Source organism: Diadema antillarum, unplaced genomic scaffold (assembly GCF_040938485.1).
Source record: "Diadema antillarum isolate AM-2024a unplaced genomic scaffold, OU_Dant_1.0 seq00002340_RagTag, whole genome shotgun sequence".
Lineage (NCBI taxonomy): Eukaryota > Metazoa > Echinodermata > Echinoidea > Diadematoida > Diadematidae > Diadema > Diadema antillarum.
Genome location: NW_027272955.1, coordinates 512 through 109,526, shown reverse-complemented (window position 1 = coordinate 109,526; position 109,015 = coordinate 512). Strand labels below are relative to the sequence as shown.

The 109,015-nt window shown below is 38.9% G+C and overlaps 2 protein-coding genes across 2 annotated transcripts; one reads left to right on the top strand and one right to left on the bottom strand.

Moving 5' to 3' along the window:
- Positions 1–5,442: 5,442 nt before the first annotated feature.
- On the bottom strand, positions 5,443–55,388 carry LOC139714610 (suppressor APC domain-containing protein 2-like). Its single transcript, XM_071626290.1, has 6 exons — positions 54,567–55,388; positions 45,236–45,375; positions 14,355–14,507; positions 11,906–11,998; positions 6,633–6,749; positions 5,443–5,898 (listed from the first exon to the last, which is right to left on the bottom strand). The coding sequence occupies exons 1-6, from the start codon at positions 55,282–55,284 to the stop codon at positions 5,776–5,778; spliced, it is 1,344 nt and encodes a 447-aa protein (XP_071482391.1). The 5' UTR covers positions 55,285–55,388; the 3' UTR covers positions 5,443–5,775.
- An 11,744-nt stretch (positions 55,389–67,132) lies between these two features.
- On the top strand, positions 67,133–105,521 carry LOC139714608 (high affinity copper uptake protein 1-like). The gene is made up of 5 exons (XM_071626288.1): positions 67,133–67,306; positions 100,343–100,504; positions 103,294–103,366; positions 104,396–104,564; positions 105,292–105,521. The coding sequence occupies exons 1-5, from the start codon at positions 67,292–67,294 to the stop codon at positions 105,491–105,493; spliced, it is 621 nt and encodes a 206-aa protein (XP_071482389.1). The 5' UTR covers positions 67,133–67,291; the 3' UTR covers positions 105,494–105,521.
- The last annotated feature ends 3,494 nt before the right edge of the window (positions 105,522–109,015 follow it).

The window sequence follows — 109,015 nt, the reverse complement described above, 5'->3', positions numbered from 1 at the left end:
TAAGTATTTTCTCAGACTAACTTTGAGTGCAGTAGTTAGACGACATCGCATTACTCGTTCATCTCTTCAATCTTTTACACACTTCATCATACGTCTTCTACTTCTTAAGACCAAATACCATGGGTACTTTAACACTGTTAAAGCTGATCTTACATGTTTAGCATGGAATGGAATGTTTGGCAGATTTCCATCATGGGCCATGGATTCAGTTACACATGGTCAATATCTTTCTGTACTTTCATACAATGGCAAGTCCTGCCTTTAATATATGCAAGGTTCGTTGACCCTGACCTATGTCAAAATCAAAACTTGTGCACTGTTCAAGAACGACAAGACATTACTCGAAAGCTATGGTGACTTACGACAATAAATAGTTATTTCACAGCTGAAGAAATTGGCAGGATAAAGACACACGAATGTGTGAACCTGTGCTGCTTGGAACACACACAGACACATGAGAAGACAAGATGAAAGTACTGAAAATCACTCACTATCATCCATGTTTTTTTTCTTTGGCATTAAAAAAAATCAATTAAACATGATTCAAAACAAAATGTATAGGATGCAAATTGCATTTCGATCAGAATGGAAGCAAAAATAATGGGACATAAGTTATTTTCTAGCACAATACAGAGAAAAATTCCAAACAACCATCAAGAGTATAAATTAACTCTGAGTGAGGAACAAAAAAGAAGATAATGGCTGAATATGGCATTCCACATGACACTGGTGCACATATAGCCTACTTGGCAATCCTGTTATTGGTGAAGAGACTAACACCACAAGTCATCACACTTCTATAGGCATTAGGTTCCCTTTAATCACTATGGCAATTGTTGGCTGCACTTCCACAAGACAGCGGTGTTGTGCAAATTCCGTAAAGACAGCCAGGCATGAAAAATCCTTCGTTCCAGTTACGTTCGATAAATTGAAGTGCGCGATGTTCTATCTGTTTTTGTTTTAAGTTTTACATGCTGTGTTTAGCAGAGTCTTGCCATGTCCAGACAAATAAGAGGTGGCGGGAAAGTGCTTTCAACCAGAAACACAATTCATTTACTCTCATTACATTACAAAGTGGAAAAGTAAGAAGGTCTACACAACAGTGGCAATTGAAAAAAAAAAAAAGGATTTTTGCAGAATGAACAAAATTTTAGTAAACTGGTAACTTTGATAATTAAACCAGCAAACATTGGGATTCAGTGGTATAAATGTACCACAAAAAAGAAAAGAAAAAAAGAAGGTAACATATATGTTAAGACCTTCTTCCTCTGAAAAGCTTTCACTGATTTGGAGATAAGGGTGCAATCACCATGACAACAGATCACTGAACATGGCATCTATTGAGAAACCAGACCAAGTTGAATCTCCTCACTTTCAGCCCTAGTTTCTTGACTTTTTTTTTTTGACCCCTGTTTATTGTGACGTTAACTGATCAAGCTGGGTATAAAGTGATGGGGATTATAAAATCAATTGTCCTTGTGTGAAACACGACAGCATCAACAACAGGATTATCTGGGGATGGATTAAGGGACGTCCTCTCTGAACAATGGAATGGCCAGTGTCAAAGTGAGTGCTATCGATTTGTTTCCAACGAACTGAAGGTCCATACTCTCCACGTAAAACAAGATGCCCAAAAGGTTTACACTAAGTGGCAGCTGAACAAAAATGCTTTTCTCATCGAGACACAATATTAATAAGAAAATCCCTCCTTTTTATAGCACACAATCTTCTAAGAAATGGAGTACTTTAAATACTGCAATTACTTGTGTTGGGCTTAGCAAATGTGTAAAAAAAACAAATGTAGCATTTAGTGTCACTAGGTTCAACCCATCAGAAACAAACCATTATCTTTGTTGAGAAGGTTGCTCAGCATTTTCTCCTCCTTTGGAAATCTTCTCATGAAATTGAGAACTTTGCATAATCTACCAATACAATCCTTAGGAAAAATAGCTTCGATTGATGACAATTTCGGGGGGGGGGGGGGGGGGGGGGGGGGAGGGAATATCATGTTTGACACTACCACCAGAGCCAAGTTCTTATGAGCAGAGTGAAACAGCAGATTAAAGAATTAACAACAGTCATAATAACCAGATGATTGCAAAAACTTTGGTCGCACAAACCTCCACCATTTGGACATTTCTCTCAAGGTTTCAAAGGAAAGTGCTACACAGGAGAAAAAAACAAAACATCAACACATGTTTTGCAGTAGCAGCTCCAATAGTTAGCTTCATTGACATTAGCACTGATCAAAAGTTCTACCTCAATCATGCATCAGCTACACATCAGAGCGCAAAGTCATCCAGCATTATCTACGGCATGAAACCAACAAATGCAAATGAATATACATCAAATACTTCCTAATCAACACTACTGATTGCATTGGTGACAACAAAATCAAACAAATTTCTTCTAGTTCTTTAGCCAACATCACTGACTAGTGTGTCTTCATGGAGAATGTGGGTGTGGCAGTGGATGTTGTTCCTCCACTGTTCGACCATTACCATAAATAATTCATTACATTCCAATGAAACAGTTGCTCAAAAATATTCCCTGCATTAAAATATACATTGAGTCTCTCTATAAAAAGTTCATACAATTCAAACTACTCTTGATAGATACAGTTTATCTCCACATCTTCAAAATGCTTTTTGTTTCTTATTGAACTTCAACTTGGAAGATAGACTCCGAAAGTAGCTGCTGTAAGCACCTAATGCATACATATTTTGCGTGAATGTGTTGTGCGTACATGAAATAATCTGAAGGGATACTACACTTGCAGAACATTGCCAGTTAAACGGTTCAAATTCGTTTTTGCTTTCGAGCCGGATTGTCACAGGGTTGCAAAAAAAAAAAAAGATAAAAAACTGATTATGCATGCCTGGGGTTTCTCTGCCTCAAGTTTAACAGAAAAGCAAAGAACAGAAAGATCTATTGATTGGAGACGCCCTACGTTTATCTATCAATACTGCCACAGGGTGATGTCCAATTATGACTGGACTGGTCAAGCTCTTGATTCATTCACAAGCTAAAAGCTGACCACCCAAGACCGGAAGTCTTTACCTGTCCAGTATTACGTATATCCTAGCACAGTGGGCAGTGGGGGGTCAAACTTGTGAATTGATTTTGATTGGCGCTCAAGCCAGTTGAGTGCTCCATCTACAACAACGCAGAAGATACATGTGCAGTTGTAAGCCCGCTACAATTGACAAAGGAAAAACTTGCAATATCAGTGCATGTATGATAAGGGAAGGGGTGATATCATGCCTTACAAATTCACAGATTTGTTACTAAAAACAAGCTAAATGTTCAAAGCATACATTTCTACAATGGAAAATGTCACCTATGATATGTGTAGAAACTCTGTTTGGAAACCATGGCTAAAGAATCACTTCTTTTGGTATACTTCACATTTTTGGAATAAATTTAGCAAGAGATGCACTGTTGTATGGCAAATATATCAGTGGGCTGAAGAATTCCCTTTTGTTTCCACATGATTACCAGACAAAAGTTTTTAAAGCTTGCATATTACAGAAAAAAAAATATGGACTGTTCAACATCCAAGTTTTAACTTATTTTGCACCTTTGCCATGAAAAGAGTACAGAATAAAATAACAGTTCAGCCAAGACACAAATAAGTATTGTTTCACAGCTATCTTCAATGCAAAACTTGAGGCTATTCACATCTAGCTGGGAAGTGTATGAAAAAAAACAAAACAACCAAAAACAAACAGCAATTGGCTGTCAAACAGACCGCATAAACAAGACTTTGTACAAGCCTTGTGAAGCACTTATGAACAGCAGATATGAGATACCATCAACCCTGTATGACATGAGTGAAGTATATTTGATTCTGCAGCAGGCAGATGGACAGTATCATCTAGACAATGCAAGGTGACCTCTAACAACTTATACAGTATTTGATTCTGCAGCATGCAGATGGACTGTATCATCTAGGCAATCCCAGGTGACCTCTCTGGCACAAGTACTATTCTCAAAAAGGACCTTGCCACTTTTACAGTCCTTGTATTGCCATGCACATTATTGCATATCTGTCTCGGGGGCTGCCGTGGTTATAACATTTTTGTCCCTGGATGAATGCACCATGCGGGATTTGAACTGGGAGGCAATAAAGAAGGAGTGGAATCTCTTTGCAAGTCCTGCAAATTAAGGTGAAGGTTAAACAGCATGACAAGTATGTATGCCTAGTACTGTAAAAGTGGAAATTTTCATGGTGTTGAACTTTTCGCGCATTTTGTGCAACCAGAAACCAGCGCGAAAATAATATTTTGCTTGCCCTATATTCCTGTGCGCGATGTCTTGATTCTGCAGAATTAAAAACACAAGAAAATCTTCTCAACCGGCCAAGCGCGAAAAATTAGTCGCGCGAAAATATCCACTTTTACAGCATTCCACTGGCTTTGATGTTTTAATACATGCTTCAAGTTGCTCTCTGTAGAGTTTGGATATGGTGACCGAAGAAGTGGTTCGTAATTTGAACAATTTTAAGGTGCATTTCAGAGGAAATGTTGAAATCCTATATGGCACTAAGTGGTGACATGGCATAACAAATCCATCCATTTTTTTTCTTTAAATGCCTTCTCATCAATGTCCCATGATCTTGAATATGAATGACAGTATCTCATAAAAAGGTTTCATTTAATCATCTTGCACACATTTGCGCATAATTTTCCTCGGCAGTTTAGCACTTGAATGCTAAATCTTACATATTAAGTAATTGGCTAATGATAACTTCTCCATGGCAAGAAGCATGGGTAAAATGTTTCTTCTCCATCCATAACAACTCCTTGATTTGAACCTAAGATGTTTTGATTAAGAGTCTAGAGCCATAACCACTATACCACTGTGCTCCCACTAGATTTTGTCATTGATATTACCATAGAGCATGACCATTGTCATACTTGCACATATATAAGACTTTCCCATCATTGCTTGCACCCATGGCTTACTTTGGTAATTGACTTCGAACTTTACAGGAACAAATTCTGCTAATCTCTCATTTACAGGGATGGAAACTTGTGCATGTGTCATGTTTATGATACAAGATATGATTTAAAAGAAAAATATTGATCCTACTTCTGCAGCTCACGGTGCATTGTCATAACAAAACAGTAACTCTCTACTCCCCCCCCCCCATAAAAAAAAAAAAAATGTTTTTAAACATTGTTGAGAATTCAACTTGGCTGTCTCAAATGAATCCTGGTTTATTACTATCACTATTCCTTTTTTTTTGGGGGGGGGGGGGGGGGGCAAAAGGCAGCAATGTCGATAATGCTGTTTAACCAACATGGCTGACAAGAGGTGGAGAATATTGGTTATCTACACACCATGCTGTAATAATCAACAAAGTTGATAGGTTTCAAAGGAAAAAAATTGAAATCTCAACAAGAGTATTCTAATTCTTCTATGTATTCTACGTGACCAAAAAAATAAATAAAACAAAAATAGAATTTCAATGGTACCGCTGGTCATTCCATTGGTCTCATGATGTTAGGACCGGGTCCTTTTGGGCAGTGCAAGCTTCCATCCATAAGAGACTTGGACATGGTCAGAGTGACTCTCAAGCATGGTCATGTCCCATTGTCCACATTTCTTTCTTCTTCTTCTTTTTTTCATTTGTGTCTTGGTCATTTAGAGACACCATAGAGCCCCACATAGCACTTCCTAGTTGGCTATGGCCGCTCTGCTATAGTTCTATGGAGGTCCGTTATGTCTTTGCAGGATTTTTTTTTGGCGATGAACGAGGAAGACTTTCTCTCACAGGAATGTGGTGTTGTCGGGCAGGTCGCGTTGCCGACCCCTCGCTTCAAACAGCTGCCTTATGAGGGCAGCCTTCTCCTGCTCTAGCTCCGCAATCCGCTCACTTCTTTCTGAGACCTCCTATAAGCATAGGAAAACAAGGGAGTTAAAAAGATGAAGGATAAAATTAGAAATTGACTGCATTACATTACTCAAAATATCGATAGTAACAAAAGAACATCAACAGCACAACACAAAATTCCATCTACTTTTACTGGGACATTACAATCATCAAACAGAATTATTGTATCTAAATCATTTTTTTTTGAGTGTGTGCATATGATTCTGCACACAATTCTAGTCAAACAAGCAAGCTTAAACAGCAAAAACACAACAAATGCTGAAAGCTTACACCCTATAATTTGGAATTAACATTTAACCACACTAAACTGCCATTGGTTCATGTTTGTTTAAACTTGTTGGTTTTTGCTGGACTACATGCCGAATGGGATCACATGACGACCTATAACATTGGGGTACTCAATTTATAGTCACTACCATGCACTTACTCGTGAAATGTAAGGACAATGTTTGTTTGAAATTAAATAATATACAAGGAGAAGGTCTATTCATTGTCTTCATGAGACTACCCCTCCCCCCCCCAAAAAAAAAGAATATTACAAGGACTTTTCAACAACTTACAGAAGCAGTGCCAATGTCAAATTCATCTTGTGTAAACATTTCAAAGAACCTGCTACAAATATAAACTATGACTACATATGTTGCTGCTTGCCAATGCTATATATTCTTTCTTTCCCTGATATTCCCCCCCCCCCCTATTTGTTCTGAGATCAAAGTTTCTTCGCATGACTTACCTCCGTGAGTAACTTGTTCTGCTGCTTGAGTTTGTCGACCAGGAGCGGTGGGACCGCCGCGCTCTTTGGACCGTTACGTTCCCTGTTGATTGCCAAGTTCATGTGGTTGGGAAAACCCTGCAGGCACGGGGAACAAACAGATGGAGAGTAAAAGCAGGAGAGCCCCCACATGACCGCCCTTGAGTACCACTTGACTCCTATGAGAGCTACTGTCGGCAAACAATCTTGTTTATCTTTTATTTGATTTCTCAGTACTTGCACTATTTACAATGCAAAACAGCACTGGATTCTCAAAGGAATGTTTTAGTTTTTGGTCGAAATGGGGATTTGGGTTTCTAACATTTTTGTATGATAATGAGAAACCTCTTACGAAATATAAAAGAGCACACAATTCTACGATAAATTTACAGTTTATTTGATGAAAATCAGTTTTGAAATGGCTGAGAAATCAAGAAAACAAAGTAAAATAAAGTGGTCCTAATAAAAGGTGGGTCCCACCTTTGATTAGGATTGCTCTGCTTTTGGATACCTCGGCCATTTCAAAACCAATTTTCATCGAATAAACTTTGAACTCCTCTTAAAATGGTATGCTCTGTTAAATTTCATAAGAGGCTTCTCATTGTCTCACAAAAAGAGTTGGAAACCTAGAGTCCCACCTCAACCAAAACTATACCATCCCTTTAAGGTGGTGATTGCAAAGTTTCTCTATCAGGAGGAGCTCAGCTCAGAAAACCGGCAGTAACCTTTTTTTCAGTGTTAAATCCCATGTTTGCATGATTCAGTATAATCAATATTTCAAAGATGCCAGTCCAATATTGGTGAAAATGAAAAGATGCTTGGAATCTGAGATTCCAAGTGGTTATGCATTTAACAGCTCATAGGTAGCTGCCACATTCAAAGAGGGGAATCATAAATCTACGACTACTGGATACAAGTTCAACAGCTCACGGGTGAATAGCTGTCACATTTAGCGAGGGTAATAATTCCAAACCATGCATCACATGTCCTTTTCTTTCCTTCTCTGCATGGACTTTCAGGAACATAAATCTTTGTGTCACAGGGATGAATCCCATACTAGATTTAAACCAAGTTTCCCTGGCACCTTGGAAATCATTTCATCACATCTGCACACCACATCGAGGCTGGACGAATCTCCTGAACGGAATCCAACAGACTGTCACTTGCGGGTGAAGAGGTCACATGCTATTGTATGAATAAACATTCCATTCCACCCACGGTCCACTGGATAAACAGTTAGCATCTCAGCCAATGCATTTCAAGGACCACAGGTAAATGCACCCTAATATTTTCTAATTGTGGACTGTAATTGCCTGATTTGTATAGCAATTCATGATTTCCTTCTGTATATTTATAGAACTGTTGTATCATACCAGCTAATCAAAGAAGGGGGGGGGGGGGGAGAAAAGATCAGCACAATTCTGAGGATATTTTCCCACAAGTTATCAAAAAGATTTTTGATAACCGAGACTTCTACTGTCAGTTTGATAGGACTCGGGACTACTAGCACACATGTTAACATCCTGCTTCATCACAGGGTAAAACATTGAAATATGAATGTGAATAATCCTCAGAAGAACACATCAAAACTGCAATGAAAGATGGCAAGATGATTTATGCAGAGTGTTGTCTAAAAATAAAACTTTGGGAAAGTGTCAAGAGCCGACAACTCCAAGTTCTTTCCACACATGGATCCTTTCTGCGGTGGAAACCAATGCACGAACATGCACCAACATATCATTTGTTCCACGAATTCACCTATAAAAACCATTAGGTCGTAACCAAAGAATATTCCTTTTTACCAAAAAAAAAAAAAAACATTGCCCGTGTTATGGGTAACATACCACTCTATCTTCTGTTTAGTTTTCACACGCTGTTTGAAGACGGGCGAGCCGCTGCATGGCTGACTGCGACGCTATGTCAACAGCGCGGGGCATCAATGTGTTTTGCTCTCATCCATTCTCTCTCTCTCTCTCCCTCTCAGTTCTTTGTCTCTGAGATAATACCTCCATCACTATGCCAAAATGACTGTCAAGCATTACATCAATCTCTTTCAACTGGTTTGTTTTCTGAACAATGTGACCCGCTTTTAAATGTCACGGATGCTGCATCATGTGTGAACTCGTCGGACTGTCTTTCGAGCTCTTTTCTAAAAACAATGAATTTATGTCACAAAAGAACCTTAAATGATGTCACGCCCCAGGGAAAATATTTCAGAACATTGGAAAGAGCTGCTGAAGAAGCAAAGCTGTCAAATATTTTGCGACTGTAAGAGGTATATGCATGATTGATTAGGGTGTGGATCTTCCTTCGTTTAATACCAGCCAAATACTTCTACTTATTTACAGATGACAGTTAAAATCCACTGAAATATTTGTGAACACTGCCATTTACTAGCAGCGTGGACAATCATGAAAGAAAAATGGACAAAATAACATAGAGAAAAGACAAGACAGAAGATTTTGTTAAAAAGGGAGGTAAAACAAGAAGCAGAAAAAGATGAAGAAGAGGAAGAAATTGGAGAAGCAGAAAAAGAAGGTAAAGAAGGAAAAGAAGAAGCACTTTGTAAGTTCACATAGCTGGTGTTTGAAATATTGTGAATTGAATCTTATCACAATGATAAACCAACTGCAAAGGCAATCTGTCATTTCTGTGTGTCACATGCAGCTATGTACAAGGTGCTGGAAAGTATTCCTGCTCAATATCACAGGACTCACAACATAGAACTGGCCAATGCTGATGAGAACGTGGGAATATATAGCTGGACCAATCCATGTCGATCACGGGTAATCCTATTCAAGCAGCTGATTACCCTGCTAATAAATGTTGCAGTCCCCTACAGTGCAAGCTACCAATACGTGAGTGAGTTCCCCCAATAATAGGGCTCTTCATGGCCCATTAAGCAGCTTAACAGTCGAGCAGGTCCAGCTGGGTCATTTTCAGTTTCCATATATGGCATAATATTTTTTTTCCCCTTCTATTCCCAACACGCCACTGATGGCTCTGCAATGACACTGGTATACCTCACTTTTATGTTGTTTATCAACTACTTTTTAAATTTCTTTATCTCGTTCTCTTTGTCTCAATATTTTAGCTAAAAATAGGCAGTAGTTGTTGTGTGTTTTGACTTGCTATCGATCTTCCAAGGGCTTTGCAGCTGGGTAGTGTAAACCGAACAGGCAGCTGCTTCTTGAGGGCAATTATGAAATACCGAAGGTCTCATAACAGAGGGACCGTTGAAGGCAGAGAATTTTTAAAGGTATGCCTCACTGGACTCTTTGTCTACTTTTATCTCTTTCTATTTCACTTTTGTTTTGTTTTCTCTCTCTATCCCTACCCACCCCCCCCCTTCTCATGAAAATGCCTTTTATGGATTCATATCATCCTTCACATTTTCTTTCTATTCATACCACTATTGTAACTGTGCCTTGATGTGTGCCTACATACTTTTAATTGCTAAATAGACTGAAATCTATTGATTTTACTGCTTTCTTTACATCACATCGGTTTATACCATTTATCCCCACTCTTTTTTTTTTCTAAATCTAAGTATCAAAATATTCTTTCTGTACTCTGATGATATTACTTTTTCCCTTCTTTTATATTTCCTTGGATAGCAATTATAAAGTTTAATGATGCTGATATCTTACATATATTTCAAGCTGTAACATCTTATCCAACTTATAGTGCAATTTAGGGTTGTCATGACAACCACTGAATTGGTCCTCTGCTCTGTGGTTAATTCATCTCCCCCTTTTCTCTTCTATTTGTTTCATCTTAAAAAAATTCTTCAATGTAAATGTGCCTTTTGTGGATACAGGCTGAAAGATCTTAAATGAAATCATATCACAAAATTAAAAATAACTACCGGGTAGATTTTCTACCATCAATTACAATTCAGCATGCATGACAAAGATTTTATGCCCAGTTTCAAGCTCTTTCCTGCAGCTGAGCCCTTAAAACACAGTCAACTAACTCCTAATCTTCATCCCTCTGTCTGTCTCTTCATTTCTAGTCATAACAATATCTGTCTAGTTATTCATCTATCCATCTATTTATCTACCTAGCAAACTATGTATCCGTCTGTTCTCTCATCTGATCATTCTCTTGAGTCATCTGCATTATCATCATACATATCGGAAGCTTTTTGCAGGGTAGAAGAATATATGAAAATAGGTTTTGCGCTTTATCAATTGATATTGTTATTATTATCATTATCTGTCTATTCAATCTATCTTTCTTTCTACTTGTCTGGCTGTTTGTCTGTCTGTCTGTCTGTCTGTCTCCCTGCCTATCTACTGTATATATCTAAACTGAGAACACCTCTTTCATCCCTTACCAACTTATTTTTGACCAGATGATATGCATTCTTTTTATCTTCTCTTGTCCCTACATTCTCCTGTACATGGCTTTATACATGCACTCTTAACTTAGCACTGGTATCTCTTGAATCAAAGCCCCTGATTATTATCAATATCTGGTTGCCAGGCAACGACGTCTCGGGGCTTGAAGACGCACCGTAACTTTTGGGCATCGCAGAGCAGCAGACCAATCTGCCCAATCAGGCTTGTCAACTATGTTTCATCGGGCAGCACAGTGGAGGGAGGAAATGAGCTTCGCAGGCATGCAGATTCGATTGCCCTCGTCTGGCGCCCGAAGGCCAAAGCCGTCACGGGCACATGGGCACACGATCACACATCTTTCCCCATGGAAGCGCCCAAATCAGTGCTAAAGTATCCTGTGATTAGGCTTAATGACCACTCTGATTTGGTAGTCCCAGTCTCAAGGGGCATACGTAGAATCAAGTGGAAGCTTGGATGGGCCTGGTGTTGTGCTAAATATTTGTCCATGTTTCATATGTGTTTTACGGATACCTCAATTTGTTAGAGTTTTGAATAATTATTTACTGAATGTAAACTCTGATGAAGTAACATATCTTTAGTGATACTCCACAATTAATAATTCTACTTAACAAATTACTACAATCTGCCTACTATGTAAAGAAACACAGATCTTGTTTAAGAAAAAATAAAGAGAAAAGGAAAGAAGATTCACTGTGTGATGTCTTCATGTCTCAGCACTGAATATACAACTTATGCAATAATTACCCTACAGAGTTGTAAACTCTTTTGAGTAATGGATGAGCAGCATCGTAAAGTAAGTGAACAGAGACACTGAAAATGGCAACTTTCGTTTACGCCATGATTGAAAGTACCCACTACCACCAGCATCGTGCCCCCTTTGATGAAACCAACCTTTTCTGGGGTAGCAATGAGTGCCCTGAGTTGTCGGTTGACCTCTGTGATACGGGTCGTCCTGTATGTCACCAGGTCTTGATGGTTGATGTCCTAAAAGGTGGAAACAGAGCGATGACATAACCAGGGTTATCAAAGGTCTCCATAGCACCAGACGAAGCTTAAAGGACAAGTTCACCTTCATAGACATGTGGGTTGAGTGAATGCAGCAATATCAGTAGAACACATCAGTGAGAGTTTGAGCAAAATCGGACAATCCGTTAAAAAGTTATGAATTTTTGAAGTTTCTGCTCAGTCACGGCTGGATGAAAAGACTACTGTAGCTTGTGATGTCACATGAGTACAACGATATAAAGAAAGAATAAAGAAAATTCAACAAATTTCCATTTTTCTCCAATAACAAAAGAACACTCGACTTCTCTCTTTCAGAAGGCAGGGGGAATAATATTACCCTTAACATACGTCAGTAGCAAGTCGAAGAACTGTGCACTTTATTCAAAAAGTAAAGTTTTGTGAAATTCTCTTTTTATTTTCCTTATACAGTTGTACGCATGTGACATCATACACTGTAGTAGTCTTCTCTTCCAGCAGTGACTGCGCAGATACTTAAAATATTCGTAACTTTTGAACGGATTGTCCAATTTTCCTCAAACTTTCACTGATGTGTTCTGCTAATATTGCTGCATTCTCTCAATCCTTATGTATATGAAGGTGAACTTGTCCTTTAAAGGGTGTGTACAGTTCTGGTCGAGGTGAGGATTTAGCTTTTAACGTCTTGCGAGATATTCAGAAACCACTCTATGAGATGTCAAAGAGCATGCAATTCTAAGGGGTATCAAAAGTTTATTTGATGAAAATCGGTTTTGAAATGGCTGAGATATCCAAAAACAAGGTGAAACAAAGAGATCATAATAACGTTGTGGCCTGTCGCCTTTTATCATTATCACTTTTTTGGATATCTCAGCCACTTGAAAACCAATTTTCATCAAATAAACGTTGAATCCTTCTTAAAGGGCATGGCTAGTAACCGATCAGTGGGAATCAGTGGGAATGCTGAGGGATGATTGTTCCAATCCTTTTGGGATTCATTTAAGAGTACATTACATATCTACTGTTGTGTGAAAATTGTTTGCTTCGGAACGGTCTCATATTCAAGTAATATGCAGATTAATGCCCCGTCACTGACCAGGCACGCTAACCTGGAAACATTAAACTGCGCATTACTCGAATATGAGACCATTCTGAAGCAAATAATTTTCACACAACAATAGATATATAATGTACTCTTAAATGAATCCCACAAGGATTGGAACAATCATCCTCCAGCATTCCCACTGATTCCCACTGATCAGTTACTAGCCATCCCCTTTAAACTTACATGCTCTTTCATATTTCATAAGAGGTTTCTCATTATCTCACTTAAGAATGTTCAAAACATGAATCCCCACCTCAACCAGTACTGTACAGTCCCTTTAAAGTAAAGACTCCAGACTTGCGGCACCACAACCCTCTCCAATTCTGCTGTGACTTTGGTCTTCACTTTTGGCATTTCAAGTTAAGGGAGTACTTTTATCTCATGTTTGGCATCCTTAACTCCCTTGAACCCTCCTGCTAAACCCATAACCTCCTCCATCCTACACTTGGGTGAACTTAAGTGGCAGAATAGATCTAGAAATACACATTTCCCCTGACAATATCTTTCTCCAGGCTAAGCACAGTGCGCATGGGAAAACCTCTTTGTGCTTCTCCTCATACACAGTTCTGATTCACATGCCCCAATACTTTTCCCAAGTGTCCTCCACATCCCTGTCACCATGGCAACAGCAATATCTGCCTTTTCCTCCTCCTCTTCTTTCTCTTCTCACTCTTTCTTCCCTGACTCTTCCACTTCCTTCATTCTTTCTTGTTCCTCCTTTTTAACATCCTCTTTTCCCCTCCTCCCCTTCTTTCTTTTCACTCCTTCTACCATGACTCTCTCTTTCCCTTCATCCCTTCTTGTTCCTTCTCCTTTTTAACTTCCTCTTTTTAATTTTCCTCTCTTCCTCCACCTCTTCTCACTCCTTCAACCTGGACTCTCTCTTTTCCTTTATCTCATGTTGTTCCTCCTCCTTTTTACTCTTCTCTTTTTAATTTTCCTCTCTTCCTGCCCCTCTTCTTCTCACTCCTATCCTGGATCTCCTTTTCCTCCATATCTTCTTGTACCATCTCCTTTTTAACCTTTTTGTCCTCTCCTCCTCTGCCTCTTCTTCTCACTCCTTCTCTGAATCTTCCTCTTCCTTCATAACTTCTTCTTCCTCCTCCTTTTTAACCTCTTCTTTGTTCTTCTTCCCTCTCTTCTATCAGTCCTTCTTCTGCCCTCTCCTCTTGATCTCCCTTCTTTTTTTCTCTTTCTCTCTCATCCTCCTTCTTCTCTCCCTCCTTCTCCTTCTCCTCCTCCTCTCCCTCCTACCTCAGAATAATCCACTTGAGCCTTGTTGAGTCTGTCCTGTCGTTCCTTGATGTCGGCCAGCTGCTGGCGGTACCAGTCCCGTGCGAGCTCCAGAGCCTCTAGACCATGGAGAAAGGTGTCCCGTTCTTGCTCCAGTTGCTTCATTCGCTTCAGCTGCAGGGCGAGCGGGAGATCATAACATACCATTATACAAAATGATTTGACACGGAGTATATATCTCTTTATCAGCCTGTTCACATTTCAATCCCTACATTGTTCCATGAATAAAGTATCAGCAACAATTCACTATATATGGATTACTCTTGGTCTAGACATCGCTGGGTGAAATGCATTTTCCCCTTTTCCTCATGGGACATATAAATGCTTATTTGGTATTTGTCCTCATTATTTGATTCAAATCATCACAAAACAAGTGAATAGTTTTATCAGATTTTGTCAGACAAATACAAAAAGCGTTCTTTTCTTGATGAGATGATAAATAACATATAGGCCTATATGATTAATCATGTCATGATGTCAAACCAAAGTAGTACATAATGATATACTTGTGCTAAAAGGCATGGTGTCTTAAAAAGTGATCATGCCTTCACATTACTTCTTCACTGGCTTTAAAAGAAAATACGAGGGAAAATTTCACATTTATACATACAAAAATAACTCTTGTTCTAGAATCCTGATTCAAAGTGAGGAAGACAACTTTATTATATTCTTGTACATATTTTAGTCTCCATCTAGCCACAATCATTCTAGATTTCAATATATTTTAAGGCAACAAGATCAAGGGAAGTGTATCATTGCTCGTTTTGAAAAGCAAAGAGACTGCTTGCAATCAATAACACTTTGAAAGTTTGGGAATCGGTCAGGATATAATTGAGAATAGGGAGGATGAATAAACGATAGAAAAAAAAAGAAAAAAAGAGAGTAATATTTGAACAAGTCTAGACACGCATGGTGAGATTATGCTATCTCATTAACCCAACATCCCTGGGACCTCAACGGATGACCAACTTCATTCTCTTCCGACTATTTTATATTTCATAAGCCTCCCTCATGAGACCACTGTGCACTTTTATATTTTGCCACAATTCATCCGGTTTACAATGTCTTTCCCTACTTCACTGACCCTGTCAAAGGAAAAAGGAACAACAACAGCAATGACAAAAAAAAAAAAGAGCCTGATCTGCGGATGTGAGATAATTGATGTTAAATGCTGCCGCTGACTTCTGTCATATGGAGCATCGCATGCTATGAAAAAAAAAAACGAAGAAAAAAAAAAAGCTGTAGCGTCTACCTAGGGTAGCGGTAGTTATTATTTAGAGCACTTTGACTGAAACCCAGACAAGAAAGAAATCAATAGGCTAATCTCCTTTGTGGAGCGGTGCTCGCCGTACAAGAGAAATCGATGCATAACGCTTGTCATTGACTCCGATCGATATGCAGCTAGAGTGTGGCCCAGGTGATCTTTGGGCCTTGTGGTGGTGCGGTCAGACGGAAGGACCTCAGGATAGACACGAGTCTTTGATGACCAGCGGGATATTTTCCTTGATACAATTAATCGGAGGTATATCGGCAAAATTGCTCACTTGATTCGTCATCAGTGAATTAACAGCTCACTTCCATTAACTGAGCTTTTGCAAAGAAAATCCCATATAATGAAACATGGTCTTGTAACAATCACTTGCCTTATTATCATCATTTCCCTTTCAGCAGAAGGAAAAATGTAGAGAAAAATTGTATGAAAGATACATTTATGATAATTTGTATACTCTCTCCCTGTATAAAGCAAACAAACAAACATACAAACAATCACACACCTCTTTGTCTCAATGCAATGTATTTCAAGTGCATGGGATAAGCACTGCTTACCCTATTCTTTCCTTGGTTCTATTAACCTTTGTTTCAACACTGCTCACTTGCAGTCATATAAACATAATACTCTGCCACTTTAAGTTTTAATACATTCTGAATAAATTAAAAAAAAAATGTTCATTTTCTCCCTTGAATGTCACTCATCATTAATCTATCTTACGCTGCATAATTTGAAAAAGTTACACACTGAACTCTTGGATTTTGTGGCAACTTCGTAAAATTCCTGATATCTTTTCATGTCTGGACAAGAGAATATCAAATCTTCCTGATTTGGGAATAATTTCTGGCCACTGAAATGCATGTGTGACACACAAGTACCTTCCTGACTGCTATGTGGCATCTCCCTGATTCAAATATGTGAATGATGGCAGGCATGACTTTCGAAAATTGGTTTATTTTCAGAGCTATAGGCTTCCCTTTATCTAAGACAGACGAGGTGATTGCCTCATATTGATTGAAGGGCTTTGGCAAAGTGACTTGGACATGAGGCATCATTAGCGGCATTCACACTGACAGGAATTAGCGTGTACAAATTTCAAGATTTGCATCGCAATCCGTATCTTTGTTGTTTCCAGTACGGACATGAAAATCTCACTAGATATTAACACAATCCACATTGTGATCCAAATACCACAAAATTTTGTGATACTTGGGAATGATCACAATCTTTTGAGAAATTGCCCAATAATTTGCACTGCGGACAGTGTGTGACAGCTGGGGCAAATGTTAATCTCGAAAATTTTCTTTCCCATCATTCAAAAAATTTGCACAATCACAACGGCAAGGGTCACCGTTTCAATAGATTTCAAGCATTTGCAGTTTGGTCTGTTCTCAGTTTTAAGTCTGTTCCCAAGTTTTTTTCCAAACTTACAAAGAAACTTAGGAAGGGGGTGGGAGTATGCAAATGAGGATGAGATATGCAAATTTCTGATTTAGGAAGAAGTTGGTATTCTAGAATGCACTTAGGAAAGAATTTTAGGAAGATATTTAGGGAAGCTCCACCCCTGTCCTAAGTACGTTGTTAAGAATAGCAAGCTGCAAACACTGTGATATGCTCGCTTGTCATTCACTGCACGCACATGTACTTTGATACGCGAAATGAGCATGAGAAAGGGGACATGCCGTGCACATGTGTATTTGACCCTACGTCATAGTAATATGCGATTGTCATTGGTTGGTTCATTATGATACGGCATTTTGTATCGGCTTATGAAAGGACGTGGGTGGGGATAAGGATGGCCTAATTTGCATTAAGAAGTTCCTAGGAAGAAATTTCAGAATGCCAATCTTGTCTTTCCTAGGCACTTCCTAAGTTTCTGATTTCGGAAGAAATTTAGGAAGAAACTTAGGAAGATTTTCAAAATACCAACCCTGGGTTCTTGGATTGTGATCAACGTCTGACTATTTTGTCTGTGTGAATGACACAAATGTCATGGCATCTTATTCAGCCATGCACTTCAAACTCTCCTAGCAACGGCAGTGAAGACTTGGGACACAAAAGAGAAGAAATTGATTCAAACTGACAGGTCCATCACCGTACGTCAAAACTTATGACACCTCTCGGCAGCCGAAGCGTCAGTACGCGTATCAATATCCATAATACAACAACGGAAAATACACTAATTATATACACAAGCGTTCCTACAAGTAATCAATACAGCCCCATTTAGGAGGGGTTGGCAATTTTGGGGTCTGCAGAGTAGCTTGGTGAGTGAGCAAAGGAAGCCGAATGGGGAACCGCGCGACGGTCATCAATGGACCTTTTGTTCTCCTCCCTTTTGTCTGCGGTCAGCTGATGTGAGTTAAAAAATGCCCTGTCCCTGGCCGCTCTGTTTTGTTTGTGGGGTGTTTCATGGGTACCATACACACGCTGTCTGGCTGTGAGTCTGCATACATGTATGTCCATTTCTTGTTTGTTCGTTAGTTTTGTGAGAATGCGGTTTCTCGATCAGCTCTTCCACGAATGTGTGTACTGTCTGGTCTGTGCCCTTATTGTCCATCCATCTCCTTGTCTTGTTCGTTCAAACTCTACATGTATTTGTCCAGCTGTCTGTTTGTCCCAAAGTCTGTCGTTGAGTCAATTTGTCTGTTTGTCTGTGTCTTTCTGAATACTTTTGTTCCTAACTGTCTTTCTCCACATTTGTTTTTCTGATTACCAATTCACCTGAATTGGTCAGAATCTGGAATGAGTGAACAAATATCACCTAAGCATCATCTTTTGTCATTTTTTTTCCTGTTTTAAGAAACATCTCCAAAACGCATTCCTGTAAAATAAGTTGCAAAAAAAGAAGAAAATGTCATATACTTCTTTTTCCTCTTCTTCTTCCTTTTCTTAACCTTAAAGCCTTAAAGTGCCATGAGCATCTTTTTTATGGATTGTTGTGCTATAGAAGTATACTATATACTACTATTATCATTATTAAATATTTTGAGAACAAAGACTTAAATACACCAACCTCTACGAGATATGGACCACTATAAAGGTGCCTCTGGCAAACCACAGAACAAAACTGGTTTCTTAGAAAATTAAACTACCTGCCCCATTCTTATACCAAACTCAACATATCTGACATCTACCTGCTCATGGACCCGTTGTTAGAGATTCATGCCCTTGCAGAGCATCTCGGCAACCTCACAAGAAAATGTACCATTAAAACCACTGAGAAAAGGGTCTAATATTGAGGTTTTAGTAAAGCATTTTTTAATTCATCATCATTTTGATAAGGGAGACTTCATATCACAGGTGGTCAAGGAAAGTAGGGACAACTTTTGATTGGATACAACTTTTGATGACTGAACAATTTGATCAAACTTGACTGGAATTGGACGGATGGTATGATATCTTTCCCCATCTATACACAAAGAGCAATAATGTGCTTGAAACATGTGATCATATCTGTGCAGATATTGATCAACACTTTTGACGAAGCTATTAACTAACAAGTTAGTTTTGAACCTAAACTTGTTATTTTCACCTAGGGTTTGTAAAGGATTTATACTGATGAATTAAAAAAACAAAAAAACAATCATGATTCCCCACTCAGCTTCTTGAATGAATGCAAGACATAACTTCATTCTGCTGTCGCCTATTTTCTCAGAGTACTGGTTTTGGGATGGAAAACAAGGAAAGATATAATGAATAAACTAGACACTTTCAAGATTGAAATATGATAGTAAGTACAGCAACTGTGACCCTGCTTGTTTGTACGATGCTTTTGTTTAGTCTCTGCTTCAGACCCTGATTCCCGCAATCATTTTCTCTACTCCAACTTCATTCTCCGTGTCACAATGTCGCTGCCCGACTCACATAGCGGTGGAGAGAAGTACAGCACAGCTGCACACCAACCATCTTTTCAACTGGTCCAACCTTGCTTGCCATATCGGACCAGAGGATACCCAGCTTTTTTTCCATTTTTCTTGGTATGAACCTAAAATTTTCTGCCATTCCTGAAAAGTTACTAGTCGGATAGTGATTTTTCCCAGTCTGGGACCGTCCAACTGGTGCCAGTATTCAGCACTGACAACAGTTACTGCAAATTCACAAGTAAATGGCTGGAAGCGAGACTAGAATCAATACTCCCAGTGGAGTCATTAACCCTGTAATCTTCAGTCCTTCCATGAAAGATGAGGTTCGATGACTGGCCACATGAAGTACAATGATTGCTTTTCAGTCAGTCTGCAGCGTCGTATGCTAATGAGCAAATCCGCCGAATTCATTCCACGCGCAGGAATTCTGCGCATGTGTCTAGCGACGAGGCTTTTCGTCGACGCAAAATGTATATCCCCAACATCGCTCGTTGTTACGTTGCCATGAACCTGTTTCCGGAGCCGTGACCGGGTAAGTCTTGCAGTCCAATAAAAGACGATTAATTCCATACTTTTTTTAGCCGAATTTGACAGTTTTTGAGGGAGATACAATGGATATAAGAAGCTGCTTGCGATAGAATCTGATTTTGACATGCACTGATACATTGCTGGATCCTGACCCATCTACAACTCCTATGGTTATTTTAATCAGTTATTTGAATAGATGAGATTCTAGCGGAAATTTTGATACCAGTCTCATTTTGGCTCAAAAATAAACGAAGTGATCAAAATTGCACCCAAAGTCGAAGCAAATTTCCGAAAATATTGGTTTTGCGATGCCATCTGTATGCATGTAGGGTCACGTGACCTTCACGTTAACGAGAATTCCGGACTCGATTTTGTCTCTGCAGTGGCAAGTTTTGATCGCGCACGCACTGGCCGTAGTCCCGTATGTACAATTAGATGTCCTGTTCTGTAAAATAGTCGTCCACGGTATCGTATCACAGCTAGCGCTACTACTGGTTAGAACTAAAAGTACAGAGATCGATATAGATCATGACAGAGTACGATCTACTAGTAAAATGTACATGACATCAGTCAATTTCCCTTGTTGTATTTGGCATAGACCCTGCACTATTTTATTATCATTATTATCATTATTTTTAATAGAACCAACAGTTAAGTTCTACATTCTATAGTTTGATGAATTCAAAATACATTATGATGGTATGGGAATATATACAATCATAATAATGTACCACCTCATACTAGTCATACTATCACAGTCGTAGCATTAGCATTTTGACAATTTGAATACAATGGGGTGATGTACCAATGTTTTTGTGACAAATGAAATATTATTTACTTCTGGTTCCACTGTGTTTTAATAGACTTGACAAATGCATGTTTCGTATAGATTACGTTCATGCCAAATGTCATTTTATTTTCATCTCAATTGTTGCTATTTCACTTTTTTCTTTTGCCTCTTTGTAAAATTTCTATAAAGATCTTTGAACAATAGAAAGACAATGCTCTCCTTTATAAATGCCATTGGAATTGAACTGTATAAATTCCAGTTGTATACATTTTTGCAATTAGTTTCATTCCTGACAAATATTTAGAATAATTATAATTGTTGTGTAATTGAATTGTACTGTAGTCCTTCTCAAAGTATATATATTTTTTGAACTCTGAATTAACCTTTCAGCACCAACCCCTTGCGAGATGTGTGCCACAAAAGCAGCTTCTTGCCAAAGGTGTATGAAGACACCAACCAAACACCATCTCCTGCCCCAAGCCAACAATGCCCCACCAAGCCAGCCACTGCGGGGACACCAACCCAGTCAGCTCCTGCTCTACGCCAAGAGTGCTCAAGAGACAGAACATCCAAGCGTGTGACCCTCCCGCAGGAACTGGTAAATTGGATACAGGATTGCATCTATAAGTTAGAATTCTTGCTCTTTTCAACTTGCACTCAAGTTCCTCAAACAGGGATTAATAAATTGAAATTTTAGTTGGTACAGTTGTATTGTAAATTTTTGTTAATGATTATTGAGCAATAGAAAAAGTGTAATGTTCTTATTTAAGATGCCACTGAACGTTAAGTCATGAAATTTAATTGTACACATTTTAAGAGTAGTCAAATGAATTATGGGCAGTAGCTTGAATGACTGTAATCCTTCTCTGGCTGTCATGTAATTGTAGTTCTTCTTGAAGAATATTTTTTAAACTCTGATTTGCCTTTCAGCACCAACCCCTTACCAGATATGTGCCACAAAAGCAGCTTCTTGCCAAAGGTGTATGAAGACACCAACCAAACACCATCTCCCCTGCCCCAAGCCAACAATGCCCCACCAAGCCAGCCACTGCAGGGATACCAACCCAGTCAGCTCTTGCTCAACGCCAAGAGTGCTCAAGAGATGGAACATGCCGGAAATGCTCCATTACAGCTTGTTTGTATGACCCTCCCGCAGGAACTGGTAAATTGAATGCTGCACAGGATTGCATCTGTAAATTATTATTCTAGTTAAACCCATTTTGTTTGGTCAGTATAACACTCAAGGTGTATCCCCAAGTCAGTAGAATGCTCATGAAGATCAACTGCTGCCCCCTCATTCTGCTCTTAGGTTTCACAGGTTGTAATCATGCTGGGTGAGAACTGTCTGGGCAAATGCCCCAGACATGTCCCACTATTCATGTATCCAGACATCACTCAATATGGCTGCTTTTCAGTTATTCAGGAAAAAGATTCTACTTTTGCTGACTTTTTTGGGATTTACAAGAGACATTGAACAAAGAAGAAATAATGTTGCATATTTAACAAGACAATGTTGATGTAAGAAAAATAAGTGTGTGAATAAGCAGTGCAAATGTAAAAAACAGGGGCAAAATTGTGGTCCTGGTTGTACATGCAGGAATTTTACAAATTTAGATAACCATGTAATTATGGAAAGTGAAGGTAGTGATAGTGACAATGTAAAATCTAGACACTGCAGATTTGTCTGAAAATGGTATAGCCTTGCTTGCATTGTGATCAAAGTTGCACAAACCAAGCATATGTGCATTTATACCTGTTTACAGAAACTTCTTTTTATTTCTTTTGTTTCAACAAAAAATTAAGGGGGGGGGGGGTGTGCGCCGGTTGCGGTCCTCCCTGGATCCGCCACTGTGAAGATGTGTCAGTCAGTTTTGATAAGTTATTTTGTCTAATGCAGTGTGTGAAGAATGTGTGTGAATAATAAACATGTATTCATCTAAGAGCAATCCTACCTCTGCATACTACTAGTATACTGATTCTTTGTTTTAGCTTTCTCGTTTAAAGCCTGTATTGTAGTTTATACATTTATGAATTATGTTATTTGCCCTAGGTTTGTGTGGCAAACTAAAGTTTTGATGGACAGAATGTGACCAAATACCTACCCTCATCAAATTTGAAGTTCCACATACGGGTGTACTGTAAAAGTGGATATTTTCGCGCTTGGCCGGGTAAGAAGAGTTTCGCGTGATTTTAATTCCACGGAATCAAGACATCCCACACAGGAATATATGGCAAGCAAAAATATCCACATACTTTTATTTTCGCGCTAGTTTTTTGGTTGCGCGATATGCACGAAAATTTCAACAACGCGAAAATTTCCACTTTTACAGTAATCATTCTCTTACAAAGCTTTTATGTACACTTGTATGTGAAAAGGAAAGTACAAATACAGCTGTATCACTGAAAGTAGCTGTGTATGACAAAGGAGGTACTAAGCCTCCTTGGTATGGTATTATATTGTATGTATAATAGATACCAGGCATGTAGCCAACATTTTTAAAGACACGTATAAGATTGGGAGAGAACTGGAATAACGAAATGTTGGACATCAGATACCTCAGTCTATGAAAATGTGAGTTATATACAGCTGAGTTATTACACTGAGAAATACGCGTGTTGTCACAATCATTCCTATGACTACCACTTATGTATGATACACTTACATGTGTTGATGATCTGCTTGGTTAAGCATGTACAAATTCATGTGGTTGCTATCATTATTACATCATAATGATACAAATTGATCTTGACTGCAAGTCAGCATGCTCATAAGAAACGCACAATGCCTCTACTCAGATACCACACTCTGGCATTGCCATAAGCATTCCCCATGACTACCACTTTAAAGGAAATATTCATTTTGTTTATTTTCATAATTGTTATTGTGAACCCTGAGGAAGACATTCATGTATTCTTCAAAAATTCAGCCTGAATAAATAGCGCTGTTGGACTGAAATGCATTACTACTCTACTTCGCCATCTTTCATATACTGTATAATAGTCCGTCGCTGGGGTGACAAGACCTTGTATCTGCAATTTTGGTGAAAATGACTTTTTTGGATTAATGGTCAAATAATGGGTTAAGTGATGTCCTGTCCAAATCCCAACTGTCTTACTCCAAAAATGAAGCCACCACGGCATGTCAAAGGAAAGGCTATCCCATTCGCTACAGTGCTTTGGCCGCCATGTTTTTTGGCTCTCCTGAACCTTTGACATTTTGTAGATACGTGGTCTTGTCGCCCCAGCGACAATATATATATATATATATATATATATATATATATATATATATATAGCATATATATAGCATATATATATGCTGTTCTTGCCAAATACATGTAGTACTAGTGGTACATGTGCCTTAAAAGATGTAAACAACCAACCTTGCCAACAGAAATGTTTTTGTTTTGTTTTTTTTTTGCATCACATCCTGTTTAACAAAGAGCAATAATGTTTACAATATTTTGTTAGTTTGTTATGAACTTTAGGGTAATCCGTATGATAATGAAAAGTTTTTTCCTGTTATCCTATACTGCCAAGTAGTTGAAAAGATAATGCAGAATGACTGAAGAGCGTTGTGGAAACTGGGTAGAGGAGAGAGAAAGAAAGAGAGAGATGTCCAGTTTAAGGAGGGGAAAACAAGCAAGAGTGTGAAAGTCGTGTCTTGTGGAATTTGAATGTGGATTTCAAATCGGTGTAAATTAATGAATGCTGCACTGATGATTACTTTTTTCTGTTTTGATAAAAAGGCTCGAGTACACATACATCAATCTGTACAATCCATAGTAGATTTTCAGCTTTTGTTCTCTTGTCTTGCTAGCAGCTTGCTTCCATCCACCAGAGACAAAAGATGAAATGTAAAAAAAAAAATAATAATAATAATAAAATATGAAAGATATATACATTGTATTTAAATATCTAAGAACGTAACAGATCCGCAAGGAAGCCAGCTTGCTTTGACTATCGTCATTCTCTGAGTCCCATCAGTGATTAGTTACCACAGCCTATGTACCGTCTTGTCATCTGGACACTACAATGACCAATGCACCCATTCACACAAGTGTCCAGAGAAATACAAGTACACCTATGCTGGACTACTACCACTGGCTGCTGCTGCTGCTGGCACTACTGGTATGGTATTACAAGTGTACTAGTACTACTAATGTACTAGTAGTCCACTACTACTATAGCTACTGCAGTGTACTAGTACTACTACTAGTGCTACTACTACTACTATAGCTACTACAGTGTACTACTACTAGTTCATAACAATCATAGGCACGTATAGATATACACGTGATACTTCTTACGGAAATACCTGCTTCTGTGGTTCACCGCAGCGAGTGTTCGGTGCAGTTACCGTTTTTGCTGCAATCGCAACACTGCAAAACGAATACTTGGGACTACACTGACGGGTTCGTGTTTGCACTCTGTATATATTCACATTCTTCTGTCGATTCCTTCATTTATTTTGATCGATTGGACTCATCAAAAGACGAGATACATACTGAAATGTGATAATAAGTGTTCAAATCAACTTCAAAATGGTTTGATGTTAGTCTATAAACAGTTAGTTTTACGTCGGGCCCGGCAAAAGCAGAAGCCGTAAGTGGAGATTCACTATGACGTCATTCATGGCAGCCTCTGCAGACGGTAATCGACCAATCACAGCACAAGAAAATCGGATTGTCTTCATTAGGGCTAGTTGACAGTGTAGTTGCTCTAGATTTTGCTGGATCCTGACCCATCTACACGAAATGACCCATAAAGAGTTACATTTTTCGATTGATTGATACATTTCCCCCCATTTCGTGATGTTTTTTCATTGGCTCATTGTCTAGAAAAGTGAAATTTACCGGATGATTTTGAATTGAATTATTTTTTTTTTCAACACTATTTTTGATGTGAAATTATAAAATGTTATCGCAGTCTTTTCTACTTGATATCATGATTTTTGAAAAATTCAGAATTTCGCTGATCATCTGCAAAAAAACCTGGTTTGATATCATGCACATGAATTGAAATATCGCAGATTGAAAACCAGTCCTCGAACACGGCACGAGAGACCATTTCAAGGTCACACCGCTGCGCTGTAGAATGATTTAGACACATTTTCGCGACGCTGCCGGCTGGCTGTTTTGTAGACTCCCCTTTTTTTCTTTTTTCTCTTTTGCCTTCTTCCTGCACAACTTTTGTAACTGCAAACCTCTCTGTACCAACCCTTCCTTTTTAAGAGGAAAGAAAGAAAAGGGGGTGAATGTTGTGGATGATCAATATCAATTAGAGTCTTGTGATTGTACAGCACGTAGATTACTGCTGTCAATAAAATTTTCCATGAATACCTTGAGGTTAATCGGACAAGATGGACGGATCAATGCACCCATCCCGTCAACAAAACAAGAGGAAACTGTACAGGGAGAAGCAAAACAAACCCTGTTGACCCGTTCCCTGCTGTTTATTGTTTGGACACTTGTCTTTTCCAGTGAGATAATCTTCATGGACGTATTTGAGGTCTTTAGTCCAGTTCAGTTCAGTTTGCCATCCATTAAAAACAATGTAAGGATGACATACATAGACAATTTGGGCTTTACTATAGTATATAGGGTGTTCTGACCAGAGTGCCTTCCATTGAACAGACTTGGCAACGACAGATCAACAAAAATACAAAAGAACACCCCAAAATGCACCAGACACTCATTACATGAATGGTGTAGACTTCAAGGAAGTACAGAAAAGAATGTGCCTACAGCTCATAAAAAGAGCTTCTAACATTTTACAAGGTTTTTAATACAAATTACAAATATTTGTGAAAATATTTAAAAAGTCATTTTGATCACACACATGCAGACAGATAATCAACACACATATAAGCACAGAGAGATGATTGTATACAGCACACTCTTAAATTGTAGATCAAGGAATAGACAGATAGAAAGAGAAGAAAAGGAGGGGTTTTTTACTCCCCTTCAAGGACATTCACCTGTCCCAAAAGACACGTTTTACTGAGAAAATAAAACAGAATATAGAGTGTTTCATAGAACGAAAGGTCATTGAACCTAATGCTTCCCTTGAGCAGACTTGGAAACCAGTGATATCATTGTATATAAAAGAGGAAATTCTGCTTCAAAGACTCTTTGCGGCAAATGTACACCGGGGTTATTGATCGATGGACATCCTAGTTCGTCAATGCAGGACAATTCATCTGTTGCGTCCTGCCAGGTCCCAGTGTCGTGTAGACCACGTCACATGAGCCTCAGCTCCGATTAGCTAAACGCAGTGGAAAACGTTTTCATTTGTTAAATTCATTCACGCCAGTGGTGAATAAGATACTGGTAGTCCTCATCATCGCCAACATTCAAAGAAGGATAATTCAGGTGAATGCCTTGGATTACAATGATACAAGACTTTCATCTGATTATCATCAGAGCCGAGAGAGGATAGTCACTCCAAACAAGATACCCCTTCTTCCACTAATTCCCGCTACCTGGTGAATGCACACTTGAGTGTATTATGAGTTGTTGTGTACATCTGTTGATGTGCTTTGGTGTTTAGATGACATAACAACATTTTGTTGGTCAACCTGCAGGCATGGATCAACTTTCATCCTTTTTCCTGTTTACATACTGGTGCAGGAATACCCTATGGAGAGCCCATCTCCTGCCAAAAACATGATGTTTACCCCCAACTATTGCAGAGCAGCAAGAACTTATGATATGAGAACAATTATACTGAAAAACATAATTTTGGTTGCTGTTTTTCAAAACACACAATTTCAAACAATGTCTGATGGTAATCAATACGTTGCATAGAATTTCTGGTACATAACTCGGAGCTGTATCATGTGAGGCATATCAATAACCAACAAACATATCTTGAAAGTAGATAATCCTATGTTGAACTGCAAGTAAGTGTAAGCAATTGAAATAGAAGAAGCTGCATGTGATGTAAAATGAGTACCGTAATTAATGAATGAGCCCAGCGGCTGCTTGTATTGTCATTTACACACATTTGACACATCTGCTATTCTAATATCAAAGAAACCCATGTCTGTAGTCTATTTAAGTAGTTATAAATGTATGAACCAATTTTCAAAATTTTAGTGTTCATCTTTGCTGTTCCATACAACAGTGAAAAACTTTATACAGATGCTAGAATCTCACCACATTTAGATTCTCCTATCATGAAGATGAATTATACTGAAGTTTAAAAAAATCAATATGGCTAATTCTTTTTCTTTTCGCGGGGGGGGGGGGGGGGGGGAGATAAATGGAATTGAAAGATATTGATTTTCTGATATATGTTTAATGAGCATCTGATTGTTAAATCATTGAAGTTACCCATACGTGGCACACACACATGAAATACTTTGTTGTTGTTGTTATTCAGTTCTATTCTAATGCCAAACACAGTGATTCAGACTGTTCTTACTGTACCAAAGCAACAAAGTTTCATCATTTGTTCACAATAGACAGATGTACGCATACACAGACAGACAGACAGATACACACAAACACACATGCACACACACACTCTCACACAAAGATAATCTTTGCAGGAATTACTTGACAGAAGCAATGAAGGGGAAAAACAAGATGTATATCTGAGGTACTGGTACCAAATGCGCATGCACCTCCATATGCATCAAGGAAGAACTGAAACTTGCTTCAAGCAAAGACATCAGATAAAAACAGAGAGGAAAAAAGAGATAAAATAAAAAATAAAAGGAAAACATCACCACCAAGCCCATCTCGGAGTCCTTTACATGTCTGTCATTGTTCCGTATTGATTGGTACAGTGTATGAATGCTCTCAATTAGCGTCTAGTGAAGACGCTTCCTGTCACTCCACTGCCTGGGGTGAAGATGTGCATTTTGGGTGGTATGTGCAAGTGTGTGTGTGTGTGTGTGTCTGTCTGTCTGTCTGTCTGTCTGTCTGCCTGTCTGTCTGTCTGTGCATGTGTACATCTGTCTATTTTGAACAAATGATGAAATTTGTTGCTTTGGTACAGTAAGAACAGTTTGAATCGCTGTCTTTGGCATTAGAATGGAACTGAATAACCAAGGAGCTTCAAGCTCCTTGGAATAACCCACCAAAAAAGTATTTCATGTGTGTGTGCCACGAACATGAGACACTTCAATGATAGTAATCTTATCAGATGATCATTAAAAATATATCTGAAAATCAATATCTTTCAATTTTATTCATCTCCCTCACCAAAATGGGAGAGAGGATGACAGTTCAAGCAAAGGTCAAAGTTTAATGAACTTGAACATGAAGAAATTTGTTAGGGGTAGTACAGCTCGTCAGAACCAGGCTTCCTGCAAAAGGGTAGCCATAGCAACAGGCCTTGCACGGACGGGCTCAGCGTCCACTCGTTTTGCTCACAATGACAATGTTCTGTGCAAAAAACAGCATGAAAATAATGAGAGTCCCTTTGCAAAAGGCTAGTGGAAGAAGTTCATTGCCCTCTCTAATGCACACATGCCCAGATTACGCTGGTATACCCCTCCCCAAAAAACTTTCGGGGGGGGGGGGGGGGGGAACAGGCGGGAATCATCTCCTTGAGCCTCCAGACTTTGAAATTCGAGGGAAAAACCACGCCTCACAGGGTTTTCTCCTAGTCCTGGGAACTAAAATATCTGTATTGTGAGTGCAAAGGGATTTTTATCCCTGTGGGCCAATTTTCGGCTTACAGTGAGGATCAAAGGGGGAAAGCCTGCCATCACGCAACACTGAGCACAAATCGGTAATTATTGAACCAAAGAATACACAGTGGGACTGTGAACTTGGTGAGGAACAATGCAAGCTTCGTGCATATTACAGCAAAACATCAGGCGCACGTGGCATCACACTTGACAATCGACCTTGGAGTCCTCATCTGCATTATCACCACTTCATTTTGTATCTTCATAAAGTATGTTCATTGATTAGCATTTTTTCACCTTTTGTTTTTTTTTTCATAATTGATATCTTCATTAATGTAGTAAACTTTTCAAGGCAAGTGAGGCAAATACCCAAATAAGTGTTTTGCATATGCAGTCTCATACAATCATATTGTCATGCTATAAAAAAGGTAACAAAACAAATACAGCAACAATTACATTCCAAGTATCAAATAGGTAATATGGCAAACATAGATTATTTGAGGGGCATCTCTGAAACCTGAAACCTAACCCTTTTGTTTCTTTAATAGCCAACTTGTACTTCTGTAATACCCGAGTATAGTTTACAATTAACTGCTGTGCAAAATTAATGTCCATATAATGATGATAGCAAATTATGGAATATCAAAAAGAAATCAGCTCAAGAATTCTTTGATTAAAAAAATTGTTCGATGTTTCTTTGGTCTACAGTAAAATAAGTAAATATATAATTAAATGAATGAAATAAACCTGGCAATTAAATTTCTTGGACCGCAGATCAATGACCGCCTCATTATGCGCAGCACACAGAGCTACAATAGGAGCGGTGGATGCTGAGAGGGCAAGAACACATCTATGACACGAACATTCACAATCATACAGTGTCCCCTCTGTAGCACTTGCCTTGATGGGAAATCTAGTCAATATCAGACATTTTTCAAATAATGATTCGACGAATGGCATATTTTTCTGATAGCAACTCATCAAATAGTGTTATGTACACCTCAGGAATATTCAGAGAAAGAGAGAGAGAGAGAGAGAGAGAGATGAAAAAAAGACAGAGAAGGGAGAGAGAGGAAAAGAAAACATGAACTTTACTCCTCTTATATTTGCAATGACTAAATACAAACGTACAATGATAATTTGTGAGATCGTTGAAAAATATGTGATGACAGCCAAGAGTTGTTATGACTGTGAAGATTGTCTGCGAGTCAATCGCTGCAAACTTTTCTCTTCATGTAGCCCCGAGATATGAAAATATTTGATCGTGTCAGTTTTCACATTTATGCAAGTATCACATGTAAAATTGAACAACTATATTAAGGCCCCTACACCTACATTTGTAAAATAAACAGCATACGGTAAAATCAGAAATTTTAGCATGCATGAAATTTGAGATTCGAGAAAGTATAGTGCATGGAAAAGTGACTGCCTACACAATGCATTGAATGCCGGTTGCGATTCACAAAAATTTCACGCCATGAGAAAGGCCGTCTCCTACAATTTGCCAAAGTTTTTGTGCTGCGAATGTTTCTGGATTTTACAGTAGCTTTAATGGTGATGCAATCAGAGCCCTGCTTTTCTGATGGTTATATGACTGTCAGGAATAATCTTCGCTTGAACAACCATGCCTTCCGCAGTTTGAGTTTGCGGTCCAGTAAGCAGGGAGAAATTTTGGTATGTGTTGAACAGACAAAATACTGTCAAAATCCTGTTTGCACAATTTGCGAAAACAGAAGCTCATTGTGCACACATGTCCTAGACAGTCATCCATCCATGCAAAGGGACCAACCAGGTCTGTGAATTTAAAAAAAAAGAGATAATAAAAAAGAACTGTATGTATTGTCATACACTAGGATACGTCCATGGGAAACTTCTCATGATTCCCACGTACATACAAGGATGAGCATCAATTTTTTTTGCCATTTTTCCCCTCCTTGCAAAATAATGAAAAATGAACAATCCCTCCTCCCCCCTCCCCCCCCCACATGATAGGCATACGTCAATTCAATATTAAAGGACAAGTTCACCTTCAGTAACATAAGGATTGAGAGAATGCAACAATATTAGTAGAACACATCAGTGAAAGTTTGAGGAAAATTGGACGATCGATGCAAAAGTTATGAATTTTTAAAATTTTTGTGTTGGAATTGCTGGATGAGGAGACTACTACAGCTTGTGAGTCATATGCGTACAACAGTATAAAGAAAATATAAAGAAAATTCAACATATTTTCACTTTTTTCGCATAATAAAAGAGCACTTGACTTGCCTCTTTCTAAAGGCAGGGGCAATAATATTACCCATAACATATGTCGGTAACGAGTCAGGGGAATGTGTATTTTTTTTCAAAAGATGAAATTTTGTGAAATTCTCTTTATATTTTTCTTATATTGTTGTACGCATGTGACATCTAAGTTATTCATACACTGCAGTAGTCTTCTCATCCAGCGGTTACTGCACAAAAACTTCAAAAATTCATAACTTTTGAACGGATTGTCCGATTTTCCTCAAACTTTCAATGATGTGTTCTATTAATATTGCTGCATTCTCTCAATCCTTATGTTTATGAAGGTGAACTTGTCCTTTAAATCGTATTTTTCAATGAGAGCAAGAGAGCAGCAAATGCATACTATGTACACTGCTTCTGCAAGCTAAAATTTTACCTAGATCATGTCCATGCTATTAAAATGTTACCTACATTGGAAATGGATTAAATTTACATTTCTATGCAAGAATGGCATTCTCCATCAGAACATGTCACTACCTCATACGTCACCAAACGAACTACTGTAAAACAAGGAATGTTCGCGTGCATGTTAATTTCACAAATTTCGCGAGCGCCAAGATTCGCGAAATTAAAATGCACACGAAATTTCTTATCTACACTATATGCTTTGAACGCCAGTGGCAATGCGCGAAAATTTCACGCCACGAAAAAGGCCGTTGGCTCCAATTTGCGAAAATTTCGTGCCGCGAATATATCATGTTTTACAGTAACTGTACACAGGTATGTTAGCTGCAATGTAGATATCCTATTCTAGACATGGTGTCAGTATTGATGATGCACCCTATATGCATCATATTATTGTAGTCTCATTAATAACCTGGTAAAACAGTTTTCAGGGGTAGAGAGGCTGCAGAGGTTATTCAAAATCACCGAACAAATACAAGATTTTGATACAATTTCTATGTATCAACCAACAGCCGAGTTGTGCAGCGATGACATTACAACATGGATCCAACTTGCATGCGGTACTGAAAACAGATAAGATTTTATATTTCCAAAACTGTCTTTAAAATCTAGGGCCTATGTCTCAGGCTTTTTTTAATGAAACTGTCAGTGATTCTGTCCGTCTGATTTGCTCTATAATATATCACAGTTAACTTGAAAAAGCAGTAATAGCACTGAAAAGGGGCTTTTCATCAGTCTGAAAAGTACATTTGCCTTCACCCTTTTTTTCCTACCAATTATTATTCCCTTACTGTAAAAAGGCCATTCATGCCTTTTTTTGAGAATGATTATTCCCTATATTGGCAAAGGGCCATTCATACTCTTTGGAGCATACCACGACACAGATTTACAGTGCTGGAGTCTAAATACGGGGGAAATTGTCACTTGTGCAATAATCTGGCACCAATTGTTAGAAAATGGGAGTAATTTGGATTCTGAAACAGCTGACTGCATTTTCACTATGCGTGTCAGTCGTCACACTCGGTGCAGTTTTAGTTTTATTTTTGTGTGCAAGGATGACCCACTGTTGAACCTGCCCTGGGGAATCACTGATATACAAATGTTTACTCCCATATTTACCCTTACAAGTTAAACAAACAAAAACAAGTTTATAAAAAAAATAGTTTCTTAAAGGCCAATTTCCATCATCTCACACCATAGTGCTCAATTCTATCTGTAATTTAAAACAAATTTCCAGAAAGTTAACTAACAATAAGAGGATCATAATTAACTACAAATTAGCAAAAACACATCATTTATGCTGAAAAATTGATTCACTGCTGCCAGGAAAAGATTGAACTGATACTGATTTTACCAGCTGAAACTATCAGCAATGCCTACTGTTGTCACAACAACTATGATATACAGATTTAATCAAATATGGAGTACAGCATCTTACATTTAATCTTCTCCTTCACCTGTGGAAGTAATTTCAGTACATGAACTGCCGGAAAGTGAATCATAAAATCAGCCCCAAGGAGAATGATGTCAATTCCAAACATTGCTTTCAAAACATTTTCCAAAACACATTTCATTCTGTACAAATGCATAAATTGCATTATACACACGTTACAATGGGGGTGGCAAGGTGGTGTGTGGAGGACATAGTGTTAACATACTTTCCCGCGTAGTGTGTCGTGTGTGTAGGCGACAGAAATCGGGTGAAATCTGCAGTTGTGATGTAGTCTAGGACCTTATCGTTGCTTTACAACATTACTTCATCACTATCAATCAGTTGATTACCTGTGTACAGCACATGTACTCATACAAGCGCGCGACTGCAGACAGCAGGTGGCAAGCGACCACTCCAACCATTAACATTATCATCACCTATGAAGGGAATGCACCAGTCTGGCTAGAGCCATCACTGAGAAAAGAGATGGAAAGTGGAATATATTTGGTTGTTTCTACTCCCACACATAACATTTAATCATAAGGCTGCCATGTATCCAAATAATGTCTCACATTCATACATCAAATAAATATCTGGATATTAACTTGGATATGATATTTGGTGAGAAAGCATACTTTCCTTTAATGCTCTCTGTAATATTGATTCATAATGTGATACCTGTATATCAAACAGAGGTGACATTTAATACATTCATGTTAAAAAAATCCTCAGCAAAAGTATTTCAAAAATCATCAGTAGCTAGTCCTGCAGATTTAAAATATTGTCTTTCAATCTCACACTTAATCACAGTATTTTTCTACCATACTGAATTTTCGATCAAGAAGATCTCTGAGGTATTCTTATTAAAAAGTCTGCACGCCCATTGATTGGTTCACACTGATTCAAATGTCCTTGTGCAGCAAACCAAAGGGCCTGCAGAAATCTCATAACCCCCTGTCTCTCAATGTTTATCAGAGTGGAGAACAATGCCATACCCCTCCAAATGGAAGACACGTGTATCACAAGGATAGCAAATCCACCCTTTGAAAGGGATGATACGGTTGAAGGGAGAATCTTTAATCGAGGAGAGATGCTCCGACAATGGTTCCAAGGCAGACCGGGGGATGATCGTCACACTCCAGTTACACCAGAAATCGTGGCGTGTGTGAGATGGACAACATTGGTGGGGTGACACAGGATGTGAAACAGTCGAATACTCAATTACTGAGATTTTTGTGGCACAACAAGAAAGATGTTTTACATACTGACATTCTGATGATTACTACCGACGGTACTCCATTCATATTAATCCCATTTGCTCTTCCTCCAAGAATATAAAATCCCTCTTGGAACAGTTCTTCCCTTTTTTTTTTTTTTTTTTTTTTTTTTTTTTTGGGGGGGGGGAGTTGGGGAGGAGGAAGACAGATGGGAAACTGGGAATGGGGGGGGGGGTAATATAACCTATTCAGCCTTCTTATGTAAAAGTTGAGGGTTTTTTATATCTTTTTTTTTGGGGGGGGGATGGGCAATGGGAAAAAAGAAGTCAAATTCCTAAAGGCATGTCATTCAAAACAACATTCTTTTTAAAATGTTTATGTTTTGAGCAAAACCACCTCCAAAAGGAATTTTAGTTCGGTTGTCAGGAATTCTTTCATGAGTGGGGGCGGCAGTAATCTGTCTTCACCTTCCATCTTTATAGTCTGTGAACTCAGACCTTGTACAACATCTTTTTTTTTTTTTTTTTTTTGGCAGGCCTCTGAGCAGTGAGCATCATCAGCAGTCAGTTGTCATGGCAACATAACAGCTTTGGCATTGACACATGTTTTTCATGCTTGTCAACACTGAAAAATAAGAGCTAAAGTGCCACGTAGCTTCTAGAATCACTAACCAATGGCATTCTAGATATCATAAGAGGGTAAAAATAGCAGTGCAATCTTTATTGTCATGTGTGGGATGAAAATAAGAAACCTAGAGCTGCAGATTTCTTTATAAATCATCGATTTTGATTTCCATTCTTTGTCTTTACAACAACACCTTCCTACAAATAGAGTTCCCCATATTACAGTGCAAAACAGGCATCCTGACTGAAGAAAATTTTCCATACGCACATACATGTACCTAAGCATTCAGATATAGTGCAAAGACTGGGTATGACACCGGTCATCAGGAAAACCACATTCATATTGTATAGACATGCCCATGTAACAAACATCCTGATTTCTAGTGCATTCATGAAAAAAAAAAAAAAAAATATCACTTACAATGTACACACCATTAAAAAGTGCAAACCTCTTCCCAGGCTCATTCAAGAACATGGAGATAGTTGTTTTACCTCAAAAGATAACAACCTTTGCATTGAAGCTATCGCTAAGACTAGGAGGATCTCCAGCGAAGCTCGAAATAAAAACTACACAGAACTCCAGTCTCAAATCAAGACTACAATGTATGTCCCTGGGCACATTCCTCCTTGCATCTGATTGGATGCTCTCTGATGGAGATGATTGTTGAGGTATCCCAAGTTATCCTTTGAAAACATACACATTCCATCATGAGATCAAGCCACAGTCTAGCTCACAGTGAGAGCGTGGGTGCTGTCCCCATATATATGAAATAAATTTCATAAAAAGATAGGATGAAAGCATGTTATATCAGCACTTTTATGTAGACATACCCATGGAATGCAAAAGTGTTCATTCATCATAGAGCAATGGTCCCATGACATTTGCTCGACAACTGCTCCCACGACATATCTGCAGGCTAAGTCAAACATTCTACCCACAAACATAACCCCAACCCTAATCCTAATCCTCAAATCAAACTAAACCTAAAACCCTATCACATTCCTAACCCTAACCCTAAGTCCCTGGAGAAAATAAGACTGGAGCAATGTCATGTCACCTGGAGCAAAATACATGTACGTACAAGTCAAATCACTCTGACTCAGGACTAGTTTATATTGTTGTCCCCAAAAATCGAATGTAGAGCTTGAAAATACCAGTAGTCATATTGCACTTAAAAGCCTGGTTCTTGAATTCAGTTGGAAGTGATTGCTGGTGAATGACCACCTTACTTGTCTGAAGACATTTTTAGTGAAATTAATATTAACAGAAACAAAAGACAGCATGTCACTGAAGGCTTGAGCAAAATCATCCTCTGATACCCCTTTCATAAACTCAATTATGCAGATAATATCCGCATCATTTGGTCGTAAAATCGGAGCGGGGGAAGAATTATCCGCTTTTTTTCGACCCTTCTATTATCCGCATAATAGCAGCATCGGGACCAGATTTGGAGTTTGTGAACGCAAATCCAAAGTTATGCGGACAATTGCCGGGGTGCGGTCAAAACGTCACCTGTCTTTCCCGCAGGAGGGACGCGTGCAGTCACCATGACGATTATCCGCCTTTTTCAGGACGGGCGCTCGTAAAAATAATGCGGATAATTTTCAGAGTTTGTGAACGCATTTTTTATTGAAATGTCCGCATAATTCTTAGGCGGATAATTGGAGGATGAGTTTATGAAAGGGGTATTAGAGAACTTGAAGGGTCAAGTATTCATCACAAACTTTAACTTTGAAACTAGAATACCCTACTACAGAAGAAAAGGGCAAGTTTGGTAACCTGACAGCCAAAATCTCCTTGAGCAATATCATTTTTCCCCAGTCCTCATTATTTTCTCATCAATGCTCATTTCAATATTGGATGTCATAGATATGGCTAGTCTTGTTAATAGGCATCACTTCTTCTTTTTTCCCATCAGGAGTGTCCTATATTCCACCTCCACCAATGGAGTCTTGGTACGAGGTAAAATGAAAGAATTGAAATTTACAATATTTATTTTCAGCTTTGACATTGCTTTTAATAATACCATGAAAGCTACTAATACATAAACATTACAAACACACAATATTCCACATTCTGGAAGCTAGACTAGCCTACCCTATTTTCTTCTTTCATTCTTCCTACGATACCATTTAAGTCGAGTTGCCAATTTTCCATCTGGTAGCACTGATTGAGTCAGCAGGCATCCACTCAAGAGAACCCTCTGAACTCAGCATGACATCCAAGGTTTGTACAGTGGCTATTTAAAGATACCATACCCAAACTCTTGCCTGCAAGCCATGAGAAGCCCCATATACGCCAACTACAATAATAAAAAAATGCCGCTACCATTTAAGTAAGAAGAAAAAATTAATGGAAAAACATACTGGAAGGCAAACCTCATTTTTTTCTCTTTTTTTAAAGAAGAAAATGTCAATCAAGATGTGTGTACAGCAAAGGTTTGGACATGAAGTTTTCTTCAAGTGCAACTACAAGTGTATGTGACATGCAAATTGCTGGCTAATTGTACAGTGTGCATGAAATATGGTAATCAGAACTACAAGTCCCATACATCCGTCATTGTGTTGGTATGTTTATGTGCAATAAGTTTCAAGCACGTAAGGTCCACTTCATTTCACTAAAGTTTACTTCACCAAAGTTTCATGGTGTTGAAATTTTCAGGCATTTTGCGAAACTAGAAAATAGCGCGAAAATAACAGCACACAAATATTTTGCTTGCCATATGTTGCAGTAGTTGATGTCTTGATTCTGCGGACTTAAAAACATGCGAAACCATTCTTGACCAGCCGAGCATGAAAAATTAATCACACAAAAATATCCACTTTTACAGTAAATGATCTTGAAAATATGGAAATTTGTACAATAACCATCAGCTGTTAGCTGTTTCTCTTGAAATGAATTCTCATTTATTAATACTGCATTGATGAAGGGACTTTAAAGCTCTAGAGAAATAATCAATTGCTCAGTTCCCCTTTAAAATTAGTGAAAGACTATAATATACATGTATATCATACCACTTCATTTGCAGTCACTATAAAAGATTAACGCATGAATTATTACAAATTGACATATTTACAAACTGGAAAGTAACTAATAGTAACACAATATATTAAACAAATCTTATGGTCTCATTGTATGCCCATGCATATATCATTAGCAAAAGATTAATATGAAAGCCGACCATAATCTTTTACAAATATAATGCAAATTGCGGTGTTGTGCTCTTTTGAATTATCAAGGGCAGTGTGGTGTGTGTGTACAATGAGCTGCTTTTGGAGATGCACCTGCAGAAGGTAAACAAGATTAAATGCTTAGGGTGACTCTGAACAAGTCTCGCTTCATCTCATTTGGGAAGGAATCACGATACCTTCAGGGGCCCACTCTTCTTAGTTACCGGGGAAACTCGCCACTTGGAGGTTTACATCCCTTATGGCCTACCTTACACACTGAACTCCTTGTGATTCCTCACAGAGAATTTTGATTGGTATCTGTGATGAATCTCTGCAACTCCACCTTCAAGAGCAAAAGGTTACAAGGCCCTGAAGTATTATTCGCATGAACCTTGCACATCCGATAGCTCTGTTACACGCATGATGCATGCATCACTTTTATTTCAACAAAATCAAGCATCAGACATAAAATGTTTGTGTTTCTATCAATGGTGTTTCTATGGTGTTTCATCAGAAGAGCTTTTAGGACTGGTTGTCTCCCAATGATTCTTAAATGTGGGGTGAGGGATAACTAATGCTCCAGTTTTCATTGATTACTGTTTCATCACCATTTTAAACAGGAAATAATCAAGAAGAATATTCAGACCAAAGAAAGTGCTCCTTAGTGACCTTAGCCTACCTGAAGGGATACCTAGGAACATGTTCATATCAGTTTTTCTTGGTTACAATCATGCACAATATCCCATTCACACTGGGTTCAGTTCAAGATTGGTCTAGGCTTGGGCCAGGCTTAGCTCCAAATAGGATTGCCTTCCATCTGTCCAGTCTGGGCCAGGCTTGGTTGGGCTTGGCCTGCCTGAGCTCTGGACCCTGGGTTCATCCCTGAGCCAAGACTGGGAAACTGCCTTTTTAACCAGGAACCATGATGTTTCTCCGCTGAAGTGTAGGGAAAGAACTTTTAAGCCAGAAGATGGCAAAACAGTGGAAGTTTTAGCTTCCAATTACACAGCAATCTCCTGAGCTCTTCCAAAGTCTCATCTTTTACAATCAAGCAGAAACTGGGCCATCAGAATTTTGACCTCTATACTATACAACATTAAGAAAAAGAACTACTAAATTATATTTTACAAATGCTGTGAACAATTCCACACATTACTCATTAAGTCCGCTAGAAGTTGCAGCAGGCAACTTGAGAGGCAATAAATCAAGCGGTTGTTTACCTCAAGCTGCAGACCACTCCAGGAGAGCCCTGTGAGTCACCACTCTTGGAGGTAAACCATGGGTAAACACTGCATCCTAGATCATAGATGCACACCATCCACACAATTACAACGAAAAAACCTCAACATTAATGACTTCCTTGTTCTTAACAGGGAAGCAGCCTCTAGTCTTCACTCCTGAAGAAGGAATTGATTGCGGGAATAGCATCTTGGCTCAATTGGCAGGTGCCACATCTGGATGTACTTTTAATGGCGCAGCCTACACTTGCGATCATACATTAGCATCCATGAATAATACTTCATCAATAAAAGAATTTCATCTTGACAGCTTACTTTGCCAGCATAAATAAAGACTTGTGTGCGGTAGGCATTCTGATTCTGTCATAGACAATTGCACTACAAGGTGTATGTAAAAGCAAATTTCTGATCAATTAATACAAAGGTACAGTGTATACAGTGTATTGAATTACAATGCACAATAAGTGATAGATTGTTTTGTTTTTTTCCAGTGCACTAAAATTGTCAAAACTCCTGAGAAAATGTGAACTTGACCTTTTCCAGTGTTTTTCTCATCTTTATCATCAAGAAATTACTTAAGAGCTCCTGACATGCAAATGCAAGGTCCCAAGATTTGATTATCCTTATTTTTTTTTCTCATTACTGAATTCCTGACCACACTACAAACTGCATAAAATTTTTCTCTCATATGAGTAACTTCCATCTGTAATTTATGTAAGAAAATGAAAATAATAAGGGGCTTTCTTTATTTCTATTGTAAAGGTTGCCACATGCTCATCTGGTTTTCTTTTTTTTTTCCTGTTTTCTTTTCCTTTTTTTTTTTGGGGGGGGGAGAGGGGGGCAATGATGATGGTAAAGGCAATTAATTCCAGTTGTAGCCTTACGCCAAGCAATTAGACTGACCGCTCTATCAACAGGGTCATCTTATCACGATTGTTACACACTTTGTACCCCAATTAAGAACTCTTAATGGTGACTCATCCCCTCTCTGTTGACATTGTTGGCTACCAATAAAGTTGTATTTGGCAGCAGATAATGAGTTTGGTGCGTAGCCAAGTGTTATTACGCATGTAAACACACCCAGATCCCATTCAACCTCTCACATATTACGTAACATATGAATGACTTGGTAAAGGAGTTTTACGCTCATCCTCATTATCCACAAGAATTCATTAAACACAGACAAAAAAAGACAAGTTCATTGTAAACATCATTGAGCCCAAGCTAAAGTAACTACAATGCCTTAATTCTCTGTGTAATGGAGCTGATGTTTGTTCTGTTGTATTGCATCTTTTACAAAATTTTGATAATTCTGCAAATATTTTCATTATTCATTTAATCTCACATTTCAAAAAAAAATAATCTAAAAGTATAATTTCTTTTTCCATATGAAAATGAAAGTTTCCCTCCTAATCTTATTTTTTTTTTAATGCTTGTCTTTAAGACATCTAGCATAAATTTGGAAGAAGAAAACTCATCAAGGACATCTTTTGAGATGATTTTGTGAAACAAAGAAGCCCTGTTTGGCAAAGCATTAATTTGTTTTACCATACACTAATCAGCACCAGACAAATATTAAAAAAACAAACCTGCAGAATATATTGTACAATCATTGTTAGAAGGCAGCAGTAAATGGTAATCAATGTTATGATATACCAAGGGTACACATGCATCCTAGCAATGTCTATAACTATGGATACTGGAGACTGGGTGAGTAGATCTGTATTCCACATGAGAGCACATCTGCCCTTTTAAGGCTAACTAATGATTAACAGGTGTTTCTGTCTCACCCCCCCCCCCCCCCTCCCTTTGCTGAGTCATCCTCGGAATCCCCTACTGATAAACCCTGGGCTAGTGGAGGAAGGGTTAAGTTGAAATGACCATGCTGACCTGACCTGACCTTTCAACAGAAATGGGGTCACTGGGGGATGACAGAAGCTCATGGACATTAAACAGAGTCCAAACAGAGTTGCTCAAGAACTTGGAAGTCTATCCCAAACCACAGGTCACCAGAAAAGGACCAGGCTCACAGAAATATGCAAAGTTTTCCATACAACACTTACTCATAAATCAAGCAAATCTAAGAACGCTGCAATACTTCCTGGAATTCTCTGAAAAGTGAAATGAGTGGAAAGAAATTGAATTTGGTGGTCTTGCTGGACAGGTAGTTTACATACAGGTGATAACTACTGTATACGCCATATACATGTATTTAGCAAGTCTAAATTTTCGCGAATCGGAACTTCGTGACGATTTCGCGAGTGGCTAAATTTGCGAACGTGGAGTCCTGTATACCAAATGGAGAAATTATGTATGGCCCATTCTCAGTAAAAGCGTTCAAATACGGAATTTTGGTGTCGCCGACATTCCATGACAGTTTGCGGTTCCCCGAAACCTATTAGACACTATTGAGATGTTTATAATATATCACGAGGACTTTATTTGTTAAAAATAAACACGATCAAATGCGGTTGTCTGCCTTTTTGTATAAAATTTTGCTGTTAAACTTCGTTAAGACCCCCAAAACGCAGTGTCGCCGGCTATTTCAGAATTATGTTTTATTGCTCCTCTCCGTCCACAAACACACTTTCCAAATATCATTTTCATGGACGATGAGCATATCGTATGTGCTAATCACAATACTCAAAAAGTTCCAAAATTTTTATTGACTTCTTTTTTTTATAACCTTTTGAAACCTGTCGCCAAGTTCACCGCCAGATACGTTACCAGTTTCTTTAGTGTTACAGCATTGCGAAAATAACAAGACTATGCAATGACCCTGTGTATATGAAACCCTGAGGATATACTTCATACATTGCAAGTACTTAGATTTTTTGTGCAACAGCTCTTTATTGAGAATACGGTACAATGTTTGAAATATCGGTTTTCTACACTTTTATTTGGACAGATACGTTACATACTTTTCACGCCACCCACTGCGACAGATATTGCAATGTCAGACAAATTGTATATTATACATTACTCCTCGGAATGACGCATCGAATGAACATTAAAGTTTAGTACAAGTGAGAAATATTTGGTAGATATCGCTCTCATAATAATATGATCGACCATATACGTTACCACAGATACGTTACCCCAGATACGTGACCGAATTTTGCTCATTGGTCTTGCGCTTTCTGGGGATCAAATCTGGTCAAAATTCATCCCTACACATTACATGCTTCGTTTTGTTGGACCTCAAGATTATATTCTTACACCAAAAGGACAGAGAGGTGAAAAAGAGCAACACTTCCACATTATTTTTCTTTCTGCGTCAGTGTCTCACAACTTAATGCCAAGTTTTCCGACAGATACGTTACCACATAATCAAAATGCTGAAAAGAAATTGTAAATGTTTTTACAAACAAATCGTTGTGTGCTCATAAACTCCAAAGTTCTATTCTATAAAACCCAGCCACTTTCATATTCTATGCAACAACTTTGAACGTTTATTTTACAAGACGAAGCTAAGATTCAGCATATCAGTTTTTTGCTTTTCAGATTTAGCAGATACGTTACGTATAATTCAGGGCACCTACGGTGACAAATAATGTTATGTAAAACAAAGTGTTCATAAAACAATTCTGCATAGAATGACGCTTCCATAAAAAATTAAAGTTATGTTCAAATGAAGACTATTCAGTAGAAATTGCTCTGTAACTTCACCGACAGATTCATTTACGGTACGCCAGATACGTTACCAAACTTTGAAAGAGTAAAAAGTAGTTTATGAAACGCTTCCGAGAAAAGTTTCAGTGTTCTGTTGCATATTTATTCTAGTGTTTTTCAAGATATGAAGAACTACTCAAGATTCATTGATAAGTTGAATAATTATTTATTCATTTTCATTAAAAGGGATGAGCCAAATACGTTACCATAGGTCAAACAACTGTTTAGCATATCGAGTTCATAGAGACTGTACCTACGTCCTTCTAAGTGCCTGCAAAAATAAATTTTTTAAACCTTGTTTGCATTATCCATCAAAACTTAATGAATATTTATAGTCAGATTGATAAATACATTCAGACGTAAGATGAGAATATTCTGTGAATGAAGAACTCAGCTTTCACATTTAGGGCTCTTTTCCACTACATTTCATAGTTTAAATATTACGTACAATGTTTAAAATGGTTAATTTGGGCTTACATCATTCATTTTTACATCAATTCATGAGGTAAATAATTAAACAGGTGATATTTATTAATTCATACACAACTAAAATTATTACTTATATTTTACCAGATACGTTACCAAAGGTGATTCGATGTTTTTCAATAGTTATTTCCCAAGGAAAGCAATTCATATTTGTTTCCTGTGGAAATTCCAGATCGGATCGTTCCCTTTGCATGATTTGTGGGATTTGAAACTTTATTTGTAAGCGAAATTTGCTAAAAATACAAAGTGAATCTTAAGGTTATATTTCATTTCAGCAAAAAGCATATTTCAACCTACCACACAGATATAATTTCTACCAATTAGCAAGGGATGACAACATCTTTACCTCTTGAAAAACCCCAATATCTTTAGGGGGGACAGATGTCTTTTCCTGAACAGAAATTGGATCAAAACAATAAATTTAATTCAGAGTTAGGAGTCTATTACAACATGTAAATTTGCGGTAACGTATCTGATTGGTGATCAAAAATCATATATGATGATCTATTTCAATTCATTTTTACTCAATGAATGGCCATCATTTAGAATGTTCCACTTTTTGTTTCGTATTTGACTGGTTTTGAAGTTTCCGAAAACACATCTTTGAATGTATTACTTTGTGGTTGATTTTTCGGTTTTACTCACATGGAATTGAACACTTAATCTGAGAATGGCCCGTATACGTGTACTTCACACTCATAGCTTGATCAGAATCAATATTTTCACGTGTCTTTAATTTTGCGAAAAGTACCAGACCCGTGAAATTTGCGAAAATAAAAACCTTGCGAAATATTCAGCTTATAAAATACAGTATTTAAGAAGTGGCTAAACTTTGATAACATGCACAAGAGAGATCAAGTGCTATGCACATTATCCACACAATTCTTGGGGAAGCAGTGGTCTAAAAGAGTAAGTGAGTTTAAAAGTTTCTGCTTTGTCACTGATAATGTCTGCAGGTTTTGCTGCACGCTGAAGAGGACACTCACCAATTACAGAAAGAACTATGTATCAAATAGCACACTTGGGGACAAAAACAAAACAAAAACAAAAGAAAATCCTTAAAACCCAAGATCTTGCTGCCGACAGACAACACACTAAATCAGTTTTCAATGTGGGGAAAACAAGAGTCGCACCATGAATTACACCAATTGGCACTGCTCCAGGCGGAACAATGTTCTAACCTATGAATTCATTTGCATAGATGCAGTCCTCACCATGTTGTAGTCGATGCCATTGGAGAGGGTGTGCCTCCTTGGCTCATCCTTCTTTCTCCTCCCCCCTCTGCTGGCGCCCTCGCTCGCCCGTCTTGGTGGCCGCTCATAGTTGGAGTCGATGGGCTGCTTCAGTCTGTCACCTGTTGGAATAGGAAGAAAGACATAATATGTTCATGAACGATGAAGAATCCATGAATCTCGAGAAATTACTTCATTTTTATACATATACCATACATTTCAAAACCATAAATCAGGATTGCATCCGTTAGTTGTTGCTATGTCAGGCAATGCAGACACATGGTTTTTTAGTTACTCTGTCCACAAAATTCATTACGGACATACGGACGGAAGGACGGACAACCCGAAAACATAATGCCTCCGAAGTGGTGCCGGAGGCATAAAAATGGTCTATCGCTGTGCAGATCCTATTCCCTGACAAGGCTTTAGAGGTTTCCCTTGAAAAGTAAAGTGTGAATACAAAATTTCCAAATGAGAGGGGCTTACTTCAAAGACAAATATTTCAACACCAGTGTGGGGTGTATGAATCATTCAGAGCAAAGAAATTGACAACTGATTGTCCAACTGACTGGTAAAAGTGGGGGATATGAATCTGCAACCACTTGTTACAATCAGAGATGATGATGTGGTCTAGATCAGTTGTGAAGACACACTGGATGGATTCATTCATGAAGGTGCACACACACACACACAAACACACCCTCACAAATATGTGCCAAACTGGTTTAAAAGCACTGACAATCTTTAAAAGAAATCAATCACTGAATGATATGACCCTGAACTGAGTAACTGGCAGTTTCTATCTCTAATTGTTCAACACAGGACAAAGCTCTTTTTGAGTCACCATACGGAATGCTAAATTCTGAAAATGAAAAATGATCATTTCTGAAAGATAATTTCTATTCTACACAGTTGTACGAGAGTTAAACTATATAGAGAAATCCTACTAAGAATTCGGAGAAGAAGCATCCACAGTTAGGATCTACAAACTGTGCTTATATTAAGTTCAGGCTGGATGAATGATTTGTGAAATAGTTGCAACTTACGGGTCAAGTACTATTATCTGACCAAACTCACATTCTACTCTTTTTTTTTTACGTGGCTCCTTGATGGAGTGGGTATTCACATGCGTTCTGGAGTGGAGTATTCACAGGCGATGTAACGGTCACACTCACACATCTATCACAATGCAGAGAGCTTGGGAGAGGGGCATCTCTTTACAATAAAATCTGGGATAATTGAGGCCAGTTCCACACCAGAAGGTGGTAATGGCACCGCTGCAGAAGTGAATGCTAATATTTGGACATTACACAGTCCTGTCCAGGCCAAACATGACCCCAGGAAACGCAGGGTATTTGATGGAAGTTCAAGAAAGTCTGCTTTTTCCATACACATAAAGCCAGTTATTTCTATTACTATTCATTCCTTTATTGTCACTAGTGGTGGTGTTCTCAGCGATTGGTGGGGGGGGGGGGGGGGGGGGGAGGGTTTGAGGTAGGAGTCTTCATTAAGGCCAACTATAGGTTTGAGAAAGCTGAAGAGTTCCACTGGCCATGTAACAATCAGAATACAGTTTCAAGACTGAATGAGGTCAGTGGATACACTCCTTAAATTGATTGAATCATGGCCCCCAAAATCATTGAAGATCCAAAGAAACTAGAAATGATTCTTCCCCCCCCCCCAAAAAAAAAAAAATGTATATAAATGAATAAGTAAAATCACCTTGGGATGAGTGAAATCTGAATTATAAGATCACAACTAAATATGTCACTTTGTATTCATCCTCGCTATTTCGTGTTAAAAAATAAAGGTACTGTTTACCATTGGGAGCAGTGATTTTAAAAATGTTTGAGTTATCACTTTATGTGTAGGTCAGTTGTATCACAAAACATCCTACCATATAAAAAAAGAATCTGCAATAAAGCCTTAAATATAAAGAGATATCACTATTTTTCTCAATAAGCCATAACTGCAGACGGTTTATTCTAGAAACAACTTTAATATAGCTATTATTTACATTAAGAATGCTAAACATTGATTACACTGATAAATATTTTTACATCAAATTGGCTGTTTCTATCCCTAACTCACATTTTAGAATTTTGAAGCACTAAAGTTGTGTTTCTGTTTCATCCACAAATGGTAAATAATACCTCTAATTTCACACAAGTTCTGCACAACCCTATGCTCGTTTGCAGTCTGGTCTCATTCCCAGACAAACTCTAAAATTGTAGACAAGAAAAGATGAGATTTTAGTTGCGAAAGATGCTTCTTCCAAGATCTAAATGGCTTTTTGCTTTTTGCAGGCCGCATGGACATACAGCAGCAGAATTGCCTCTAAATTTCATGTTGGTGAATAAAAAAGGTCTCAAAGTGTCTTGAAAACAGGCTAGTTACAAAACCATGTGAATGGGTAAGGATTACACACACTCAACATTACTTTGTCTGTCTAACAAGTATCTGGGTGGTCTTTTTCATGAGCTGAATGTTATATAATAGAAGCATTGACATGGCATCCACTTTCCTTTGTCTGTGACCTGACCTGAACATGGCAACTCTTATCCTACTGTCTAGTCAGTTTAGTCTGGCTTCAAGGCTGAAGGCTTTTTTTTTTTTTTTGTTCTCTCTCTCTCTCTTTTTATAGCATCGTTGTACACTTGGATGAATTCCACCTGATTAGACATTCACTTCCATGTGGAAAAATCTATTATGTACCCTGCCTCGTGAATTAATTGCCATCAAGCACTAGCACGGGATACTCGTATGAATGGAAATGTGGTGCATAAACCCCCACCCCCCATCACCACCACCCAGCCCTAGTACTCAAGTTATTCTGATGATAATCTTTTAATCTTTTATGGAAAGTCAAATTTTGGTCCTTTCTTGTTGAAAGAAAAATAGATGAGAATCTGCCTGGAAATGACAGCTTTGTACATGGATAACACAAAAGACTCAGGCCTCAAAAATGGTTTGTTCCCATAGGATGCCATAGTTGCTCATTTACTGACTTTTAACCTGTCATTTCTTTCTTTTTCGTCATCAAAATTCACTTCGAATCTACTGATTTCAAATTTGCCAAAATTTCTTGTGACACAATTACCCCTTGTTCTTTGCTAGATACTTGTCTCCTACCATTTGACCCATATCTTTCAATCATCAAATATCAGAACCCATGAGACTTTGTAATTGTTGTTTCCTCAGGAAAGGACGAAAGTAAGCTTTGCGTTCGAAGAAGTTTGGTAGAAGAAAGTTTGTCGGAATGAAAAAAAAATCTTTCCTTTTCAAATGTTAAAAAAAAAAATGTAGCCATTAATAATATATGCATTCCTCCTTTCTGTCACACTCTTCTATCTGTGTGTTCCCAGGGTATAGAGACACATTTGTACACCAGATCCAGTGCAAGTGAAAACGGTGCTCACTCTCTACCCTTAATCTGCATTGGTACAAGTGTTTGCTTTCAGATTGGTCTTCAATTGTGAAGACTGGGGGGGGGGGGGGGGGAAGGTTAGCACAGGAGAAAAGGATAATGAAATGCTGTCTGGGTTTGCAGTGCCTGCAATATTTAACAAAACCCACCATCTGATTTCCATGAGAATGGGGCGACGCTTTGGCGGCCATTCAGGGGAAGGAGCACTGCCCGCCTTCGTCAACAAAGTTCTGGCAAACTGACACCTTTTCTTTCAGTCTCCAGCTCCTTACACAGGCTACGTCTGTCACTCGTCTTTGGTCAGATTTTCACTCTCACTTTTACAAAGGTGAAAAGTAATACAATGTTACACGGCAACACTGCCATTTAAAACAATTTTCATTCTTCTTAATTCATTTCATGTGTGTTTATGCATGGATGTTTTTATTCATTTTTCATGTTAAATTTCATAGATTTCCTCCTAGAATGGCTCATAAAAATGTGCTATGCAAACAATCATATCATGACTGTTCTTACTGTGATATACAGTGTACATTGTGCCCAGCACCATAGATTTATATCGAAGGTGACTAAGTATTTGGCTTTCATGGCTTTCACGGCGAGCTACTTGTAGATGGCAAATGAAAGATAGCAACAAAAACTAAAATAGCCAATGAAAAAAAATAATAAACCAAACACACATGGCTTCAGCCGCACAAGGATGAAAAAACTCTTCCATTTTGACCTTGGATCCATGCATGATATGATGTCCCTGACTATAGAACGTGTGCTGTGCCCAACTTCCGATTTGCTGGCATGAAAAACGACACCTGATATTAGTTGAGCTCCGCAAGGGTGCTCTGCAAAGCAGCTCCACAGTACAACTGAATTCAGTGCAAATCTTGGTTCATTTTAACACACGATAGGAACAAATACACAATGCACGTGTCAGCTTGCATTAGAAAACAATGATTTTTATGACAATTTTCCATGAAAGCTGCCAGTTTCTTGCATCATCTGTATGGACAAAAAAAAACCACATATCAATAAACAGTCTGCATGCTGACAGAATTGTTAAATCTGTCGCACATGCAGTCTAAAACTGCTATCTGATAAAATATTCAATACACACAGTAGTTACAACAACAAAAAAACAAAAAAACTTTTTGGGCACACTTCACAAAATCACTACATCCAATCCAAGCCATATATCATGCTTTATTCTCGAATGTCTGGATGCCCATTGTTCTCCCATAATACGGCGCAATGCATCGAACATGTCAGTACAAGTCACACATGAAGAGCTTCGGATACAAATGCAGGCTTTGCCCCCTTGTTTCTATGAAACAGAAATGGTAGAATGGGATGACAAGGCTAAGACCCACACATCTGACTGATCCGTAGCAGAGATATCATCATGCCTTTGCACTCAATCAAGAGAAAAACGGAACAACAGAATGTCTTCCTTTCTTTCATTTTGAAAGGATTTGACGCTGCATTTTCCCCTCATAACTACCAAGCCCCGTAAAATTCATTTGTGTTTCGGCTCGTGGAAACCTTACAGCTGCAAGTAGCTTCCATCCACCGATGAGATCTTCTATTATTTTGAGCAGGGCGTACACATATGGACTTGTGCCATGGTGCATGACGGGAGGCATTGGGCCAGATTGTTTGAAGACACACACTGTCAAATGAACTTACAACTCATTAAAGGCCTTTGAACACCTTGAAGGCAGTTTGTAAGCGCGTTAAGAGCTGGGCGCTTATTGATTATCGGAAGGCTTAGTGGGCACCATTGTTGTCCATTGGACCAAGTGGACTACTGACATCTTTCTGATGCATCAAACAAACTCCCTACACAACTACGGCTACGCAGTCTGCCATTTTAAATGGCAAGAGAAAGGCAATGAATGTCCAACAATATTTTCTATCATCTTGAAGATGGGACCGTAAAATTTATTTAACAATCAATATCAGGATGCATCGGTGAACCTCTGAACATTTTCCAAACCTCTGACTCTTGTCTGCTTGGTTAGTTAAGCATGGCAGCTTTATGCTATAGTTTGTTTACATTTTAGTTACCGTACTGTACCTGCAGTGTGAACACTGATCAAAATATTGTACTCAACGGTTCATTAAGAAATTGCAAGATTCTTTTTTTCTTTTTTAAAATCACAACTTACTCTAGCAAGGCTACAATCAAGGTACAATACCAAACACAGAGTATATAGACAGGGCTATACATACATGCATATATACACTGTACTTATAGTATACTGTATTTAATGTCAAGAGTTACTGTACACACTTAGTCTAATACAGCAAGTGTTACCCCTTGAATGCTGTTCAGACAAAAAGCAACCATTTGCTTGCAAGTGATGATTTTATATTCAGACACATATGTTTATAAACCTGATTAAAGTGTGACTGGTCATCTTTAATACCAGGTAGTGAATCCTTTCGAGCACTATTCATTGATTGATAACATCTTGTATCGCCACATAGCACTCGCTGACCACAGAGCTAAACACCTTTGGCAGCAACATGCTGACGATAATTTTCCATCAACTGATAACAGTTCAGAATTATCAAAAGAATTTTTGTACAAACACACAGAAAGCTAGGAACAAAGCTTGATTCACATTTAAATGGTATTACCAGGAGGAGGTGGAAGGGTTGAGTTTCTTCCACCTCCTTGGTATGACAATCAAGTGTCCCTTAGATCAGTTATAACTGCAAACGAAAAATCATGTCTAATGCTTTAACCATACAACATGCTCAAAGCAATCCCTAACCTTTCTTCATCATATTTTATCACGAAATATTCGGCTACAAACAACCTAAAAAAAGACATATCTTTCAACCAACTGCCACCCACAAAGCAACCCAATACATGTCACAGACAACATGTCTTATTATGTGGCTGCAATCCAATCTCCATGCCAATTTGTGCCCAATCTGAACATGAATCCAAAGGGAGGGCACGCGAGAATGGAAAACGGGATGGCTGATGCCAGCAAACCCAGAGGTCAATGAAAAGCCCCAGTTTCCTCCATTTCTCTTCTGTTGGCAGCCTTCAGCGTTGCTTTGTGCAAATGAAAGGGGAAAGGGGGGGGGGGGGGGGCTGGCATTTAGAACAGGGCCCAGGGTGGGGTCCATGAAAGTCTAGCAAAATGCGTGTGGGGACATGCAACCGACGATTCAGATTCTACTGTTTTTTATGTACTACGTATACATGTTCCTTTTTCTGCCCACTACATCAGGAACATGAAGTTCATAGCCATTACCAACCCACATTATATTAGTCTGCACCTTCAGACACTCTTTTCTTAAACCTCAGTTATACTGTAGCAACACCTCCAGTGCTAACTAAGTAGGGCCTACATGAAAGGTACAATGTACATTGTATCTTGGTTTAGAGCAACCTCTGGCTGCACTACCAAAATCCTTTAGTATCATGATAGTTCTACAGCCAGATTAGAATGACTGCATCATACAAGTGTATGAGTGGAACGTAGCTTTGTGTTCTATTTTGTATAGTTCTTCACAAGTCTACTAAACACCACACAGCATACTGTCCTAACTGGTACAGTGAATCAGTGTAATTTGCAGTACAGGCAGTGATCTACCGGTACCCACTATTAAACTCATGAAGCAATAAAGCCATATATTGCACCTGAGAAAAGAAGAAAACTTTGTCCGCTCTACTTTTGACAAAGTGTCGTCAAAAGATTTTAACATTAGTGGTATTCAAATTAATTTCGAGAGTTGACTGATATTCATGAAATTAACAACCTGCAAAGATATTACCTCTCACAAACGTTTTGTTCATTGAATCGTATATTGCTGCCATGGTGGGAAATTGCTTAATTTTCTCTTGAAAAGCAATAATACTACATGTTTTCATCCTGTCACCGTGGTTCTCAATTGTCCAAATTCATAAAGTAAGTGGAATAAGATATCACATCGTCATATATTCAATCGCTTTTATAGCAGCACTGACTCTTGCAGGTCTGCAGCCTCTATTAGCAAAAGTCAGTGAGTTCTGGACCGCATGCAAATGTGCATTGGTTTGTTTTATTCTATTGCTGTACCCCTTCCAGATTTGTTTCCGAAGCTACGCAAACAATGTGAAAACTGTATGACTATGAGATTTGATTGGTCTAAATTTGCCTGCCCCAGGGAAAGCTTGGCCAACACAGGCAACGAATAATGGGTCTGATGTCACACTTCCATGGCACATGGTTTGCTTGCAAAGGAACACCTGTAGCCCAGCCAGGCCCCAGGCTGCCACTGTAGAACTCCTCTGGTAAGAACATCTGCTTTTCACTAGGTCAAACTAAGCAGCAGCTCCTTGGTCAGACCCAATTACTACCAGTACTAATGTTATACACGCTCCACCAAAGTATGTGAAGGGTTTTGGAACATTAACTGCAGAACTTTACACTGTAGTGCACACATCTTCTTTACTTCTTCTACAGTCATCTTTGTTTTGTTTTCAAAGCTTATAAAATGCAAAGTGTATGGTTGTATCATCATGTTTTTAGAAAATGCACTCTTCCCCCCCCCCCAAAAAAAAAAAAAAATAAAAAAATCTTCATACATACAACTTGTCTTCCAGGAGACTAAAAAATCAGTTATAAAATATACCGTACAGGTACAACCAAAGTGAAGAGAGACTAACAAAAAATAAGAAGAAAAGAAAAGATGGATAAGAAGGAGGCAGACGAAATACAGAAGTGAAGCAAAGGGTAGTTTTGTTCAAACTTCTATCAGTGTTTTTACTGGACACCTTGTGCTGTACTACCCTGTTTCTACTGAGGAACAACATACAACTGTAGCAGTGGTGCGGGTAACGCGGGGAACATGAATGCACAACGTGGTGAACCATGAAGTCGCGTATTATAAGGTCACAGTCTCCCAGATCAGGTTGCTGGAATCCCTCAGTAGGAATTTGAGAGTTTTGGCACATTGCAAATTTTGTTATTACCGCTCTGTTTGGACTATAAAAGACCGTCCCATGCATTAAATCTGGCATTATGCATCGACCACCAAAACCATGTAAAAAGGCAGATGACTATGACTTTGCATTACCTCATATTACCCACTACCAGATATGTTTCTACTGAGGAACATTTTGAGGTGTTACCCGCATCATGACGCATCATCTCAAATCACCTCAAATTCTTTATTGTTCAGTCATTCATACACACACACACATACTGTGTCACTGCCATGAATGAGCTTCACTTCACCTTAGTTGATGGTGACCTTGCCTGGCAAGCAGCAGGCAGGTTATGGGTTCAAATCCCACCCAGACATGGTTCCTTTGTTTTAATTTGGTCAGTCATAGCAAACCGAATGGAGGCATCATGTCATTGCATGTGTAGAAGATAGATGGAGCTGAGGTACAGCAAAATTATGTGACATCGTGTACGTGTGAGCATGTAAATGTATGCAGTTTTAATGCTAGGAGAATTCCAAGATAGGGTGAGTGAGTTGTGTTCACAAGATCATGAGATTCATTTATACACACTTAATACTTTTCAAAGATGATTGTAAATCTGAAAGGGTAGACGTAAAAAGAGTTTTTCCTTCCATTTTTGTTTTCAAAAGGAAATATTCCTCAGCATTATTTTAAAAGACAATCTAGTTTTATAACAACTTAACTTTCTTCCAATTAGAAGCATGGAGAGAAATTCTCATATTGATCCAGGTGTATATATCTAAATGCATGGCTGCTACTGAGCTGATGAGTAGTGGTGGAATAGCCTTTAAAAATTCTGTCGTCTGGTACTGGTCAGTGGTAATCTTCAATCTACAAAGTTGGACTTAGTTCATTCTGTATCCCATAATTACAGGCTAAAGCCTACCCCAATTAGAATTATGATTTCCTTGTAGTCTTACCATTTTTAAGCGATGATTTAGCATAGATAGCTTGGTCATGGTGTCTGTCGCTGATGAGATCCGGTGGCCGTTGCTGAAAATGTCTCTCACTGTTGTACTTTTCTTGCTTCCAGCTTTTCAGGGTGGCCTCCACTCGCTTTCTGTCTGCCGCTGATGGTTCGAAGGCATTACCCTGTGGTTTACTCTTATACAGATCTTCCCCTTTCTCACTTGGCCTCCTGGGCTTGTCTTTGCTCTTTTGCATGTGAGAAGCATAGTCGGGCGGATCGCTCTTTCGTTTATCGTCTGATACAGAAGCAGACGATCGCGAGTTCCTCAGCTGCCTGTTTTTGTTCTCTGGGACTTCCTGCAGTTGAGGAGCACTTCTCGCTCGCATTGGATGCACGACATTGTTGGGTCTCACAGTGGCTGTGGTGGGCTGTTTGTCATCCCGGGAATTCCTCGATCCTCGGACTTGGACTTGCTTTCCCCTACTATTTGCTCTATTTTTCTCGAGAGTTATCTTCAGGCCGTTGCAAAATCGCTCGAAAGAGAGCCGTCCGTCCTTCGGGGCGATGCCCCGTAGTGACTCCACAACCCCCGCCGGGAGCCCGCTGACCGAGTCGCCTTGCCACCGCTTCTCGATTTCTCGCAGCTCGACGAACCCATCAGAGTCCTCGTCTAAAATTTCGAACAAAACTCGAAGGGAACTCACGAAAGCCTTTGGTAGCTCCTCCATGTTCTATTCCACGATGTTTTCTAAGTTGTCATAGCAAATTACATCTGAAGACATCAAGTAGTATAGCACGAGTCGTGTTTACCACCTCGCTTCTTCAGGTCAGGCCGTATGTGGAATGTTATGAATTGACACACTGCAACTGGCCGTCTATCCAATAACAAACCAACGATCGTCCGAACGTGCAATGGATCGCAACTAAACGGGATGTGTACTTTGGACCCCCTCGCTACAATACACGTCTGCGCACATGTACTGTATGCTCTCGCACCTCGCAGATGACGTCACCAAAACTATTACAGACTCGCTGCTAGGCGTCATGTGCGTCAATAGTTTTTCGGTCGTACAGCCGTATTATGGTTTCACAGGACTCGGAGACTTGGAGCTTGTACAAATTGTAATTCATAAGAGAAACCTAGGATTTTTGTCTTGTGTCATCCATGAGTATAGAAAACACGTGTCTGAAGCATTTTACAAAGTTTGTTTACAGAAAAGCAGGATATGCGTGATTTACCGTAAGGAAAGGTGGTAACACGAAGACATGATGGTCATCCGATTCCATAATATTATAGTAACTCATCTAAAGACGGTTTCAATATGATATGTTAACACCCAATGAATTTCACTCAAGCGGGTCCGGGTCATACTCCGGTTAACCACCGCAGACTAATAACCGCTGTTAAATTCCCATATCAATGGACATTAATTCATAACCTTTCGAGAAAGCTAGCTCGGTCAGACAGGCACAGGCAGCCGACAATAAAACAAAGGAGGTTTATAACATACCTCCGGGGACAAACTAACATCCAGAGTCTAGGTAGACAAAACAAACAAGCAAAGGAAGAAAGAAAGAAACAAACAAAGCCGACGAAACAATCTTTGCGTGGAAAAAGTAACATGTAAATTACACACGATGGGCAAAAAGTTTTGAGCGTTTAGTATCCTTATACTGTGTGCAGCCAATGAGGGCGCCCTGTGAATTTGGCAATAATACTACATTGTACTTTGATTCCACGGACCGTACTGGAGCCACAGAACTATGAAATATACTGTGTACGTTTGCGTAGTACACGTGTACAAACTTTGCCTTGACATGTGCAAAGGCGTATCAAAAATAGCACTTTCCACTGAGGGGCTAAAAAGTATTATATTTTGGATTAAAAAAAAATATCCTTTAGTGAATGGTGAAGTGAAGTGAATTTATAAAGAGCTTCAGGTGATTATATGTATTTTCAGCTATTTCAGAAAGTTCACACTCCATAAACAAAGTACTATTTGCAAAATGACATCATTTTTCTATGACATTTTGCAAAAAGTATTCTCATGGTCGGACATCCGGGTATTTTGCGTGTCACGGGGTCATGGATAGCGTTGGAGTGAAAACAAACCACTCGCGTGAGCCTGGAGTGAACGCTGTACGTGTTTTCTGCCGGGGCGCCCCGCGAGCAGAGCATAGCGCTAAGGCAAGCTGGTACTGTAGCTGTGCGGGCGGCAGGATTAGGCCCTAGGCCTACTCTAAATTAGGCCCTACCCTAAGCCTACTACAGTACTAACGTTAGGCCTATAGACCTACCTGAAGTTTCTATGAGGTACTAAGTAAGCGTAGATATCGGGGTAGGGCCTACTCAAAGAGGTTCTACTGCACATCTGGCCATTTGTCGGGTCGTTGATCCAGAGTCCTGCCGCGATTTCATACGGGCACCTAGGTCCAGTCCGGCCGCCTTAAACTTGGCAAAATACCGGGACCGATCGATCGACAGCATCCAGACTTTTAGAATATTGCTGGCAAGACATGATGCATGTATCTCATGAATGATATGGCACAAATGACAAAATGAATAATGAAAAACAGTCCCCATGTCTGAGCTGCGTAGAGTTGCACATAAATTATACGCGTCGCACATGCACAGCATGCAGTATGCGCATTATGCAGGCTTAGCGCTTGCAAGCTGTTTGTTTTCACTCCAGTCGACCGGAAGTGACGTGTAGCCGACCGCAAGAATACTACTTAGTATTTGCAAAATGATGTCACAAAGCAATTCTGAAATTGTGCGCAGCTTTGCACCGTCACTCTGTGAAATGTATCAATTTCTAGCAAAATAATGGTGACGTCACAAAGCAATTTTGACATTGCGTACTACTCGTGCCGTCACTCTGTGAAATGTATCAATTTCTAAGAAAACAATTGTGACGTCATAAAACAATACTGACATTGCGCGTTGCTTCGCCGTGCGTCGCGCTTGTCAAATGTAACATTTTTAACAAACATCACAAAGCAGTTCTAACATCGTGCGCAAAGACATGCTTCTTATATGTTACGGTCAATGTAGGATCCCTTCACAACATCGCATCCACCATACGACTTCTCGCTTTGCACCCCCCCCCCCTCCATTTCCCCTTCTTTTGTTTGAATTTTTTATCCAAAATATAAAACATATATACTTTGCCTAATTTCGAGTCTCTTGCTCAAACTATATGCCTCGGTGCCTCAAAAAGAACCATTCACTTCGGGGCTGAGCCCTTCAGTGAATAGTTCGTTTGGAGTCACCTCTGCCCATACAGTTTTAACAAGAAACTCTCAAGGCAACGTATATTTGTATACTATCAGAGGACACGGAGTCCAAAGTTTTAACCAGAAACTCGAAATGAAGCAGAGTACATTTCTTCAACATATGTAGGGCCTATATATTTTGGGTAAAAAATAAAAAATAAACAGACAGGGAAAATGAGGCCTGGGGTGTTTCATAAAGCTGTTCGTAAAGTCACGAACAACTTACGAGCGACTGGTGATCAGTTGTGATGTGCTATACTTACCAGAATTTCAATAATTCAGCACTAGAACTGACCACCAGTCGCTCGTAAGTCGTTCGTAACTTTACGAACAGCTTTATGAAACGGGGCCCAGAAGTCGTTTAGAGGATGCGATGTTTTGAGGGATCTAACTGTGATAATACGAAGCAGCAGCATACAATGTCACAATTGCTTTATGATGTCACAATTGCTTTGCAACATGTCACAAAGTATCAGTACGAAGCAAGCAGCGCTCAATTACAGTTGTTTTGTGACGTCACAATTTACAAAGTGACCGTATGAAGCAGCGCGCAATGTCACAATTGCTTTATGATGTCACAATCGCTTTTCGACATTTCATAAAGTAACAGTACGACAAAGTGCGCTATGACAGTTGTTTTGTGACGTCATAATTCACAAAGCTAATATACGGAGCTGCGCATCTGTTTTCTCCCTCAATGCAGTGGGTCAGAGGCCTAGGGTAGTCCGTAGTCGTAGAAAAAGGCCCCCCCCCCCCAAAAAAAAAAAAAAAAATGTTATTGTTGATGTCACAATTGCTTTGCAACATTTCACAACCCACTGGGGAAAATCTCTTTGGGTAATTACTACTAACAGTATCAACGAAGCAGAGCGAGAAGACAGTTATTGTGACGTCACAATTCACATTGTGACCGTACGAAGCAGCGTGCGTGGACGCGATTACTTTGAGATGTCACAATCACTTTTCGACATGTCACACAGTAACAGCAGTTTTGTGTCAAACGTGCCAACAATCTGAAATACATTGACGTGGGCCTATTAGTAAGTGAAAATTAGTATTAATAAACGTGGTAGAAATACGTGAAGCTCTTTCAATCAATCACTGTAATTATAGAGGGTGATTTTCATCTAAATAATGATAATCAGCGTTACATCGGAGGAGTACGTTTGGGGCTTCTGGTCTAGACAGATAAACAGACAGAAATCATCCTCACGAGACCATGTACTTGTCCGTTCGTTCGTCTGTTTGCCTGTCTGTCTGTTAGTTTGTCTAACTGAAAGCTTTGAATGGATGTGGACGAAATTTGTTGAAATGTGGACGAGAAGATCAGAAATATGATCAAAATAAAATAACACCAGACCTCAACATGATAGGTTTATGTTGGTGATCTCGAGAGTGGCGAAAACAGTCATGGTTTCGTCGTTAGTGAGTTTTCAGAGAATGACTAGGATGTGTAGTCGACATCAAAAATACAGAGCAAAATTAGCTCTTAAAAATTCTATACCCACTGATATCGTCATAAAATGAATGCGGATACAATGTCATGTACTAACAAATACCAGATAATTTTGGTCTGAATGATAGATTCACAGTGTTAGTGAAGAAAAAATGTTCTAGTCTATATATATATATATATATATAACTATATATAACTATATGATATATATATAAACCGTATATATATATATATATATATATATATATATATATATATATGATGTCCCTGGATAAGAGAGTTCCAGACAAGGTTATAATCAAGTGTTCTGCTGCTCAGAAAAGTAAAGTCCATAAAAACATAGCTAAAGACGAACAAACGAACAAGCCAACAGACAAGTGCAGAGTTCTTACTGTACATGGATTGTGTGTCAAGAAGAAGTAAGAAAGAGAAAGAAATCATTGTTGGAAGCCCATGTGAAGAACTATACTCTACCAGAGGGAAACAGAAAACAGAGCTAGTTTTACTGCACTGCACTGTTCTGGTGCGACATGACATAATTTGGTGAAATGAGCTGCCTTATGTAATGGAGTTGGTCAGTGCTCCGAACTGGTTTCCTCCGATCCTCAGTTTGCGAAGTTGGGTTTTGCATCTTTCCAGTTGCCCTTGTTGGATCTTCCCGGCCTGATTTAAAGGACAAGTCCACCCTTATATACATATGGATTGAGTGAATGCAGCAATATTTGTAGAGGACATCAGTGAAAGTTTGGGGAAAATCGGACAATCTGTTCAAATGTTATGATTTTTTTAAGTATCTGCAAAGTCACTGCTGGATGAAAAGACTACTAGAGTGTATGATGTCAACAATATAAGGAAAATATAAAGAGAATTTCACAAAATGTTACTTTTTGAAAAAGGTGCACATTTCCTTGACTTGTCACTGACATATGTTAAGGGTAATATTATTCCCCTTGTCTTCTGAAAGAGGGAAGTCAAGCGTTCTTTTATTATGCGAGAAAAGTGAAAATATCTTAAATTTTCCTTATATTTTCTTTATATCGTTGTACTCATGTGACATCACAAGTTGTTGTAGTCTTCTTATCCAGCAGTGACTAAGCAAAAACTTCAAAAATGCATAACTTATAAACGGATTGTCCAATTTTCCTCAAACCATTGCTGATGTGTTCTATTAATATTGCTGCATTCATTGAATCCACATGTCTCTGAAGGTGAACTTGTCCTTTAAAGGAATGGAACTCGTTCTGGCAGAGCCTCCACGGTTCTGGTAATGGAGTATATACGCCTACTACCCTGGCTAGTCTGTAATTTGCAAAATAGTGGATTACTTACACGCAGTGCCTGTAGGGTAGAAATATTGACATCACCGGTAGTTGATTTCAGGTGAAAGCGCAAAAGATAAATGAGAACATACAATATTTAGCACATATAAAATCGTTGCATAATAGTTAGGTTGATTTTTTTTTCCTACCAAATTTACCAAGATGATTCGACGAGCGCCATCTGGTGTTTTGACTCGAAATACGGTGCCTTTGCAGTTTGTGATCCGAGTTTCCCCACTAAAATGCCAAACTTTACCAAGTATTGCTAAATGCATATACATTTAAGTAAGAGTTTGATGAAAATCGTACGCCTTTTTGAATATTCAAGCATTTCGGGAACAATTCCACGAACTTCACTTTCTACAACAACCAGTGACTACCTGGACGGTGACATCCCGTATACTAAACATACAAATTGTAGTTAAAGGACTGTACAGTACTGGTTGAGGTGAGGATTCAGATTTATAACATTCCTAAGTGAGACAATGAGAAACCTCTTGTGAAATATGACAGAGCATGTAATTTTAAAAAGGAATCAACGTTTATTTGATGAAAATTGGTTTTCAAATGGCTGAGATATCCTAAGAAGTGATCATAATAAAAGGCGGCAGGCCACGCCTTTTATTAGGATCTCTTCGTTTCACGTTGTTTTTGGATATCTCAGCCATTTCAAAACCGATTTTCATCAAATAAACTTTTGATACCCCTTAGTATTGCATGCTCTTTGACATCTCATAGAGTGGTTTCTGAATATCTCGCAAAACGCCGTAGATGGCGTCAACTGACTTCTGACCACAGAACTCTACACAGTGTGTAGAGTTCTGTGCTTCTGACCAGAGAGATTTTTGCTTCTGACACGACTTTTCCAGCTGTGCATAGGCCTGCTAAACCAGGTAACCACTGTTAGGGCACCCATCCCGCTTCATCATGAATATTCATCACGTTTACTCCGTATGACATCTTCTAAAGGCGCGCGCTTTTACCAATCGCACACACAGTTTGTACCCCCTTCCGTGGCCTGGCGGTCGAGGTCGCGGTCGAGGTCGCGGTACCAGCAGCGCAGCTGGTAGAGGGTACTGAGAAGGGAGTTTCCCGCGATTGGGGTTATTTCCCACCCCTCTGATACAGGTACTGTAAGCACAGGCATGGTTTCGGCCTTCAATACGTATGTGCCTGTGAAGACCAGCAGGATATAACAGGTAGATGGATTAGTAATGTCAGGGGCTGAGGCACAAGATTGGTGCTCAGACCGCTGGAGAGGTGCCATTTTTATGTGCATATAGCCCCTGAAATCCCTCGTCATCCTGTAATATAACAATTAAAAAATATGCAGGATTGGTGCCCAGAGTACGCCGGATATAGGTGACATTGTAGAATATTAAACATGCAGGTTTGGTATTCGTGTGCCATTATAGAATCGATGTATTCGTCACTTGTATTTAGGGGGCCACTACAGTTCTTTTACCAAAATTTTGACGGTGATGGTCCAACTTGGCCACCAGACAAAAAAAAAAGTTAGTCTCGAGCCCCGATGTGATAATATACATTGTACTTTTGATTTGTGTGTGTGAGTGAAGTTGGGTTGAGAAGAGGTATTTCCAGTCTTCAAGGACAAGTTCACCTTCATGAACATAAGGATTGAGAGAATGTAGCAATATTAGTAGAACACATCATTGAAAGTTTGAGGAAAATCAGACAATCCGTTCAAAAGTTATGAATTTTTGAAGTTTTTGTGCAGTACCCGCTGGATGAGAAGACTACTGCAGTGTATGAATAACTTAGATGTCACATGCGTACAACAATATAAGGAAAATATAAAGAGAATTTCACAAAATTCCATCTTTTGAAAAAAGTACACATTCCCCTGACTCGTTACCGACAAATGTTATGGGTAATATTATTCCCCCTGCCTTTAGAAAGAGGCAAGTCAAGTGCACTTTTATTATGCCAAAAAAGTGAAAATATGTTGAATTTTCTTTTACATTTTCTTTATACTGTTGTACGCATATGACTCACAAGCTGTAGTAGTCTCCTCATCCAGCGGTTCCAACACAAAAATTTAAAAAATTCATAACTTTTGCATCGATTGTGCAATTTTCCTCAAACTTTCACTGATGTGTTCTACTAATATTGTTGCATTTTCTCAATCCTTATGTTTATGAAGGTGAACTTGTCCTTTCATGTTGGATAAAAGGAATTAACATGTTCTTGAATTGTCTCTACTACGTGTACTGAGCTGCTATCAATCGCCTTTTGATCTGACAGTTTTAAGGCAATATATCGTGAACCGTTGATGTAAACGAATAAATAACAAAGCCGGTGACTTAATTGGCATCTTTTCATATCAGGATCCTACAAAATATATGTGGGCACTTGTATATCTGCAATATGTCTTCATTTTTTTTTTGTTTATGTGTGTGTGTGGTGTTGTTGTTTTTTTTTTTTGTCCATGTGTGACATCACTGATAGATTGTATGTGTCAGTTCTCCTGCAACAAATACTGAAGAAAACAAAGACGTGAAAATACATTATAGCAGACGCAACAAAAACTAACGCATTTCTGATAAACTTGGAATCCATTTTGCACGCATCATTCGCTGCAATGTCAGGAGAGCCTTAGCCAAATCAATACATGCGACTCGGATAACACTTTAGACAAATTATAATGGATAAATTCTCTCTCACTTCACTCTCTCGCTTATACGCTACTTGGTACAATGTTGAATTGGATGACATCAGAGCAAGATCCAAGCCAGGAATACGTGTCACCAAGGCGCCATACCTTCTTGTCTTCGAAGATCCTTGTGTGAGACGAAACGGCGAACAAAACAGAGCCAAAAAATCTTTGCATGAAACCCAGATAAACTATAATAGGAACGTAAACGTAGTACGTCATGTGCGTCACCAGGGGGCGGGGGTGGGGGGGGGGGGGGAAGGGTGCATTGGTGCGACCCTCTTCAGACCCTTGGAAAAAAAAAGTTTTACTCGCATGCGCGCGGGTAAATGGGCTTTTTGCTTGTCAGCTGATGAAACCCGGATGTAGAACCAGAAAATATAAACGCACCCCCGCCTTGAAAAACATGCTGGTGACGCCCCTGTACGCAGCGGTTTAATTGTTTGTTTATTTTTGTTTGTTTGTTTGTTGCCAGTCTATATACAGGCAGCGTCTTCGTCAGCCAAGTCCAAGATTCAATTTTTTGTTGATTGTTGATATTTCCGGTGCTTTCCACTATATACTGTTCTCTGCCTTTCATATTCTCGTTTTACAATCTCCGCTCCGCCCTCCACTAATCCCTATGCAATCTCTGCTCTCATATCTCCTAAACTCCTCAACGCACACTCTCGTCATCATTCTATTATACCAGGGAGGTGGGTCTCTTCCCACCTCCCTGATTATACACTCTCTCTTATGTATTGCTCTTCACGGCAGAGCCAACAGAGGCAATTTCGTACTTTATCTTTTTTATTTCCTCTTAGTTTAGAGTAATATTATTGTCCCTTCGCAATATCATTTCGCTCTTGTATACCGTTAAGACCTCCCCCGGCAACATCGGTGCTCCAGATTTTATCATCACATTCAGATGAGATCCCTCCCCATCCCCCCCCCCCCCTCTCTCTCTCTGTCTCTCTCTCTTAAAAAAAAAAGATAAACAAACAAAATCTTCCTCACTTTGACAATGAGGCCACGACCGCTCATTCGCTACCTGCGTTGTCCCATGATGCCACTGGTGGCCTGGTAACTCCGACCCCCCCCCCCTCCTCCCGATGTAATTGTTCCTTTAATTGGGGCTACAACTCAAATATGAAGTATACGCTGTCGAGTGAAATAAAGCAAAGAAAAAACACCAACAACATTAATAAAAGATAAGGGCACTACATGGACATTATCTTGTAATTCAAAACACGACCTGATAATTCCTAAAAGACGCATGCATTGAATGCAAGGGTGATTTCCCCCTCCCCCCCCCCCATTTATAGTATAGTATTTCATGAATTCAGTGAATGCATGTTATGAAGGAAAACACATTAGTTCAGTTTGAGAAAAGACGGAAGTTATGCATTTTAAAGTTTTACTTTAGTCCATGTGCCGTCATTACTGGATAAAAGGCTGCTTTCTGTATAACAATTATTTATGGATGCTGTCTAGTAGGGCCTATAGAATATATTTCTTTTAAATGTACTTTAAAAATTAAACGAAAACGTAAACGGTTCTTCGAATTGTTACTGGGAATTGTTAAAGGCTATATAAATTCTTTCATTTTGCTAGAATTAAAAAAAAAAACCAATATGTGAATTGTTTTTACATATTAATTCTTATTACATGTACGGTGTATAATGTTCTGTATCCATTATCCAGCCATGGCGGCACGCGGTTTTAACCTAAACATTAAAAAAAAATCAAACTTCTAAACGGATTCGATTTTTCGTAAACTTCACCGATGTGTTTGAAATAAACTGAATCCACGTCCATATTTGGGGGGAAAACGGACCCCTTTAAATTGTCAACACTGCTATAAGTGGCGTATCTTTTGACGTCATATACGCGGAGATGATTGAAGTCAGCAAGTATTTCTTTTCATCCATTGACTTGCCACATTTCAGTCATAATGCATGAGGACGAGGTACAGGAAATACCTGCATCAAAGCACATACAATGTACACTCAAACGAGGAAATAGCCATCAGATCCTACCACCTATGCGTGTCCGCTTGTGTCTGTTCTCCTGTGACCGCGACAAAACGGCTGATGCCCGTATATAGGGCCTAGCTCTTTCATGACGTGGCAGAAAATTGACAATGGAGATGATGAGTGGTGGTCATCATGCACGACTTTTTCCTCGTTCCGTCTCTGGCATGTCTTTTGAGACTCTGTAAACACTCCAGACACAAATGCATTCAACCCTTGATTTTATCTACGTCACCCTGCTTGCCAGTGAGCTCCTGCGCGAACGCCGAATCATTCACGATTTGTTAAACTGTTGTGTTAAATTTAAGAGGACGAATTCTCACAGATACAAGTGTATTGTTTCTCACTTCGTTACCATGGTTACAGAAACGGATGTTTTAAGTCGTGAAACGCGCGATACCCTTTCACAATAAGGCCGCATTCCTGTATATGTTTGATTAGTTCGAGGAAAACCGCTAATATTGTGGTTGTCTGAGTTACCCTAAAGTTATTCAATCAAAAACCCATGGGAAAGAGAAATGTGGATTGATTGAAAGCAGCAACATTAGTAGAACACATCGGTGAGAGTTTGAGGAAAATCGGACAATCGATGCAAAAGTTATGAATTTGTAAAGTTTTGGTGTTGGAACCGCTGGATGAGGAGACTACTAGAGTTCATGACGTCATGTGTGGACAACCATAATCATAAAGAAAATATAAAGGGAATTACCCCCCCCCCCCCCCAAAAAAAAAAAAACAGAATCATTCTCATGAAAACTACACATTCCATCAACTTGATGTTGACATGATATGTTAAGGGTAGTAATTAGTCCCCCTGCTGTCTTAGCGGTTAGTCAAGTGCTCTTTCAGCAGAAAAGTGAAATCATGTTTTATTTCATTTACGTTTTCTTTATAATTTTTGTCCACACATATTCAATGCCATAAACTCAAGTAGTCTCCTCATCCAGCGGTCCCAACACAAGAACTTTAAAAATTCATGACTTCTGCATCGAATGTCCGATTTTACTCAAACTTTCACTGAATTTCACGGAATTAATTCAACAAACAAACAAACAAACAAAAAACAAATTTTTCTTCACCTTGTCACCCAGTGCTTTTTCTTAACCGTAGCCTAAACCCGTAAAGCGCCATGAGCATCTTTTTGATGATTTTTTTTTTTAATGCGCTATATAAGTATGCACTATTATCATTATTATTATTTATACATAATGCTTCTCCTCTTCAATAAAGAAAGTTGAATGATAATGATTAAGGGACCTAGAACGTCGAATTATCTTGAAGGAAAATCACTGTTTCGTGAAAAACGTAAGTGAAACATTCACATCCATAATGGGGGAGGTCAATTTTGACGACTAACATCTTAGAATAGCTATTCTGTCTGTCCTTACCTTTGGATGAAGTGGTGTTTGCTGATCACCAATATCGAAAGATACGGAGTAGCCTACAGTACTAGTATATAAGTATGGGTATGCTCTTTTATCATGCTTTGATTTTATTGAGGCATTGATTCACAATGGAAACATAAAGCAGAGCAGATGAATGTGATAGCTCTTGTTACATTGAAAACCTATCACACACAGATTGCCGTTTTGGAAAAAAAAATGTTGAGAACACACCTGTAAGGCTGTAACCTTGGTTGTCGATTTGCTAAGGTCATGCACTCGACTGGTGACTGCGAGTGCACACAATCCACAGAGATGTATACTTTCTCTATGACACAATCATGCTAACACTACGTGCACGCAATATTAGATCATCGTACGTGCGTACGTGCGTACGACCCAACGACCCAAAACCAAAACCACTCGATCGTCGAGCAGAACACTTGTACCACTCACTCAGGATCGGAATACCAAAAATTCGTCGAATCGCGGATCACGGATCGGTGATAAGAGAGCGAGCGCTTGCGATTATAAGAATAGTTTGCTAGAGATCGACGGGCAACACCTCTGTTTTTGCTGAAAATATCCAGTGGACTTCCGACGGCATCACTGAAAAATGGACATGATGAATGTAAGTTTATGGCTTAGATTACCGTTACCTCTTGAATAGTGGTTTTCATGGATGCACAGTAAAGTTATGTGCATCTACGTACACTTTCAACCTTTCGTAACTCCACCGCTGTAGACCGGATTATTTAGTCCCACACCCTAATATTCATGCTTGCCACAAGTAAGTGCGACTGCTTTTGTGGCCTGTGGGGTGGGCCTACGCTACGCGCTACGGCCGAGCCTCTCCTAGCGTGTATCGATTCTACTATTGACTATGACCGACTATGATGATGGTTCTGTTTGTCTTTCAAAAAAAAAAACAAACAGAAAATGTAGGCCTAGCTGCTGTGAAATTAGGACTAGACTTATACAGCCCAATTGTACTATTCACCTGTATTCATTCACCTGTCTTGTCGGGCTTCTGGAAAGACAGAAGTCTTGTAATGCCCTCCCACTTTCAGCAAGTTTCCACTGTATGTCAACCTGATGCTTCGTCTATATTGCAGTAATGACTGCTACTAATCCATGGAATTATTCATCTGAGTATGAGTACTTATTGTACTTCTTGGATAGGAAGGCATCTATTTCTGACTTGAATCTGTTGACTGTAGTTGCTTCCACGGCTGAAATTGGCAGCATGTTCCAATGAGTTACTACCCCTGTGAGTAAAATTATTTTTCCTGATGTTCAGACGTGCATGCTGTTTCTGGATCTTTGAATTATGGCCCCGAAGGGAAACTTTCTCTTCCTTTGTCTTGAAGAGCTTAGAACTGTTGGTGTCAGCGAAGCCATTCATGATTTTGAAGACTTGGATCATGTCACCTCTGAGTCTTCTGTAGGCAAGAGTAGGCAGTTTCAATTTCTCTAATCTTTCAGCATAAGACAGATTATGTAGGTGAGGTATTATTTTTGTTGCTCTTCTTTGGACCTTTTCTATGGTACTTATGTCACGCTTGAGTTGTGGGCACCAAACACTATTGCCATCTATCATACTGCTATCATATAAGATATGCCAGATCATGTTTCAGGCTTCAATCAAGTTCAGCAGCAGCTAGCCCGACCAGACGCTGTAATTACGCCGTGCGACGTACCTACGTACAGCGACTGGGCTGTATATAGTTAAGCAGCAGCCTGAGCAGGATACTGTAAAAGTGGAATTTTTCGCGGTGTTGAAATTTTCGCGCATTTCGCGCAACCAGAAACTAGCATGAAAATAGAAGTACGCGAATATTTTTGCTTGCCATATGTTCCAGTACTTGATGTCTTGATTCCGTGGATTTAAAATCACTCAAAACTCTTCGTACCTGGCTGAGCGCGAAAAATTAGTTGTGCAAAAATATCCACTTGTACAGTAGGGGCCTAGTTGAAATTACATTTCCAAAGACCAGGCAATGGAGCAGCGCCAGTGCAGCATGCAGTTGCAGTGCACGTGCAAGGATAAGACCTTCTATACTATAGTATAGGACTCATTAGGAGGGCGTCTGCCCAGATACAATACAATTTAATTTACTACTGTAAAAGTGGATATAGCGTGACTAATGTTTTGCGCTCGGCTGGGTAAGAATAGTTTTGCGTGTTTTTAATTCCGCATTTTCAAGAAATCAACTACTGGAACATATGGCAAGCAAAAATATTATTCGTGTGCTTTTATTTTCGCACTAGGCCTTTTATAATAAGTATAGTTCTGGTTGTGCGAACTGCATGAAAATTTCAACACTGCAAAAATGTCCACTTTTACAGCAATTTGGTTCTACTTGTCGAGCTGTCTTACAACGTACTGAAGCAGCCAGGTAGCTTGGAGTCTCTAGAGTCCATAGAGAATCTCTACCTTTGAGGAAAATGTCCAACGATGCACTGAAAATGAATATTGGTATAATAGTGGCAGTGGACAGCCATGTTCTTCTCTGCCATCTCTGGAGGACAGATCATATCAGAATGAGATGCTTTGTTCATTTCCTCAATCACAAACTTGTACTTATGTAAATAGAATTCTTCTTCTTCTTCCTCTTCCTCTTCTTGAGTTTGCCTCCTTCAGTTTGATTCTTGCAAACATTTTTTTGTGTGTGCAGTGGAATTTTTTTAAAAGAAGTTTTTGGATGTCAACCTTACCTGTTATCGTGTTATGCAAAATAAAAGCATGCAACCACCAATTACATGTCCACAGCATATTGGGACTATGGGAGCACTTTTCCCAATAGTTTCTAAGAGTGACCAAGTCTTTTAAGTATGGGTTGATTAGCCATGTATATGTACCATTGCATAAATTTTAGTCAGAAAAAAAAAAATGGATATGTTGCTTACAGATAAAGCATTTGATAAAGGAGGTAATATTTGTATGGAATGAAGTTGACCATATATAATTATATAATTAGTGGTAAATGCTAAGTTTTGATAGTAGGACTCAAACTTTCCATAAAATGTTAAAGGGTGTGTACAGTTCTTGTTGAGGTGAGGATTTAGCTTTTAACGTTTTGCAAGATATTCAGAAACCACTCTGAGATGTCAAAGAGCATGCAATTCCATTGGGTATCAAAAGTTTATTTGATGAAAATTGGTTGTGAAATGGCTGACATATCCAAAACAAAGTGAAACACAGAGATCCTAATAAAGTTGTGGCCTGTCGCCTTTTATTATTATCACCTTTTTTTGGATAGTTATATCTCAGCCATTTGAAAACCGATTTTCATCAAATAAACGTTGAGCCCTACTTAAAATTACATGCTCTTTCATATTTCATAAGCGGTTTCTCATTATCTCACTTAGGAATGTACAAAACATGAATCCCCACCTCAACTACAGTAGTACTGTACAGTCCCTTTAAGTACTATAACCAGGTTGTTGATGTTACGTGTCTGGAACACCATGGCGGATTATCATCAAGTTACATGTAGATCAACCAGCAACTGTTTGCATGTGCACCACTTTAATACTATCTCAGTGGATTTGCATGTTACTTGATGCTTGATACTTGGTGAGATTTAACCCCCTGTCTACTCAGCTCTCAGTTGTCACACCTTTCTGGGATGGTGGCAGGTCAAAATGCTTTAGTGGAGGAGTGTCATGAATTATGGTGCAATTTAGAAAAAAAATTACAATGAAATTTGAATGAATCCTCTAAGCTCCATAGACTACAGGATGTTGGATCACATACAGCTGTAGGAGGATTTATGGTTCTGAAAGGGGTTGTATTGCAACCCTTTTGAAGGAATTGATTCTATAATAGCATACATACAGCATTTTGAGGAATTGATGTGACCCATGGGTTACTGTAATGCAATCTTCTGAGCCAAACAAAAAAAAACCAAAGTGAATACTATAATGAATGTTCAGTGTTTGGCACGTTTTGGTACTAGAAGTTTTGTCTACAGTGTAGCGGCAAGCACAGTCATAGTGCTACATACTGTAGACCATGGAGGTAGAACTCCTACCTCCATGTGTAGACATACTGTAGACATAGTGCCACCTCAAAATACATTGAAGTAGTCTTGGCCTTGTGCTCATTGTTTACATGAGTAGCTTGTACTGTAGGAAGTTTTTTTTTAAATTTTTTTTTTGAATAAAGAAAGAAAGGAAGTTATACTGGGAATTTCCTTCAATTTGAATATGAGGAAATAGATTTACTGTATACTGTACCATTCCAAAAACACAGTGTCTCGAGCAAACTCACCAAAACATCTAAGACTAGTTGAATACAAGATTGCTGGCACTGAGTTAAACAGGAAATTATCCACCTGGAACCTCTACATTGTACCTACATCCGTAGAGCGGCAATATAATTCTGAGTCTGTGATAAATGTCCTACTCCCTCTTTCTCAGCTCCTATACATGTAAGCATTAGGAATAAATAAAAGCAACCACTCTAGAAAGAAAGGTTTTACTCTGAACAAACATGTTGGCTGTTATCAAGAATGAGTACCTGTTGTTACACATGTTGATGTTATCAATTTAGATGAAATTAAACTGACCAGAAATGGCTGGTGTGAAGTTTGGTGCTTCATATTGCTCAAATGCCACTAAACAGGGTGTATCAGCTGATCCATGAGTAGGCATTACTTGGGTCAGAATCCATTTATTCAAAGTACAGAATGCAAATCATAAAGATATTCAACAAATGCATACTTTATGTATGTTGGTACATCTAAACAAAGTCTTATTACTTGCAGTCTGATCATATTTTTACATTTTAAATAAAATTTGGTGTTCAATCTGTGTCAGCCATTGCATCTTCTACACTACACAGGTTCATACATTATAAGCTTTAGCCTGGACATGTTGACAAGAAATAACATTGGGCATAGACAAATGATTATATTTGGAGATGATATCATATGACAAAAATTTTCCTCTCTCCTTGTGTAATATTGACTAAATGCTGTTGAGTCCCAATGTTGCTCTGTTTATGGTGGGTTTTGTCATGCAGAGTACTAGTACTCTGTGTACATGTGTTTTAATTCCTTATGCCTTGCAGGATTTGATTAGATTTCATTATTACTCTTGACTCATGAGACAATAAACACATGAACAAGATGGATATAGATATGGCACCATCCTTGAGCAAGGTGGGATGTCAATCTGCAAATAATATTGTACATTGGCCAATTAGCTATTTACTCAATTCTTCTTTTTTTTCTTCTTTGTCTCTGAAAGCAGTTTTCCTCAAGTCATGCAGTTTGATTTCAAATCCTATATAATACCATATTCCACTGTCAAAAAATCACTTTGATATTCTGGTACAGAAGCTGCTTACACTTGATAGTGTGTATGAGTATACAATTTATATCACACACTATGTTGGTTGGAAAGCAAAATTGTTGCAAATCAAGGCCTGTGCACAACTGTTGTGTAAGTGGGATATTGGTTTGATTGTAGCTGTCACAAAGTCATGAGGTGATCCTGACCTGTAGCCCATTGCAGGGGATTTTGGTTTTTAATCTTAACAAAGTTATAACTTCAGTGCCTAGAATAATAAACTTGAAGCCATTTAGAATTTTGTTGGATTAACACTAATATGGAGTCTGAATATGTGTTCTTTTTACTCTTACTGTACTGATAAAAAAAAGAAGTGTCATGGCTGTCTTTAGATCCATATCATTTGAAAATATTGGCCTTTGTTTGTGATCTGAACAAAGCTGCAACTTTTGATCAACAGTTTAGTGCTTAGAATCAAGAAAGAAAAATAAACAACAACATCACTTTGAATGGACGGGATTTACAGGACTCTGAGTACCTATCCACACATCTTTGGAGCTTTACCATATTGATAAAGGCTAGTGGTTTAGGCTGCCCTTACTTAGATCCATGAGGTACTATATGAGAAAATTGGTCTTTGTTGCCACACCTCCCAATCGTTGGTAGATCATTTAACTGCATTTTGGAGTATAATACCATGGAGCTAGCTCAATGATAATACTAACTAGTCTCTACTGCTGTTGAGGTGCTCACTGTAACCTTTTGACTGCTCTCCTGGTAGGCCCATTACATTCTTGCCATGCACTAGAGAGAAAAGGTCAAAGGTCACCTGAGGTCAGGAGCAGCACATGCTGTAGCTGAATATCCAGAGAGAAGATGTAGTGAATCTACCCAAAATTCCATGAGGAATTGTGTGCAGGTAGATCTGCAAAATGCATGTTGTCAGGGATGACTCAAATTTTTTCCTCCCCTTTCTCTCTCTCTCTCTCTCTCCTCCTCCTTTGTATACTAGTTTATTGTACCTGGTAGTAATCTACAAGATGATGTAGCTTCTATCATTATGGGGTTGATGATCGAAGGTCAGTTTACAGTTTTATAGTTTAATACTCAAGTATGATGAGTAAGACTGTCGAAATTGTTATTGAATGAAGATTTATTTTATGTTGTGGAGCATGGGGTACATGCAGATCTCCACAGAGCATGGGGTTTGTAGCTCCTGATGGATACAAACACAACCACAGAGTTGTAGAGAAGACAGTGCCATGGACAAGATAATGATTTGGGTATCGGTATTTGGGACTGTTTCATTGTCAGGGAAATTGCTTTTCTTCAATGAAATATATTTATTCTAGTCTCCGTAATAGATGATTGTGATATATTCGTCCAGGAAGGAATTTCTGGCAACACCATATTTCATATCAAGAAACAGCTTGCCATTACTGTGGAGAATTGGTCGAAGAAATCTGTGTTTTTTGATAAATGTGATCATGTTTTGTTCAAATGTTAGAGTAGTGTAGTACATTGTACCAGATTGTACTCATGTCTTTATTTAGCAGACCTAATCTGATGAAGGCATATTATCCTCAAATTACCATTGAAATTGTGAGGTCATGCTTGTACAATTAGTAAATGCTGATTGCATTTCCAAATACAAGTACATATTGAAAGGTGACCCAGACCATACACTACTTTATAACACATGCCAATCCGTGCCATTAACATCCTCATAGAGTAGTATACATTTTAGGCCTAAATGTGGAACTGTTGCATTATAGATTGAAGTATCTCTGTATCAGAATAAAGCCACACAGACATTGCGATCTTGAAGTTAATAGATTTTTTTTTTTCATAGGATGCAATAACTACAAAGTATTCCCACAGCCACGCATACAGCTGTATGTTTCATTCAGTGACAGTGTTTTTGTTCTGTGCAAATAACATGTAGTCTGGCAGTGATTGATACTGTCTATGATATCAAAACTTTCCTCTTCAAACAAAACCTCATTTTGGGCATGTGTTATATAAACATAAGAATCATTAGAAAAAACAAACAGGATATTTAGGAAGCTATTTCTCCTATTACTCATATCCTCGTGAAACCGGGACCTATGATGATAGACTGCTATACAGCAATTCTGGTTAGTTTTTAGGGGGAGAATTCTTATCTGAGGTGATTTGCATGCGGATGGAAAATAAGAACTGACGCTTCAGAGTTCGAAAGACAAACACAAAGTTCACTAGGTGTTTCCTATAGTGGATTGCCAGCTCATGCTATGTAGATCTATGTTAATGTTATACATACTAGGTTAGTGCATAAACTACTACATGTAGTACAATACAGGTATTGTACATGCATGGCATATTGCAGTACACATTGAATGGTTGGATGCCTATTTTTATTGACTACACCGTATATATTTGTGGGACCAAGAGGGCGATATCAGATCATTTGGAGCCGCGATTTCAAGTCGTGACCAGATGGATAGAAGTGATACTGCCCAAATCTGTGACCTCATAGGGTGCCAGGGCAACTAAAGCTTGCTGAATGGCAAGTAATACTGTATGAAATGGGGATTTGCCTCTTGAAAAGATTGGGCCCTTGACTAAATGCTGTTTTGGGATAGAGACAAAACTGTCTTTTATAATGCCCAACAGGGAATAATTTTCAAACTCAAATTTGATTAGCAATTTCAGCTGATGAAAAATATCTTCAGTGATATCCTGTACACTTCTAAGAAAACTGCTACACAAAAGTTAGTTTGTGTAGCAGTGGTGTAAAAATGCATAGCAAATTGCGATGCGATACCAGGAAAATTATTCCCTTCCCAACTATTTTATGCGCTAACACAGAAAATGCATCTAGGAGAAGAAGTTTTCAGTTGGTATCTCCCCTTTTATGAAGTGATTTGGCTTGTATAGTGATAGTGAGGCATTGGGAATGTGATATAGTGAAGTAATATTTTCCATTTTGTTACTAGGGGTATATTAAAAACTAAACTGCTGTGTTACCACCACAAGTTTTGATATCTTGATGCCGTGTACAAGAAGTTGATGAGAAAGCCAACTAGAGTTTTTTTTTGGGGGGGGGGGGAGGGGGGGGGGGTTTGAAGTGTACACAAGTGTAGCTGTATCACACAGTGTCAGCCTGTTGAGGACAGGCTGATTTTGCTTCAACATGCATTACCCATAGACCTCTGCCCGAGTGTACTCGAAACTTGTCCTCAACAGGGTGGTTAACAGTGTTTGTCTTTGACAATGGGTTCTGGTAACGTCAGGTCAAATTTTGGTTATCTCAAGCAGTTAGACATTAATATTTCACAATGTCTCAACTCTCAACTCGGATTGACTTTTGCGACTTTTGCCCTACGTACAGTGTATAATACACAAGCTATAAATAATCTGTACTGCAGTGCTGAACCGACTTCATACGGTATGCCTCTGAGTATATGCTACACCTCAACGTTCAGCAGAGATTCAGACAGGCCATACACTACATGTTTGATGATGACTTCACACTGATCATGAGGTCATAGCTAATCACAAAGAGCTGATTTGTAACCCTTTGTGTACTTTAAGTGCCGAGTGCCACAGAAAACCCTGTAGAGTTGTACACACTGTCCAAAGTGCCTGACACACCAAGGGTTAACCAGGAGACTAGGAGACTAGGAGACTACTAGAGGATATGACATACATGTATGAGTGGACAACAATACAGAGAAAATATAAAGGAAATTCAACAAAAATTCACTTTTCTAGAATTATGAAAGAGCAATGGACCAACCGCTTTCAGAAAGCAGGGGGAATAATTGCTACCCTTAACATAATGTCAATATCAAGTTGATGGAATTTGTAATTTTCATGAAAAATGGATTTTTGTAGAATTTTCTTTATATTTTCTTGGTATTGTTGTCCACTCATACGTCATAACCTCTAGTAGTCTCCTCGTCCAGCGGTTCCAACACCAAAACTTTAAAAATTCATAACTTTTGCATCGATTGTCCGATTTTCTTCAAACTTTCACTGATGTGTTCTACTAATGTTGCTGCTTTCACTCAATCTACATTGCTCTTGGGGTTTATCTTCCCTTTAACAGCAAATGTTTATAAGCACGCGGGAACATGCTTTAGCGGAGTACTTTATTTGAAATATCAAAATATCCCAGATTAAAAGATAGAAAACTACCATGCGGAAATATGGGCGTTATAGAAAAATATTAGGTTTTTAAGAGGGCCTAATTTTCATTTCATTTCGATTTACGCATTACGAAGAAACTAGAAATACATGTTTATAATATTGAATTCTTTCCTAATCTATTCTAGATCAATTCGAGTATTTCATTTAAAATTTTATGGTGAAATAAAGCTTGTAATTCAACGAAAAGTGAAATGCGTTCTTCGTCTCCGAGCTTCGTCTTGCAACTAGAGCGGTGCCGAGCATGACTTCAAAGCGTAGTGAAATGCTAGACATCCCATTGTAACGCCTTGAACCCAAACATGTGTTTGCATGAATTACGAAGAGTTGGCACTCCATCTCTGTAACACCTCCCTGGGTTAACTTCCAAGATGCCCTGCAGTGTCATGGCTGTGGGATCAAATTCTTCATTCATAGTTCTGAGTAGGGCAAGTCCAAGATAACGCGCACGTTACGTATGGGACATTCAGAGACTTTTATGACCTGAAAAATAGTGTTAATGGCCTTTCATCATATTGAACTTCATCATGGTGATTGATATCTAGGAGAAGTATAATCATGTAAAAAATTGAGAAAAATGACCTTGACAATTATATTCTAGAAGAGAAAATATGTGCCGTTACGTATGGGACCAGAAAAATTTTGTTTTTTTGAACATTTTTTTCAACCTCAAAACTCTCTGAAAGTATATCATTCTACAACTTGTAACTCACTGTGATGAAAGTCACAACACTCAAGATTATCACAGGTAAGTTTCATGTCATTAGGCAAAAAGCTCTAATTACAGGTTCTAATTAAAGACAGACATGACGCGTTACGTATGGGACAGTTACGTATGGGACGGTTTGTCCCCCATTCATTTAGTGTGTGAAGAACTATGTTTATGGGTATTTTGCATAATTATTGAAGTAAAATCAGTTGAAACTACTCAAATACTGATCCAGATTGTCAAGGAAACAATATTCCCCAAATATTCACCATTATAATCATATTCAATCATATTTTTATATATTTATGACCAACCTGGGTATGCATGCCCTTTGTCCCCCATTCGTTTAGTGTGTGGAGAACCATGTTTATGGGTATTTTGCAAAATAATTTTGCAAAATACCCATAAACAAATTTTTGCATAATTATTGAAGTGGAATCAGTTGAAATTACTCAAATACTGATCCAGATTGACAAGGGAACAATATTCCCCAGATATCTACCATCATAATCACATTTAATCATATTCTATATTTTTATGACCAACCTTAGTATGTATGCCCTATTTTTATCAGGATAGTTACTACTGAAAAATTGAATAGTTTAAAGTGTTTACTTCCTATGATGAAGGGCAGTTTGCCATTCAGTTTCAATAAAATTCAGCTTGATACAAGAAATATCAAGTTTAATAAATAAGCAATACCTGCTGCATGGAACCCCAGTGATCGAGTAGATATATGTCTGTCTAGCAGTCAGGTCATTGATTCGAGTCACACTTCAGTATGTATACCCATGAATTTTGTTGTGGCTACTATTGAAAACTGAATAAGGACAATTTGTGTATCACTTGCAATAAATAAAAAATAATTTTACTTTATTTTTTTTTAATATATATCACAACCATTTCAAATTGGAACTCCATACATAAACTTTGAATTCCTCTAGTCTTAAGATTGTATGCTCTTAAGTAATTCATATAATTGGTTTCCAATCATCTCATTAAATGTTGAAAACGGAATCCTCATTTCTACAAAAAACTATACCATCCCTTTAATGCTGATTTTTCATTGTGTATTTTGCCATTTTCCCCTCCCCCTTTCTGAAAATTGTTCAGTCAAGTTCATGTATTGTTTCAAGTGTCTATAACTCAAAAAGTAGCTACAATGTTGAGATGCTTTCTTCAGGATGATTGACCATTTGTGTACTGAGAGACCTTCCCAGCTAGCTACATGCATTCACATGCAATATGTATGAGGATGTCCCATACGTAACGCATTTGTCCCATACGTAACATTATTTCAATGCCTAATAAAAAATGTTTCTTTTACTTTTTTTTCTTTTTTCTCTGGTATCTAATTTCTCTAAACAATAAATTAGAACTTTCCAAAAGGGCATTAAAATAACCTTAGCAATTTCAGAAAAAACCTAAAAAAATGACCTCATTTTGTTACGTATGGGACATCTCATGATAGGACACGAGCTAATTTGCATAATCATTTGCATAATCCCTAAATTTTCATACCAAGTTAAACTATGTGATGAACTTCTTATGTCCACATATAAATCAAATATCATTTGCTTTCCTTTGAATTAATATGAATTTTTATAAATGTCCCATACGTAACGCTGTGTTTCACATTTATGCAAATGAAGCCCTTGAAATTTGCATAGATTTACATAATATCATTTTTTCCTCCATGGAAATCAAAACTTCAACTCATAAGCTTCAAAATGATACCAAACATGTCAATATTGAGCGAAGATGAAATTTTGCCTTCTGAGGGGACCTTATCTTGGACTTGCCCAGTAGATCTATTACCAAGTGAAAACATTCGTTTCTATGTCGACATGGATACATGTGCATATATGCAGTAGCCAACCACAACACACACTTAAAGGCATTATTTATCATCTGCAAATGAAACAAAAACCCAGCTTTAGTACACTTAAAATAGTTCTGAAATGTGAGTTTGGGGTAGAAACAATCAATGTAAAAGTTTTAACCATTGTGATCAATGTTACTGTAATTATTGTTAAATATACAAAATGTGAACAATAGTTATGATAAAATTGTTTCTAGACTAAACCGTCTACAATTATGGTTTCTTGAGAAAAATAGTGGTATCTCCTTTAATATAGTTTAGACTTTATTGCAAAATTTTTATATGGTAAGTTTGTTTTGTGATACAACTGACCTATATTGTACGCATGCATCAAATGTGATAACTCACACATTTTTAAATCACCGTTCCCAATGTTAGACAATACCTTTAACCATACAACACACAGCAACGTTCCTTCATCATCTCTACTGCCAGTCAAGAAGAAGGCCATTTCACTGCGCAGCTCAATCACGCTGTTTGGCCATAGAAGCAGAGAACGTAGAGTTGGCAGGGGTAGGTCTGAGATAAAATACGCATTTCCAAATGACTTTGTGTTTTTATCATCTCTATAGAAACATGTTTCTGGCTCAAACACATTTGAGATTGCACTTTTGGGGGGCATTTCAGAAAGGCCTTTAAAGTCCATAATCAAAACGGCTATGCATTTTGAAATCAACTGCCCAAATTTTTCTAAATATTATTTGAAAATCTTAAATAAGATTTATTTTTTTCAAAATTTGTGCGAGTCTTGTGTTGTGTTTGCAAGCAATCATTAAAAATTAGAACAAGGCAGAGACTCCAACTCTCCCGCCGAAAACCTATTTTTGCAAAATCTCCTGTTCTCCCGTTTGAGATTTAATTTCTCCCGCCCTGGCTCTTTGTCTCTCGTTGGAAAGGATTTCTTACATATTTCTATCGTGTGTTGAAAAAATAAGCCTTACATAGCACCAGAGAGCATCTAGAACCCTGGGAATTTCGTGCTTCGCACACATCAACTTTGAGTCTCCCGTTTGCTAGGGGTTTCAGGTGGGAGAATCTCCAGATCAGAAGGTACTTTGGGTTGGAGTCTCTGACAAGGTACTATGGTAACATGAAACATATCAATATATTCATTATACAAATGACTGTGATACCTAGCTGCTGAGTCTAGTCAAATTGCATTGCTTGAAATAGTGACACATCATTTCCTCCCTCAGTTGCCTTCCAGGAATATTTCAGTGATACTTGTTATACTTCTGGCATCAGACAAAATGGCGGAACATGCGTTCCTCATATGGATCAGCATACCTGTTTCCTTCATTTTTTTCCCCAACTTCGCATCTTTTCACGCCATTATCATTACCAAATCACAATCACAGACGCCGAAGTACAATTTTGTTAAAGCTCTTGTTCATTTGCCCCCCCCCCCATCCCCATAGATATATGCAAGTATAAATGTCAATCAGGTGTCAAAATTGATAAATAAGATTACAAGCATGTATAGTTGTTGGCTAATTTTGAGCAAAGATACATTTATCACATGAGGCCAAGTGACATGTCGAAGTACAGTATTAGTAGGCTACAGTGATAGAGTTGAATGTCAATTTTCAAGATCCATTGTATACAATGTACATTCCAGGGCAATGACCTGCTTCAATGAAAGATGACTCACATATAATGACATTTGACAGGTGGACACATGGACTTGAAACTCTCAAAGTTAACTAGTCACTCAATGATTGCATCACTAACCAGTCATCTGCATGATAGTAACAACCATATCTATCAGAAGTTACCAGGAAGCACTCTGTTATAAAAAGAAAACAAAAAGAGATTGCAAGGGGAAAGGGATAAATATTTGAGGATCAGTTAAAGTTGTCAGTTATGAAATGCAGAAGTAGGGTAAAAACAAACCCAACGAGTATTAGACTTGAAGCAAATGCACTCCAGAAATTGCTGATGCCAGAATTAACACTTCACTGATACCACAAATATGTGCATGAAACAACAACAAAAACATTTATGTACCTTCTTGATATTTAGCAAACTGTCTTTGTGTAAACTTTGTTTAACAACAGTGTTGAGGTCAAATATCAAGGTCTCATGAATGGTGTTTGTGTTTACTTTAGATATTGTTTGCAAATATGGTTGATATGTACCTGAGGTTATTGGCTTGTTCAGGAATGCTCGCATGTAAAACCAAGGAGGTGAAATCACCCTGGTGATTTCACCTCCCTGGTAAAACCGAGAAATGCCTCAAGCGGAACAGCCGCTGTGTGCTATAGCTGCCATTTTCTTTATGTCCCAAGTGCGAAGTGTTGGAAAATGTTATACAGTTGTACAATTTATGTACAAGACAAATCACTCAGTATTTCAGAGTCAATTAAAGCTTAGAGTCAGTAGTGAAATGTAGTGTTGATGAGATTTCCGGGGAATGTTTACCTAACTGTTAATGTAGAAATTTTTAGCGCATTTTGCGCAACTAAAAGCTAGCATGAAAAGAAAAGCACACAAATATTTTTTTGCATGCCATATGTTCAAGTAGTTGATGTCTTGATTCTGTGGATTTAAAAACACGCAAAACTCTTCTTACCCGGCCAAGTGCAAAAAATTAGTAGCGCAAAAATATCCACTTTTACAGTATTCCAATTTGATTGATAGGCCAATACGGTATGTAGATTGTGTAAAGTTAAGTGTACAGTGTACCTCTCAGTCAACTTATGTGTTGTATTCCTATATATGTAGGTCAGGTGTGATTCACAGTTTTGTGGGAGGCTCATTCTATGCTAATTCATGCAAAGAAGAAAATAAATCAGAAAGGCTGTACAAGTGGTTCCCACCCTTGGACCATGTACCCTATTGTTGGCTGCTTACTCAACCATGTCATCATTGTAACACAATCTGGCAGATTTGTTCTCAGCCAATAGACCCATTTTTGTAATGTAATATAAAAATTCATGGACATTTCTTTTCCTACACCCCGAAACGAATCATTTTATTCACCTGCTCCCTCCACTTAATTTCTTTGGTAGGAATTCACACTTCAATAGCATTTGTTTGTTGTTGCTAGGGTAAAGCAAGCATCCTACAAATCTTTGTTCATGAAATCTTTCGTGAACGAAGCATCCATAGAATTTGAGTACATTATAGAAACGGTCTACAAACCAATTCACAATTAGCTCATGTGCATGGTGGTACAAATTACCTTTCTTTTTTTTCAGTTGGTTTAAGTAGGCACTTATTGTCCCCGCTGAACGAGTTCGAGCAGGGGACTATGAAACGGGCTCCGTACGTGTGTGTGTCCGTGTGTCCGTCCGTCCGTCCGTGTGTGCGTCCGTGTGTGATCAAAATGTTCAAAATGCTACTCCTTCGCCATTTCTAACCCGATTTTGATTCTGTTTGCTTTATATGATAGCACTACATGGGAGCTTTGAAACTTGTATACAGAATTTCAGTTGTGACCTTTGACCTTGACCTTTGACCTATATTGTACATTTTGCTTCAAAATGCTACTCCTTCGCCATTTCTAACCCGATTTTGATTCCGTTTGCTTTATATGATGGCACTAGGTTAGGGCTTCAAAACTTCTACACAGAATTTTGACCTTTGACTTCTTTGACCTTTGACCTTGATTTTTTACCTATATTGTACATTTTGCTACAAAATGCTACTCCTTCGCCATTTCTAACCTGATTTTGATTCCGTTTGCTTTATGTGATGGCACTAGGTTAGGGCTTCAAAACTTCTACACAGAATTTTGACCTTTGACTTCTTTGACCTTTGACCTTGATTTTTTACCTATATTGTACATTTTGCTACAAAATGCTACTCCTTCGCCATTTCTAACCTGATTTTGATTCCGTTTGCTTTATGTGATGGCACTAGGTGAGGGCTTCAAAACTTCTACACAGAATTTTGACCTTTGACTTCTTTGACCTTTGACCTTGATTTTTGACCTATATTGTACATTTTGCTACCAAATGCTACTCCTTCGCCATTTCTAACCCGATTTCGATTCCGTTTGCTTTATGTGATGGCACTAGGTGAGGGCTTCAAAACTTCTACACAGAATTTTGACCTTTGACTTCTTTGACCTTTGACCTTTATTTTTTTACCTATGTTGTACATTGGCTACAAAATGCTACTCCTTCGCCATTTCTAACCCGATTTCGATTCCGTTTGCTTTATGTGATGGCACTAGGTGAGGGCTTCAAAACGTCTACATAGAATTTTGACCTTTGACTTCTTTGACCTTTGACCTTCATCTTTTTACGTATATTGTACATTTTGCTACTAAATGCTACTTCCGGCGGGGACATATATTACGCACCGCGTAATTTCTACTTTTCCTTGTTTTCAAAGCAGCATACTGTAAAAGTGGAAATTTTCGCGCATTTCGCGCAACCCGAAACTAGCGCGAAAATAAAAGCACACAAATATTTATACTTGCCGTATGTTCTAGTAGTTGATGTCTTGATTCTGCGGAATTAAAAACATGCGAAACTCTTCTCCTACCGCTGAGCACGAAAAATTAGTTACGCGAAAATATCCACTTTTACAGTAATATACATGTAAGCCTGCTAGACTTAAAATTTATGAAATTCATGTTCAAACAAAGAATTAACTTGCGTATAGACCTGGCGACTAGAATGGTCTATCAATTGACATTTCGACAGGCATCCATTTCATTGTTTTCTATTGAATGCATTAACAACCTTTTTCATTATATTGCAATGTTCCATATTACAATGTTCCAGGTTTGCTGTTAGGTGGATGTGCTGGCAAAAAGATCAGTTTCATACCAACATACCCATAGATTTGGGATCTGATTATCCTCTTAAAGTAAAGTAATTGTAACCAAACTTTCACATGAAAAATAATTAGTCTTCATATACCATTTTATGTACAATGTAAGAATTACATACCGTACATGTTCCTCATCCTTGTATCATTAACAGTAACATCTTGACATTAATTTGATATGACTCATAATACACTGTAAGCAAGGCATATTATCTGGACCAGCTCTGAATAATTAATACCAGGTAACTACTGTATGAAAGATTATGCATCTTTTTTAGTGGGAAGATCATAGGTTTATGAACAATACCCTTGTGCTCCTGGTACCGAGGGGTACGGTACATGTACCCGCTTTTTGGTGCCACTCTATGTTTGGTACCACTCTTTGTCTACACGTACAACTTTGTAACCTACCTGGTGCAGGTTGTTATCACTTCTCTGATGATATACTGGTTTGGAAAATGTTTTCCATAAGAGTATATGAGTGGCAAAGAGAAGATTTATGACGTGAGATTTGTTATTGGCATCATTGTTATTGTATCATCACCTTTCTAGATCTTCTGCTTGACAGCACTTTCCAATAGTAGAGGCACATGCAGTCCACGAATATGAGGTGCTACAGCTGTACTATTTGTGTATTGGTTCCATATCATCCCTAGAGGAGAAGACTGTGTATTAATTATATCTTAAAAAACAAATCATGATTTTCAGAGGAGCGAAAACTTCTCCGTTTTCGCGCTATTTTAGCAAAATAACACCATAGCAAAATAACACCATTTATCAAATAATGTGGAAACATTGTTTTTTGGATGACATTGATAATTGTAATGTTTTAAAACTCAAGAAATCAATATTTTTGACCTTCAAAATTGAAGTACACACGTGTACAGTGTAGGAGGTTTGGGGATATAATTGAGATACGAAGTCCTGCCACCCCAGAGGTGACATGCATACAATGTAGAATCAAGGAGGTACTAGGCGAGCTCGCCTAGTAGTACCTCCTTGGTAGAATTGAGTATTTAGACCATGAAGGAGTACCCTGGGATCAAATGAACTCTACCAAAAGACCTGATGCTTGCAGGTGTACATGGGTAACCCCTTATTTTTCAACAGTTTCAATGTGTTCAAAGTCAATTATGGAATTGACAAACTCAAAGAGAATTAAGGGTTTATTTCTCTTGATTAGAAAAAAAATGGAGTCTAAATGCTCCATTAACATTCAGGTCTGGGGCAATTACCCCTGGACAATTACCCCAGACTCTTCCCCTGACCCTAACCCTAATGCCAGTCCTGAACCTAATCCTAACTCAAACTCTAACCCTAAACCTAACCCTAACCTTATCCTTTACAGGGGAGGGGGGGGGGGTGGGGATAGTTGTCTTCCAGGGGTAAATTCCCTGACAACATACAACTTGTACATAAGAATGTAAACCTTTCTTCCCCCACCCTTGAGCACATGAAAGAGGATTCTTTACATACAGTGTATGTAGCATGTCATGAATTATCCCCTTCATGTCGGGTGCAAGGTTACCATCCCATGACAGAGCATCTTGACGATGATAATCAATTTTTAAGCGTGTCCGTGACTTGCGTGTTCGATTCAAGAGTGGTAGGAGAAATTTGTAAGGACTGCTTTTAATAGGAGAATACAGTAGCTGAATGAGACATTGTGTCTGACATACATGTACAATGTACAGTGAGCTGTTCATTGTGTGAGCGTGCTGGTTGACATACACTGCACAAGAGAATATAATATACAGCTGCGACACAATGCCAAGAGTTTCATGCTCATGATCGGTAGTCAATGTGTTGGCATGGTGAGAGTTTTGTGTATGCAGGGAAGTGAATTTAAGGCTGCATTTATCTAACTCAAGAGAGAGAGAATCACATTTCAATGGAATGGCGTTTGCAAACATGGTTTTAAACTTGATTCTCTTGGTGCTGTGTTTATCTAACTATCATCGAATTCAAATCGCAATTTGAGTGTTATCGATCAACATTCGAATCAACATTGGGGTCATGATGCTAATCCCAAGAAATCTTACACTTAGTTCTAGATTAGCGCAATAATTACCCCCCCCCCCCCCATGGCTGAGTGATCGCAGGACCAAATGATGTCGAGATTTTATATCCCATCATTTAAAGTGCACATTCATCACAATAGCGCATGCACCACACCACTGTGAGGCGCAAGACTAACAGATTATAGCGATTAATCGATCAGCAGGTAGCGGGCTATTTCTATCCCTTTGAATGCTCTCAAAAAAATCTCCAGATTAGGCCCGTGATCATCATCTTACTGTTTCTGACTGTGTGAACGCTTGCAAAAAATCTTGAGATAGGAGCGCGATTGTTATCCCGTTGTTTTGTACATGTGTATGTGGCTTATGTCATCATCCGTGTTCAGTGTAAATATTATGGGTCTTCCAGTGTATTGGTTTACATATATGCTTGAGGACCCCAATAAATTTCACAAATCTATACACATGACACTATTGGTGAATGTTCTTCATGATGTGAAATTATATTAATTCAATTGTCTAGAATGTCCCTCTTGAGGGAAGTTACTTTCGTGTTTATAACACACAGTAATTGCTATAGATCTGTATGTTGTGTTGTCCTTGCACCACACTTCATTGGACATTGTGCTGTCCGTATTAAAGCTACCAGCTAAACAGTGCTCCACTTGTTATTGTCACTATTCGGCATATTTCTCAGGCGATAGCGAAAGTCTATATTTACCGCGGTGTTATCCGTGTCGCCAGAGTGACATCCCCATTTTGATTTCCTGGCCTTGGTTTGCTCTTCCTTTTGTTTTCTAAATCAGTCAAGTGGCCTAGAGCTGTGCATCATTGTGGCGAACCATTCACGGCCTGTGAAATGTTTACAAATAATACATCTCGGGCTTTTATTGCACACTTAATTGCAAGGTAACGGATATCAAGTTTTTGAGCGACAAGGAGGAACATTAATTAGCGGAGCTGATTTGATATGTTGGCTTGGGTAAAATGAATAATTTGCAGAAACATTGGCAGCATTTCTTGTGTGTGCACAAAGATGGAAATGTGGGTACTGTAAAAGTGGAAATTTTTGAGGTGTTGAAATTTTCGCGCATTTCGCGCAAGCCGAGACTAGCGCGAAAATAAAAGCACGCGAATATTTTTGCTCGCCATATGTTCAAGTAGTTGATGTCTTGATTCCGCGGAATTAAAAACGCGTGAAACTCTTCTTACCCCGCCGATCGTGAAGAATTAGCCGCGCGAAAATATTCACTTTTACGATAACCTACAAACATGTATTTTTGTATGTGCAGGCTCTATCTACTGAGTTATTATGCTTTTCAGATCATCTCTTTCACAGCTTGGTATTGTTCTAATCAAAACACTAGCTAAAACCGAGCACGCCATGAAAGAAAATTGGCACTTTCCATTCCTTGTATGCAAAAAAGGACTGAAAATTATATGATTGATGAATCAATACTCAAACAGACTAGTTGAGAAAAATGCCATCTTACAGAGGGGGACTACAGTAGCTTTGAAGGAACGTAAAATACCACCAGCAGTTACTTTTGACAATTATCTTGAGCTGAAGTTGATCAGGTAAATGTATGAATAAGTAAGTACATTAGCCCCATTTGAAAAACTGCTCCATAGGTACCCCCCCCCCCCCCTTCATGCTGCAGCAGAATGCTTAGATTTTTTGGACAAGAGTGAATGAAACGAATTCTTATCTTTTACTGTGGTTTGTGCAAACCATTGGAGACTTGGCAGAGCTTTCCCTCATGTTTATAATTATATGGTAGGCTTACAACTATAATCACAGTTGCTTGAACTTTTGCTGCCAATCAAGTTGAAGTCAGGTGTGTATATGCTGACATTTCCATGTGAAATTTACCTGTGAAGGGTGGCAGGCTGGCTCACTGTGCACTTATCCATTGCGCAGATCAGTTGAGCTCAGCTTGTAATGCCATATGTTGTGCACATCAGCGAAAACGGCAGTTTTAATTCTTTACACTGTGGATCTGCTTCATATGATGATCTTAAAGGACAAGTTCACCTTCATGAACATAAGGATTGAGAGAATGTAGCAATATTAGTAGAACACATCATTGAAAGTTTGAGGAAAATCAGACAATCCGTTCAAAAGTTATGAATTTTTGAAGTTTTTGTGCAGTAACCGCTGGATGAGAAGACTACTGCAGTGTATGAATAACTTAGATGTCACATGCGTACAACAATATAAGGAAAATATAAAGAGAATTTCACAAAATGCCATCTTTTGAAAAAAGTACACATTCCCCTGACTCGTTACCGACAAATGTTATGGGTAATATTATTCCCCCTGCCTTTATAGACCAGGAGCTGGCTGCTGGTCAATTTACCCCATCAAGCCCAAAAGGTTTGACCCCTCAAAGTTACTGGGGCCACCCCCCTAATTACAAAACTGGGCGTCAGCCTGATACCTGAGGGCGGGGTCGTCCCCCAGGGACCCCCCCAAAATGGCCCCCGGCGGGTGTAATTTACCCCATGGAGCCCATGGACCAAACCTGGTCTAAAAGAATGGCCTAGGGGTGTACATAATAAAAATATAAAAACTGACAAAATATCTGGTCGGGAAAGGGGTTGCCAGACCGTCCCCCCCTGGGCCCCCCCTGGCGGGTGTAATTTACCCCACGCAGCCCATGCACCAAACTTGGTCTAATGAAAGTACTATGGGTGTACATAATGAAAATATAAAAACTGACACGATATCTGGTTGGGAAAGGGGTTGCCAGATCCCCTCACCCCCCCCCCCCCCCCTCCCACCACCGCCCATTACGCCCCTTCGTGGGTTTAATTTAGCCAACAGCACCCATGGATCAAATTTGGCTGGGGGAAAGTAGGCCCCACTATGGGTGTGCAAAAAATAAAGATAAAAGCTGACAAAATATCTCACTTACAAAGAGTAATCAAACATATCCCCTACCTTTGATACCCCCCCCCCCATTTTTTAATGTGAAGGGCCTATACGGTTTGGAGAGGTATGAATGAGCGTGTCATAAAAAGTAATAAATGGAACTTCTTGAATTAAGATGAAGTTATGACAACAGAAGCATTGTGTGTGTACATATATCCACATGCCCCATCCCACTCCCTCCCCAAAAGAATGGAGTTATCAATATCTACACTAGAAACATACTCAGACAGTGCAGACCTTTGCCAAGCAGCTCATTTCCACATATCCACACATGCTAAAAACTGCCAAATTTCCCATATAAAAGCCTTTTGCTTTTAAATGCCATCAACTTCCAGCTGTGTGGTAGTGCATTATACCTTGAGCACATGCCTTTACCTTTAGTGCGCATGTATGCAAACCTCAAATTAATGCAGCTTGAACTCCCAATTCCATTGATCTCATCTAGCTGCCATAAGATAAAAATCATCAAAATTTCATAAAGATTCCCGGATCACTACCAAAATTTATATTTATCATCTGTTTTTAAAATGTAATTGTGTTATTATCATCTTTTCATACAAGTTTCATCCAAATGTGTTCTCAACCTTTCAAGTTGTTCTGCATACAAACAATAATGCAGACAATACTATATATAAGTAACATAAAACCTCAGGTGGCAGAAATAATTACAACTGTATCCAACATCCTACAGTTCAACTGTGTTACCATGCATGTGGAGCGAGCTCATGTACAACAGTACAAGAAACTGTATACCTGTGATACAAAATTGTACATGCAGTGGGTGCATAGGCCATAGTGTGGTTAATTGCATGCATATATTTGTATGTTGTATACATTTTACTTGTTGCATGCAATTATACATTTCGAAGATCGGCAACACGTGTATCATCAGTCTGCAAACAATAAAAAGGCGGTGTTTTCCTGACCTTGGTAAGTGAACTGGGCTTTCCTATTGTAGGTACTATACTGGTAGGCCCCTATGACAGTAGTACATGTATTTCATTACTGGATGACAATTGGTGTCAGTTGAACAGAGCAAACAAAGAATGGTCAAGAGTCTAGATCTTGGACTAGATCTAAGTCTCAAATATGCTATGATATGGCTAGATATCTAACGTTAGACCTATATTTCCTATACATGCTATAGCTTGTAGAGTACCTAGTACTATTTGGCAAAACCAAATGAACTGGAACAGGGGATGGATTATCAGTGAGATGTAGTGTATCATGAGTCATAACTGAAAAACCAATAAATAGAACATCAATGTTCTCAGCCTATATAAGTTTAAGTGTCAAAGGTGTGCATTGCTTTAAATTTGCATAGAACACTTAAACTCTGAATTTGTTAAAGTCACTGCACTTCCTATCATTCATAGCTAGAGTCAAAAAGGCAGAATTATACTACATTTCAATTTCTCTATCTAATAGACAACTTTGACTTTAGGATTAGAAATAGCCTTATTGATAGCTATATGTATCATAAATGTTGAAGATGCAGATGTTCCAGTGAATGAATACTTGCAGAATTGGGTATGAAGATTAGGCAAATAATCTGAAACTCTCTTTAAATATAGCAAGAGAGTTTCTCTTTAAATATAGCAAGAGAGTTTCAGATTATTTGCCTAATCTTCATACCCAATTCTGCAAGTATTCATTCACTGGAACATCTGCATCTTCAACACTTATGATACATATAGCTATTAATAAGGCTATTTCTAATCCTAAAGTCAAAGTTGTCTATTAGATAGAGAAATTGAAATGTAGTATAATTCTGCCTTTTTGACTCTAGCTATGAATGATAGGAAGTGCAGTGACTTTAACAAATTCAGGGTTTAAGTGTTCTATGCAAATTTAAAGCAATGCATACCTTTGACACTTAAACCTATATAGGCTGAGAACATTGATGTTCTATTTATTGGTTTTTCAGTTATGACTCATGATACACTACATCTCACTGATAATCCATCCCCTGTTCCAGTTCATTTGGTTTCGCCAAATAGTACTATATAGGTACTCTACAAGCTATAGCATGTATAGGAAATATAGGTCTAACGTTAGATATCTAGCCATATCATAGCATATTTGAGACTTAGATCTAGTCCAAGATCTAGACTCTTGACCTTTCTTTGTTTGCTCTGTTACTGACACCAATTGTCATCCAGTGATGAAATACATGTACTACTGTCATAGGGGCCTACCAGTATAGTACCTACAATAGGAAAGCCCAGTTCACTTACCAAGGTCAGGAAAACACCGCCTTTTTATTGTTTGCAGACTGATGATACACGTGTTGCCGATCTTCGAAATGTATAATTGCATGCAACAAGTAAAATGTATACAACATATAAATATATGCATGCAATTAACCACACTATGGCCTATGCACCCACTGCATGTACAATTTTGTATCACAGGTATACAGTTTCTTGTACTGTTGTACATGAGCTTGCTCCACATGCATGGTAACACAGTTGAACTGTAGGATGTTGGATACAGTTGTAATTATTTCTGCCACTTAAAGGGCCAGTTTACCTTTGGGAGCAGTGATTTTAAAAATGTTCAAGATATCACATTTGATGCATATGTGTAGGTCTGCTGTATCACAAAACATCCTACCATATAAAATCTTAGCAATAAAGCCTAAAATATAAGGTGATATCAGTATTTTTCTCAGTAAACCGTAACTGTACACGGTTTAATCTGGAAGCATTCTTATTATAACTATTGTTCACATTTTGTGTATTTAACAATACTTAACATTGATTATACGGATTTAAATTTTTACAGTGGTTGTTTCTATCCCTATCTCATATTTTAGAACTATTTTAAAGCACAAATGATGGGTTTTTGTTTCATCTGCAAATGGTAAATTATGCCTTTAAGGTTTTATGCTACTTATATATAGTATTGTCTGCATTATTGTTTGTATGCAGAACAACTTGAAAGGTTGAGAACACATTTGGATGAAACTTGTATGAAAAGATGATAATAACACAATTACATTTTAAAAACAGATGATAAATATAAATTTTGATAGTGATCCGGGAATCTTTATGAAATTTTGATGATTTTCATCTTATGGCAGCTAGATGAGATCAATGGAATTGGGAGTTCAAGCTGCATTAATTTGAGGTTTGCATACATGCGCACTAAAGGTAAAGGCATGTGCTCAAGGTATAATGCACTACCACACAGCTGGAAGTTGATGGCATTTAAAAGCAAAAGGCTTTTATATAGGAAATTTGGCAGTTTTTAGCATGTGTGGATGGGTGGAAATGAGCTGCTTGGCAAAGGTCTGCACTGTCTGAGTATGTTTCTAGTGTAGATATTGATAACTCCATTCTTTTGGGGGAGGGAGTGGGATGGGGCATGTGGATATATGTACACACACAATGCTTCTGTTGTCATAACTTCATCTTAATTCAAGAAGTTCCATTTATTACTTTTTATGACACGCTCATTCATACCTCTCCAGACCGTATAGGCCCTTCACACTAAAAAAAATGGGGGGGGGGGGGGGGTAGCAAAGGTAGGGGATATGTTTGATTACTCTTTGTAAGTGAGATATTTTGTCAGCTTTTATCTTTATTTTTTGCACACCCATAGTGGGGCCTACTTTCCCCCAGCCAAATTTGATCCATGGGTGCTGTTGGCTAAATTAAACCCACGAAGGGGCGTAATGGGCGGTGGTGGGAGGGGGGGAGGGGGGGGGGGGTGAGGGGATCTGGCAACCCCTTTCCCAACCAGATATTGTGTCAGTTTTTATATTTTCATTATGTACACCCATAGTACTTTCATTGGACCAAGTTTGGTGCATGGGCTGCGTGGGGTAAATTACACCCGCCAGGGGGGGCCCAGGGGGGGACGGTCTGGCAACCCCTTTCCCGACCAGATATTTTGTCAGTTTTTATATTTTTATTATGTACACCCCTAGGCCATTCTTTTAGACCAGGTTTGGTCCATGGGCTCCATGGGGTAAATTACACCCGCCGGGGGCCATTTTGGGGGGGTCCCTGGGGGACGACCCCGCCCTCAGGTATCAGGCTGACGCCCAGTTTTGTAATTAGGGGGGTGGCCCCAGTAACTTTGAGGGGTCAAGCCTTTTGGGCTTGATGGGGTAAATTTACCAGCAGCCAGCTCCTGGTCTATTAGAAAGAGGCAAGTCAAGAGCTCTTTTATTATGCGAAAAAAGTGAAAATATGTTGAATTTTCTTTTACATTTTCTTTATACTGTTGTACGCATATGACTCACAAGCTGTAGTAGTCTCCTCATCCAGCGGTTCCAACACAAAAATTTTAAAAATTCATAACTTTTGCATCGATTGTCCAATTTTCCTCAAACTTTCACTGATGTGTTCTACTAATATTGTTGCATTCTCTCAATCCTTATGTTTATGAAGGTGAACTTGTCCTTTAAGTGTTGTCTACAAAAGTTGTTCCTGTTTATTGTATTAAAGGTTGAGATTATGGAATATGTGGTTTATAGGAAAAATAAACAAAAGACTTGGTATATATGATCTACAGCCATAATGAATAAATGACAAGTTGGCGTTAATATGCCAATACCTATGTTGGAAGTTTTATCATACATACGTACATGGTCTATATGGTTTGCTCATTCACAAAATATAGAAGTTATGAAGAATATGCAGGAATCATCCCCCAGGTCGAAACATTTCCTATTTCAAAGTTTTGATATCGATGGAAAAACCACCCAGCAATGTGTCAAGTTCTCATGTACATTGTTTATGGGCTGACATATTCATTTTATGCCCATGTTTGCAACTATTGCAAGTAAGGAGATTTTTATATCATAGTGTCCAGGGGCAGATCCAGGAATTCCGTAAAGAGGGGGTGCACCCCTCACCCCCTTTTTTTTTCTTTTTTTTTTCTTTTGTTTAAAAAAAAAAAATAAGGGGGGCGTGCGCCCAGTGTGCTCCCCTTTGGATCCACCACTGGTGTCCATTCATTATATGTTCAATAAAGCCACACTTCTCAACCTGTTTTTTCTTTTTTAACCCCAGGCCCACTTTAAATCCTGTATTTTTTTTTCTCTTAGGCCCAGTTACATCCATTACAAAACCCTTTTAGTTATGTTTTGGCCGAAATCGCTGCCCACCAGTTGAGAAGCACCGCTATAAAGGTTGTATGTTTAGCTGTAAGATCCAGGGCATATTATTATTATATGTTGCAGACTTGAAAGCTAATCTATCCTCCAAACAGATGGAAATGATAGTGGAATCCACTGTGTGGTGAAGCAGCTGAGCAAACTCCCCCAGTTTGGCATACATATGGGTTGATCCACATGTGGTTTATTCAGCCCCAAAAGTCTCTATGATTCATGGTTTAACCCTGGTTAGCTCATCAGCCATCGGTTGCTTGTCATGTATCTATCGAGTCCATGTTTTCCTTAGGAAAATGTGGCGGGGCAGCTACATCTGAGAGTAGTTGCATATGTGTGTGTGTGTGTGTGTGTGTGTGTGTGTATGTGTGTGTGTGAATGACATTTTCAAGGTACATGTATATATTAAATACACATGACATTATTTAAAATGCGGGGACTGGTGGTAGGGACTAGTCTGACTTCCAGACTTGTTGATCAGCTGACAAAAAATGCCTGGGTAATGCCATGGTACTGTTTCCAATGCTTGGAAATTGAACGTTTTGTTGGATATACGATAAGATTATTGCCTGCAAGTTATGGTAAAAGTGGGGTAATTTTTGTGCCTTTTGTGCATCCAGAAGCAAGCCTGAAAATGAAAGTATGGGAATATTTTTGCGTGCCATATGTTCTAGTAATTGATGTCCTGAATTCAAAGCATGCAAAATTCACAAAACATTGCTTACACAAAAATATCCACTCATACAGTACACTTTCCCACTTGTCAGCTAGCCTTCCTGTAAAGCTCAAATTTTGGTTTCATTTCTCAGTTTCATTTTGAGTTTTATGATGTTAGTAGTTTTTGGTTATTAATACAAGATGCATTTATGGATATTTTCTTCGCATAGGAAGACAAACTTGTGTCCCATGATATAATAAAAACATGCATGTCTTTCACTTCTCGATATCTGTGTACGTACACAATGTCAATGGGGTTTCCAAGTTGTGATTGAGGTAATGAGAAGGTTAAAAACTTGTTCATCCTGAGGCTGAATAACTGACTACAACACGCAAAAATATTGCAAGTTGGAAACAAAAAACTACTGAGCAGGAGACACTAGTATTATTGTTTTACTGACCTTTCTTTTTGTATTGTGGCCTTTTGCATTGAAACATTATGTGGACTCTTTACTCTGTTATTGTTGCTTCATTAGCTTCCAGTCTACAAACTTTTGAGAGGACAGGATTGAGTCATGCAACTCCACTCATATGTTTCTACTTTTATACTGGTGGGGTTGAGGGGGAGGTGATGGGCTGAGAGCTGTTAAAATGTGTAGTGTTATAATGTCTATCCCCACGTACAAGTGCCGTGTACAACTGCTTCCCCTTAATCCATTGAGGACAGACTGATTTTGCTAACGCATGCATTTCCCATAGACACCTGCCCAAGTATTCTTAGGACTCATGCACCTTCATATACTATGGATTGAGAGAATGCAGCAATATCATTAGAACACGTCAGTTAGAATTTGGGGAAATTGGACAATCCATTCAAAAGTTATGAATTTCTAAAGTTTTTGTGCAGTCACTGCTGGATGAGAAGACTGCTTTACTGCAGCTTTTGATGTCACATGCATTGAACAGTTTAAAGAGAATATAAAGAAAATTCAACATACTTTCACTTTTCTTGCATGATAAGTCATCATGTGACTTACCTCTTTCAAAAGGCAGGGGGAATATTAAAATTACCCCTAACAGACATCAGAAATGAGTTGAGGGAGTGTTTACTTCAAAAAATCAAATTTTGTGGAATTCTCTTTTTATTTTCCTAATATCATTCTATGTGCGTGACTTCATTTACATTGTACTGTAGTAGTTTTCTCATCCAGCAGTGACTGCGCAGAAACTTTAAAAATTCATAGCTTCTGAACGGATTATCTGATTTTCCTCAAACTTTCACTGATGTGTTCTATTGATATTGCTGCATTCTGTCAATCCTTTTAAATGGATATGAAGGTAATATTTGAAGGTCAGTAAGGATAGATGTTCTACTCTTGTGTCGATCTTAGTTTCATTCATGAATTTGCAATGAAATTCAAATCACAGGATCCGCAAGGCAGCTTCCTTGTTTGTGTGTGCAGATGATAATTCGAATTGTGATCGTAATCACAATTGTAATTCAGCATTGCAATTTCATTTCTCGACTAGAGTGAATGCGGCCTAATTGAGAGTTTGTCCCATTGACAAAACTTTGAATGGAGAATTGATTCTGCTCCTACCATGACATTTTGTGGCATTTGAAAAAAAAAAATCATATTTCGATAATATGCTCACTGCCATCTCAGTAAACTACAGAATCAAGTATAGGAGATCAAAAGGTAGTTAGTGTGTGTTTGAATACAACTTGCGACCATTTGCTGCATCTATGATGGACAAGTATGAACCCAAATCAGGCCATCGCACTTTCACCAACATTTTACAGCTCTTTTAAAGGAGGCCAGCCATTTTTAGCTCACCTGAGACGAAGGCTCAAGTGAGCTATTGCGATCGCTCTTCGTCCGTCGTGCGTCGTGCGTCGTGCGTCGTCCGTCGTGCGTTGTCCGTCGTCCGTCGTGCGTAAACTTTTTACATTTTCATCTTCTTCTTGAGAACCCCATGACCGATTTTCACCAAACTTGGCAGGTAGCATCCCTAGGGGGATAGGATCTCAATTTGTTCAAATGGGCACCATGGCCCACCTGGGGGGCCCCAGGGGGCCCAAACACCCTAAAATTAAGGAATCTTTAAAAATCTTCTTCTCTAGAACCAGAAGTGATAGGGCTTAATTGATACTGTGAGTAAGTACATTGATGACTGTAGTTTCAAGTTTGTTCATGGGGGAATCAGGGGTGCCCCCCTTGGGACCCAGGGGAGGGGGTGGGGAGGGGTCCTAATGGGGCCTAAATTGTACATTTTCATCTTCACTTTGAGATCGCCATGTCTGATTTTCACCAAACTTGGTAGGTAGCATCCCTAGGGGGATAGGATCTCAATTTGTTCAAATGGGCACCATTGCCCACCTGGGGGGTCCGTAGGGGGCCAAACCCCCTAAAATTAAGGAACCTTTAAAAATCTTCTCTAGAACCAGAAGTGATAGGGCTTAGATGATACTGTGAGTTAGTACATTGATGACTGTAGTTTCAAGTTTGTTCATGGGGTTGGCGGAATCAGGGGTGCCCCCCCCCCCCCCTTAGGACCCAGGAGAGGGCTGGGGAGAAGTTCTACAGTTGTAATGGAGCCTGAATTGTACATGTTCATCTTCTTCTTGAAAACCTCAAGATGAATTTTGACCGAACCTAGCAGGTAGCATCCCTAGGGGGATAGAATCTCAATTCCTTCAAATGGGCACCATGTCCCTCTTGGGGGGCCCCTAGGGGGCCCACCCCCCCCCCCCCACATTAAGGAATATTTAAAATCTTCTGCTCTAGAACCAGAAATGATAAAGCAAAGTTAATACCATGAGTTTGTACATTGATGACTTGAGTTCCAAGTTTGTTAATTGCAGATTCAGATCCAGGACTGCCTGCCCCCTCCCCCCCCCCCCCCCGAGTTGAGGGGGGGAGGGATCCATATGCAGACCTAAAGTTTCCAATGTTCTCAGGTAAGAGTGTGCAAGAATGCATGGAAGGTGAAATTGCGATACTCAGGTGAGCGCGTGACCGGCGGGTCTCTTGTTCACTTTAATAGCACATTCAAACTGACAGCTCTTTTTAAAAGAACAACTCCTCTTTCTCAGCAAACCAAAAATTGAAATATGGGCAAATTATGTATCATTTTAAAGATGTCCGTATCATTTGATTTGTATTCATGACTTTACACCACGGAGCCTGTGAATATGGAAGTACAGTGCAGTGAAGGCCTGTAAGCAAGCAAACCTTCACACAGGCAGCCTCCTTCAAGTCCCGTCCGAAGTACACCTTGCCAAAGAGGGGCACACAACTGCTTGCTGCAGCCAGGGGACTTGAACCAGTGAACCTCACGATTGAGAGTCTGTTGGTTTTGTCTACGAGGACACTGAACCACAATAGCCCGTTTACTGTCATTTGCCCTCCACAGCTGTGTCACCTATATGCTGTACTGTGAGTCTTTGGCACTTATGCGTCGATAATGAGCTTCGGTAATGACTGCAATCCTTTTTCCCCAAGTTTACCCTGTCACTGTAGAGAATAGGCAGGATTGACTCACTGGACATGTGGTGTATATTGAACTCTGCAACCTTTGGAGATCAACAAGGTAGTAGTGCAAGGTAGCAGCTAGCAGCTCCAGCTGTGGGGGTTTTCAGACTTGTTATAGAACTTGTTTGTGAGCAAGCTGAAAAAGCACATTTTATTCACACTTGTTTAAAGGGATTGTACAGTATTGGTGCGAGATTAGAATTGGGCTTTTAACTTTTTGCGAGATCCCAAGATAACACTTATGATATAGTACAGAACATACCATTTTAAGAGGAATTCAAAGTTTACTTGATGGAAATCGCGTTTGAAATGACTGAAACATCCAAAAACAAAGTAAAACAAAGTGATCGTGATAAAGTGTGGGTCCCACACTTTCTTAGAATCGCTCTTTTTGGGATATCTCAGCCATTTCAAAATCAATTTTCATCAAATAAACGTTGAATTCCTCATAGAATTACATGCTCTTTCATATTTCATAAAAAGTTTCTCATTATCTCACCAAAAAATGTTAGAAACCTGAAATTAGGTCTCAACCAAAACTATGCGATCCCTTTAATTACTTTTGAAAGTCTGAAAGCAAGAATCATGCTTCTCCCACAAACACAAAGTTCAACTGGTGTCTTGACGAGATGTGCTTATTATCCTGACATGTTTTCCTCATGTGTTTTGCTCAGTTTTTGGATGTCCATTTGCAGTTTTATCAGCTTGAACTGTGAAACCATGGCACTGTTGCATAAAAGATCGACCTCAAACATATACAGTCAGAAAATCAAATATAAGTCTCTGAATGCTCAATTCTGAGTGGCTGATGCCTTGAATACTGTAAAACGAGAAATTTTCGCGTGCATTTTAATTTCGCGAATTTCGCGAGCACCGAAATTCGCGAAATTAAAATGCACGCGAAAGTTTTTGTCTACACTACATGCATTGAACGCCAGTGGCAATTCGCGAAAATTTCATGCCGCGAATATATCATGTTTTACAGTATGTATGCATGAATTTCTGACTTGTGTTTTATTGCATCTTTTTCTGCAACAGGGCCTTGATTTGGGAAAAAGAACTAATCCTAATTTCGTAATACACCCCATCATAACATGCACATGTATACACACTCTTGTGTGTTCATGTGATTGGATGATCTCATGAAGATTATGGCACAGCTATTATATTGACTGTCCGAGTGGCTTGTAAATGTAAACAAAAATGATTTCAAGCAATCAATATCATGATTGCAAAAGGTTGACTCACATTTGTGCAGTCTGAAACACCCCTCTGCCATTGATCATGTCCCACAAGCTGCCAGCAGGCTGCCATGCAGGCAGACACTCAAGGCTGGCAGCTACATGAGCAGAATGGTGGGAAGGAAGTCACTACCTCTTCCGCATCACATCTGTGGCCAGGCTTCCATCTTGCCTTTTAGAAGTCAAGTCCCGACCTCCGCTGCACTGTCTAGTTTTGAAGGCTCTTTATAGCGGGATTCACACTGAAACAAATTTAAGCAGGATCCAAACCTCAAGATTTGCATCGCGATCCAAATCTGGAGATTTCTGCCTGCAAAGAGATAAAAATTTCAATAAATAACATGGTCAGTATGCATCGTGATCCAACTTCCAAGAAACACTGACTGTTTCAGAATTGTCGCGATAATTTGAAAAATGGCACGAGTGTGAGAATGCCGGAGCAAAATCATCTCGAGATTTTTTAACCCTGTCATTCAAAACAAACTTTACAACAGGGCATCATGATCACAAGGGCAAGGGTCTCCACTTCTGTAGATTTGGGGCATGCACAGTTTGGTCGACAAATTACTAGTATCGCAATCAGCAATAAGCAGGATATTTCTGTCCATCTGAAGAAAGGGTGTAAAAACTCTCTTTATGTGGATCGCGACCAGCATCTTGTTTTGTCCGTGTGAATGACACTTGTAATATTGACTGATTAATTCTGTATATATCACAGCTACTGATGAGGAATGGAGAGATGTTAGTCAGTATTAAGGAAGGATGTAGCATCTGAACTATTTGTTGAGCTACTTGTTGCTAGCCCTGAGTGACCCTCCCTGGCGGAGGTCTTTGAGGAAATCAACTGCATGGTACATGGCACAAGGTGAAGTAGAATAGTTATGAATCCCCAGTGAGTGGTATACAGTCTTGATATTTTTATTTTTATAGCATCATTTCCATCGCTTTAAAATAAAAAATCATATGAAAGAGTCTCCCTATCGAAACAACTTCTGTGGAATCGAGGGTGTTGCACACCTGGCTATGTATGATAGTGTACCTGTCCTGGTCCCCCATAAAAGCTTGGAAAGCTCTGTCCATCATTGCCTCCCAAGCGGAGGCAAAATTGTAGTGTGATTTCAGGTCCTCCAGTCATTTTTTAGATGTTTAGATACCTTGATTGTTCGGCTATATCAAAATTTGATATAACGAAAGAAAACAGCCAGGTCTGAGGACTTTGTTATAATGGAAGCCGCCTCTATTTGTCTCAGAACTAATGTTTCTTTTCGATTTTACCCACTTTCTTTCTTTCTACAGACTACAGACATGATGATGACCCACGGGGACATGAGTCACGGGATGCACACCGGTGGTCATGACCACACCAACATGCCTACCGGGATGACCCACGACCACCACCACCCCATGACTGGAATGACCCATCCCCCTGACCACGACCCTGGCATGGATCACAGCATGGTGAGAGAAAGCTGTCTCATTCGTCCACAACAGCTATTGTGTGTCCTCCAGGGTGTTCAGACGCAAAAAAAGAAATATATATATACTAGAACGGTGTAGCTAAACCAAAACGGTATAGCTATACGATGAATTTATACGTCTGAACGCTGACTAACAAAACGACGTATAACGAAACGATGTGTAGTGAAACGACGGTCAGAGCATCGTTTCGAACTAGAACTCGATCACGAATCAGCATTCCATCATGTCCATTGTGCGTCTGAAAGTATGGCGACCATAGAACGGTATAATTGGGCGGGGCATAATGGGAGCGCGCACGAAAGGTGACCCTATTAACCTGTCACTCATGACCATAACAGCATGCGCAGTGAGAAACTGCACATCTATACGATGTTTTCCAGAATGGTCGAAATTAGCGTCTGAACGGTCTGACGGCTATACGATGATTCTTTATATGTTGTTTTTTTTATTGAGTTTTGGTATAAACTGGCTTGCGTCTGAACAGGGGATGAGATGTGTAACCATTATAGTACAGTGGTTGATGTGAGATACATGTAATTGTGAGCTGACCCAGCAGATGTTTCTGTGTGTTGGAAATGTATTATTTTACAAATCAAAATGGAAGATAGTTTAATATGGTGATATAACATTTGCTCCTGCGACAAATGCTCAGATGTTATTTTCTCCAAGGACTTAGGTAATAGGGTTAGGTGTGTGATTGGTCTTAGGTTTAGTTTGAGTTGAGGATTAGGATTAGTGTTAATAGGGTTATATTTGTGCATTGGTTTAGTGTTTGGCTAAATAGTGTGCAGATATTTTGTGGGAGCAATTGTACGTGTAGCAGGAGCAAATGTCATGGAACGGATGATTATACCTCCCCTAAAATTTAGTATGTGCAGTCATGATACTGAATGCAGAGCTGCAAAATCTCCCTAACTCTGCTAGAGACTCAGTGAAAACCTAGAACTTTTTCTTCATGTCTAGACAAAGGAGTAGATGTAAATACTCCCTGGTCATGCTTTGGGAATCAGGAGAGCATTTAGATCCGTTGATCGGGGAGGGGGCATTACCATCACCGACTGAGATGCGTGTAGCATACAAGCTTCTCCCTAATGCAGTATTAGCCTTTTTGGATCATCCCAGACATTAATGCTTGTGATATACACTGTATGGGCAAGCCCTGTGAATGTCGCCATCAGAGGCAGTCAGTATGTGCAAACTGTGACTGCTCCCTTGTCAGAACAATGATGAGCTGGATTAAACTCCAGCTGCCACACGATCAAAAATCTCTCAAGAAACTTGTCCCCCGTGTGGTGAAGGAACGGGAGATATCTCCATTGGTGCATAGCAGACTAACCCTTTTGACATAGCAGACTAACCCCTTTGAAAGTCCCTCTTATCATACAGCCCAAACTCTGTTATCTGGCTGTGTCAGAACCGAGTTTAGTCTTGCCTTTTTCCACATTAGTTACGTTCAGACGGGAGCCCTTAACCTCGAAGTTAGGAAACTTCGAGGTTAGAGCTTGTAGTTAGGGACCGTGAAGACGCACTCGTAGTTAGCAAACCTCGAGGTTTGCTCGATGTTTCGAGCCACGAGAAATCTTATGGTTAGCGCTCTAACCACGAGCCGCGGGGGGTCCCCACTCGTAGTTAAGCACCGTGTGGACACAAAAAACAACGAACTCGAAGTTAAGAGTGACCTCGCCGTAAACTCCAGCCCCCACAATTTCCCTCTGCTTCCGGGTCAACCTCCCAAACGTACACCACAAATACACTACACGTGAAAACCCTATGACGCACGACACAACAACATCATCTTTTCTTCCCATGCTCTTGATCTCTGAAACTGAAAGCGTCGAACTCGCTACTGTATTCTATATTCTTCGACGCTAAAAAAAAAAAAAAAAAATGTTTTCGACGAATATCTTCATAAAGGCATAAAGTCATCAGTGCAGTGCTATCTCTGCAGTGTAAGCGAGTCCGACAGGGTTGGACTAAAGAATAAATAGACGCTTTGTTAGATGTGTGGGCTGAAACTTCCGGTTTTGTGGTTTTAACATCGAGTGGGACCCACTCGTAGTTACGGGGGGCAGAAGCTAAACCTCGAGGTTAAGATTCGTCGTGTGGACACACGTCGTAGTTAGGGGCCAAGAGCTAAACCTCGAGGTTTCCTAACCTCGAGGTTAGGACCTGCCGTCTGAACGTAACTATTGTTTGGAAATTTGAAAGGCATTTATCATGGGGGATCTCATTTAACCAGACCCCATAGAAGCCAGGGTTATACTCTTGTAGTGTTGAGCTAGTCATTCTGTGTATAGATGGGGGGGGGGGGGGGGGGGGAGGGAAGGAATTTGTGAATTTAGGATTTAGCATCCAGTGTGAAGTGGTGAAGTGGTATATTTACTGCAGTTAGCTCTCTACTTATTTTAAAGGGAAGGATCAGTCCTGTGTTATTGTGCCTTTTTCAGAGAAAAATGCAATTACATATCTTTGTATGTGGTTTGTGTAAGATTAAGGTTTCTGTAGATTATTAAATGCCCTCCCATAGTTTCAAGGGACTGCCGGGTTTGTCTTGATTTCTGTCATCAGTGAAATATCAAAAGTGAGTGATTTCCATGCTGCTATCTCCTGTGTTAGATGTTCTTCTCTTTCATTAGTGGTGGCCATTACAGTGATAGTTTGTGTCGTACATTATAATAATTTGTCACGCTGCGAGGAAGACATTTTAATGAATTGAAATTGTATAGAAATGCAAACAAACATACACTTGTGATATATCTTTGTTACAGATGATGATGTACTTCCACCTGTCTGTAGAGGTCACTATCCTCTTCAAGCAATGGACGACCAGCTCAGTTGGAGGTAAGCTCATTTTGGTCTAGATATTTCTGCTACTCGTGAATCCACAAAGTCAATTCTGTACAGAACATGAAGAGCATTGATAGCTTAATTGTGGACATTTTTGCTGGGTAAATTTTTGTGTGTATCCATGCATTTCACTCATCATAAACCTGACACCCAAATCAAAGTGCACAGATTTGTTGATTGTTGTGAGTAATATTATTTCAACATCATTTCAACATCATTTTCTAGGACATAAAGGACACAAAGAAAAGAAAACAAAGGAAAATTAGTGTAGTTACCACACATCGAGAGAGAATGTTTAATTTGATATCTTTGATTTTATGGTAGGTACATGTATATTGTGCTGGTATACAGAGTGTAATTGATATGTTATTTTCGTCATGTTTGCTGGTCTTAATAGCGTGTATACTGTGAAATTACTGTTTTATTGCAGACCAGTTGTCTTTTACCATAGTATGTGCTGCCAAAGCCATTAATGGCTGCCATGGCAGCAGTAAGCTGTTTGAAGTGCTACACATAGCTCAATTGTGGAGACCATCCACAAAATAAAAAGACCTGTGAAATTCATCTTACCCAGCCAAGCAATTACTCATAATTACTCACCTAAAATTTACAGTTCTCAAAATGTATTTCTCTAAGTTGCCTAAATTAGCATTTATAGGCAGGCCCCCCCCCCCCAACACACACACACACACACACACACACACACAATCTGATCTGATTGGCTAGTGCCCATTCATTTCACTTGCCCAACAGTGATATTTGCATTGGCACTGGCAAGCAGTTAATTGTGCTTCTAGCACCCTGATGATATGAATTTGTATGATTGCAAGGGAGCAGAGACTACTGCATGCACCAAGTAGTGTAAAACCATGGAAATACTTTGCCCATAGGTGGCGCCATATTCGTATTCCAGTCAACAAGGACACACTCCAGGGTCTGAATGCAATGGGATAATCCTGTATGTACAGACAGAGTGAGATGAAATGAGATGATGCCATGAAGCATGTTTTTCCTTGTCTTCAGGACTGGTCGGGTCGTGCATCGGAGTCTTCTTCATGGCCATGTTCTACGAGGGGTTAAAGGTCGGCAGGGAACTGCTGCTGCGCCGCTCGGTCGTCAACGTCCGCTACCACTCCCAGCAGATCTCCAAGGGCAGCGAGACGTTCCTGACGGAGACGCACAGTGCAGGAGAGTAAGTCAACAGAGGGTCTTGTTACTGTACTTTAGTTGTCCCTCATGTCAGGCACAAGCCTGTTCATGATTAGCTCATGTACACATTTCCGATATGAAATTTCTTTTTTCTCAATTAATTGAGAAACTGCACTCAATTTTAAAGATCTATGATACACCAGCTTTTCTAGCGTAACAATTCATGGAATTCATGTTAAAAAGATACTACAGGTCTGAAGGGAAATACTGCTATCCTGCCATGAATTTGCCTTATCGACCTTCAGAATTCTGAATACTGTAATCCTGTTTACAAGGTTCGCATCCCTGTAAAATGTGTATCGTGGATTGTCCCAATTCTGGAAAATGTTCACAGGTGTATTTGAATTCTTTGTTGCTTACACTCTGAATCAATTTGAGTGAAATTACTGTGCCCTCTCTGCTGCCCTATACATTTCCATTATGTACTGTATACACTGTTATTTTTGTGTTCAGATATTTTCGCAAATGAGGAGGTCATTGACATTTTGCACGAGATGTTGTTTCGCGAATCAACGCCGATGCTAACGTGAATGCACTATTACCCTAGTGCATGGAGACATTTTTGCGTGTTGTTGAATTTTCAGTCCAACTGTGATTTGTGAAATTCACAAAAATTAAACCTCGTGAGAATAACAGCTTATACAGTATGTTGCCATCTGTCTCACAGTCCCATGTGTTGATTTCTCTGTCTGATTGTCCCCCTTTGCCAGGGCCAAACTGCTCAGCTGGGGCCACCTGCTACAGACCATGCTCCACATCGTCCAGGTGACGCTCAGCTACTTCCTCATGCTCATCTTCATGACCTACAACGTCTATCTCTGCATCGCGGTCGCCCTGGGCGCCGGCGCAGGCTACTTCATATTCGGCTGGAAGCGGGCCATCGTCGTCGACGTCAACGAACACTGCCACTGAAACGCTTACAGCAGAAGCACCTGTAACTTCAGTTACCCTCCCCTTCGCACCCCTCCAACCCCCCCCCCCCCCAGGAAAAAAAAACAAAAAACTTGATCACTTGCACCTTCCAATTACTGTAAAACCAGAAACATTTGCAGTATTAAACTTTTGAGCATTAGAGCCGACAGCGTTTTTCATGGCACAAAACTGTTGCGAATCGCCACTGGCATTCAACGCATTGTGTAGACGGACACTTGTGCGTGCATTCTACCTTTTAGTAGTGAATCTTTGCTCCTCGCAAAATTCGCAAAAGTTTCATGCACATGAAAATTTCTTGCTATAAGTATTATCATCTCCATCGGCCCCATGGTCACAAACAAGACTGATTTTTTTGCCGTCCCTCATCGGATGCCAGTGACTTTGTAAAATATTCTTCATCTGCACATGAAACTCACATTGATACACTTATCTTGAATAGACCTGCACATGTGTGAAAGTATTAGAAACACCTTATAATTTACAATGTAGTTTTACAGCTGGTAATGTAGTCATTCGTTCGTGGGGTTTTTTCTGTGCCCCAGTGCTTAAATTCTAGACTTCACTAGGTTTTGAAAAATAGCAGCGTTCAAAAGTTTGTCCTGATGTATGGAATCACGTACATGTGAGACAATCCATGGCTGTTGCGTCAAATTTGAAAATTGATATCTTCCATTGCCATGGTATTACTTGGAATGTTGAAGAGAAATTCCTCGTCTCAATGTCTTGAAATAACAACTCACAGGACTCATGCAATGTCTTATTTGCATCATGATGCTGAGTGTAGATGACAAACTTTTTTTTTTTTTCCTAGTAGAATTTGTTATCAAGCTCAATTTGCAAAAAAAAAGAGAAGAACTTAACTCTATTTTCAAATTGATCAAAAACTATGACAAGTCCAGTGGTGGTGAGAAATATAATGCTCGGAAAGCAGTGTGATTAATTTTTAGCAGTTGCTCATGTTATAACATTGATACTTCTCCCAACTCATCTCTTGAAAAACAAACAAAAAACGAACAAACAAACCAACGAATAGGCAAGGGAAAGAAAACCAAACCCTTTGCCATCTTTCCTATAGATGCAAAGGAATGGATTAGGCATAGTGTCATTGGAGTATGCAGGGAGCCCATTTTCCAACTGATGTTTTTTTTTTTTTTTTTTTTTTTAAACAAATTGGTTTCTCAAGCAAACAGGGAATGGCAAAGAAAATCACAGAGAGCCCTTTTTGGGGTACTTCAAAAGGTTTGAGCTTGCTCAAATTTGAAAGAAAACACTCAATGCCTGGTTTCATTTTACATATGAGGGATAAATGACAAAATTGCTTAAATGACAAAAATGTTACGGCGTACACATTCATGGTTTCATGGCATAATTTTAATATCATCTGAAAGTTGGTATGGTTACATGTGTTCCATTTTGAATGGAAGTTTGTCTGTTTTTTCTGTAATGTGATCCTCTGTAGGTTGTTATGTATGCAAAAGGGGGCCATCCACTTTGTGCCATATGGCAGCCCTCCCCCGCTCCCATATGGTTAGGGCAATTTCACTGCTGACTATATCATATAAAGTATTGGTTTGTCTGTCTGCAAACAGGGTGCACAAACATGGGTATGTCTAAAATTTGGTATGAATAGAGTGTAAAGCATAATTCCTGTGTTTATGCCCATTATCTCAATATGGTTGTCAGCTGAAAGCATATAAAGCTGAAAGCGTATAACAGGATTTACCTCTTGGTACGTATGCAATTATCTGCACTCGATGCTGGTACCACGTAAGCTGGTCTGTATACAGAATGATGCGTTTATCAACCAGAGTATCACCAACCTACAAGTATACTAGTCGGGGCCTATACAGTCTTTATCGCTGTTGCTATGGAAATCAGCATCAGACAGAATTTATGTTGTGCAGATATCTGGTTGTAAGTCCGTCATTACGTTTCCATTTAGAAGTGAAATCGCACGCAGCCAAGCCAGGTGATTTGACCACTACATTGAATTAGGTCAAATTAATGATAATAATCATAATAACAATGAATAATACTTATACAGCACTTAAGTGCTGACATTTCTAAACGCTTCGCCAAGAAAACTGTGCGGTCATGGTATGTCAAGGTTTTTCCAGCCTTTCCTTCCTAAATTCAAGGTGATTTACAAGCCAAAAACAGAAACACTGCAATACCAAAGATCATTATGTAGTATCTCTTTATAAATGATAGTTGTGCATTTATAATAGAAACTCAGTGACAACAGTTCATGGGAACTGACATGTGAACACAGACTATGGTGCAGAAACAAACTTCAGCAAATCAACACTTTTCCCCGTAGTTGATACATTTTCTTCTTTTTTTTTTATTCACTGTCTAGGTCACTCTCATTTGTGGATTACAGAGCAATTGTGTCTACCGGTACTTAAGCCATGAGAAAAATAGCCACACCCTTCCCCTGTGCCAAGTTTATTGTCACAAAACTTTGTCAAAATAATCTTGTGGAGGTTCGAAAAGATATCAATGTTTCAGTTGCTCCCAAAGGAATGTATTTAGTGCATCATTGTCACCGTACTGTGACTGAAACAACAACAGCAACAACAACAACAACAACAACAACAACAACAACAACAACAACAACAACAACAACAACAATGAAAAGAAGGAAGGAGAAGAAGTTATTTGTCAGTTTGACATCTGACATATAATGCCATTTTGCAGGATATGACATTATGCAACAGAATGATGATCCATTCCTATGCATGGCTCTGGTGGTACGTGTGTCATCTTGCCAACATTTTCCTAGTGCTGTTAAAGCTGACAGCAATACGTTTATCGATATAATGATGCTATTTTTTATAATATATGTCATTATATGTAAATACTTTTTAAAATGTAGAAGGACTTTGGAGGTATATTTTGAGTATCGCCTGCCGGACATTAAAGAGGATGTGATTGTCACTTTGTGGCATTAAATGCAGACTCGTCTTTATACCAACTGAGTCTGCTGGAAATATGGATATACAGGCAAATGTAAATATGAAGAAATTTGTACTGCGGCAGTTGATGATTGCAAATTTATAGTGATTCAGCATGTAGATCCTACTACTTGGCTAAACGACACTGAGAAATAGAGGGGATAATTAAACGCTTCGCTGAAGTTAGCATGGAAGCTTGGCATGTATGTCATTGTAGCTTTGAGATACGCTTGAATTATTCCCTCAGTGTGTAACAGTCACTTGTCTTATCACGCTTTTGGCCATTTGTTCCCCCCCCCCCCCCCCCCCCCCGAAGTAATAATTCTCAATGGAAATATATCAGTTTTAATAGTTAAAAGTTTGCTTGCATGTGCATGATGAACAAATGCCAAATGATAGAGAAGAGATGTTCCAATTTATTTAAAATGAATGTTGGCCCAAAAAGTACTAGGTGATCAATCCCAGATGTTGTGGCTTGAAAAGTCACAATTTTTTTTCGTTCAGTGCGTGTTCAGGCTCTGATGGCTTCCTTGTCTTATGCTGG

Excerpts from the sequence above, each read along its gene's own strand:
- LOC139714608 (XM_071626288.1), top strand. Across the intron at positions 100,505-103,293 it reads CTGGCATGGATCACAGCATG|ATGATGATGTACTTCCACCT; the intron begins GTGAGAGAAAGC and ends TCTTTGTTACAG. Across the intron at positions 104,565-105,291 it reads GAGACGCACAGTGCAGGAGA|GGCCAAACTGCTCAGCTGGG; the intron begins GTAAGTCAACAG and ends CCCCTTTGCCAG.
- LOC139714610 (XM_071626290.1), bottom strand. The coding sequence starts at position 55,284 with ATGGAGGAGCTACCAAAGGCTTTCGTGAGTTCCCTTCGAGTTTTGTTC. Across the intron at positions 14,508-45,235 it reads ATGGCATCGACTACAACATG|CTGAAGCGAATGAAGCAACT; the intron begins GTGAGGACTGCA and ends CTCGCCCTGCAG. Across the intron at positions 6,750-11,905 it reads TCATTGCTACCCCAGAAAAG|GGTTTTCCCAACCACATGAA; the intron begins GTTGGTTTCATC and ends CCGTGCCTGCAG.